Source organism: Archocentrus centrarchus, chromosome 24 (assembly GCF_007364275.1).
Source record: "Archocentrus centrarchus isolate MPI-CPG fArcCen1 chromosome 24, fArcCen1, whole genome shotgun sequence".
Taxonomy (NCBI): Eukaryota; Metazoa; Chordata; class Actinopteri; order Cichliformes; family Cichlidae; genus Archocentrus; species Archocentrus centrarchus.
In genome coordinates, this window is record NC_044369.1 from 8,191,952 (window position 1) to 8,336,130 (window position 144,179).

Below are 144,179 nucleotides of genomic sequence, written 5' to 3' on the forward strand. Positions count from 1 at the left end.
CACATGTATATCATGTCCAGGCGCACAAAAAATCCTCTTGGAGCCATGCCCTAAACCCAACAGGAAGTCCGCCATTTTGAATTAATTATGCAAATTTGGCGATTTGCAGCCCTCACACTTTTTCTAATAACTCAGAGGTTTTAGACGTTATCATCTTCATATTTGGTTTGTCTAACCTACACCCCCAGGGGAATCTAAATCTCGAAAATGGTGAGTTTTTGCCAAGGGGGAGGGGTCCTTATGCCCCTTTGAACTTTGATCATTCGCCATGAAATTTTGATTGCCTCTCATTCATACCTACATGATCCAATGTGCATCAAACTTCTCCAGTAGGATGAGGGTGCCCCCCTGAACACATACATATGACAATATTTAATATCAGTCGCAGCGCCACCTAGTGGGAACAGGAAATGTCATATTTTACACTTGGAGGTCCAGCTCCAAGGTGGTTTAGCAGAACCATCTCAAATTTCACCTGGAAAGCCTTAAGAAGTTGGACTTACTGTGTTTTCAAAACTGTGACTTTTTGACAAAAGGGCGTGACCCTTATGGGACGGCAAAGTTCGATGATTCGCCATGAACACAAAAATGGCTGTAACTCCAAGCCAACTTGCCCAATCTGGCTCAAACTTCTGTGGTGTGATAAGCATGCTGCCCTGAACACATTCATATGCATAAAGTCCATAAACGGTAGAGCGCCGCCTAGTGGCAGCTCGAATATCTTAAAATAGCATGTTTTTGAGTAGCCCCGGAGCTACGTTTTATCTACATGTATGAAAATGTACAGGCTCATGTAACATCCTAAGACGTACAAAAAAGTCTCTTGGACCCATACCCCAAACCCTACAGGAAGTCGGCCATCTTCAATTGAAGGTGTCAATTTTTGCCATTTCCACGCCTGCTATTTGAACGAACTTGTCCTAGGGCATTTGACCCAGTGAGACCAAATTTGCTCCACATCATCTAGACAAGGAGCCCATCAAATATTGTGGAAATCTTTACAAAATATTAAATGGCCTTATCACACCAGGCCATTGAAGTTGGCCTTCGTTTTTCTCCCTCACCACCAAAATTGTTTGTGCACTTGTTCGCACATGCTTTGTCTGATCAGGCTGAAAATTTAATCACTCATGTACACACCCAGGCTGAATCCATAACTACAGATTCAAGACTGTAGGCGCAATAGCGCCCCCTACAGAAGCAAATGAAAATTTGTATGACCGTCCACAGAATTAGTTTTGCTCTGAAATACATGAAATATCTTTCACCATTCCTTACAAAATCCTCATCTATTTGATAAGCCTCCTGCCCTGAACACATTGATATGCATAAAGTCCATAAACGTTAGAGCGCCCCCTACTGGCAGCTTTAAATATCATAATATACCATGTTTTTTAGCTAGCCCCTGAGTTACATTTTATCTACAGCTCTGAAATTTTGCACACTCATGTAACATCCTAAGACATACAAAAAAGTCTCTTGGAGCCATACTCCAAACCCTACAGGAAGTCCAGCATCTTCAATTGAAAGTGTCAATTTTTGCCATTTTCAGGCCTGCTATTTGAATGAACTCCTCCTAGGGCATTTCACCCAGTGAGACCAAATTGGCTCCACATCATCTAGACAAACAGCCCATCAAAAAAGTCAATCAGACCCATGCCCTATTTTGCATGCTGGAGCCGTGACCACACCCCCAAATATTCCATTGCGTCTATGCCGAGAGCAAAAGATACCTTTTCCTATAAAAGAATTCAACTTTCTAGAGCCCCCTCACGATCACAAAACCTCCGAGTGCGGCACGGGTCGACGAGCGCCACAGGTCGACGCGCGCGGAGTGCGAGGGCCCGATATCACCGCTTGCGGTTTTAATTAGGGCCCGAGCACGAACTGTGCGAAGGCCCTATTGTAATTGCTTCGTTTATTATTATTTTTTTTTTTTTTTATTATTATTCAGGCAAATGAATTGGCTTTTTGGGGGCTTTATCATATTCAAAAACTCATGAAACTTTGCACATGCGTCACACCTGGTGAAAATTTAAGTATTTTAATGGGCTCGGGCAAGGGCGCGCCCAAATGGCTCGCTAGCGCCCCCTAAACTGGAGCCCCACCGCTGTGTTTCACGTACATGAATGAAACTTCATACACATGTATATCATGTCCAGGCGCACAAAAAATCCTCTTGGAGCCATGCCCTAAACCCAACAGGAAGTCCGCCATTTTGAATTAATTATGCAAATTTGCGATTTGCAGCCCTCACACTTTTTCTAATAACTCAGAGGTTTTAGACGTTATCATCTTCATATTTGGTTTGTCTAACCTACACCCCCAGGGGAATCTAAATCTCGAAATTGGTGAGTTTTTGCCAAGGGGGAGGGGTCCTTATGCCCCTTTGAACTTTGATCATTCGCCATGAAATTTTGATTGCCTCTCATTCATACCTACATGATCCAATGTGCATCAAACTTCTCCAGTAGGATGAGGGTGCCCCCCTGAACACATACATATGACAATATTTAATATCAGTCGCAGCGCCACCTAGTGGGAACAGGAAATGTCATATTTTACACTTGGAGGTCCAGCTCCAAGGTGGTTTAGCAGAACCATCTCAAATTTCACCTGGAAAGCCTTAAGAAGTTGGACTTACTGTGTTTTCAAAACTGTGAGTTTTTGACAAAAGGGCGTGACCCTTATGGGACGGCAAAGTTCGATGATTCGCCATGAACACAAAAATGGCTGTAACTCAAAGCCAACTTGCCCAATCTGGCTCAAACTTCAGTGGTGTGATAAGCATGCTGCCCTGAACACACTCATATGCATAAAGTCCATAAACGTTAGAGCGCCGCCTAGTGGCAGCTCGGAATATCTTAAAATAGCAAGTTTTTTGAGTAGCCCCGGAGCTACGTTTTATCTACATGTATGAAAATGTACATGCTCAGTGTAACATACTAAGACGTACAAAAAAGTCTCTTGGACCCATACCCCAAACCCTACAGGAAGTCGGCCATCTTCAATTGAAGGTGTCAATTTTTGCGATTTCCACGCCTGCTATTTGAACGAACTTGTCCTAGGGCATTTCACCCAGTGACACCAAATTGGCTCCAGATCATCTACACAAGTAGCCCATCAAAAGATATTCAGGGTTTTGTAGAATATTGAACGGTGTTGCCATAGCAACCCTCTGAATTTGGACTTTTTTCAATTTCAAATTCACAGAGATTCTAAACATCAGCCCCTGGGCTGTGCTTTCTCTATGTACCTGAAAATGTGCCTGCTGATGTAAAATGCTAACATCTACAAAAAAGTCTCTTGGACCGATAGCCGAAACACAACAGGAAGTCAGCCACGTTCACTTTAAAGTGTCATTTTTGCAGCATTTTTCGCCTTTTCCAGGCCTTTTTGCCTCAACTCCTCCTAGGGCATTTGACCCAGTGAGACCAAAATGGCTCCAGATCATCAACACAAGTAGCCCATCAAAAGATATTCATGGTTTTGTAGAATATTGAACGGTGTTGCCGTAGCAACCCTCTGAATTTGGACTTTTTTTCCATTTCAGGCCCAGATAGGTTCTAAACATCAGCCCCAGGGCAGTGCTTGGTCTGTGTACCTGAAATCGTGCATGCTGAAGTAACATCCTAAGACGTACAAAAAAGTCTCTTGGACCGATAGCCGAAATCCAACAGGAAGCCTGACATGTTCTAATTAAGGTGTCATTTTTGCAGCATTTCTCACATTTTTCAGGCCTGCTATTTGAATCATCTTCTACTACAGCTTTTCATCCAGTCACACCAAAATGGCTCCAGATCATCTACACAAGTAGCCCATCAAAAGATATTCATGGTTTTGTAGAATATTGAACGCTGTTGCCGTAGCAACCCTCTAAATGTGGGATTTTACTCATATACCACAGTGCACCAAATTGTTACATCTCTGACATACATTGTCCGATGTGCCTCAAACTTCACAGGCTTAATGGGAGGGTAAGGGAGACTGGACACACCCCTCTATCAGCTTTGTTTCACACTCATAACGCCACCTAGTGGCAACAGGAAATCAGTAGGACACTGATACTCATCATCCTATGGTCATTACAGTTTCATTGATGGCTGCAGGCATTACATAGAGCATTGTGACATATTAATTAGTGGGCACTCACCGACGCCACCTAGTGGGAGCGGGAGACGATCGACGCGAAGTACGGCTAGCCTGCTGAGCCGTCAGCAGCCGGGTGAGCCAGCTACTCTCTCGTCTGCGAGAACCTCCGAGCGCGGTTCGGCTGGAGCGTGCCACGGGTCGACGCGCGGCTTGGCTGGAGCGCGCCAGGGGTCGACGCGCGCCGGGTGCGAGGGCCCGCTCATCGCCGCTTGCGGCTTTAATTAGGGCCCGAGCACGAACTGTGCGAAGGCCCTATTGTAATTGCTTCGTTTATTATTAGGGCCCGAGCACGAACTGTGCGAAGGCCCTATTGTAATTGCTTCGTTTATTATTATTATTTTTTTTTTTATTATTATTATTCAGGCAAATGAATTGGCTTTTTGGGGGCTTTATCATATTCAAAAACTCATGAAACTTTGCACATGCGTCACACCTGGTGAAAATTTAAGTATTTTAATGGGCTCGGGCAAGGGCGCGCCCAAATGGCTCGCTAGCGCCCCCTAAACTGGAGCCCCACCGCTGTGTTTCACGTACATGAATGAAACTTCATACACATGTATATCATGTCCAGGCGCACAAAAAATCCTCTTGGAGCCATGCCCTAAACCCAACAGGAAGTCCGCCATTTTGAATTAATTATGCAAATTTGGCGATTTGCAGCCCTCACACTTTTTCTAATAACTCAGAGGTTTTAGACGTTATCATCTTCATATTTGGTTTGTCTAACCTACACCCCCAGGGGAATCTAAATCTCGAAAATGGTGAGTTTTTGCCAAGGGGGAGGGGTCCTTATGCCCCTTTGAACTTTGATCATTCGCCATGAAATTTTGATTGCCTCTCATTCATACCTACATGATCCAATGTGCATCAAACTTCTCCAGTAGGATGAGGGTGCCCCCCTGAACACATACATATGACAATATTTAATATCAGTCGCAGCGCCACCTAGTGGGAACAGGAAATGTCATATTTTACACTTGGAGGTCCAGCTCCAAGGTGGTTTAGCAGAACCATCTCAAATTTCACCTGGAAAGCCTTAAGAAGTTGGACTTACTGTGTTTTCAAAACTGTGAGTTTTTGACAAAAGGGCGGGACCCTTATGGGACGGCAAAGTTCGATGATTCGCCATGAACACAAAAATGGCTGTAACTCAAAGCCAACTTGCCCAATCTGGCTCAAACTTCAGTGGTGTGATAAGCATGCTGCCCTGAACACACTCATATGCATAAAGTCCATAAACGTTAGAGCGCCGCCTAGTGGCAGCTCGGAATATCTTAAAATAGCAAGTTTTTTGAGTAGCCCCGGAGCTACGTTTTATCTACATGTATGAAAATGTACATGCTCGTGTAACATACTAAGACGTACAAAAAAGTCTCTTGGACCCATACCCCAAACCCTACAGGAAGTCGGCCATCTTCAATTGAAGGTGTCAATTTTTGCGATTTCCACGCCTGCTATTTGAACGAACTTGTCCTAGGGCATTTCACCCAGTGACACCAAATTGGCTCCAGATCATCTACACAAGTAGCCCATCAAAAGTTATTCAGGGTTTTGTAGAATATTGAACGGTGTTGCCATGGCAACCCTCTGAATTTGGACTTTTTTCAATTTCAAATTCACAGAGATTCTAAACATCAGCCCCTGGGCTGTGCTTTCTCTATGTACCTGAAAATGTGCCTGCTGATGTAAAATGCTAACATCTACAAAAAAGTCTCTTGGACCGATAGCCGAAACACAACAGGAAGTCAGCCACGTTCACTTTAAAGTGTCATTTTTGCAGCATTTTTCGCCTTTTCCAGGCCTTTTTGCCTCAACTCCTCCTAGGGCATTTGACCCAGTGAGACCAAAATGGCTCCAGATCATCCACACAAGTAGCCCATCAAAAGATATTCATGATTTTGTAGAATATTGAACGGTGTTGCCGTAGCAACCCTCTGAATTTGGACTTTTTTTCCATTTCAGGCCCAGATAGGTTCTAAACATCAGCCCCAGGGCAGTGCTTGGTCTGTGTACCTGAAATCGTGCATGCTGAAGTAACATCCTAAGACGTACAAAAAAGTCTCTTGGACCGATAGCCGAAATCCAACAGGAAGCCTGACATGTTCTAATTAAGGTTTCATTTTTGCAGCATTTCTCACATTTTTCAGGCCTGCTATTTGAATCATCTTCTACTACAGCTTTTCATCCAGTCACACCAAAATGGCTCCAGATCATCTACACAAGTAGCCCATCAAAAGATATTCATGGTTTTGTAGAATATTGAACGCTGTTGCCGTAGCAACCCTCTAAATGTGGGATTTTACTCATATACCACAGTGCACCAAATTGTTACATCTCTGACATACATTGTCCGATGTGCCTCAAACTTCACAGGCTTAATGGGAGGGTAAGGGAGACTGGACACACCCCTCTATCAGCTTTGTTTCACACTCATAACGCCACCTAGTGGCAACAGGAAATCAGTAGGACACTGATACTCATCATCCTATGGTCATTTCAGTTTCATTGATGGCTGCAGGCATTACATAGAGCATTGTGACATATTAATTAGTGGGCACTCACCGACGCCACCTAGTGGGAGCGGGAGACGATCGACGCGAAGTACGGCTAGCCTGCTGAGCCGTCAGCAGCCGGGTGAGCCAGCTACTCTCTCGTCTGCGAGAACCTCCGAGCGCGGTTCGGCTGGAGCGTGCCACGGGTCGACGCGCGGCTTGGCTGGAGCGCGCCAGGGGTCGACGCGCGCCGGGTGCGAGGGCCCGCTCATCGCCGCTTGCGGCTTTAATTATTATTATTTTTATTTTTATTATTATTCAGGCAAATGAATTGGCTTTTTGGGGGCTTTATCATATTCAAAAACTCATGAAACTTTGCACATGCGTCACACCTGGTGAAAATTTAAGTATTTTAATGGGCTCGGGCAAGGGCGCGCCCAAATGGCTCGCTAGCGCCCCCTAAACTGGAGCCCCACCGCTGTGTTTCACGTACATGAATGAAACTTCATACACATGTATATCATGTCCAGGCGCACAAAAAATCCTCTTGGAGCCATGCCCTAAACCCAACAGGAAGTCCGCCATTTTGAATTAATTATGCAAATTTGGCGATTTGCAGCCCTCACACTTTTTCTAATAACTCAGAGGTTTTAGACGTTATCATCTTCATATTTGGTTTGTCTAACCTACACCCCCAGGGGAATCTAAATCTCGAAAATGGTGAGTTTTTGCCAAGGGGGAGGGGTCCTTATGCCCCTTTGAACTTTGATCATTCGCCATGAAATTTTGATTGCCTCTCATTCATACCTACATGATCCAATGTGCATCAAACTTCTCCAGTAGGATGAGGGTGCCCCCCTGAACACATACATATGACAATATTTAATATCAGTCGCAGCGCCACCTAGTGGGAACAGGAAATGTCATATTTTACACTTGGAGGTCCAGCTCCAAGGTGGTTTAGCAGAACCATCTCAAATTTCACCTGGAAAGCCTTAAGAAGTTGGACTTACTGTGTTTTCAAAACTGTGAGTTTTTGACAAAAGGGCGTGACCCTTATGGGATGGCAAAGTTCGATGATTCGCCATGAACACAAAAATGGCTGTAACTCAAAGCCAACTTGCCCAATCTGGCTCAAACTTCAGTGGTGTGATAAGCATGCTGCCCTGCACACACTCATATGCATAAAGTCCATAAACGTTAGAGCGCCGCCTAGTGGCAGCTCGGAATATCTTAAAATAGCAAGTTTTTTGAGTAGCCCCGGAGCTACGTTTTATCTACATGTATGAAAATGTACATGCTCATGTAACATACTAAGACGTACAAAAAAGTCTCTTGGACCCATACCCTAAACCCTACAGGAAGTCGGCCATCTTCAATTGAAGGTGTCAATTTTTGCGATTTCCACGCCTGCTATTTGAACGAACTTGTCCTAGGGCATTTCACCCAGTGACACCAAATTGGCTCCAGATCATCTACACAAGTAGCCCATCAAAAGTTATTCAGGGTTTTGTAGAATATTGAACGGTGTTGCCATGGCAACCCTCTGAATTTGGACTTTTTTCAATTTCAAATTCACAGAGATTCTAAACATCAGCCCCTGGGCTGTGCTTTCTCTGTGTACCTGAAAATGTGCCTGCTGATGTAAGATGCTAACATCTACAAAAAAGTCTCTTGGACCGATAGCCGAAACACAACAGGAAGTCAGCCACGTTCACTTTAAAGTGTCATTTTTGCAGCATTTTTCGCCTTTTCCAGGCCTTTTTGCCTCAACTCCTCCTAGGGCATTTGACCCAGTGAGACCAAAATGGCTCCAGATCATCCACACAAGTAGCCCATCAAAAGATATTCATGGTTTTGTAGAATATTGAACGGTGTTGCCGTAGCAACCCTCTGAATTTGGACTTTTTTTCCATTTCAGGCCCAGATAGGTTCTAAACATCAGCCCCAGGGCAGTGCTTGGTCTGTGTACCTGAAATCGTGCATGCTGAAGTAACATCCTAAGACGTACAAAAAAGTCTCTTGGACCGATAGCCGAAATCCAACAGGAAGCCTGACATGTTCTAATTAAGGTGTCATTTTTGCAGCATTTTTCACATTTTTCAGGCCTGCTATTTGAATCATCTTCTACTACAGCTTTTCATCCAGTCACACCAAAATGGCTCCAGATCATCTACACAAGTAGCCCATCAAAAGATATTCATGGTTTTGTAGAATATTGAACGGTGTTGCCGTAGCAACCCTCTAAATGTGGGATTTTACTCATATACCACAGTGCACCAAATTGTTACATCTCTGACATACATTGTCCGATCTGCCTCAAACTTCACAGGCTTAATGGGAGGGTAAGGGAGACTGGACACACCCCTCTATCAGCTTTGTTTCACACTCATAACGCCACCTAGTGGCAACAGGAAATCAGTAGGACACTGATACTCATCATCCTATGGTCATTACAGTTTCATTGATGGCTGCAGGCATTACATAGAGCATTGTGACATATTAATTAGTGGGCACTCACCGACGCCACCTAGTGGAAGCGGGAGACGATCGACGCGAAGTACGGCTAGCCTGCTGAGCCGTCAGCAGCCGGGTGAGCCAGCTACTCTCTCGTCTGCGAGAACCTCCGAGCGCGGTTCGGCTGGAGCGTGCCACGGGTCGACGCGCGGCTTGGCTGGAGCGCGCCAGGGGTCGACGCGCGCCGGGTGCGAGGGCCCGCTCATCGCCGCTTGCGGCTTTAATTATTATTATTTTATTATTATTCAGGCAAATGAATTGGCTTTTTGGGGGCTTTATCATATTCAAAAACTCATGAAACTTTGCACATGCGTCACACCTGGTGAAAATTTAAGTATTTTAATGGGCTCGGGCAAGGGCGCGCCCAAATGGCTCGCTAGCGCCCCCTAAACTGGAGCCCCACCGCTGTGTTTCACGTACATGAATGAAACTTCATACACATGTATATCATGTCCAGGCGCACAAAAAATCCTCTTGGAGCCATGCCCTAAACCCAACAGGAAGTCCGCCATTTTGAATTAATTATGCAAATTTGGCGATTTGCAGCCCTCACACTTTTTCTAATAACTCAGAGGTTTTAGACGTTATCATCTTCATATTTGGTTTGTCTAACCTACACCCCCAGGGGAATCTAAATCTCGAAAATGGTGAGTTTTTGCCAAGGGGGAGGGGTCCTTATGCCCCTTTGAACTTTGATCATTCGCCATGAAATTTTGATTGCCTCTCATTCATACCTACATGATCCAATGTGCATCAAACTTCTCCAGTAGGATGAGGGTGCCCCCCTGAACACATACATATGACAATATTTAATATCAGTCGCAGCGCCACCTAGTGGGAACAGGAAATGTCATATTTTACACTTGGAGGTCCAGCTCCAAGGTGGTTTAGCAGAACCATCTCAAATTTCACCTGGAAAGCCTTAAGAAGTTGGACTTACTGTGTTTTCAAAACTGTGAGTTTTTGACAAAAGGGCGTGACCCTTATGGGACGGCAAAGTTCGATGATTCGCCATGAACACAAAAATGGCTGTAACTCAAAGCCAACTTGCCCAATCTGGCTCAAACTTCAGTGGTGTGATAAGCATGCTGCCCTGAACACACTCATATGCATAAAGTCCATAAACGGTAGAGCGCCGCCTAGTGGCAGCTCGGAATATCTTAAAATAGCAAGTTTTTTGAGTAGCCCCGGAGCTACGTTTTATCTACATGTATGAAAATGTACATGCTCATGTAACATACTAAGACGTACAAAAAAGTCTCTTGGACCCATACCCTAAACCCTACAGGAAGTCGGCCATCTTCAATTGAAGGTGTCAATTTTTGCGATTTCCACGCCTGCTATTTGAACGAACTTGTCCTAGGGCATTTCACCCAGTGACACCAAATTGGCTCCAGATCATCTACACAAGTAGCCCATCAAAAGTTATTCAGGGTTTTGTAGAATATTGAACGGTGTTGCCATGGCAACCCTCTGAATTTGGACTTTTTTCAATTTCAAATTCACAGAGATTCTAAACATCAGCCCCTGGGCTGTGCTTTCTCTATGTACCTGAAAATGTGCCTGCTGATGTAAGATGCTAACATCTACAAAAAAGTCTCTTGGACCGATAGCCGAAACCCAACAGGAAGTCAGCCACGTTCACTTTAAAGTGTCATTTTTGCAGCATTTTTCGCCTTTTTCAGGCCTTTTTGCCTCAACTCCTCCTAGGGCATTTGACCCAGTGAGACCAAAATGGCTCCAGATCATCCACACAAGTAGCCCATCAAAAGATATTCATGGTTTTGTAGAATATTGAACGGTGTTGCCGTAGCAACCCTCTGAATTTGGACTTTTTTTCCATTTCAGGCCCAGATAGGTTCTAAACATCAGCCCCAGGGCAGTGCTTGGTCTGTGTACCTGAAATCGTGCATGCTGAAGTAACATCCTAAGACGTACAAAAAAGTCTCTTGGACCGATAGCCGAAATCCAACAGGAAGCCTGACATGTTCTAATTAAGGTGTCATTTTTGCAGCATTTTTCACATTTTTCAGGCCTGCTATTTGAATCATCTTCTACTACAGCTTTTCATCCAGTCACACCAAAATGGCTCCAGATCATCTACACAAGTAGCCCATCAAAAGATATTCATGGTTTTGTAGAATATTGAACGGTGTTGCCGTAGCAACCCTCTAAATGTGGGATTTTACTCATATACCACAGTGCACCAAATTGTTACATCTCTGACATACATTGTCCGATCTGCCTCAAACTTCACAGGCTTAATGGGAGGGTAAGGGAGACCGGACACACCCCTCTATCAGCTTTGTTTCACACTCATAACGCCACCTAGTGGCAACAGGAAATCAGTAGGACACTGATACTCATCATCCTATGGTCATTACAGTTTCATTGATGGCTGCAGGCATTACATAGAGCATTGTGACATATTAATTAGTGGGCACTCACCGACGCCACCTAGTGGAAGCGGGAGACGATCGACGCGAAGTACGGCTAGCCTGCTGAGCCGTCAGCAGCCGGGTGAGCCAGCTACTCTCTCGTCTGCGAGAACCTCCGAGCGCGGTTCGGCTGGAGCGTGCCACGGGTCGACGCGCGGCTTGGCTGGAGCGCGCCAGGGGTCGACGCGCGCCGGGTGCGAGGGCCCGCTCATCGCCGCTTGCGGCTTTAATTATTATTATTATTATTCAGGCAAATGAATTGGCTTTTTGGGGGCTTTATCATATTCAAAAACTCATGAAACTTTGCACATGCGTCACACCTGGTGAAAATTTAAGTATTTTAATGGGCTCGGGCAAGGGCGCGCCCAAATGGCTCGCTAGCGCCCCCTAAACTGGAGCCCCACCGCTGTGTTTCACGTACATGAATGAAACTTCATACACATGTATATCATGTCCAGGCGCACAAAAAATCCTCTTGGAGCCATGCCCTAAACCCAACAGGAAGTCCGCCATTTTGAATTAATTATGCAAATTTGGCGATTTGCAGCCCTCACACTTTTTCTAATAACTCAGAGGTTTTAGACGTTATCATCTTCATATTTGGTTTGTCTAACCTACACCCCCAGGGGAATCTAAATCTCGAAAATGGTGAGTTTTTGCCAAGGGGGAGGGGTCCTTATGCCCCTTTGAACTTTGATCATTCGCCATGAAATTTTGATTGCCTCTCATTCATACCTACATGATCCAATGTGCATCAAACTTCTCCAGTAGGATGAGGGTGCCCCCCTGAACACATACATATGACAATATTTAATATCAGTCGCAGCGCCACCGAGTGGGAACAGGAAATGTCATATTTTACACTTGGAGGTCCAGCTCCAAGGTGGTTTAGCAGAACCATCTCAAATTTCACCTGGAAAGCCTTAAGAAGTTGGACTTACTGTGTTTTCAAAACTGTGAGTTTTTGACAAAAGGGCGTGACCCTTATGGGACGGCAAAGTTCGATGATTCGCCATGAACACAAAAATGGCTGTAACTCAAAGCCAACTTGCCCAATCTGGCTCAAACTGCAGTGGTGTGATAAGCATGCTGCCCTGAACACACTGATATGCATAAAGTCCATAAACGTTAGAGCGCCGCCTAGTGGCAGCTCGGAATATCTTAAAATAGCAAGTTTTTTGAGTAGCCCCGGAGCTACGTTTTATCTACATGTATGAAAATGTACATGCTCATGTAACATACTAAGACGTACAAAAAAGTCTCTTGGACCCATACCCTAAACCCTACAGGAAGTCGGCCATCTTCAATTGAAGGTGTCAATTTTTGCGATTTCCACGCCTGCTATTTGAACGAACTTGTCCTAGGGCATTTCACCCAGTGACACCAAATTGGCTCCAGATCATCTACACAAGTAGCCCATCAAAAGTTATTCATGGTTTTGTAGAATATTGAACGGTGTTGCCATGGCAACCCTCTGAATTTGGACTTTTTTCAATTTCAAATTCACAGAGATTCTAAACATCAGCCCCTGGGCTGTGCTTTCTCTATGTACCTGAAAATGTGCCTGCTGATGTAAGATGCTAACGTCTACAAAAAAGTCTCTTGGACCGATAGCCGAAACCCAACAGGAAGTCAGCCACGTTCACTTTAAAGTGTCATTTTTGCAGCATTTTCGCCTTTTTCAGGCCTTTTTGCCTCAACTCCTCCTAGGGCATTTGACCCAGTGAGACCAAAATGGCTCCAGATCATCCACACAAGTAGCCCATCAACACATATTCATGGTTTTGTAGAATATTGAACGGTGTTGCCGTAGCAACCCTCTGAATTTGGACTTTTTTTCCATTTCAGGCCCACATAGGTTCTAAACATCAGCCCCAGGGCAGTGCTTGGTCTGTGTACCTGAAATCGTGCATGCTGAAGTAACATCCTAAGACGTACAAAAAAGTCTCTTGGACCGATAGCCGAAATCCAACAGGAAGCCTCACATGTTCTAATTAAGGTGTCATTTTTGCAGCATTTTTCACATTTTTCAGGCCTGCTATTTGAATCATCTTCTACTACAGCTTTTCATCCAGTCACACCAAAATGGCTCCAGATCATCTACACAAGTAGCCCATCAAAAGATATTCATGGTTTTGTAGAATATTGAACGGTGTTGCCGTAGCAACCCTCTAAATGTGGGATTTTACTCATATACCACAGTGCACCAAATTGTTACATCTCTGACATACATTGTCCGATGTGCCTCAAACTTCACAGGCTTAATGGGAGGGTAAGGGAGACTGGACACACCCATCTATCAGCTTTGTTTCACACTCATAACGCCACCTAGTGGTGACATGAAATCAGTAGAATACTGATAACCATTATCCTATGATCATTATAATTTCATTGATGGCTGCGGGCATTACATAGAGCATTGTGATACTTTCATTAGTGGGCACTCACCGACGCCACCTAGTGGAAGCGGGAGACGAACGACGGGAGGTACAGCTAGCCTGCTGAGCCGTCAGCAGCCGGGTGAGCCCACTACTCTCTCGTCTGCGAGAAACTCAGAGCGCGGCTCGGCTGGAGCGTGCCACGGGTCGACGCGCGGCTTGGCTGGAGCGCGCCACGGGTCGACGCGCGCCGGGTGCGAGGGCCCGCTCATCGCCGCTTGCGGCTTTAATTTTTAATGGATTTTTTAATGAATTTTTTAGCTGCCTATTAATAATGCCATTAGTGGTGGCAGAGCGGCGTCAGACAGCAGCCTGGCCTGCTAATCCTGCCCCCCAGCCCTGGCAAATGCAACTAATCCAGGCCCCTGCTTTGGCTCCAAGTAGGCCTCACACACACACATGAACACACAGAGAAGTATGTGCAAACATGTATGTATACCATACTGCCACAAACACATGATTAATCCTGTCTTTTCACTTGCTCTGCCTCAGTTATTTTTTTTCTGCCTTTTCATCCCCCCACCACCCTTTTCTTGCCTCAGTCACACTCCTCCTCCTCCTCCTTTAATCCTTCTGTCATTACTTCTCTCCTCTCTCACTCATTCACAGCTATCCTTTGCCTCCCACCATATTTCTCCCTCCCTCCCGCTTTCAAGCACTCCCTCCCCTTCTCTCTTGACCTCCTCCCTTATTTTCTTCTCCTCGTCTTCGTCTCCCCGCTCAAACGCCTTTCTTCTTCTTCTCCCCTGGGCACCCAGCAGGCCTGGCCTTGGTGCTTGACTCCTCACGGAGGCTCCTTACCTGGGGCCCTGAGTGCACACACATAAACACACACCCACACGCACATCTGTAGATGGTACAAAAAGTCAGTGCAAAGCAGTGAGACGGTGAAGCTGCTTAAAGCCTAATAGAATTTGAGCCCAGCTCAGAAAGCGCTGGAGAAAAGATGTTAATTACTGCTAATTTTAATGCTAATTAAATGTTTCAATTAATGGTGTGTTTGTTGCCAAAATGTGTGTCAGTAATTGACGAACAGCTACAAGGTGTGTGAAGGCATTAAAGAAAGAGACAAAGAGAGAAAGAGGGAGCGCTCTACATCCTAGATGTGCCAGAGCCTGGAGCGGTGCAGCATGGGAAATTTCATTCATGAGGTGGAAAAAAAAAAAGTGCTGGAACAGATTCAATACAGCTGTTTTCCATAAAACCGTTCATGGCCTCCATCAAATATAATGTTTCTGTGCTGCTGGACTATTGGTTTACACGATGTGCTGAGCTGAAGGCATGCTGGATTTTTAACAGGAGAACAATATAAACAGGAAGAGAGCACGCAATTTATTTCATACCCAAAGTTCACTTACTTGTACAAGATTAAAAAAATAAAAACTTTATGACTAAATGTGGCTGTAAGAAAGAAAGAAAAATCTCTGATACTTGAAAGATTCATATTTCAGTTTGCACAGATTTACTAATTGTGATTAAAAACTGTAAACAGATTTTATTCCCCCAAACACCTGAATGCATTTTTTCATATTGCAGGAAGAAACTGTAATTCATACTGATTGTGTCTTGTGATATCGCCAACAGGATAATAGCAAAGAATGTGAAGGCAACAGGCAACTTTGGATATTTTGAACAAATATGTATTTAGCTGAAATACATATTTGTGTATTATTAACACATTTACTACAATTAATAAGAAAAATAAGAAATTAGAAGTACACAATGACATCACTAATAATGTAATTCCATTGAGCTCTGAGGTCTGGAGACAGAAGAAGACAGGAGAGGTAGGGGGGGAGAAAAGTCGGTGATGATAAATCAGACTTCTTTGCAGTAATCAGCTAGAAGCACTCAGAGAGCGCAAACCTCCGCCAAGGCCATAGGGTCACTGATGCTGTAATACGTATATCTAAATGCTGTGAAATAATCTTGCATCTTTCCAAGACGCTAGGATCATCTGAGCAGTAAACGATAAAAAAAATGATCATCGCCTCACTATGTTGTTTGATAGAACATGTGACTATGTTACACTCTAATTTTTTTCAGGATTTTGTGCCTTGTGTTTCGGAGTTAGAAGCTAAATTATTAAAATCCCCCTATCCCGCAATAGTGAAGAATCCTTAAAAAAATTCCTGGATCCAGATCGTGATCGGGATCACCGCCAAAATTTAATCACTTCTTCCTCTTGTCATTTCCAACCACTCCACAAAATTTCATCGAAATCTGTTCATAACTTTTGGAGTAATCCTGCTGACAAACAGACAAAAAAACACACAAACCAACGTGAACGTGAATATCAAATCCAGGCACTTGTTGCTCTCTCAGTGGTCTAACCTAACTCACTGCATTGCATGCTGTAGATAATTTGTTAAGATGTTCTGGAAATTTCCAGCAAGCAAACAAAGCCTAACGGAAAGCTTGTGCCATACTTGGAACCCACTTGTCACACAAAATTATCCATGCCAATAATATTGCACAAGTTTTAACCCTAATCCAACTTAAACTGGCGAGTTATATAAATACTATCCAGCTGTGCAGTTGTTGTGAAGGGGTAAATTAGCTGTAGAGACCAGAGATGGATTTTTGTGGCAGGGTGTAAACATGTGTTTTTTAACCTGGGGGCCTGTGGGGATTGGCTTAAAGTGGCCAGCCTCATGTGGCCACCAGAGGAACTGCAGTTTTTGCCTTCATTCAGGTTGCTGCTTGGTTACACTTTATTTTTGGATACGCTGGTTACTATCATTGGCTTTTATTTGTTGTGGAGTATTTTTATATTGCAGTTGTGCTATTTTTTTTTCTTAAGAATCTGAATTCTTTTTCTCCACCACTTACTCGAAAACACATGAGTTTAAGTTTCTGTTGCCTCTGTATTCTGTCTAAGAAAGAAGTCATGCCGTTAAGACCCAGAAATATACAGTTTGTTTTCTTTTTGCCAGCGTGGAGCAGACAGGTGTTTGTTTCATGCTGTCAGTGTGCTGAGACCACAGGTGTGTGTGCTGCCCCACGGTGATACACTGCAGACACAGACAGTCCATCACGCTCAATTATAACCTTGCTGAGAAGCCACTCACAACCGTGTTCACTTTACACACTTCCTGTGTGGATGTGTTTTTTATTTGCTTGTGTATACTGTGTATCACACTTTCTGCACACTGACATGAATTCTGTCTGACTTGGTATGCAAATCAAAAGACTTGAGGTAGGGTAGTGCTAATTGCCTGGTGGCTCTTTGAGCTGTGATTTTGTATTGTGTGTGTGTGTGTGTGTGTGTGTGTGTAAAGAAGTCTGTGCACATGTGTGTGTATCCTAAGGCTTTCAGGATAAGGATGTGAAATTCCAGATCAGCGTTTCGGTGCTGAAGGCCTGTAGGCTCCTGTCAATCCTGCTGACACGCACGCACGCACGCACGCACGCACACACACACACACACATCTCTCTGTGAGTTTGTGGTGGCTCAGATTAACATAATTAAGTCATTTGTTGTGGTTGAGGTTGATAAAATCACTGAATTATTCAATGCCAACAATATCACAGGGCAGAGAAATCTGTGTGTGAGACAGTTTGTGTGTAAATGTTTGTTTGCATGTGTATGCAAGCGTCACTATGCACCCCAGCAGAAGTCTCTCCATGACCCACAATGCACTGCACGTCTGGGAATGATATGGTGGTCTAATCAAGGACTCGTCTCCTCAGCATAACAACAATCCTTCACACACACGCACAAACATCCCTCACTGACAAACATTAATTTCTTTCCATGCTGGCAACATGGCAGCTGTTGTAACACAGCTGATCATCTGCAGATGCTCCAAAGTGTTGTAAAAGTTGTAATTAATGTGCTTAAATCATGTGTTTTTTTTCCCATTTTTGCGCACACCTGTCATTTACAGTTTGTAAAAACAAAGCAGCAAGCGGTGTGTGGTTGTGTTAAATTGGCATCAGCATCTTTAGCACGTCTGAAAGCAGCTAGAAAGTTTTTCTATTGAACAATCCAGAAATGACAGCAAAACAAAATGAATTGAGGGGCAGAAGAAGGCAGGGAGGAGGAGGAGGAGGAGGAAGGGGTGGTGGTGGTGGTGGGTAAATGTACTTTGAAGTAATGCAGTTGTGTGCCAAGGACAAAAGGAGGAGTTTGATGAGAGCTGAGCAGCGCTGTAATTGTGGGGGTGTCGGGTGTTACGGTGAAAATGAAACAATGTTTGCAGAGTGAAATTACAACTCAGAACAAAGGAGTTGTGGGCTTTGTATACAAGTCGTTCGGGAACATATAATGAGTATCAACTGTGCAGTGCTCTCAGTTAATGTTTCTTTTGAAACTGTTTTCATAATTTTCCTCAGCTGGTTAGGTGATGAGATTGTTGCCACCTCAATTTAAACTTGAATCCTTGCTTGATTTATTGTTTTTGGTTCCAGAATTTGAGACAACACAATCAACCTCTTGATGCCAATGTTTTTATTTTCGATCAAGATTACAGGTTCTGTGATACTCAGTAGGTGACACTGAAGCAGACCGCTGAAGTTAAAGAAAATATGCAGAGTGTATATCACACTGTGTATATCTTCAGTGGAGTGCAGTAGCAGCTATATTGGGATGTAATATGAAAGAATGCTAAATAAGACTGTCCACAACCTCCATTGTCACTGACCATTTCTCCAAACTGTTTTAGTTATGTTTTAAAGTTAACTAACCTATGGTGACCCTAGAGGTCAAACACACTGCAACTAGGAAAACACCAGCAAATAGAAAAAAAACTGTAAAAGCACACTAAACACAACGGAAATTGTGACGATAATTTACTAGTAGTTTTTGTGTTGAAGCCTGACCAAGTGAAGTCCCAGACAGGACACAAACTCCGGTCTCTTGGTGAAAAGCAGTGTGTCTTTGTGTCTTCTCCACTTTCTGACTAACCTTCTGACTTGCCAATGATGAATTTCCAGTTTTTAAAAGTGAAAACCGTTGTTTCTTACATGGGTTGCTTCAAATAGTAGCAGCAATTAAACAGTATATGATCGTATTTGGTTTTGCAGAAGCTCTAACACATAGGTTAGTCAAATAAAAATGCAAGTTTTATGTCATGATTTTGTTGAGGGCATCACAGTGGTGTGGTGGTTAGTACCAAGAAAACGGACGGATGGATGATTCCTTATTTTAAATCCACTTCTCAGCACATCATGTTAATCTCTTAGAAAACCCAAACATATTACATATTCTGTCAGTAGATTTTTGGTTCTGGTTGATTGGTGTTGGGCAACAGCAGGATTGGTAATTTGTTCACCAAACACAAAAGAATTCACTCGTAAAGTCCAAAATTTGTTCAGTTTACTGGATTCTCAAGCCAGTCGTCTTAGAACAAAAAAAAAAAAAAAGAGTTTGCTGTCACCACTGCTACTCTGCTGTGACTGACTGAAACTGACCAAGGCTGGGATGTTGGCATGCTGGGTGCTGATGTGTGGGCTGCATGTCCAAGAGAGCACCATCTCTAATCTGATTGTTCTTAGTGGAAATCTGACTGGACAGAGGTACTGACGTGAGGTGATCCAACCTGTACTTGTGCCATTTTTGTGGCAGCACCCCTGCGGCTCTTTCAGCAGAACAATGCCTGCCCCCACACTGCCAGAGCAGTATAGGCCTTTCTGAATCAGGAGAATATACAGACACTTCCATGGCCAGCATTTAGTCCTGGTATGTGTCTTACTGAACATGCCTGGGATGCTGGGTTGCCATGTTCATCAGAGAAAGCCACAACCAGTGACCACTGCACAGCTGCAGGCTGCACTCATCCAGGAAGAGGGATCAATTCCTCACCAACAGATGTGGACATATGTGCAGTCCATGCACAGTCAACTGACTGTTTGCATCACATCCAGAGAAGGACATACCTCATGGTAGTGTTGGTCTATAAGGTCCATTGAAAATACAAGTGTTCATTTCTTTCTTTGACTAGTATATGAAGGGCAAGCTTTTTTTTTTTTCTTTTTTTTTTTAAACTTTATTAACTGTAAAACTTTTGAAATTAAGAATCTCTTTCTGAGGGTGTCCAGATACCATGCTCAAAAAAATTAAAGGAACACTGAAAACACATCAAATCTCATTGGGAAAAAAAATCATGGTGATATCTATACTGATATAGACTGGGTAATGTGCTGGGAATGAAAGGATGCCAAATCATTTGATGGAAATGAAAATTATCAGCCTACAGGGTGCTGAATTCAAATTGTCCAGTCAATGGTATCATTTCATCAACCTCCAGGAACTGTCTGTGTTCTCCTGCCACGTGAGGCTGGACATTGTTGTCTACCTGGAGGAACCTGGGAATCGCTGCACCAGCTTAGGGTCTGACAGTGGGAACAGAGGAGTTCATCCTGATAAATAATGGCAGTCAGTGTGCTAGCCTTGTCTGTAGAAGTCTGTGCGTCCCTCCATCAGAATCAGAATCAGAATCAGAATCAGAATCAGAAGGTTTTTATTGCCATATGGGTGAACAGGTTCACAGCATTAGGAAATTGCTGCGGTACTTCGTGCTTACAGAAAGAAACAAATAAGTATAAAAACTATAAGACAATATACAAGTATACAAATTGCAAATATACAGAGATATTAGAGCTATAACTATAGCACAATATTACAAAATTACAAAATATACAGTGCAGAGACTAATTAAAAGATAGAAGAATGTAGACTATATTCCACTAATATGTACATCAGTGCAGTCAGACAGGTGCATAGACATAGGGTCATCAGCGTTTGTGGAGGGTGGTAGTAACAGTCTTAGGGTAATTGTTCATGAGTCCAACAGCAGAGGGGAAGAAACTGTTCTTATGGCGGGAGGTTCTGGTCCGTATGGACCGTAGCCTCCAGCCTGAGGGGAGAGGGTCAAAAAGTCTGTGCCCAGGGTGAGAGTGGTCGGCTGTGATCCGACCTGCACGCCCCAGTGTCCTGGAGGTGTACAGGTCCTGGAGAGATGGGAGGTTACAGCCAATCACCTTCTCAGCAGAGTGCACAACGCGCTGTAGTCTCTGTTTGTCCCTAGTGGTGGCTCCAGCGTACCACACAGTGATGGAGGAGGTGAGGATGGACTCAATGATGGCAGTATAGAACTGCACCATGGTCCTTGCTGGCAAGTTGAATTTCTTCAACTGCCGCAGGAAGTACATCCTCTGCTGGGCCTTTTTGATGACAGAGGTGATGGTGGGCTCCCACTTGAGGTCCTGGGTGATGGTAGTTCCCAGGAAGCGAGAAGAGTCCACTGTGGTGATGGGGGTGTCAGTCAGGATGATGGAGGGTAGAGGGGCTGTGTGCTTCCTAAAGTCCACTATAATCTCCACTGTCTTCTGGGCGTTCAGTACCAGGTTATTGTGGCTGCACCAGGACGCCAGACGTTTGACCTCCATCCTGTAGGCCGACTCGTCCCCGTCTGAGATGAGTCCGATGAGAGTCATGTCTGTCAAGCTTATTAAGTTTGCAGACGACATGGATATGCCTTCCTAGACTAGCACTGAACCACCACCAAACGGGTCACGCTGAACGATTTTATAGGTAGTATAACGTTCTACACAGCTTCTCCAGACCCTTTCATGCGTGTCACATATGCTCAGGGTGAACCTGCTCTCATCTGTGAAAAGCACAGGGTACCAGTGGTGGACCTGCCAATTCTGGTATTCTATGGCAAATGCCATGTGGGCTCCACGACGCCAAGCAGTGACCATAGGGCCCACTAGAGGACGTCTGGCCCTCAGGCCGCCCTCATGAAGTCTGTTTCTGATTGTTTGGACAGACACATTCTGCTGGAAGTCATTTTGCTGGAGGCAGTGCTCATCCTGTTCCTCCTGTCACTAAGGAGCAGATAGCAGTCCTGCTGATGGATTAAGGACCTTCTATGGCCCTGTCCAGCTCTCCTAGAGTAACTGCCTGTCTCCTGGAATCTCCTCCATGTTCTTGAGACTGTGCTGGGAGACACAGGGAATATTCTGGCAATGGCAGGTATTCATGTGCCATCCTGGAGGAGTTGGACTACCTGTGCAACCTCTGCGGGGTCCAGGTATCACCTTATGCTGCCAATAGTGACACTGACCCTACCCAAATGCAAAAACTAGTGAAAAAAACTGTAAAAAAAAAAAAAAGATGAGAAGGGAAAAATGTACATGGCCTCCACCTGTAAAACCATTCCTGTTTTGGGGGTTGTCTGATTGTTGCCCCTCGAGTGCACCTGTTGTTAATTTCATTAACACCAAAGCAGCTGAAACTGATTAACAACCCTCTCTGCTACTTAACTGACCAGATCAGTGTCAACTTTTAAAAAAAAGAGGAAACTTTTTAAAGCTTATTATTAGTATCATTAAGTAATTAAAATCATCCAAACAACAGCTGTCCTCTGTTACGCTATCAACGTATCTGCATCAGATATGAATCTAACACAACACAAAGGAGGAAAAAGGGTCACTTCCAACATGTTTGCATATTTCAATACAAAGAGATCATTATTATGATTGCCTTTTATTTCAATACAGCAGGTGTGAAATTTGAGCTTAGCAGTCTCACAGTCAGTTTATATTTATGTGTGAAACACAACCACTGACAAAACTCCATTACTATAATTAAAATGGCCAAAGCTGTTCCAAAATGTAGGCACAGCAATTTTGGGGGGTACAAAGGATTTGAAACAAACTCGTAATGCTAGAAGAAAGTGTCTAAATTATCTTTATTGTGTCCTGTTGATATATATCCCATTAATTGTGTGCATTACAAATGTTTTTCATGGTTCTTATCGCACCCTGACATCTTCCTTTAAGCTGAGTTGAGACTGAGCACTGTGGCAGAGAGGTAAATAAGGAGGGTGATTAAAGGGAATGAGGCGCGGGCCCTCGTTATGTTTGCGTCTTTCTAATCAACATTAGTTCAGAGTCATTATTCCTCTGAAGCAATTGTGTGTTTCCACACATTCATAACCTTGTCCATTACTCTCTGCCGCCAAGCAGGAGGCAGAGAGGGAGAGAAACAGAGAGAGGAGGGATGGGGAGGATGAGAAAAGAAAAACAATTAAGATATTTTACTGCAAAATAAAAATGTTTCATTTGACAATCATTAAAGATACAAAGTAAGAACTGAAGCAGAAAGACTAAAGATGTCTTCGTTTAACTCTCAGGAACTTTATCAACAGGTTTAGAAAATACACTGATAAAAATGTAACGTTGATAAATGTAAGAAAAAAATACTGTACTGTAATTGTATAAGACTGTTGTAGATCTTTATAAATATACCTAATATTTTGTTTTAAAAATACATTTGCAAGTACACTGAATTTAATTTTAATATTTCTCCAGTCATCTTTTTGGTGTTAGGGCGCCTTTTATTATAAACCTGCGTTTTTTTAAATATCCATATTGCTGTTAGAAGGATCTAGCACTGGAACTAGATCACTGCTGTAATTTCACTGCTTTTGATGCTAGCATGTAACCCAGTTAGTGGTAGTCACCTTAAATCATGAGATCACCTCACTTTATTTTTGACCCGCATGAAACTATTGTGGAGCGCATTGCTGCATAACTCTTTATTTTAACAATGTGTAGAGCCAGACTTTGATCATTTCTGCTCACATCGAGGTTGTCATCAGTCCTAAACCCCACCTCACATGAAGGGAAATGAAACACAACCTGAGCAGCTGAACTGTAAACAACAAGCGCAAATCGACTCATTATGACAGAATATGAATAACTAACATCCATATGCTTACATTGGAAAGCTACACTGCAATGTTAATGGACAAATGCAGGCCAGAGTAGACACAGGCACTTGTTTTGTGTCTTTATCCAAGACTGTATTATAATTATCTGCTCAGTAACATTGTGGTTGTTGAAATTTCAAATGTAAAATATTCTAGAAACATACTAAAGCTGGCTAAATTGAAAAGGACATTATTTGTTGCATCGTTGTGCCTAAAAAGACATGGATTATGTACACTTTGTTAAAGAACAAATGCATGATGTATTTTGTTTTGAGAAGATGTCAGAAGATTTTATGTCTTCAAGTGAAGACATGAACTTGACATTATATTGTGAATAACAAAAGTCCTTATAGAAGCAAATCTCAACACTTGGCACCATCTTGAAATGCCTCCAGGCACTCTCTTGAGTATTATCCTAGGCCTAGAGACCAGTTGGAGATTGCCTGGCAATCTCTGGTTGCTTGGGAAAAATGTGTATTTCCCAGCCAGGTGGCAAGTGGCTGTTGCTAGGTAAAATCAGTTTAAAAGAGGGTGCTGATTGCTTTGGTCACTGGCAGATTTCTACGATTGTCTGTAGTTTGTATGGAAGACTCTACTTTTCTGCAAACACTTGCCTTTTACTCTCTGAGTTGTAGTAAAACTTGAAAAAAAAAAAAAAAACAACCAAAAAGAAATGAAGCCTGTTTGCCTTCAAAATAAAAGCTCAGCCTTACTGTTGCAACCAACACATTCAAAAGATCCAACTTTTACTTTGAGGGTGAAGATTCTGTGTTTCTGGTTTGCGTTGCACTGTTCACAGTTTCACTACTACTTGGTGAGTATTTGCGTTTGCAGACAAATCTGCATCTTTCAAGCAAACTAGCAACTAAAGTTAAGTTGAATTTCAGTGGTCACTGGGCCGTAAAGGCTGCATGCGTAGAGTGAGCAGTCAATCCTTAAATAAAAGAGTTTAAAAAGTTTACCAAATTTGTCCCAAAACAAAGTTTTAAAGAGTTATGCATTCTAGAGGGTGAAGTTTACATTGAGACTTTTGTTGCAATTTTTTAATCAAGTAATTTTGAAGACATCTTTTTCTAATGTACTTGAAATGCAAACTTTCTTGCATTGCATTTCAAAATAAAACATATGAGCTTTTTCTGATTTGACATTCCAGCCAAACATTGTTTTTCAGCGCCTTCGACTGTTACAAATGTAAAACTTGATCATTTCAAAGAGAATATTTATTCCCCATCTGCACCATGGAGCTTATTAGAGTGGTTTTGCAGCCCACAGTTTTAATACTTTTTGACTCAATCCTGCTTTTATCATTGTCAAACAGTCACAGCATGCGACTATTGTCAGTAAAAAGGTTTGATAAGCCCACTGCATGCTGCCTGCTCAGCATCAAATGGCAGACAGTTAAAGATTAAGAACTAGCAGGGGAGCACAGAAGCATTTAGCAGCTAAATGAGCTAGATCCATTAGTCTTTGGTGGAGACCTAAACTGAGCAAAAAAGGAAAGCAAATTTTAGACTTTTAATTTGAACATGAAACATACCGTGATGAACACATCAGCACATTGCTTTGACAGCCTGTAGAGGTGAAGTGAGAAGTTCATGCTTGTCTGTGGGTCTGTTTGATCCTGTGAGAGGGGGAAATGGACAGAGGGGAAAGGAGGAGAGGTGAACAGCAGTGGGATAGCAGCAGGGCGAATAATGCTGGAGAAAGAGAAATATATGGACACAGAGCAGGAAGGAGAAAAGAAGTGCATGATGAAAAAGTTCAGAATTAGACATCCTTCTGTGTGTGAAATCTGCAGGTCAAAAACTGCAACATGTAATTTAGATGAATTTATTAAAAAAAACATTGTGCGTTATGTAGATGAGGAATCAGCTCATCTGCCAATCTGCAGTGGCTGTTCATAAGTGTGTCTATCTGATTTTCTTGATTCGATCGCAGCTTCACTGAATTCAAAATCAGAACATCAAATCACCGCGTGAATCACATGGAATCCGCCATCCAATCCCAGGAGCTGGCGAATGGTTAGTGGTGGAATTGCACGCAAATGCATGGAAAAATAAAACACTGTTGTGAGCTGCCACTTTAAGGAAACAGTAACAGTAAAGTATAAAAAAAAAACTTTAGCAGCAAAAACTAATAATTGCAAAGCAGCCAATTAAATTGTGCGGGAGAGATGAAACCGCTCATATTTCCCCTGGTAATTTCATGCTCTAAACTCGCTTCCGTGCGCACATAAAAAGAGGAGAGAAAATATCATTTCAGAAGCTGACAGAACTCATTGTTCGTGGAATTTTAAATTCAAAAAAGTTAATAAAGGCGAGTGCGAGATGAAGGGAATTTGCATTTCTCAGATTAACAGCATGTAGAGCAGCGGCGGCGCGCGCAGCCTCGGGTCATCATTTAAGAAACCTTTGCATATTTTATTTAAGAGTGGCCCGGTTTGGAGCGTAATAAGACAGACAGATAATGATTAGAAGGTCGGGCCTGCAGGGCACAGCTGGGCCGGGCGCTGTAACGCTCTAATACCCAACACACACACACACGCACATACACACCACACAAAGCACAGCACAGCACAGTCTGTGCAGGCTCCTCTAATTGGCTGCTGATGGTTTATGAAATGTTTTCCAAAGGTTTTATTATTGTTGTTGTTGTTGTTGCTTTTATTGCTTTCATTATTTTAATGGAGGTTTCTGCTTGTGAGTGCTGGTTTAGCTCAAAGCCACCTGGTTCTGCTAACATCCTTGTTTTTAATCAATGCAGAAAACCCCACATGGTCCAGAGATGTTGAATCACATGCTAATATAGCAGCACTGTCATAATGTTGGTCAGCTGGAGCATCAGTGGACCAATCAAAATTTATTACTGCTGGGATGGGAACACCTCGGAAGAGGAAATGATGCTGAAACTCTTTAATGTAATTAAAAGTTTAAGTCTCATCTACTGTTTCCTTTCATTGGTAAAACACTGGCTGCTTAAGTTTTATGTGATAATTAAAGAAATTCTTCTTTTAAGTTTCAGACTGATCCAATCCATCCACGTGTAACCTGCAACACTAATTTCAAATCAAAGTGACTCAGCATTGATTTTAGATCAAGAGAGTTCAGTTACGTATTAGGAATGGCTGCTATTGAAGAACAGAACTGAGAAACGTCATTCTCCTCAAAAAATGTGGCACTGGTTTAATGCAAATATAATGTCAGAAAACCATTGAAAAACTGGGCCAAGGAAATGCCAAGAAACTGCAGTTCCTAGAGTGGCCACTGGAGGCTGATTCCAAAACTGAGTCAATCTCCATGTTAAAGTACCCAACTTTAGAGCAGGAACAAATATGTTTACAGCCTGGTGCAAAAAGCGTTTTTGGTCTCTGTGGATATTTTGCCTCTTTACAACGTCTGTAACCCTCCTGCTGAGGCTTTAAGTTATGCATTATCTGTTACGGCAGCCTGGACTACCGCGCTGGGAATGGACTCTGATGCAGACACCACCCGAGACCAAATACAACTTAGGAATCTTTATTCACAAAAGAAAAACCAAACTGATCTATCTTGGTTTTCTGCTGGAGAAATGGGTAACTGGACTCCAGAGGGGTCCGCTTAGGGAAGAGAGAGAGAGAATTAGTCGGCTGGATAAAGGAAGTCGGAGACAGTGAGTCACATTGAGGTGGTGATTTTGAGACAGGCTTACCCGGGTGGGCTAGTGATTGCACAGGGAAGAGGTATGTCTGAGGAGGGGTTGTTTCTTCCGGGAGAGCAGGCAGACAGGTAGTGGAAGATGAACTGCGAGGAGGAGGAGACAGTTACTGAGGATGCTGAAGCTGGGTGGCAGCTGCTTGTATGAGCCACTGGAAATGGAAACGCAGGTAAAGAAACATGTCGTTCAGAGAGCGATAGAAACAGGATTCTCTGTTTACCACACTATAAGGGCTGATGATTTGGTGGAGACTGGGTGCTTGGTGGCTCCTTAAATCCCGCAGATTGATGAGATCTGATGAAAAGCAGGTGAGCTTCATTGCACACGGGAACCCAGACTCCGCCTGGGACGTGGAGCGGCAAACTGCAGGAACCCACCAGGACCATGACAGCATCAGGGTTAGGCTTAGAGTTTTGAAAGACACCAGCTGTGACTGTCTGCTAGATGCCTCAGTAAATTTGACTGTTATTTAGCACTAATTATGGCTCAGTGAAAATAGGACAGCATCCTCCTTGCAAGTAGCAAAAATCTGTTGTTCCCTGGTGACTGAATTTTTTCACATTTGGTGACCAATTGCAAGTAATTGCAGTGACCAGCTGGTCAGCCCGAGGTTGAGCATGCAACATCTTCAGCCTCTAGGTAATCACCCAAGGAAGGAGATTACACATGTTGCCTGTCGGTTGCCTATCTCCAAACAATTGCAGACTGTACCCTCAGACAGAAAGGTTTGCAAATAATCTTTGCAATAGGGGACACGTCTCAAGTGGTTGCCAACTGGTTGTATTCTGTAAATTTCTGTGTTTGTAGACAACAACAGAATTGTGATTTTTGCCAATTTCCATCCATCCATTCATCCATCCATCCAGCCATACATCCATCCATTTTCTTCCACTTATCTTGGGCTGGGTCATGGGGGTAGCAGCCCAAGCAGAGAAACCCAGTCCTCCCTTTTCTCTAGTGTGACTGTAGCATTAGAGGGTGTCTGTCTATGAGATGAACTCATACAGACTATGGATGCAGCTTTCTAGTCAAGCTTGGTATTAGCAGAAAATGTAGCACTCCACCTCTTTCTTTCAAATATGATCACATTTGGCCCAACAAAATGGTATACGCCATGAAGCTAAAGTCAAAACATCAAAACCCACTGACGTTATTCTATGTCTTTTCCATAGTCTGTGATAATATCTACCTTTAGTTGTCACTAGACCTTTAACAGATCCAGTAACTATATAGATAGTGTAGGACCCTTATATGTTGGGAGCTGTCTTTGTGGAGCCTGGCACCTTAATATACACTGGAATTACTTAATCACAATGCTTAAACTAAATTTAATTTGATATTTGATTTTAACATGATTAAAAAACCCAAAACTTTAAGTTTCTCAATTTCTTTAAAATTAAACTTTCTTCAAATTGCATTCTTTTCTCTTTAATAGTTCTGTTTTTTATATAGAGTACAGTATATTTGTGGTGAAATGTCAAGTTGTAAACAAGTATTGATTGAATGTCTGAAATGTCACATTTTGTAGCATAATATTTCAGTTTTCATAGCATCAAAAAACTACACAGCAGAAGTGAGACACCTTTGTTCTGCTCTTGGCAGCTGTAACGTCTGAAAGGGAACAGGATAAGGAAGCCAGAACTCTGTTGACAGTACAATAACATCCACAAAGAAAAATCATCATCAATTAAGAATAATGTCACTGGTGAAGGCTTGTGCTTCATAAATGCAACAGAAACACAATTATGGTTGTTTTTTTTTTGTTTTTTTTCTTGCTATTGTGCTCTATCTGGAGTTGTGAATCAATGCATCTTTTTGATCTTTCTCACTCCCATGTATACAACAGAGGTGTATGTGTGTGTGTGCGTGCATGTGGGTGTATGTGTGTTTCCTTGCCCCTCGGGGTGCCTGTATAATGATAGTATCTCACAGGCCCCTCCATGGGTTTGAGGCCTTATTATCAGAGCAGGTAAAGTAATTTCTCAGTCAGACCAATGTTCCACACTAATTCCTCCACTATATGTGCATCCACGTGTGTGTGTGTGTGTGTGTGTGTGTGTGTGTGTGTGTGTGTGTGTGTGTGTGTGTGTGTGTGTGTGTGTGTGTGTGTGTACACATGGGTATATGTGTGTGTGTTTGTGTATGTGCACACATCAAAGCAGTACAGAGCGATGAGCCTGATAGTATTTCTCTGATTAATTTAGTCATTTGGGATACTCTGTTAACTGGATTACACTCTGATGTGTTGATATGGCCACATGGCCCTGGGTTCTCTGTGTGTGTGCGCTCGCGCGTGTGTTGATGCACATGCCGATATGCATGCATTAAACAATTATCAAAAAGCTCTGTGTTTCATTCCACTTGTGAGGTCCAGAAAGCTTCCAATGAAATATACAGAGACTCTGACTGATGAGGGAGGGAGCTTTAAAGTAGCTGCTCTTAAGAGGCTGTTCTGTAAATTGACTTACCAGTTAAGTGTCGAGACATTCGTTCAAAGTCATTCATGTGTTCCAAGTAGACTGATAATCACAACAAATTGCCATTTGTTTAACTTCATTCATTTAGTCCGATGTGTTAATGCCATCCCATTTCTTATTGTGGTGGACTGGCAAAGTAAGCTTAAAGGAGCAATTAACTAAAACACTAGAGTCTGCCTACATTTTGAGGGTGGATGCAGATATGGGTTTTTAGGAAACCCATATTACAATTACAATATAGATATTTTTGTGTTTCCAGGGAAAAAAAATTTTTTTATGAACTTTCCATAGACTAGTTACCACGATGACACCACTTGAAACCACACACCCGTCTGTTCAGTAGTGATACTACTCTGCTACCTAGCAGTGCTGAGGGTGTCACGCACACTATGTAATGCATTCATTTCCAGATTACCACAAGCACCTTTTTCCAGGCCATCGTCAGGGCATAAAATAATGCAGTTTTGTAAAAGCTGCCGGGGTATCTCAGTTATGCATTAGGGACACAGGGCTATCTCTGTCAGCTCATCATTTTTTAATGTGAAGGAATATTGGTCTGAAGGGGCATATTTTAACTCAGGCTACTAAGTTTTTAGTGCCTCAACCTAACCAGCATGTGAATGTGTAAGTAAAAAGTTAGTTAAAACTAAATCAGTCAGCTAGTGGAACAAATGTAGAAGGAAGTGCAAAACACAAAAGTCCAAACTGGACACAAACCACAGTTTCCCCTCCAGCCTCCTTATGTGGTCTGTGCAGGGGCGTGATCTCCTGGTGGCCAATAATAATGAGAAGCAGGTGATTATGTCACACCCCAGGATGAGAATCTGTTGCTTTTCTGATTTAATGTATTAATGAATTATTGTATAAAGGCTTCATATAGACTCATATTGGACAACATTTATTTTGAGATCAATATATTTGTGATAGGCAAATATAATCTGTTAATATGACCCAGTATTTTGGGGCTGTATGGAATACGCAATGAAAATTTTGAAACTCTAATTCTGATGCTGATTACTAAACTCTGTTTACACTGTTTATGATATAAAATCACAACTGACTGAGAGGATAGCTACAAGAACAATATCATAGTATGAAGTGTGTTTTTGGATTTCAGCTGACAGCCTTTACTGCATTTATTAAAAAAATGCAGTTGAAGTTCAGTTATTTACCCCTTATCCTCCTCCTGATCTAGTAGTAGTAATGGTAATTGTATAGTATTTGGACAATGACACAATTTTTTGTAATTTTCCCTGTGTATGTTATAGAAGTGGATTTTAAATCAGAAAATCGAGATGCCATTGAAGTGCACAGTTCCAAATTTAATTCAGCGGGTTTAACAATCACCCCAACAGAGCACTTCGCTCTCAGACTGCTGGCTTACTTGTGGTTCCTAGGATACTTAAGAGTAGAATGGGAGGCAGAGCCTTCAGCTTTCAGGCCCCTCTTCTGTGGAACCAGCTTCCAGCTTGGATTCAGGAGACAGACACCCTCTTTATTTTTAAGATTAGGCTTAAAACTTTCCTTTTTGATCAAGCCTATAGTTAGGGCTGGATCAGGTGACCCTGAACCACCCCTTAGTTATGCTGCTATAGGCCTAGGCTACTGGGGGGTTCCCATAATGCACTGTTTCTTTTCATTCACCTTATTTACTTTGTTTATACTCCACTCTGCATTTAATCATTAATTGTTACTAATCTCTGGCTTTCTTTCACTGCATGTCTTTTTTCTCTCCCCTCAGCCCAACCGGTCGTGGCAGATGACTGCCCCTCCCTGAGCCTGGTTCTGCTGGAGGTTTCTTCCTGTTAAAAGGGAGTTCTTCCTTCCCACTGTCGCCAAGTGCTGCTAATAGTAAGTAAGTAAGTAAGTAAGTAAAACTTTATTTATATAGCACCTTTCACAGATAAAATCACAAAGTGCTTTACAATGTGCAAGTAAAATAAATAACAATAGTTGATAAGAAAAAGTAAAACATTTGACTAAAAGCTTGTCTGAATAAAAGTGTCTTAGGCTGCTTTTTAAAAGAATCAACAGATTCGGCCATAAGGAGAGACAACGGCAGGGCATTCCACAGCCTGGGGGCTACTACTCATAGGGGGTCGTTTTGATTGTTGGGTTTTCTCTGTATTATTGTAGGATCTTTACCCACAATACAAAGCGCCTTTGATTTGTTTTGATTTGGCGCTGTATAACTAAAATTGAACTGAGTTGAATTGAATTGAACAAAAGTGTTGCATTAATAGTTCAGGAATTACTGTACAGCCATTTTATACACAGTCCCTGATTTTCAGAGGTTCAGACGTAATTGGACAGTTGACTGATAAGTAGTTCCTTGGCCAGATAAGGCCTGTTCCTTCATTATGCCATGATGAATTAAATAGATTTAAAACAAAAAAAACATAGATAAAATATCAGGAGTTAAAATCAAGTGTTCAACCTGAATTTGGTAACCGATTTAGTCAATAAAAACTATGGAGGCCATCATTATGCTGTACAAACTTTTGACTGGCACACCAAAAGGCCTAAAAGAGTGCAGAAGACAAATAAAGGCAATGATTGGAGAATTCTTTCCCTGGTTAAGAAAAACAGTTTCACATCTAACCAAGTCAAGAACACTCTCCAAAGATAGATAGATTTTATACTATGTATAAAAATGTCCGAACAATTAACTAAACAGTTAATGCAATACTTTAGTTGAGCTCCTTGAATTAAAGCTGAAAGTCTGCTCTTCAATCACATATTGCCCGTGGTGGTGTACAGAGGCAAAATGACCAAAATTATGTCTTTGACCAAATATGGATCTAACTGTAGGTGAGGAAGTTGCTTTCAGCTCTGTAGCTCGGACTTGTTCTCTGTAGGCTTATATTTGCAAGGCCTGCTTTCACACTCTAGTAAGATTCAGTTTAAACCCCTCTTTGAAATAACCCTTGCCCAGTTTTCCTAACATATTCACTTTCCAACAAAGTTTTGGCCACATTTTACTTAAAAATTTATTTTTATTTGCTAAGTCTTCCTTATTTTATGTATATAATCCTGTTTGCTGTAGTCTGAGCATGTAGTCTAGAAAAAACAAGTTCTCCAAATAAATGATCAGATCAGATTTTTATTCCTACCTAGTAATATGACCCATAAAACAACATATAATTGTGTTGCCACTTTTGAGAATCTAAAAAGTCCACATTGCTCTCAACCAAGGGACTTAAATTTTGCTTTCAGTTGCTATTTACCTTAGTTATCATCTGATTCGGTTGGATTTAGAAGCACCAAAACTATGTATTTGTTTAGGGAGGGTCACAATGCATCCTTTTTTGTGTGACAAAAAAAAAAAAACAAAACTCAGCTTTCTGTGCTTCCAGAGTACCACATTTAGCTCTCATTAAAGCTAGGAAACCAACACATAACGCTCATTATACATGCACTTCTTCACACGACCGTTAGAGGTTGCTTAACCTTAAAAACAATATGCTGTAAAAACAGCCTACACAGATCACCTTTTTGGTTCCTGTCTGTGGGAAGACTGTCGTGATCGGATGATAGATGACGGATGACGGAGAATAGATATTGTAAATAACTCATCGGTAATGAGTACATAAATTGTTTTATCACCCATGTGCGCTGAAAAAGTTACCGATTGCTGATGCATCTAAGCCAGAAAGTTGAAATCACAGTACAACTCTGACTGAACTTCAGAGCACATTTCTCCACAGAGTGAGCATGGAGGCTATTTACAGTAAGGAATGATTAGAGCAACCAGTTTTAATGTGCATCTTTACATTTGGGAGTTGCATTAAATAGCACAAACCTCACCGAATCATTTGTAAAAGGTTACAAAATGTGCATATTGAGTCCAATTGTCAGTAAATGTGTGAAAACAGTTGTGTGTAGGTTTGAGTTTGTGTGCTGTGTCAAGATGCATCATGGCAGACAACCAGTGAAATGCAAAGAAAAAGAGAGAGAACGAGAGAGCGCGAAAGCGTGGAGTGGGTTAGGATAACAGTGAGGGGCAGAGAGAGACACCACGAAGGAGAGAGAGCAAGCGCACGAGGAAGAGAGATGGTAGAGTGGCCAGAGGGCAGTGTGCATTAGAGTAAGAGCCTGATTGGCTCTGACCTTCCTCACAGCCAGCTGTCAGCCTCTTAGATACAGACACACACACATGCACGCACACATACACACACAGCATAGTGCACACAGCCTGTTACGGCCCTGCAGGCTCTGATTACCATATCAGCACTGTCTCATTTGCATAAATCCCAGCACTCTTAATTAGGCTTCATCTCTCTCTTCCTCTCTTTACCTCACTCTCATTTTCAGCTCTTTCCCTACACTTTTCTTCCTCTCTCTCTTCCTCCATTTGCTTGCAGATATGAGCTGGGGTTTAGGGTTAGAATTAGCAGATAGGAGGGTCCATGACTCCCAATTAGTTTAGTGCTGATTAGTCTAATGACAATTTCACTTCATCTACATGTATTAGCACACCATATTCTTTTACTACTTCTGTTCACATAAACATTATCTGCAAGGAATTTTCTCTTTCATCTTCTCCCCTCTCTGCCTTTTTTCCCTCTTTTTTATTTTACAGGTGTTATGGTCAGAAAGGACAATGAGCTAATTATGGCCAGAAGTAAACTCTCGTACCTGCTATAAATTAATGTGCAGAACCATTACCTTTGCCTATATGCAGTGGAATTAAAATAACTTGATGTTGTTTTGGTGTGTAATTACCTTGAACTTGTTTACATGAAGCCCAAAAATAAAGATTCATAATCAAAAGTTTCTTTTCCAGCCAAACACCCTAACAGTGCATATGCTGCTTATATAAACATGTAAGAAATATATGTCCATGCCTGCAAAGCGCTCCTGAAGAACACGTATACAGAACGTATACAGAGAAAGAAAATGTTAATGGCAATTCTGCCCAACAAAACTATAAATTAGGGAGTAAATATATCAGCTTCTGTAAAAAATATTTTATTGAAAAGTAAAAATATTAAGTTTGAGTTTACTTTTAGTCTTTTAAAATGATGCTAGTATGTCAAGAGCAGCAACTGGAGAACAAATGTGTTCCACCTTTGACCACTGCACCAGACCTCTGTGGACCCACCTCCTGCAGGTGGTGGGTCCACAGGAGCAGGCTCTCCCTTACATAAAGGGTGATGACCTCGTCATTTCAGACACTATTTCTCCACATCAAAAGTGAGAGATTGATTAGGATAAACACCTCTTAGGTGAGGTGGAGACCTGGGGGTGAGGTGGAGACCTGGGGTAGATCCAGGACATGCTAGGAAGCTTACTTCTTGCTTAGACTGCTGCCTCCATGACCTGGACCTAGATAAGTGGGAAAAATTGAAGGGCTGGATGGATGTTAAGAACATCTAAGAAATTAATTTTAGGTATTACAAACAAAGCACTTTGTGAGCAAAGTTGACTGAATTGAGTCGTGCAGACCTCCTTGTCTCACACATATGTCCCAAAACAACATTATGCTTTTTACAGTTGACAAATTTAACCAGATTGAGAAAGACCAAAGAGATGTTTCCTCTGTTCCCATCCATCCATCCATCCTCTTCCGCTTATCCCTTTCAGGGTTATGGAGGGGCTGGAGCTTGTCCCAGATGTTATAGGGTAAGAGGCAGGGTACACCCTGTACAGGTCACCAGACTGTCACAGGGCTAACACAGAAAGACAGACAACCATTCACACCAGCATATCACCAGTTTACCTACAGCATGTATTTGGACTGTGGGAGGAAACCGAAGTACCCGGAGAAAACCCACACAAACACAGGGACAACATACAAACTCCCCACTGGAATTGAATCCAGGACCTTCTTGCTGTGAGACAACAATGCTAACCACCACATCACCGTGCTGCCCTCGTATGTTCATATATATATGTTTTGCACTGTTAGCCACTGTGCAAAACAACAACATAATGTACACCTCTCTTGCATCTTGAAAGCGCATATCTGTGATCAAATCCAAATGTAGAAAGATCTGAGGTGTTATCCATATTGGTTTTGCATCATTTCTTCTTGTTAGCGGTAGAAACACACACCAGGTTTGTTTTAGCTAGATTTTAATAATTGATATCTAAAGATGTTTTAGCTAAATTGAAAAGCAATTTAGTTAATTGTGACTTACAATCCATTTGTTACTTATATATAGTTTAAAGCACTCTTCCATAATGGAACTTGTTTGTGAATGTAGGCACGTGAATGATAATGGATTGGAGGGGAACTAAATCACATTCAGCTTTGGTGCCTCACTCAGCCGGAGGCAACCCTGATCTGTAAACCCCCCCAATATGTCTGCCAGAGGGCGTGTTACATCACCTGAAAGCCTACAAAAACGGACGTGGAACTCAAGACCAGGCTGGGAATATGTTATTAACCTAACTAGGCTGCCTGAGAAGGATCTAGATCAAAGAACAAGACTTGGAGAAGCGGTGAAGGTTCAACTAGATCTACATTATCTAAAACTCAGATGCACACGCAGATGGTTTTTTGGGGTCCAGGGTGGAAACAGGGGGAACTCAGGAAGACTGCTGAAGCCCCAAATGCTGAATGCTGTGTGTGTACACCGTATATGTGTGTTGTTGGAGGGAGGTGTGTGTGGGGGGGGGGGGGGGGGGGGGGGGGTTAAACACAGCTATATTCTGTAGATAACAGGATTAGCTGGGAAGCGGATAATAAGTTAGCATTTCCTCCCCGCGGCACTCTCTCCTCTCTCCTCTCTCTAATCCTGCAGCTTTGATGTCCCTGCTCCCATCAGGTATCTGGGCTGCTCTGGCCCCCGGGCCCCGGGGCCTCCAAATGCTCAGACACTGAGTTGTATGTGTGTGTGTGTGTGTGTGTGTGTGTGTGTGTGTGTGTGTGTGTGTGTGTGTGCGTGCACACGCATGTGGGTGTGGATGTCTGCCTGTCTATGTGTGTGTGTGTGTGTGTGTGTGTGTGTGTGTATGTGTGTGTATTCAGTGTCCTCATTAGTTCTGCCTGTTTACTAAAGTTGGCTTCTTGGGATGAAATCTGCTGTGCGGCCGCTCTGCCAGAGATCTGCTCACTATTTACAGCTCGCTCCCCCTGCCAGGATCTGACCCGACAGAAAGCTGATGAGGCATTTTGTTCTGGGCATGCAACATCTAAACAACAACAATAAGCCAGCAAACAATGATTTCAACACCAAAGCAAGGAGCAAATTTAGAGCTTTATAGGAAAAATAATGAGATAGGAGTTTCATGCTCCAGTTACATATTCCATGATTTATATTATCAACCTGTGATCATTTTTCAAACCACCTTGTTTGAACCAAACTGACCTGTTCTTTCTGTATATATATGTCCCTCTATGACATGATTCTTATGATTGTGTAAAAGCCTCTAAAACTGACCCAGAAAACTGACTTTGGTTAATGTTGTTCACATTGTTGTCATAAGCATATCACTGTCCTCTGAGGAAAAGGCCAAAATAGCGTGATGTCATACCACCCACTGGTTTGTAATGTTTTTGAATCACCCTATCAGAATTATGGCTGTCATTATCATGGTATTTTGGAGCCAGAAGTGACCATGTATGTGAAGGTGGACTGCTAAGTTAGTTCTAGCAAGATTCATCTACCAACTGTATGGATAGCTGATAATTAGTGTATGGTCTGTTAGTGCGATTAACAGCAAAGGAAGCCATGTTATTTATAGTCTAATATTGCTAGGCTGTAAACATGCTTATTACTGGAGTCTGTGGGGCCTGATTTGGTTTTAGAGCCAGCCCCAAGTGGCCATTTGATGCACTGCAGGTTTTGATATTTCTGCATTGGCTTCATTTTTCAGCCTCTACCAGCACACTGCACTTTTCATCTCCTCTCCCTGGAGTATCAACAATCACTCATACATTATTTTTGGAGCTGACAGATGGGATGTTTAGTGCAACCTCTTCATGGATCTTAGTAAGGCCCCTGACTGGCAAAGCATGGATCCTGCTGGATACTCCATTAAATAACACTGATGACAAAAAACATGATAAAAATCTCTGAGCCTGGCCACAGACTGTCTATGTGAAAGATATCATAGTGAATTGGTTTGGCATTTTTCAGCTCTTGACATACTATTTTTTTGAAACCAGACATAATGATTGAGGGGAGGAGCTTTGTAAGAACCTTAGCCACCCTAAATGCCACCCTGATTCATCATATTTTTTATTCTAAATGGGACCATAATTTAGTATTTCCTGTGTTCCCAGCTGTTCCCACTCCCCTCGTTATCCTCTCGTGTATTTAGGTCCAGTGTTTTCTCTGCCTGTTGTCGCGTCGTCTTCGTCTAGTTCTTAGATTCCCATGCTGTGTGCCTGTTTTCTGGATATCTAGTGGAGTTTAATTTTGTTCATGCCTTTTGTTAGCTCTGCCAATAAAGCTGAGTTTATATCTTACCTGTCTGGCGTACCCTGCGTTGGAGTCCTCCTTCCTGCCTGCCACACAGCCGACCCATGACAGTGATGTGCTAAGGTCACGGTTACCGAGCTCATGTATACTGAGGTCATGGATCAAGTGAGCTACTGGCTATTGAAAATGAGGCGTTAAACTTTATGATGTGATTTTACGTCTTGAGTTGTAAAAATCTGTCTAAGGCTGCATTAACGTTTTACCATGAAAATAACTTAATGACAAACAAATTTGTGACTGAAACTGTACGTCCTGTTTTAATCCGTAAATGTAATAGTTACATACATTTGGCAGGATGTGTTCTCTGGACCCTTTAGGGCAGGGGTGGGCAAACCTTTTGGCTCTGGGGCCACATTGACTTTTTGAAATTTGACAAATGGGCCGGGCCAGCACCAGATCCATACGTATCAAACATAAACATAAAAAAGGCATTACAGTGCTAATACTTATATTTACTTTTAGTAGGAACAGCGTTGTTTTTGCCAGTGCATCGAAGTCTGATGTTTGTTGTAGCAATTCTCAGAATCCTCAACATCAGTCATAATTATGATATGATTTGATTTGGGCAATTCTGTACCAATCTTCTTAAAAAGACCAGCGGGCCGGGTGTGGCCCCCGGGCCGTAGTTTGCCCACTCCTGCTTTAGGGGTTCTTGTTACCTTCAGGCAGAGCTAGGCTAGCTGTTTCCCTCTGTTTCCAGGCTTAATGATAAGCTAATGATAAGCTAAGATAATCAGCTCATGAAGCCAGGTTCTTGTAAAATGGACAGACCGTACCGTACCGTATTGATTGTGTAATCCAGCTTTCTTCATCCACCAAGGTCAAAGTATGCCTTTGAAGCCAAACACACTCTGCACCATATTAGGACTCAGTGGTGTCAGCAATGTAGCCTTAAATTATCCCTTTCTAATTGGAGGTCCCTGTATCATTTTTGTGAGATAATAATTAATCAGAAGAAGCCTCCTCTTTGCTTATAAAGGATAATGCTGAAGGCAGTTTATCTTGGACTTTTATCTTATCACCATATGGAAGTTATAAGATCTCTATACTGTTGTCAGAGTGTTTACAAACTGCAGCACACTTCAGTGTGTGCAGTTGTATGTGTGTGTGTGTGTGTTCTGTGGGAAGGGAGAAATTGAGTCTAGGAGTGTGTGAGTCTAATTAAAACGATGAAAATAATTACTGATACAGGCTGACAGACAGCCTCGCCCTCAGACATCCTCAGTAATTAGTTAATTAACCAAACGCAAATTAGCAGCAAGAATTAGTCAGCCAGGCTTAACGGAGAAGATGGTGAACCCTCCTCTCGCTTTCTGCTTTGCTACTCTTTGCTCCGCCTTTGCTATCAGAGTGTGTATGTGTGGGTTTGCGTGCATGTGTGTGTGCGCCTGCCATGCTGTACTGTTTTTAAAAAGTTAGAAATAGGGCACATCTGCTTTATTACACTTTATCGCTACTTTGCATGACACAGTCTCTACATAGTATGTAATATTTTTTCTGCCTAAGTCAATTCATTCAAATTAAAAAGTGATTTCAGGATAATGAGGGAGTAATTTTCTCGGTTTTTGCCTTGAAAAACTGGGATACACAGAGTAGAACATTTGCATCTGTTCCCCTTCAAATCCCCTAAACATCCATGATAATAAAAATGCTAATTTAGGAATAATATTGTGATTTTCCTTTAAGAAATTAAAGCTGAACTTTAAACAAAGTCATAAATGACTGAGAAAGCATTCCCTCCACTGGACATGACAGATATTTTAAAACATGTATATTTCCTCATCATTCCAGCTCACATGATCCAAACAAGCCACTGTACTGTGGTTACCCTGAGGCCCTGCAGGTCATAAGTACAACCCCTCAGATCTACCACACTGAAGTCAAAATGATTACGTGAGCAGGGATGAATATTCGCCCACTGCTGGCTCCAGCGGGCAAGTTGATGCTCGCTGCTGGAAGTGGCTGGTATTCCTCTTGTTAACACTCACTTTGACTTGCCCGTGGCTCATTTTAAGGAGGAACTCAGAGAAAACAAAGCTCCAGCTGCGCAGAAAGCTCCAATCCTGACTTAGTATTGAAAGTATATACAAATGTGAATAAAGAATAAGCCTTGTGATTTTCTGTGTTTGTCTCATCAAAAGATCCCAACAGTTAAAATCCCAGACTGCACTGATCCTAATGGTTAACAAACTTTTTGCAACTGTAATAATAATATTTGAGTAAGAGTGCTTCTTGGATTGGGAAAACCCAACAGAGGTATCCAGAGCAGAGTAGAAATATAACCACCCTGATATGAAACGTCAATTGCCTGATGGCTTGACATATGGGTGCAAACTACCCACATTATAAGCCCTTGGCATTGGTCACACCTCACTGTCATATAAAAATATAGCAAACAGAGGAAACTTAACCAAAGGGAAGCTTTTTAAAATTTTTAAATTACAAAACATCCTGGCATAAATGAGGCCCAAGGTTTTACTGCTTTTTTTTTTATCTTTTTTTTTCTTGTTTGCCTGTCATGTATTCCTCTTTGTAACAAGTGCTGTTGCTTTTGTTTGTTGTACTCTGCTTTAATTTAAACTTGAAAAGTTATTATGGGTCATAAGCGGCCCCTTTTCTAGACCACTACATCTTGTCCTATTGGTGAAAACCTCTAGAAATGAGCCATGGTTCTTTTTTTTTTTTAAGGCTAAACATGACCATGCACGAAAATAAAGGTGTTTTGATTATTTAAATTATTTTCCTTATTTTTACTTTTAAATGAACTGAACACTCAGAAATGTGGTTTTGGTGGGGGATAATAGTGTTAATGCCCTCCTAAGCATACCAAATGTGTATGAATCCCCAGTTGATACAGTAACTGGTGATCCATAAAAATTATTTGCTTTTGGTTTTTTTTTCTAGAAATTTACACCCGTAAAAAATACAGTGAAATAAAATAAGCTAAATAGATGTAACATTTTTTTAATCTATAGCTTCAGAATGAATGGACACACTTGCTCAGTGCTACATACAGGGTAGAGTTATTCCAAATATTGAGAAATATAAACTAACAATGTTTTTGGTATTTTTTGACATTTGATAAAACCTAAAAATATATTGATTATCACTAACCTTATCCTTTGAAAATCTTTGTGGTTAAGACACCAGGTATCTGAAACAAGGTTTTAAGTATGATCTCCCTTTCGTGGTAATGTCCATGAGAGGGTCAAGCCAAGATCCCCTTCTCTGTAATATGTTGAATCAAGATGGTATTCCTCTGGTATTCTATCTAGTGACTGTTTGCACATGAAGGAACACGAACGTTAGAAAGATGAGCTAAAACCTAATCTGAACAATAAAGAATAGCATATTTGCTCTCTGAGAAAGATCAACACAACTGGTTGACTACTCCAACTCTTGTTGTTCTTGCTAAGACATTTAATGTGTAAAAGTCCCCAACACTCTAGTGAATAACTGCAGAGCTCCAAACCTCCCCTGGCATTAAAATCAGGATAAAAACTGTGTGTTGGGAACTTCATGGCATGGGTTTCCATGGCCGAGCAGCTCATGTAGGTGTATAGTGTAGGTGGACCAGTAATTTTGCCTGTATAGTGTGGACAGCCATTCACACCTAAGGCCAATTTAGAATTTAGTCTGGTGGAACTTCACATGGAAAGGCCCCAGCCATCCTGTAGATTAAAACCAGGAGCCTTCTTACTGTGAGTGCCTAAGAAAATGAATGGAATGGATGGATCTATAGTTTACCATTTGTGTGTCTTTTCTGAGAATTAAGAAGTTGTGTGTAGGTGTTATGACTCAGTACTTGACAGAAGACTGATTTACATATGTCGAGCTCCCGGCCTCTTAAGCTGTAAGTTATAAATGGAGCTATTAACGTTAAAGGAAAGAGCTGTTGTGGATTACTGATGTTAAAAAAAAAAAAAAAAAAAAAAAAAAAAATATATATATATATATATATATATATATATATATATATATATATATTTAGACCACTGTACTTGCATTATTACTGTGTGACACAGCAATTTATAAACACAGGCACTGTCATCATATCATGTGGACATGATAGCTAGCTTCTGAAAGACACAAAACATGCAAATAAATAAACGCTTTGCATGCATCTACGCATAGATAAATACACTTGTATGCAAATGCACTGATGTGCAGATGTGTAGAAAATGGTTATGTCAGTGGGCATATGACTACAAACCGGGAAAATGTATGTGTATCATTGTGTCTGTGTGTGTGCATGCTTCCTTGTAGCTTTAGGGTAAAGATGCATGTGCACATTCAGGTCAGAGCTGTCAATCAACTGCCAAACTGTTGTGTTCACTGACTTACAAAAATAACAAAGCAGTTTTAGTGGTAGCAGGTAGAAAAGTTTCTGTCCATTAAATGCTTATTTAGCTCTTTTCTACCTTAGTGCTTCTTAAAGTACAGTAGTTTACTGTGTATGGCTCATTCATGAATGGTAGCCTGTGGTAGAGGTGGAGCCACTACATACCTGCCTTGGCTCACTGTCTACCCTAAGGACACTCCAAAAGGTAGACAGGGTGGTTAAACCACAAACCTGGCAGTTAGTCTTAATCCATTCTACCACCTGAGCCACAGCTGCCCAGAATTTTCTTTACTTCCTATGAGGTAGAGCACCAAAACTTGGTTAAGTCAAAGCACAAGTTAGGCTAGTGTTAAAAAAGATCACCATCTGGGTAAAAATAGACCTTTTATAATATAACCACATGTTAGAAAACTCAATTTTTTTGATCATGAGAGTTCAAAGTAGCACTTCATGGAAAGGTGACAACATCAGCGCATATTTTACATAGATTTCTTCAAATGGGCACCAAAGGTCAAGTTGCTTTAATGTGTGACAGATTAACAGCTTACACCAAACACCCATAGGATGTTTTTTTTGGGGGGTGTGGGAGGATAGTCTCTTCAAAAAAAAGGTAAAACCTATGGATTTAGTGTGATGTTATCATAGTTCATCTTCTCACTTGTACCTGAAGGCACATGTTGGAACAGCAAAGTCATGTGTTTTGTTAAACACGGTTCTATTTTCACTCTGGAAACCTTTAATTAAATCCAAACTCCTGCTAGCAGTCACTGTTTATTTCTGGTAACAGTGAAGGTAATCTTATCCAAACCATACAAGTAGTTTTGGGCGCATAAACTCCATCATAATTTTGGGCATTGTTTTGTTTTTGAACACACAGACAAATGAGCTTCTTTGTTGTTGGTATGAGTATTTTTTAGACTGAGAACTGATCTAAAGGTACATGCCATTTACATCCAGCTTGTTTCTATTGCTTATATCATCTTCGCTTTTCTCCCATCTTTTCTTCATTGCACTCAGCTGTGTCTCACTTAGACTACAATTGCTTTAAAACAGTCTGTAAACAGCACAGTTTCTCTGGTGGGAATGTCGACTGTGTTTCCATTCACTAAGCAGCCAGCAGCCAAAGAGCTGGCGCGATGGGATTCAAACTGTTTCTCCAGGGACTCACACTGGAAGCTCATCGACACAAAACCCAACACCAAAAATCTAAAGTAATCATTTTTGACAGTTGCTAAAAATATGAGAAACAACCTCAGGGGAGTATGCGAGTCAATATTTTTTCGAAGCAGGATAAAAAATGATTTCATTTTCCTTTGTTTTAAAAATGTCATTTTCTTAACTTTTGAATAAGAGTGGTGGCATAATAAGAATATGAATGAGAAATTATGTTCATATACATTGTGTAGCATACAAACAGTGGTGAAATTGCTAGCAATCAGGTTAGGACCTTGAATTGGTATGTGAAATAAACAAGTGGTTTATTTATATACCCATTCTGATGAGAGACTGTTTTATACTAATAATGCTTACATTTTGGCCCAGCAATAAGGAAATATGTGTTTGGATTTATGTTTTTTTCATGTGATTGGTGGAAGCCTCCAACACTTCAGCTAAACATTTACTGTCAATCTGCAGCACTCCTGAGTGCCACAGGCTACAAATATCAGGGAACACTGCTTTCAATTCAATTGGGATTTATAGTCAAAGACTGGAAAGATTGTTACCAAAGGCCTATTTGTATTTATACTCATGTCCAGTTTTGTACTTTTTCAATTCAATTCAATTCAATTCAATTCAATTCAATTCAATTCAATTCAATTCAATTCAATTCAATTCAATTCAATTCAATTCAATTTATATAAAATTGAATTTATTTATCTTATTTATTATTTATTTATCTTTTAATTCCTGGACTCCATTAGAATAGCTTTGCATGGTTTACAGTTCAAAATAATCATGATTTTTCCAATACTGGGCTTTGTCCCAGTCCTGTGGTTCATCCTCTGTTTGAAACAAACTGTTTTAGCTTCTCTTCCTTTAATGACATCCTTCCTTTAAGCCAGCTTTCTTCTGATTGGCTGCCTCTCACAAACATAAGATTTTAACAGCAGATAGGTGGGGCGTCTGGGCTCACGGCCAGCTGTGTGCTTGAGATGACCATTTCAGCGAGCTCTTCCATCAATGACATCCAAGAAAAGCAAAGAGTAGCAAAAAACTCTCTGAAGTTGAATGTTTGGAGAAATGTGGAATCTGAGCTTTTGGCGTACAGTGATTACTTGCTCATATGCTGACCTCATACTATGGGATGCTGCTGACTTCAACTGAGTATATATTCAGGTGGTGGAAGGAATACTTTGAGGATCTCTTCGCTCCCACAGACACGCTTTCTGTAGAGGAAGCAGACTCCAAGTCCCCTGGGGTGGATGAGATTTGCTATGAGTTCCTTAGGGCCCTGGATGTTGAAGGGCTGTTTTAGGAGTATGGGGTGTCTGGCCGGTTCCTACAACAGGCCTGTACAACCACAGTGAGAGCTTGATTTGCATTGGTGGCAATAAGTCAGACAAGTTCCTGGTGGTTGTTGACTTTGCCAGGGCTGCCCGTAGTCACGATTCTGTTCATAATTTTTATGAAGTGGCAGAAATGAGAATTAGCACCTTCAAGTCTGAGACCGTTGCTGTCAGCAGGAAAAGGGAGGAGTGCTCACTCCAGGTCAGGGACTTGTTATTTTATCAAGAGGGGAGAGCAGGATTGACAGACATCTGCAGTGATGCAGGCACTGCAGTGAAGAGAGAGCTGAGCATGAAAGTGAAGCTGTTGAATTACCAGACTCAACCTCCCTATCCTCACCTATGTTCACGAGCTCTGGGTAATGACTGAAAGAATGAAATCGCAAATACAAGTGGCAGAAATGATCTTTCTCCAAATGATGGCTGGCCTCTCCCTTAGAGATCGGGTGAGGACCCAGAGTAGAGCTGCTACTCCTCCACAAGGAGCTAGGTAGGTGGTTCAGGCATCTGACTAGAATGTGTTCCAGGCATGTTCTACTGTGAGGAGGCCGTGGGGTAGACTCAGGACTTGCTGGAGAGATTACATCTCTGGGAATACTATGGTGTTCCCCCAGATGAGCTGGAGGAGGTGGCTGTTGAGGGGGAGGTCTGGGCTTCTGTGCTTGGGCTGTTGCCCCATGACCCGGCACTAGATAAGTGGCAGAAGATGGATGGATGGATGGGTGGATAAATACTGACTTCCTGGCCATGCTAAATATAACCATCTACCACTGTAACAGCATAAATATGAGAAATAAATTCTCTTAAATTCTATTTAGCTCTCCAATTGCTCTCCAAAAAATATAAATTAAATGCTAAAATTTTTTGCTTTCTGCTGTAAATGACAGCTCTAGTTTGGTTAGTATGACTGTGATATTTCTCTTTATATATGGTCTATACCCAACAAATTAAACTTAAAGTCTTTTTAGAGTTAGGATACCTTAACACCGAATTGTGGCTGGTGTTACAGCAGTTATAGCAGTGAGGGAACTTTCATGTATTTTCCAATAACTATGTATGCAAGTATGTGTATGCATACAGGCAAAAAAAAAAAAAGTAGATATACATTCTTTTAGTCAGATTTAGAAAGCCTAAATTGCAGTCATACATGTGCATGAGCCTGATATCCGCTCTTACCTTTAGCCATGAATTGATGTAGATGCTCCCTTATTTGCACATAAAAACACTGTTTGCACCAGAAGTTATTATACATGGAAATGAAAATAACAGTGATGAGGAAGTGCAATCTCACTAGCTGTGAAGCTCATTGCCCGAGTCATTTATCGGCAAAGTGGAGAAAAGGAATTGTTTCATTTTTTTTGGAATTTCTTGTGGAATAACAAACAGAAGAGGAACTGATAATGGAGACTACCAACTCTGTCAGCTCAAAGAGGGGTTAAGAGAATAGTACCATAGTCTCTGTTATCTATGCCACTCATAATGACTGATAATTAGAACAACAACAATAATAATGAAAATAATAATATTTTAGCACACACCGAATTAAATACAGTAAAGACTGTGAATGGTTAATTGCATATTTTATTGTTTTGAGTGTGTAAACAAAAATATGATAATGATAAATGCAAGCTCTGTGAACTTGCCTGTTTTGTTTTTTGTTAAATTTCAGTGTTTCCATAATTTTACCTTCACTTCACTGAATCAGATCTAGAAAAGTATGTTCGCGTAGTCTGAAGTATGCGTGTGGTACACATGCATTCTCACCGCATATTGAAGTTATTTATAAATAAATAATCTGTGGGAAATGTTTATGTGCAACTACATTATTTATACATCTGGCCCCAGGTAGTGAAAAGAATACTTATTTCATATTTCATATTTGCATTGTCATTCTTTCTGAGCTCGGGGGTAAAGCTCATTCAAGAAATTCAGGGTTCAAGATGTTCAAGACATATCTGTGAAGTTTCTTTTTTTTGGTCCTGGAAACACAAATACTCACCAAATACTGAAAAGAAAACCAGATATACACGATAATGTGATGCTGTGACCTCATGCTGCACCCACGGGCTGGCTGCTTGCTAACTTGCTTCTCTTTGTTTCCATTGGCTCGGCCGCCATTGACTTTGCCCTAATGTCAGAGGTATGACATGACCTGCAGGCATCTGTTCTCCTTCCCTGGAAGGGTCACACAAACGCACATCATAAACATCACACACACTTTTACGACACACACTCCCCACACCCCTGTCTTGTGGTATTTCTCGGCTATCCACGCCCAGTGTCCTGTGGTGTGTCTCCTGTAGAGGAGTGTATGTTTTGTTTATGGTCAGTGACATGCACAAGCACTGTGGGGCCTAACTGAATGTGAGCACTGTCAGAAGAGATTAGAGCCATGTGTGTTTGTGTGTATGTGTTGGCTAGTTGACTGGTGGGGAGACACCAGTACAGATGGGGGCTTCAGATGTGATGAGCGTCATTGCTGGGCCTTCTCCTGTCCTCTTGGTTCAGCGTCAAGAAAAGCCCTGCTGCTGCCATCCAAACTAACACAAGCAGCCCATCGGCCACACCAGTGTCCCCTTTGTCTCCTTGTCCCTGTGTCATGCACTTTGTCTCAGATACACACTGGGTTCAGTTGATATGAGTCCTAAAAAGTCCAAATTGTGTTTTGGGAACTGAAACAGCTGATAGCTCATGCCCCGAGTGGATCATTTTCACATAAAAAGACTAAATCAAATTTCAACTGGAATTTAAGTTTCCAAGAATCTCAGTGCTGTGTTTGTTTGCTGCAAGAAGACATTGATTATCACAGCTAGTAAACAAGTTTCTATAGCTCAAGAGCTTATTCTCCTACTAAAAAATGAAGATGAAAATGAGGAATAAAAGCAGCTCGGGTGGCGTTTGAACCAAATTCCTATGTAAAAACTCTAGTTAGAAGTGTGCTAATTTTTTTCATTCCATTTTTACCAAAGTTTATTTAATTCAAAGTAGGAACAAAGCCCAACTTTTTAAAAATAATCCATAGTCCTTTATTTTTATTATACCATTAATGGTGAGTGTTCTATCTTAAATATGCATCCAAAGAAACTGAATTATATACGTCTCATCAGAGATGAAATGTCAGAGAACTGATTATGTCTTCCCTGAACTCACAGACTTGACTGTGTAGACTCACACACACACACACACACACACACACACACACACACACACACACACACACACACACACACACACACACACACACACACACACACACACACACAGAGTGGTAAAAGTGTTGTGATGGTGGGCTGAATGCTATAGGGGTTGATGGTTAGTTCATGGCCTTGCTCACTCGATCAGACTAGGCATTTTGTCCAGACACTGAACAGAGCCCTCCATTGCCCTGAGGCCAGATCTCTCTCTGACTGTCTCGCACAGTTTGTGAGCCAGAGAAGAATTCCTATTATATTTGTACCTACTAAAAAATTTCACTTTTTTCATCCTCATTATCTTCTTCTGTTACACAGCATCAACCTTCCTCATTTTGTTTTCCTACATTTTAATATTTTTAAAAACTTTGATCACAACCTTTGTTTTTGCACTCTGTTTACACATAGCACATGCAGCTGAACAGACTGTATATAAAAGATGGATATATCACAGAGCCCTCTCCCATTACTTTGTGGTCTCAGCATTTTCAAGCCTGTAATGGAAAATTTTAAGATTCTGTACTTCTCTTTGTCAAGCTGACCTTCCTGAATAAAAGGCTCTATATTCGGTTTCCATGTAATTTTTCAGATATACCGCATGTTGATGTAAGAGTTATGTTTTGCACACAATGTATTCTGTGGCCATGGCAGATATATAGAACTTGTCTTTATCAATATTCTAGGGTTGCAATCCCTCTGGGTCCAAAAACATGCAGATTGCTGTCATGCTGTGTGTACTGTTGTTTGACCCTTTTGCAAAGGCCAATAAAAGTCATACAGATGATCTCAATTTATTTCAGATTTCCACAACAAGCTTGTCATCAGAAGCAGGATCCCATGGCTGACTGGATCTGGGATCTGCGACAGACAGTGATTGATCATTCTGGAAAAATGCATTTCCAGCCTCTACCTCACATAGTTGAAAAACAGAGGGCTAATTTTTGGATCCCAGACCATCTCCACGATGTTCTGGGAACACAGAGTATTTTCCAAGGGAAAAGGAGAAATTGAGCACCAGGGATGTGTTTTGACTGTTTTTACCAGGTTGTAGCAAAAGACAATCTGGATTCATGTTATGGATTCATGTTATAGTAGAGATTAGTGCATCAGATAAAAGAACATATAGATAAAACTAAGCATTTGTGAGCATGGGAAACCAGTCTGGTAAAGAAAACTCCAAAGAAAACTTGGCTTTCATATCTCCAAATGTTGTTTATATGAGAGAAAAATATAGTGATGACGCTATCAGTGTTATGCATGTTTGGGTAAAACAATGAGAGTTTTGACCACTACCATGTTTTTTTTTTTTTTGTTGTTGTTGTTTTGTGCCAGTTGTAGAGTCTTAAATTGTCTGCAATTATCCAAATTCTGTACAGGTGCAGCATACAGATACAGCTACCCTTTAATTGGTGCTGAGTAACAGACTAATAATAGAGTCACCAAAACTGGATCACAAACTTCTTGGTCATATTTGTCAGATAATGGCCCAAAAGGCATCAACAGCACTAACAGTTCCAGCTCAGTAATTCAGAGGTAAGGTCACACAGCTATCAGCTACATTAGGACACCTGTCAATCAAAGCGGCTGAAGCTCTAACTTTAAGCCTAGCAGAATCCAAATTCATGAAATTTAAAAAAGAAAGAAAGAAAGAAATCCCCAAACCATTGCAGCTGTTATGAAGCAGGTGACTATCCACAAAGGCCAAAACTGTTTTAGACCACATTTTTTTTAAATATATATGTAAATGTATATGTAAATAATGTCTTAATTTTCCACAAAAATTGATAGCATTACAAACCCATGGTGAGGTTGAATCGGTGTCTGAAATTAATAGTAGAATAAAAATATATATCAAAGAAAACAGTCACAAATTTGAGTTGCCCTTGCAGGGTATATATATATATATATATATATATAATTTTTTTTTTAATTCAATGAGAACTTCAGGATTCACAGTTACACACAAAGTGAAAATATTACAAAGCAGTAAGGTTCAGCACCCACTGAATGCGTTATTTGTTTAAAGTTGAGCACACTGGTTTTTGTTCTTGTAGATTTTTTTAACCTACTCTTCTCTTGAGCAAGAATGTTTGTTAATTTAATTTTGTTCTAATTATGAGAAGGATAATATAGATAAAGCTTTCCTTTGCTAGAAAGTCCATTAAGGACATGCAGACGATGTTTAAGGAAGAGGTCCAAAAGACGCAAAATTTCATTTCTGATGTAGGAACAACTTTAATTTTCAACCAAGACTAGAGGTCAAGAAAAGATGGTGAGCTAACATTGAAATGTTTGCTGAGCTCACTGCTCACGATATAGCAGACTATAAAGCAAGTTTGACATTTTTAATTGCTGTCTGAATGTATATAGAGCACTCAAAGTATCTGACAATGTCTCACGAATGCTAGTGTACAACCAGTGGTGAGTGCCCAAGCGGTACGTATATACCATCGTGTTTTGCACTCAGAGAATGGAGGAATACTACAATGCCATCAAAACGTATTTGCCCTGATTTCTTAGTTTATTGCATATTTCTCACACTTACATTTAGATTATCAAAGAAATTTTCACATTAGACAAAGACATCCCCAGCAAATACAAAATGTATTTGCTGGGGATGTCCCCCCATTGAATCACGAATTAACTATGATTAGTCACATTTTTAAGAAAGCACAGTTTAGTTTCACTTGCCACACCCAGGCCTGATTACTGCCAGATCTGTTGAATCAAGAAATCACTTGAATAGAGCCTGACAAAGTGAAGTAGGCTAAAACATCTCAAAAGTGGTACATAATACCACAATCTAAAGAAATAGATGAGAAACAAAGTCAATGACATCTATCAGTCTGGAAAGGATTATAAAGCCTTTGGGACTCCAGTAAACCATGGTGAGAACCATTATCCACAAATGGAGAAAACTTAGAACAGTGGTGAACTTTCCCAGGAGTGGCCAGCCAACCAAAATGACTCCAAAAGCACATTAACAACTCATCCAGGAGGTCACAAAAGAACCCAGAACAACATCTTAGGCCTGCAGGCCTGACTCGCCTCAGTTAAGGTCAGAGTTCCAAGATTCAACAATAAGAAAGAGACTGGGCAAAAATGGCATCCATGGGAGAGTTCCAAGAAGAAACCACTGCTGACCAAAAAGAACACAAAGGCTCGGCTTACATTTTCCAACAAACATATTGATGATCCCCAAGACTTTTGAAATCATATTCTGTGGACTGATGAGACAAAAGCTGAACTTTTTGGAAGGTTTGTGTCCCGTGGCCCTGCGACAGGATGGATGGATGAATGGATGGATGGGTTTGTGTCTTGTTACATCTGGCATAAAATTATCTCAGCATTTTGTAAAAAGATCATCATATCAACAGTCAAACATGGTGGTGGTAGTGTGATGTTCTGTGGCTGCTTTGCTGCTTCATGACCTGGAGGACTTGCCTTAATTAATAGAACCATGAATTCTGCTCTCTACTAGAAAATCCTGAAGGATCCAGCCATCAGTTTATGCCATGAAACTCAAGTACACTTGGTTTATGCAGCAGGTGATCCAAAACACATCAGGAAGTCCACCTCTGAATAGCTAAAAAATCTTTGGAGTGGCCTAGTCAAAGTCCAGAACTAAGTCCGATTGAGATACTTTGGCATTACCTTCAACAGGCTGTTCATGCTCGAAAACCCTCCTATATGGCTGATCTAAAGCAATTCTCCAAAGAAGACTGGGCCAGAATTCTTCCACAGCGATGTAAAAGACTTACTGTCAGTTACTGCAAATGCTTGATTGCAGTTCTGGTCACAACCAGTTATTAGGTTTAGGCAGCAATTACTTTTTCACATAGAGCCAGGTAGGTGTGGATAGCTTTTTTCCCTTAATAAATGAAATCATCATTTAAAAAAACTGCATTTTGTATTTACTCTGGCTATCATTGTCACAACCCTGAAAAGGATAATTGGAAGAAAATGGATGGTTTGATGATCTGTAACATGTAAGTGTGACAAATGTGCAAAAATCTAAGAAATCAGGAAGGGGGCAAATACTTTTTCACAGCACTGTGTTTAACTGTACCACATGCATGTAGCTCAGTGATAAGTAGATAGTTTTTCTTAATGCCAATAGTGTAGTTAATTGCCTCCTAATGTCATCCTGTTTTCAATTTGGTAAAGTGTTTTAAGAGTTTTGTGTGGTCTTGATTGAAAAGTAGAACAGCAACAGCACCCCCATGTCCCTGAATTGGGAGTTTAGCAGTTAAGAAAATGGATGAATGGACAGGTTTTGAAAATGTATTTCCTTTAATTATTAATTTTTTCCTCTTCAGAAATCTGTATCTATGATCAATATCTTGTCTTATGCCTTATCTCCATTTTCTCCTTCTCAAAGTGAGGTCCTGCCTCCCTGTTTAAGTTTCTGTAAGTGGTATGACCCAAGCATGCCTCCTACACCTAATAACTACTAACTGGGTACCAGGGGACTGAGTGTATGTTGGTGGGGGAGGGTAAATGGGAAGTTAATAATGCACACACAAGCTCAAGTTCAATCGAGGTGACGTACATCTACTGCAGCAATCCTCAACCCCAGCGCCATCACACTATTGATTTTCTAAATCACACATGCTTTCTATATTTGTGTGATGCCTTAATTGTTTTTGATTAGAACAGTTCCTTTTTACCATTTCTAGATTTTGCAGGTATTATGTCCAGTTAATAATTTACTTGAATGATTATTATTATATTGTCATAGCCTACTAATGGTAAAATGGTTAGAAAAAAAAAGGTTAAAAAAAGATACAATGTTCAGGCCCTGGGAGTGGTTGAGGGGGAGAAATTCAAAGAAAAAACTTGTGAGTTGTAAATTTATGAAACAAAAACATGAAAAATTCTCTGAGATTGTAAGATCAGATATCTGGGGGGGGGGGGACTCTTGACATTAAAAAACAAATTAATGAATCATATCACTTTGCAAGATTTAATCAGCCTCGTCCCTCCACAGGCACTTTTGCATGTTATGTATAATGCCTCTAAATGTAGTTCAATTATAGCTAACTCTCCAGTAGGATTTAGCAATAGAAATGTTTTCTCATAAATTTGTGAAATTAATCTTAAAAAACATGCTCAGTTTTTTTTTTTCTCCTTGTAAATTTGTGTTTTCTTCTCCATAATTTATGATTGAGATTTAGTCTTGGAATATCCCCCTCCTCCCCATGGCTCAGTCTTTATGTCATGGTATGGTGGCATGTGGGAGGTGATGAAGTCAAGGTTAACCAGCTAGCTACTGTTTCACTGAAATGACACTGTAATTTTCAAAACTGCTTTGAAAAGGTTTTAAAAAAGAACTACTTTCATAAATGATACTGGTATAAACAGTTCATTCGCAAATAAATAATATAAGCATTTTACATATCTGACAACCTTATTGGTAGAAGAAAGACACAACAGTAACCATAATTGAAACAATTTGGCAGGGAAGGCTTATGTCCATGGCAAACGACGGTAACAGAGTTATTACATCCAGGCAACAAACACTGCTTGGTTAGGGTCAGAAAAAGGTCACTGTCCTCATGGCAAAAGCAAACCAACATTAGCTGCTGGGATTGGAGATGAGAATCTCTGTCTTCAGTGCTGAAGTTAGAAATTTTGTATATTCCTAAATCCTAAGAGTTGAAGAAGGCTCAACTTTTTTGGCCACACATTGATATTCAGTCAGATGCTACATTTACCAAACAAATACATGCAAGCACATATTCCTGGTACATTAATTTGCAAAATGAATGCTGTATTCCTGTGCTTTATCATATATTTTCATGACAAAAGACAAAACAGTTGCTTCTGTGATCATTTTACACAGTTTGGCTTTAAAGCCTACAAAGGCATTACACCGTCACTGCAACTGAACTTTATCTCAGGATTGTTTTGGTCTGAATGACTTTGCTTATTTTCTTGCAGGTGTTATTATTTTTACATTATTATTATTATTTTAAGTAATTCTTTATATTTTTTGGTGCCTCCATAGTGTGGCTGTTTATGTATTCACTTGAAAAGCAAAAGATCCAAGGAGGAGACATAAATTACATTATGAAGGATATAAGAAAAAAAGTGTAAAAGAAAATCTGCCAATCGGAGATGCTGAGCTACCCGCTGTAGCAACCCCTTATTACATTACTTTAAGTTATTCAGCATCATGACCTTACATTTTTACCAGTTAACAATGTAAACCTTAGGCAGTATGTCCATGAAGATGGTGTTTATATATTAATACAAAGCCTTATGTTCTTATCCTTAAATAGAATAAAAAATAAAGCTCATGTCCATATCACAAGTCCTTAAAAGTTGTTGACCTCTCTACTACTTTTTCTCCTCCCTTATCTGATTGTAGCACAAATGTGCTGCAAATATGCTTGTTTGATTTTTTTTTTCTATTTGCCTATTCTGCAGATAACTTAAGAAATTATGTAACAAGTGACAATATCATGATTTGGTTAGTTATTTTAGTGTGGTTCCTGGATTTAGTACAGTATGCATTACTTCATTACAGAAAAATGTAATGTGATTACAGTAACGTGTTACTTTTTGTCACACTGAATGCTGCAAATGCAATTCATTTGATAGCTGTGAGAAAGGTAACTACAGGAGCTTGCTAACACTTTGCTAACATTAGCTTTCTAACAGCTAAGTAGACATAAAGTGCTAAAATAACCATCTGATGCTACAAAATGTAATGTTTGTAGACAGCTAAAGATGTTTTCTCTGTGCTTCGAGCCCTGTGTTTCATATTATGGGCGCTGTCTGTTTCCCCTTCAGTCAGGGGGTTTATGATCTGGGGGAGCCATTTGACTTTCTGTTAACCCCATTATTTAGAAACTTAGCCGAGGGATTGTCCTCAGTGAATAGAGTGAATAGAGCTTAAGAGCTAACCTGTGACAAAAAAGTTAGCATTTTAGTTCAGTTTTGTTTTTGCAAATACATTGATACTTCCTTCGCTTTCTCTTATGGATAAGATGGTTTTGCCTGTAAAATGCTAGCATTTTCCTAACGCATACTGATTGGTTGGTTAAGGATTCGTGAGAAGACCCACTCCCTTGATGGTGTATGTTTGCAAATCATAACCACATGTTAAAAGTAGGCCTATATTAAACAACAAATATCTGGATTAAAGAGCTAGTTGTCGAAAGTTACCTGCTACTCATTTATGCCTGAAGTCATAGTGGTGCTGTTACAGGGCCCATTTATTCTGGAATATCCCGAGAGTGGCCCCTCCATAGCCAGAAGTACAGCCAGTGATGCAGTGTGCTTTGTCTCTATGTAAGCAAACACCTGATGACAACAGGAAACGCGCCTTATATAGAGCGAAGGAACCACAGTATAAAAGATGACGTAAACCCTGTGACATCACCCATCGGTCAGTGAAGTCTTGCGAGCCGAGCATTGTTTTTTTTTGTCTTGCTGGACATGATGAGGGGGTGGGGGGTGGGGGGGGTGGGGGGATCTGACTGCGAAACTGAGGAAAACCACTCTCATTGTTTGACAGGTTGTGACTGATTTGTTTGCCAACAACCCTTGGATAGTCCTTCTTTATGGCTTAATAATTACCATCATTTACAAAAATAACTTCATGTATTGTTGAATATGACCTGAAACTAGCAATTGAGCCCATGAAGTCATCATGAAAGTGTGCACTGGTGTCACAGAGTAAAGCTGACTTCTATAGAACCACAACTCTTTTTGCAGAGGAGCCACTTCCTGCTGACAAATTAAAAAGAGTGCGGGTTTAAGGCACTTCTTTGTTGGCTTCACTTCTCAGACTTGGAAGCTATGTACATCTTTTGTACTGTCCGAGGCTGGGACTGGCCTAAGCTCTGCAGTTATTACTGACTAGGTTCTTAGCAATTTCATCAGTTTAACCTGTTAGGATGCTAATATACAGTGAACAATGACATGAAGATCTACTGTATAAATACACACAAGTAACTAGATGTACCTTTCCACGAGATACTAGCTTAGAGGGAGCATTGCTTTGTACTCTTGTGTCTGTATGTGGGTGTCTTCGTGTTAGTTAGGGCATGAAGCTGTATTGCAGAAGTGCATTCTCCTCTGCGTAACCTTGACCCGTCTGGAGTGGCAGCCTCGCCTCAGCAGCAGCAGCAGCAGCAGCTGTGTCACTTCAACTCAGCATCTTCAATCCAACCTTAAGGGACCCGGACTGCCCGTGTCCCTGCCCAACCAGGACCCCCACCCCCCCCCATGGAACAACCAGCCAGTCCCCCCCACTTACCCTCCACTCCTGCCCTGAGCTACCAGCAAACACATATTCATGCACACTGTCCGTCATGCATACTGATAAATGTGTTCACTATCAACAGCAGCAGACAGTGGCCTGGATGGCTGGCTGCTTGAGTGCTGACAAAGCCCAGACTCTGCTTGCTTGGCCCTGCAGATACAAGAACAGTGGTGGAGACAAACACTGGCCTCCAGCCACTCCCAGTCAGCTCTACATATGTCACATGTTAATGACATCAAGTCTATGGCCACCCACAGACTGCAGCATACTTGAGGGCAGCAGATTGAGAAATACAATCTTTTCTCCTTGGAACATCGGTCTGGTCCTTTTGCTGTGGGATTCACTGCCAAGAGTCTGTCACCTTTCTCCACCTTTTCCAGCCACAAAGCATATTCTCTGACACAATGAGTTTACTTACCGAGTTATTTAGACTAAAATTTAATTCTACAACACAAATATATCATTAGAATATTTATGATACATGTTTTTCTTCCTGTGAAATAATGAATATTTGTAGCCTGGAGGTTTCCTCTGTTAATTAATTAAGTGAACTAGACTGAAAAGGAAAAGTAAAAGTCATTATTCTGGCGCATGAGTTCATCATTCTGCCTGTGTTCAACTGTTTCATGGGAAGCTCGAGAAGATACCCCTTTGTTTTTGTAGGGATTTCAGCCAAAAACACATTCACAGCTTTAATCCTTATCCCATTAGTGTAGTCAGTGGTGAAAACAGTAAACAGCAGCCATACTAGACTCCTCCATGTGCAGAAAGGAAACAGTGCAGCATCTTTGGTCAAACATGACTAATTCACTTTTGCCCTTTGTGTGTGTGGGAGCTTTGCCTTTCATATCGATCATGGCTGTGCCAACTGTTTGTTTTGTCTTTTCATATGATGAACCCTGGGCCCTGGGTGAGGCCCCGGCGGAGCTTTGCTCCACGCTAAAGGGCTTTTTGTGAGACAGTGTCACGCTCCCTCGTTCCGGCGAGGCTTCGCGTTTCTTATTATTCATGGCTCTCTCCCCGTTTGTTGAGAAGGCCGGGATCAAACAGGCAGATTTGCCACGCCTGACACCCCTGCTGCTGCAAGTGTGTGTTTTGTATGTATGTGTATGTGTGTGTGTGTGTGTGTGAACTCAGCTCGGACTCAGTAATGACAGGATTTGTTAAACAGTAAATTAATGAATAATGAAATATCCAGCACGCGCCTGCCTTGCCTGGAGCACAGTGCCCCGAGCAGGAATTACTCCCGACCGGCACTCGGCTTGTCTGCATGCTGGATAACCTGAGCGTGTGTGTGTGTGTGTGTGTGTGTGTGTGTGTGTGTGTGTGTGTGTGTGTTGGATAAGCATTTTTACAGCCCATTGCGTGACAGAACGCCGAGGGGCTTTGCTGATGGGGGCCTGCTCCCTCACTTTCTGGCAAAATGACAGACAGACAGATGCAGCCAGATGCAGACATAACTGCATATAGAAAGAACTGTCAGCGCTGCTCTCATACTTGCATCTATCAAATGTTCTCATTGTCTTCATAATCTCAGTCCCTGTTCATAACTGGATTACCTCCCCCCAAGTCGTGTAACTACCTCTGACACTTTCATAAAAATAAATTTTGCTTATCATTATCACCAATTCATCAGACACAAGTGATTTATATTATATTGAGCTCCTGGATTCTCATTTGCAGTTTGAAACACTTAGTGAACCTTCCATGCACTGAGAAGCGATCACAGAATTGTGCCGAACTGCACAATAAAGAGTAACAAAAACAGGCAAATGCACATTACAGTCCAGAGTGTTAATGGAAATGTGGCCAGAGGACCTTCAGGGCCTAACACACCTTAATCCTAACTGTTTATCCTGCCTCACACGATGGGCTTTTGTGTCTTGGATCTTGGATTAACACCTTGCATTGCTTAAACAATATCTCAGCAATATTGTAAATGCTTTTAGTAATGCTGGAGATAGTTATAAGAAAAGCTGAAATTATTTCTACTGTGAAAAGACTGCAGAAGGTTGCAAATTTATTGGCGCCTTATATTATCTGAATATGGGAAGTTGAACTGGGACATTTCCATTAGAAACGTTCCTCTGATTCTGTTTTTACATTTTCAGGTTAATTCTGGATTCGTAATGAATTTTAAAATGGACATCTGTAGAGCTGTGTGAGTGGAACATATGGACTACTGAAACGCACACTGAATGTCATAGCTTGCACTGAGTTCTGAAAGCAGTACACATCGACAGTGTCAAAGTTAGTCAGTTTTCATATGTTACCCTTTAAAAGTAAACAAAACTAACACGAAAGTTCTCTAAGCGATTCGTAATACTTTTAAAACTGTTTCACATGCATGACAACTAATTAAAAACTAATTGTGTTAAGATCATGTTTGGAGAGAATTAAAAACCTCTAACAAATGGCAGCTGGAGCCACGTACAGCGATGCTGATGGGAGGTTTCTGAGTGCAGCTGGAACATGATTGTGATTTTTGAGGATAGTTATTGTAGGTTTTAGAGTGCACTGATGATATACCATTACTTTTAAGAATGTCATCCACACAGTTAATGTCACAAAGTAAATCTTAACCTTGATTAGTGTTAATAGTGTTTGGCCCACGGTCCAATATACAGAACCAAACCATGCAGTAATGCTTTAAGGAGAAAATGTAGTGACAGTTTTTGTTACAAACGGCCACATTTTCATGTACAGTCTTGTACCATATGGTATGTTTATTTTATTGGCATTTATTTAAGTGTTTATGCTGCTTTGATTATTATTTTCACCTGCTGCACACGCTTGTCCAATCTATTCACGTTTGAGCCTCTTATTTAAAAAAATACTTTCGAGACACTTTTTGCTTTCAGATATAGGTGCTTAAAAATTGTAGGTCATGTTGTTATTTATTTGTTGGTAATTTTTTTTATTATTATTATTAATAATCCCCCCCCCAAACCAGAGAAGCATTGCAGCAGCACAGTGAATCATCTGCAGTGAATCATTCGAAGCACAGCCTATCATTTTTGATTAAGGGAGGAATGTAGGGTAACATTAAAATTTCAATTAAACATTTTATATCGAGCGCCTTTAATTATTATTTAAATCGACGCTGGTCACACTTATCGTGTAGTCTGAGTTAATTTGTTTGAACACCCGCGTTTCTCCTCGTGTTTATTGTTTGTTTTCGTGGGCTTGCTTGCTTGTTTGTTTTTCCAGCGAACCTGCCGTTCTTGTGGCCGCTGATGCTCAGCAGCTTCCTGCCTTTGTTGAGCGGGAATCGCTCGCGGACATGCGGGTGCTGAACTCTGCACCTGCGTCACGCAGCGTTCCACTCCACGGGTCACAGCGAGCCCGCGGGCTCTCCCTCTCCCTCTCTCTCCTCTCCTCGCTCTCTCTCTCTCGCCTTATTTTCTTTCTTCCACTGTCTCTTTTTCTCATTAGCTTTCTTTCTGTGGCCCTCTCTGCTTTTCGCTGCGCGTCTCGCGCTCACTCATCATTAGCACACCGGCGGTGGATCCCACCGCAGAAGCGAAGCGGGCCCGCGAGGCACGATTCTGTTCCCCATGTGCGCGTGTGAGAAAGAAGCCTCTCTCTGAAAAAAAGGGCCTCACTGGCTGGAAAATACAGCCAATTATCTCCCTGGAATAAGGCAGTAGCCATCATGGTGCGTGCGTGTGCGTGAATGTGTGTGCGCGCGCGCGCGTGTTTGTGTTTTCAGACTTCGCAATATATGGGCACTTTAAAAAACCTTGCAAAGCTATTACTCATAGAATATTAAAATAACAACAGCATTAATAATAATATAAGACAATAATACCAATAGATTCTCTCTTCTCTCTCTCTCTCTCTCTCGACAGCTCATCTCGGCATCTCTCTCTCTCTCCTCATCGTCTCTCTCTCTCTCTCTCTCCTCTCTATATATATATATATATATATATATATATATATATATATATATATATATATATCACAATATCAATAATCAGCAGTTTCTGCCAGTATATGTGATTCATTAAAAGAAGTAAAGATTGCCTCCTCAGTTAACCTACAACTCCAAATGGTGTAACCAAACAGCAACAATTAAATTTGCAGTTATGGACTCATAGGCTGATTTAATGCCTGCTTAATTAGTTTAAGAGAGGCTCCTCCCTTCTTTTGAATTTATATGCTGACTTTCTTATTCCAGTTAAATCAAAGGTCACGCATTTCACTATCCGTAAGCCCAACAGCTTTCATATTTTGTTCCTGGCAGGAAGATGAAGATACTTTGCTTAGCTATTTCATTAAAAAAAAAAAAAAGAAAGAAACTAAAAAGAGAAGTACATGTTAGCCTCATACCTCTTTACAATTCAAGACTGTAATATTTAAATGGGTGAAAATGCAGTTTACCAGAAATGTGGTCAGGGGACCTTCAGGGCCTAACGCACCTTAACCTAACTGCTTATCCTGCCCTACAGTATAGGCTTTTCTGTCCTGGAATTTAGTCTAAGCCCTTAAATTGCCTCACAATCACAACATAATGCTGGTTTGCTGTAGCAAAAAGCTGTATTTATTTCCCCTGTGTAAAGGGGAAGGCTGTGAATTGATTTGTGCCTAGTTATTAAGGGGAATAGGACAATTGCACTGGTGCTAACAAATATAGAAATTGTTAGCCCGATTTCTATGTTTTCATTTTAATTCTGTATTCATGATAATTTTAAAAAGGATGCCCGCAGAGTTGTGTGCCCCAGAACAGATGGACCATTCAACTATCTGTAAGCACCATAATCAATGTGACTGACACACATATCTCTTGATATAGATGAGGTTTGAAACTTCCTATAGCTGGCAATAATTTCTGAAATCATTATCCACTGACAGGCTCTAACTGACAATCTCTAAGTTAACATATAGCTGCAGGTAAGAAGATGGAAATGCTTAGATGCTAATGTATCTATGAAATTTGGAATACAATTTCTCAGTGTAGCCAGTCATTATTTGTGTGGTTCAGTGTTTTCATTGGCTCATTTAATAGTTTATTTTTATTTTTTGCCTTCCTCCCAAAGATGCCTGTCTGTGAATTTGACTTATCACACCCAGTGATCAACAATATTAAAAACGTTGGGATTAATCCATTTCCGGTCATTCAGAAAGTTGAATTTTCTTCCAGATCCCCCAAATATAAACTCCTTCAGGTGTTCCTTAATATTTCATGACACAAATGAATACAAGTTGAACCCCAGCCTTTAGTGAGAGTCTGCTTTGGAATTTTCCTGGAGAAAAGGCGCGGGCTGCACACCTCTCATAATAAAACACATGGTTTATTATCAATATGATAGAAATGAAATCACTGGACAATTAGAAGCATGTCTACCCATCATCAGCACCATGACACAGCTCTATAAGAACAGAAAAACACTGGAATAGTCCTGTCCCCCCAACGGCTCACAAAGGTCAAATCACAGATTAATAGGCCTACTCCAAAATAGCTGGCGCACCTATTTACACAACCATCCATTTAAATTAATATAAATAAATATTTACACACATAAATTAACACCTCCCTCCTCTCCCTCCTCTTGTGTTAAATAACCAGACAACCCTGTTTCACATATAGATTGCTCATCATCCAGTCTCCAACTCACAATGCTTTTTCTGTGTGAAGACAAAGACACACAGAGACATGCATGCGTGCACGCACACACACAACACACACACACACACCACACACACACACACACACACACACACACACACACACACACACCACACACTCGTTCAGGCACACAGACACAATGTTGTTGTTGGCTGCTCACAGCATCTCAGTCTCACAGGATGCAGGCAGGGGGAGCGAAATGAATGTAACACAGTAACCACCATGTCCTCAGGGGAATGAAAAGAACGCAACACAGATGAAAAATCCCTCTGTGCTCTCTGACACTGGCCCACGGGTGTCTTCCTCTGCCTTTTTTCTCTCTACCGAGCCTTCCCCTTCCTCCTCCACCTCAGCCCTGTGGCGTGGCAGGTCAGTCACAGGGGTGTAAAGCTAGAAGTAACGGTGTAACGCCTCTGTCTGTGTGTCTGCCTCCTTCTCAGCTCTCGATCATCACTCCCCTTCTTTGCCTGCTTCATTTTCCGCTGCTTCTCCTCTTTGTCGCCGGCCTTGTTGCCAGCATCCCCATGCCGGTTGTTGGGAGGGTTGTTGAGAAACATCTTGTCGAGTCCTTTGAGAGCCTCGGTGAGGTAGTTCTGCAGGGCGGTGAGTGCAGCGCAGATGGCGGGCGAACCAAAACCATGCGTGATTAAGGAGAAGTGGGAGAGGCAGGCTCTGGATGCCAGGCTCCATGATGGGGGTGGGCCTCGAGTTGCCCAGGGGAGTCCTGTCCTGGGCCAGCAGGTCTGTGAACTCCTTACACAGCTGTCTGCAGGGGAGAAGACACAACAAGACATCAAGAGGGAGCTCTGCCTCATCTTGTGCTTTCCCCAAAAGGGTTTTTGGAAGGCTGATAGCACAAATAACTGCCAGTTGCTGTCATTAAATTTAAACAACTGATGATTTATTCAGCATTTCCTTAAGAATGTTATTAATGACAAAGCTGAAAAAAAAAATGCAGAGCATAACAACATCATATTAAAAATCTCTAAAAGCCAATATTCTAAAATTACCACACAGGCAGAATAAGGAACATCCCTCAGAGCCTAAGACTTCCTTGGGGCCTCAAAACGTTAGTTGCACATAATGAGATTTGATTTTGATTATTCAAATTCTTTTTAGGCATTTTAACACTATAGATCTTGGGTCCAACACGTTACCCTAATCCTATGGTACTTAAGAGTTTCTGAGTCTCATTCCAGATATAAATTGTGTAAGAAAATGTAACTAAATTACGGCTATAGTGAAGGATTTTGCTGCACTGATTGCAGAGTTTCCTTCAGCTCTTCTAGAAACTGCAGTGAATACAATCAATTCCTATGCTGGGATCACATGTTGCTATTTCACAGTTCAGTGTTTGCAAAAAGAAACAATTGACTCAAATCTCCACACTGGTTTGAGTTTCACATTTTGGAAATTCAAGTGGTTTTCAAACTGTGGGTCATAAAACCACAGCAGGTGGGGCATGGAGACCAGGGGAAAAAAATATGGAATGAAACCGATTGTTTGTTGAGTTCACTGACACAATTTTGTTGTATTTATTGAACCAAAATTCAAGTTGAATACTTTTTATTGATAATTTAAAAATCTGGAGTGTAGGGTGCAAATTTTTCTAGCTATTGAAGGGGGCCCACCAGAAAAAGTGTGACAACCACTTCCCTATGGAAACATAACTCAGCAACTTAAATTAAAGACAGTAATGTTGTAGAAATTAATGTTAAAATGCAATTTTAGTTTAAGAAGTTAGTGTTGTTCACCAAAAGACATCCCTCAAATGAAGCAATACTACTTCGACTGAATTAAGTTTTTAGTAGTTTAGTAGATCAACAGAAATAATGTAAAGCAAACTGTATGGATGTAAAAGCTGGAAAATGACCCTAAAAGATTATCCAAACCAGTCCTGTGACACAGAATAATGAAATTCTTGTAAGTTAAGCACTCCTGAAGTTACACCCACCTTTCCAGAAGGAAAGGAAACTTAGAGATAAAGTTTGCTTTATCTTTATGTGTGTGTGTGTGTGTGTGTGTGTGTGTGTGTGTGTGTGTGTGTGGTGGTGTGTGTATGTGTGTGTATAATAAATTCTGGCTGTTAGTGTATTCATTTTGTCATTTAAAAAAATATCTAAGCTTGATTTTTAATTTAACACATTACAGAAAAGGGTTTTGTGTTTTTTTTTAAATTCCATTCAATAATATTTACTTAGCACAAATTAGAGTAGGTTAGGTTACTTGCTATCACTGATGATGACCTAAACCTCACTGGGTTATATTGTAGGTAAAAGACCCTAAAAAGCCACACTCTACGATTCCTTATGAGCAACTGTGTTCAATGAATAAACTTAGAAACCAAAAATAGCGTATCTATATGATGATGACTATCTCAGTGGAAACAATTTTCATGCTTATACCTTCATCTTTTAACCCTTTTGGATCAAATTTCCAATACTTCCCCTTTGTATGAGGGTGTGTGTGTGTGTGTGTGTGTGTGTGGTGTGTGTGTGTGGTGTGTGTGTTTTAGTTTTTCTCTGTTTGACCTCTGTTTCCCATGAACACAGCGTGAAGATAAAAACAGTGATTAATACCTGTGCCTGGACACAGTGAGAGCATGAGTTCAGCTCTCACATTGGACACACTGATGTTTGTTGTTTTTATCTTTGTAGTTTCCCACACTCATGTTGTTGATAGATCATTTTCTTCCTAACTATTTAGACACATAAAACTTGTGCTCAATTATGTCTTGCTTGTGCTTGATGGGTTACCTTTGAGAATGAGAGAAACTGTTCAACAGCAGAACTCAGAAAATGGGGTTAATTTAAAATATTACATATTTCAGTAATGGAGAAAATGCATAACCCTTCAGTGAAAATACAAAGCAATCGGATTTTAGGCCATCCACGTTAAGTGCTAACCTTTAAATGTGTGTATGTTGTAGTTAAAATCTTGGATCTTAATTTTTCACTGGATTTTAAATGCAATGGTAAGAAAAAAAAAAAAACACCTATTCACCTAGTTCTCCTTGTCAAATCATCCCCTGGTTTTAGGCCCACATTTTATACTCAAGAGACCTCCTTCTCCCTCTTCCTCCCCCCTCTCACAGATTCATACTTGCACAGCCCATGCACACACACCCTGTAAGCGGCCTAAGGGCAGAGCTCCAGCAAATGAGTGACAGGCTGTGCAGGCCGAGCCCAGCTGGGGTTAGGGGAGTAGAGAAGAGAAGCCGCCACCCCCGGGCTACACTCAAGGCTCTCGCTGTTGTTTTCTGACGACTTGAACACTCCACTGCTAAATAATGAATTTCTAACAGGCAGCACTGATGCACAGTATTGGAACAGGTTTTCAATCTGAGCATCAGACATCCACCACCAAACACACACACATACATACACGGGCAGATGGTTTATGCAGTGCAGGCCAGCAGACAACAACATTTGTGCAAGCTAAAAATGCAAGCTGCCTGAGTGGAGCATTTGGAAAACTAATTCAGGGAAACAGATAAAAACTGTTGTTGTTTAGAAAAATATCCCCAAAATCCAAAGTGATTCCAGGATTGGAGTGTACATTTATAAATCCATATCAAATGTGCAATGCTTGTTAAGAAGAAGAAAAAACTATCTTGCTTATGTGGACTCAGAACGTCCTTCATTAAATTCCAGGAGCTCCTGATATTAATTTAAAAAATGCATTAATATAGATACTTTGCAAAAGTTCAAATAAAATTGATTATTTCTAAGAGAGAAACTGTGGTCAAATATAGAAACATCAGCATTTGTGTTTACAGGCTGCTTAAAGTGCTGAAGATTATTGTAAAGAAGCTAAATTGTCCACAACCTGTCCTGATACAAGGTGCTAATTTTAAGAACCTTTGCTTTCATTTCTGCTCATTTCTTAAATGCTTGACCTGACTTTAACTCCCTGTTTTTCTGCATTGCATTTTTTTTCCATCAGCCATTTAAATACAAGTTAAATAGAGTTCAGTGGATTTCATTAAAAATTACAATTTCTTCTGAAAATGTCACCAAGGCAGAGTGGACTATAGGGTAAGGCAGAGAGTATAGCAGGGGTTCACACCCTCTGGGTTTCTTAAAATGGACCATAAAGGCCCCAGGAAAATGAGAGTGGACTTAATTTCATAATAATTTAATTCACCCTAAATGTACCTATTTGCAGAAGGTGAATACGTGCTATGCAGAATTTATATGTAAATGTTATATAATTTCAATCACAAAACACAAGCACAACAGGAATGCTTCCAAAAGGCACAATTAGAAATGGGGAATTTCTATTTTGGATCTTTGAAACATTTAAGATATGAGAACATCTGCTGGTCACATTTTTTTTTTTTTGCACTTAAAAAAATTTTAAGGAAAAAACATTTTAATCCATTTCTCTTGTTGCTTTTTTGCTGTTTATAGTTTTTATACTGTTTTCTTCTAATTCTGTGCTGACTTTAGGTATTGTAGGTAGTTTAGGGCCCACTGTCTTTGACACCTTGCTTCCCACAGTGCTCTTCTGTGTTTGAATGTGTCCTAATACCTAAATTATTCATTCGAATTACAATTCCGCAGTACTTTAATCTCATTACTACGAAATTCTCCATATGACGCAGTGCAGACAGTTTATATTCTGTATGAGGGAAAACACCCATAAAGGCTATGAGAGAACAGAATCTAATCAAACGGTCCATCAAACTCACTTTGTCGCCAGCAGCATGTTTTTCCCGCGTGTGCAGCTCGTTGGGGTCCGCGTGCTGCCGGTTGAGGTACTCGCTCACGGCTTTGGTGGGAAACTCCGTCTCGCAGATGTAACCGAAATCCCGGGCCAGGTGGACCGCTTCACCTGTGGGGAAGGTATATGTATAGATATGTTGGTGTTTGAGCTCAAACCCTTAAAAAAAAAAAAAAACGAGTAGCACAGGTGTCATAAAAAAAAAATACTCATTAACGTCACTGAAAGAAGGCTTATCTTTTTACACGCAAAGCTCCCGCAGGTGTCCTGTCAGCTGACTCAAAAACGGTTAAAAGTGGTAAATGTGAAGGTTTTGCTGTGAAAATTACTCGGCTTGTTAAAAAAAGATGGTGCCACTTTATTCTGGTTTATACAAGCACAAACAGTCTAAACAGTCGTCAAGTTTAGACTTTTAAAGTAAGTCATCATCACTCAGGGAGAAGCCTAAAAAAAACTTAATTTAAAAAATAATTTCAAGTTACCTGTTTTACATGTAAGTATGACTCAGATGTGTCTGCACAGCCAGAGGGGTGGGCCCAACCTCCAGCCTTTAATCTGTTAATTTAGCAGCCTTACCCACATCTATCGACAATGAATATTTCCCTGGCTACATTTTAAAAGACACTTTATGAATAAAGGCACATTAAAGCATGAAAGGTCATGACCTTTATAATACTAGATTTTAGCCATGCATAATTTTTTCATGTTGAGCTTTCAGATGACAGGGAACCTGCAAATAAAGTTGTTTTTTTTCTTATCTAATTTTATATTAAATTATACTATATTGAGTTGTGCTCACAGCCAGAAATCCATTTAAAAGGGAGTTGTGGGGGAAGTGAGAAGGGAATGCTGCGTGTGTTTTTGAAACTCTTAATAAAGAAGAAGAAGAAAAAAAAAAAAAGCTTTGGGGTTTTATCACCAAAAACTGAGTCAGTCACCTTCCACGAGAGATGTTAATAATGTGACATTGGCAGCTTTGCGTCTCCCAGCAGGTAGATTCAATCCAATCTTTTCCAGCTTTTCTCTCAGGCATTTCCCACCGTTTTTAGACTTTGCTCTACAGAAAAAATGAGGGGAAACATATGAATTATATTTAAGGTAAAGTTTATAGTGCATACATCTTTAAGAAATATCATAAATCGCGCCAATCAACAATTAATGTGTGCGCTGGATTTATTTAGTTTGACCTGGTCTCCTGTTAGAATACATGTGGCATGTCTATTCATACTTCTCATAGTGTAATTGATAGCTGCTCCTACATATTCGATGAGCCACAAGTTTTTTCCACAGTTTGAGAGGTTATTCCTGAGCGCCAGAGTGTGCACCAACATGCTTTGAGGCTGCATTCGTACCTTCTCAACACGCCCCCCAACAAGGAGGCGTTGAGGCACTCGGGCGGGGACAGTCTCCTCTGCACCTCCCCTACGGTCACTTTATACTTTGAAGTGGAGCTGAGCAGCGACAGGCGACCTGGTACCGAGCAGAACACCTCGTTTATGTTCACGGTCACTCCTCCGATCAGCCCGTCCTTACCCGAGCATCAGGGAGCCCATGTTCTTGGTGGCATAGGGACTGAAAGAGGAAGGTTAGAGGCGCACTGAGTGGATTTCTTACATAACACGTTTTAACATCCAGGGGGCCTAAGTTTGAAATCTTTAAATCACTCCTCTGTGTCAAACTTTGCTCAGTGTGTGAGACCACGCGCGCTCAGAGGGCGGCCCTGGCCTAATGAAGCGCCCACGTGTCGGGCATTTGCTGTTATTTAATGTCGCGCGACATTCTCATTACAGCGTTATCGATTGTTGATTGGCTCGCGTTCTCAAATCGCATTAACCACCTCCCTGTCTTTCTCCACGGGCCGGTTTAACACCCACTAGCAGCACTGGATGCTCCTTCATCCCCCGTGTTAATGCTCGTGTTAATGTCGTAAAAAAAGGAAGCAGCCAGCCAGTTCCGTGGATGCGCGCGTATAGGGGCCATTGCGAGGGGGTTTTGATGGCTCCACGGGGGATAATACCGCAGATTAGCTCTAAAACGAGCTCACGAGATCTCCGTGAGCGATGCCATTTATTACATCAGCGGCTTAAATGCCCCGCGGGGAGCTCAGTCACTCAACATCCCGTAACTAAATCACCGCACATCATCAGAGCGGCAGCGTGGCAGCCTGTCAGCGACACACTGCCGGCTAGTCAATATACCAGGGTCGTTACCTCGGCTTCAAACTCTTCATCCTATTCCCAAAATAGGGGAAACTCCCTGCATGGACCTAAATAGAACGCCTTTTCCAGTTAGGTCATTGCTATACTAATGATGGCATTTCTCGAGGGACTGCGCCGGGGGTTACGAACATAACCATACCATAAATCATTATAATTCATAAGAAATTATCTAAACTTCCAGGGAGTGAAGAAACCCCAAGAAATTATACTGAGAATAGAGCGCGCCTGTTTCCCAACTATCTCGATGAAGAAATTTACAAAAACATGCTGGTATTGTGATGTTTTTGAATTATAATTTTTGTTACATATAGTAAGTAGGATTATATTGCTCAGAAAGCAGAGATGTGTGTGTTTGGATGAAAGCGAGAGTGTGTGTTTCTACCTTTTTTAATTACTGATTGATCCAGGATGTTTGTCCCGTTGGTGTCTTCACCGGTCTGTTAAAACCAAGTTAGATACAAATCATTATAGCCTGCTGTACACAGTATTAACCAGAGCATTTCCTGACAAGCATCAGTCACAGAGTCCGACAAAAAGATGAGGAGAAATTAGTTAGGTTCATTCCGGGGGGGGGGGTTGGAGGGGGTGGGGGGTTGGGGGGGTGGGGGGTGGGTGTGGGGGGGGGGGGGGGGGGGGGGGGGGGGTCCACGATCGAGTTGTTTGTTTCCAGACATCAGTCCAATCGAGTTCATAATGCAGTGCTTTCATTCATCATGATGGTGGTTAGAAGAAGCTATTCCCACACATTTAAAACCCCATCATTCATCGATGCCGTTCATCATCTTGCCAGTAAATCGTTAAATAGACCGGGTGTTGTCACAATGCGTCACAAGCAAGAATACAAAGAAATAAACATACGAAAACAAATTTATGCGGGGTTAATAAATGCATAACACAAACACGGAAAACCAGAAATGAGAATCTATTGGAAGGTTAAATGGCAAACAATTCGTGATGGCTGTGCCCTGAGGGGGACACGAGTGGAAAATGAAATTCTACACAGCTTACTATAAAACCTATTTCTCTAAGTCTTTAGTATCTCTCTCTGTGAATTAGAAGCACCTTGGCAGCAAAGCAAGTCTTCAGGAAAGAAAATAAACTACAAGAAGTAATAATAATATAATAATAATAATATAAAATAAATTATTGCCTTAAAACTAAACAAAAAACTTTGATATTTCATAATTTAATATTTCGGCATAATCTATGCTATCTCCGAATATAGTAAGATTAAATTTGAACTTAATATGGGAAGCCAGCATTATACCTATCCCTATTATACATACATACACACGTATGGATGAATATATATATATATATATATATATATATATATATATATATATATATATATATATATATATATATATATATATATATATATATATATATATATATATATATATATATAGTCTCGTGTCTCTTAAGACATTTTTCTTTTGGGCCATTTCCGTTTGGCTACAGCTGCTGTGAGCGTCCAGCCCTGAGGGAGCTGCCCCAAGTTCACTGACCTTAACTCTAAAGGCACGAGAGTCATTCGTAGACAATGAACAAGACAACTGTCAACAAATACCCTTTTTTCCAGCGAAAAATGATTTTCCATTGTATTTTTTAATTAGTTGATTTATTTTTGGTTGTTGTACATAAGTCTGTTTTAGGTCAAATGGAAGTGTATTTGTTGAAATGATAAATTGGTAATTTCATGATTATGATACACACTGTTCATATCTAAACAAAATAATATTCAATAAATAGTCGTAAAAATGCAGGGGCATATTCCATATTTTCTCCCCGCTGGTTCCAGTCTACAGTTTTGCCACCGTCTGTCTGTTTTTAAACATAATTTCTAAAAAGTAATGGGGACTGGAAAATGTGCTCTTATATGTGCGCTTTAAAACTCTGTAAATCTCAGCTGTGCCTTTAACTTACCGAAATATCCTCCATACCGTGGAGCCCGTGCAGCAGTCCGTCTCCCATACCGGGCTCAAGTCCAGGGTGAGCGGAGTGTAGAAGCACATCAGGGCCGCCGCACGCCACCGTAGTCCCGCCTTGGGTCCAGCCCAGATAGCTGGGGCAGCGAGGCCCGAGGCTGCGCCAGCAGAGCGGAGCTCTCCATTCGGTCCCCCGTGGCGTCCTGCCGCTGACGCGCGCCCCATGCTCCCTGCTGGCTTGGTGCAGAGAGTTCAGGGAGTATGGGTCGCTGACGTGGGGAGTACGGATCCTGGCTCTGGTAGTGAGCAAGCGGCTGGTACGGCGGAGGAAAGTACGGCGGCTGGAAGTCCGAGGAAGGCGCGTGAGACAGCGGCGGCGCGCTGGAGTAGGGTCCCGCGTGCGACACCGAACCCAGCTGGGACAGGCGCGAGCTGTGGCTCGAGACGCCGTCATGCCGGTCCTTGAACAGGATGCAGAGAAGAACAGAAAAAAATGAACTACTTGTAGAACTGGAACCACAATTTAAAGAATGAACCCACATGGAGGCCCAGGATCATTCTGTAAATTGCCTCTGGTGGTGTAGCCAAAGTAGCCTAACTGGCACTGAAACTCCTGAACAAAAACACATAAGAGCCTGGAGGAAAAAATGTCACAGCCTAATTTAAACTGTCTCACAACTAAAAACCTGCCAGCCATATCTACGGATTCACCGTTTGCGCACACGAATTCTGAAATACTCTGAAGAAAACTCACCGCGGTGGAGTAGGAATGAACTAACATCTGTAAACCTTCTGCCGGTGAATCACAAGCGGGCTCACGGTAGAATATCAGCGCAGGACAGAGCGTGTAGGGCCGATACAGCCAAAATCATTCCAGGTAAGAATGAAGAGTAATCTGCAGGCACGGCCTGGTCTACAACTCCATACAGAACCTTCCTCCGCCCGGAGCTGCCGCCACTCTGAGTGTGAGCACCGAGCTCCCTCCTCTACCCCCGTATGTGGTGTAATTGTTATTCATGACTGAGACTTACAGGAATATTAATGTGCGCGAGGCAGGGGACTGGCGACACTTGGAGCGTGAAGCCTTTCGCGCAAACCGTGAGTGACGTTTGAAATTCCGTGGAGAGCCGAAACGACGCGCGAACAGCAGGAGATTGAAAGAGGACTCTCTCTCGCAGGAGAAAGCGAACAGGGTAACCAGACCCGTGAGGAATCCCCTATCACATAGAAGAGCGCTCTGGGGCCCTTTTATGTGTAAAACCTGACGCAATAAAGCGCACTTTCTTGCCAGTGGAGAGAGTTTTTGCGCAAATAATTTCTGTGCAAACAGTCTTTTTACGTTACAGAAACCAATATAAGTGAGGATGGCAATGTATGCAGGCCTTATTACATAGCCTATTGGGTCGACCATGACACTAATAACACCAGGGTTGGAAGTTCTCTCCCGTCGGGTACTCTCAGCCTCTGAGCCATTCAAAACAAACCGGAAATGCTTTCAGTAAAGCAAAATTGACTTTAAGCTGACAAAGACGCAGAAGAGCCGCACAAAGAGCGCATCAGTCAGTTTCAGATTTTGCTAAGACTTTTCACCCGAACTTCACCCTACTAGACAAACACTCTTAAAAAAAAAAACATTAACTCAAGTTTTGTTGCAGCTGCGTCACCGAAAAAAAATCACACCCGAGACAATGCAGGGCGCGTGAGGGACTCGTGTGAACTCAGAGGCAGCGATTAAACTTTGCATTGTGGACTATTCAGCCTCTCCTCTTTGCCCTCTTGGGTGACTTGTTTAACAACATTATAGCCTCCCCTCCCTCGCGCCGTGGGAGAAAAGCCATGTGTGGCACGAGACAAGGGCTTCCCACCGGGCTCAGCCGAGGGGCCTCGCGAGCTACCCTTTCTTCGTCTGCTTTGTGCTCGAGCCCATTGAGCGCGAGCCGGGGCAGCGTTTCGCCCCCGCGCGCGGCGTATTTCTCACTTTTTCTTTCTCCGTTCCCCTCCTTTCCCCTCACCGGTTTTTAAAAATGATTGTTCTGGGATCAAAGCCAAAGTCATTTACATACTCCATAGGCTACACATCATCACCCTGCTCTGACACAGCGGTTCTCCGCCTTATTTATCTTTCGCTGTAATTTAAAAATGTCAAAATGAGCTTTTCATTAGTTACTGGGTCATGTTGAGGTCCTGAGAAGGAGCTTATATTTCACCCCCACCCCCACCCCCATATATTTAGATTGATTTAAATATTAACTTACCCCAAATCTCTTACAATATATTTCACGTGAATAAAAGAGATCAATGAAATGCTGATTACATCCCTTATGCGTTATGTCAAATATTTCATGTACTTAAAATTGACCACTGCACCACAGCGACAAGCCCAACATAAAATAATATGACCACTTGAAAACGTTTCAGCACAAATGAATCCATTTTATATCCTGAACAAATTTGTCATGTGTTAAATGGGTCTCTAATTCATATTCTCAGTCACCGCCACATAAATACCAGGCCTTAAAGCCTCGTGGAAAACACTCCACTCAACAACATCTAGTAATTTACCTCCAAAAGCATGTCTAATAACTTTACTTAGTCTATTTCCCCCGAGTCACAAACAGCTGGATGGTAACGTTACCTCATAAATATCTTCATACTTGACATTCTCACTAGTTTCCACAGATGTTCGCTTCTCCGATTCGGTAAAACGAATGCAGCCAAGTGAAGACGGGATGCTCAACTCATCCTCTCCCTCCCTCTCTCTCTCTCTTCTCCCTCCCCGCGTCCCCTCTCTCTCTCTCCCTCTCTCTCTCTCTCTCTCTCCCTCTCCCTCTCTCTTCTCCCTCCCTCTCTCTCTCTCTCTCTCCTCCCTCTCGCTCTCTCTCTCTCGCCCTCTCCTCTCTTCTCTCGTAGCGTCACCTCTCACCTCTCTCCTTCTCTCTCTCTCCCTCTCCCCCCTTCTTCTCCTCTCACCCCCTCTCTCCCTTTCTCCCGTCTCCCTGCCTCTCCTCCATCTCCTCTCCTCTCCTCTCCTCCCCCATTCTCTCTCTCCTCTCTCCTCTCCCTCCCTCTCCCCTCTCTCCTCTCCTCTCTCTCCCTCTCCTCTTCTCCTCGCTCTCTCACTCCCCCTCCTCCTCTCTGCTCCCTCCCTCTCCCCATCCCTCTCTCCTCTCCTCTCCTCTCCTCCCCCTCCCTCTCTCTCTCTCTCTCTCTACTCTCTCCTCCCCTCTCCCTCCCTCTCTCTATCTCTACTCTCTCTCTCTCTCTCTCCCCTCCTCCGCCCTCTGTACTTTCAGCCAGGCTTTGTGAATGGGGAAACCCTGTATAGACTCCACTGCTGTGAAGAACAGCTATAATAATAATAGGGTGGGTTAACAGCAGCAGGTTGCTTTAAAGCACGAGTGTGGTATGCACAGTATCTCAGTAATTATCCACGGGACTTGCTGACTTGTTGGACACATATGCATTGTCAAATATTTTATGTACCGACTTCTCTTCTAACATAAAATTTTTGAATGAAGTCTGATCTTTTTTTTTTTTTTTTTTTAATAAATAAAATTGAAAATGATTAATTAGACCATTAGGGACAATAATGGGATATTTAGTAGATTTTCTACATACAAATGTAATGATGACATTTTTTTCTTGAGATTTTTCTTTGCTTCTATTTTCTAATATTTCTTCATATAAAACATCTAATACATTCCAGGGAAGGCTTTATAATTATATCTCTTGCAGTGTTGTATTGTTTAAGATGTATATTGTGATGTCATCAAAAACAAACAAAAAAGCTCCAAGTTTCCCGAGGAGCTTCAGGGCTCTAGGCATACATTTTCCAATGTTTTCTGCAGCGCCCCATGGAGGCATGAACACCGTCCTTCCCAAAGGTATTCCTTAGTGTGCTATGATGTTGTTACCTCAGAAAAAAAAAGATCCCCAGTGGGTTGATATTTTGTTGAATGTGAACAATTTATATGATTTTCACCAACACAAAGCTGATTTATCAGTGACCCTCTTGTGCCTTGCATCTAGTTTCCTCCACTCGTCTATTCAAGCTTTTCCCTCTGTATAGTTGCTTGCACTGGAGTGATTGTTCTCTACTATAGGCACTTGCATTTGAACAGCCCAAATAAACAATATCAGCAATATGACTACAGTATAAGGCTGAACTTCATACTAAAACAAGAGGGAAACTGACACCTTTTCTGAGAAATGGGCAGTGAAAAAATATTGAAATTTTCTAGTTTTACTAACCGCTCAAAGCATTTTAAACTACACAGCTTTGTTCTATGTGCTTTCACCAGGCCAATTTGGAATCACAAATTAACCAGTTAACATGCAAGTCTTTGGACTGTGGGAAATCCACACAGTGACAGGGACAACATGCAAATTCCACACAGACAGGCCCCAGATATGAACCAGAAACTTTCTTGGTGTGAGGCAAAAGTGTTAACCACTATACCACCATGCCACCTACATGGCAACAGAGCAGGGTTTAAACACCACATTAAAGGTGTGGTCATTTATTGCCCTGCTGTTGTAATTAGGAGTAGAAAAGAGGATGGATGGATGGATGTGGTGTGACACCATATACTCACAAGTTGCCATGGCAGTGACTTAGAAAAAGCTGGGTTCATATCCTTCCAAAACTGCACCTCTGACATAAGTAAAAGATTTTTAAAAAAGCACTGGAATAATTACACATTCATAATTATGATGGAAATGTAATATTTAAGCTCCTGCCATGCATGTGTGATGTGTGGTTATATGTACCCGGCTTATGTGCACATTGCTGCCTATAACAAGATCAGATGCTCCATAGTAAAAGTCATAGCTCAGCTTTAAAATATTTTAATAAAGGCATGGTATGGATACAATTATGTATGGATACATGTAAGTATGGATACAATTTTCAGAATTATATTATCATCATGACTGATATTAACTAACATTTTGAATCACATTGTCATAAATCTGTTTTATTATGTTTTATTAAAATCATTAAAAACATTCTCAACTATTTTGAATCTCGCACTGCAAAACTCGTTAATTAGAGCTGAGAAAGGCATTTTCTCTTTGGCACTAAATGAATATAGGGCAGGATGGTAAACTGCGATACTGAGTTATTTTTTTCCATCATCATATAATATCATAAAAGGTAATAGAGAAGGACACAGAAAATTATTTGCATTTTCTTTTAAAGCCAGACACTTGCAGAGTGTGGACATCATGAGGCTGAAGCTTGAAGACTTATTAATGCACCTTGGGGATCAAAGTATGTGACTCCATAATTTACTGTCTTGATAGATCTGATGTTAATACCATTTGTCCTTCACAGTCTTTATTTGTACTCTCTTGTTTGTCTCTTGTCTGAAACAGTCAGTGTGGAACTGACCAGCTGAAAAATGCAGATTCAGTTCCTTTGTAAAATTTGCACCAAACTCCTAATTAAATCCACAATAAACCACATTTTTTAAAGCCAAATTCAATTACAGCAGTTTTTATGCTGCAGCTTTGCCCAAGTGTGTGTAAATAGCTCCCCCTAGTGTCGTTACACCATACATGCACTTGCCAGCTAGAATTTGGTGTCACTACGGTTTCCAGTTTAAAAGACATTTGCATTTGCGAAGGTGCTGGATTTCTTCCTAAGATGACGAGTCAATGCCGCAAAGAATAATTATTTTTAAGAAGATAATTGTATAATTGAGCTCATTTGGCTGCTGCTAACTCAAGGCTTTTATACAGTATTACATTTATGTTGTAACATACAAACAAATATGTGTTTATGGCTGTTGTAAAAAAATTAATCTGGTTTAGCTCTCTTTTGGTTCCTTAAAATCTGTCTTTAGCGTCTGTGGCTCTTTACAAATGTATCAGATATTGATGCGCTCATGAAATCGCTCACAATATGTGTCAGCACACTGTGCTGCTCTATATGTATGTTTTCCCTGACATAGCTGCAGCAGTTAAGCTCCTTTGATGCTTAATGCAAAAAAAAAAATAAAAAAAATAAACTGACACTGAGGATACCAGACATGAATGTTTAAGGAGCGCGGCTGTTCCTGTTTTCTCTGCAATGCCCTGCTGCCAAAGATCCACCCATCTTTTTTCTCTCTTTTTCCTCTCTCTCTCTACACACACACACACACACACACACACACACACATACATGTGTATACAAACACACACATGGCAGGACATATGACTGTCAACAGTAACAGATGTCCTGACAGTCTGGAAGTCTGGAGGCATGGTTGTGGTTGTTATCCTGCAGGGCTTTGACACACGATGTATCAGCATACATTACACAAATGCCACACTAATACTGCTCTTATAGACAACTAAAAATGAGCCACATTTGTTTAATTTTCGCTCAGGAGGATGGTTTCTTTGATTCCACCTGTCTGGCCTGTTTTTTTTGTTTTTTTTTAGTTGTGCTGCAAGTTTGCATGTCTGTAAAGATTTGTCTTTCAACCTTTGATGAGCTTAGGATCATTTTACAGGACATGCTTTCTGCCGTAGTACTCACTCATAAATGCAATCACACGTTTGCGTCATTACATCCGGCTACTGTTGTTTGGGGAGAATTAGCACAATAAATGCGATAAATAACGAGTGTGATGCTTCCAACGTGAGAGAGTGTGAGCCTCTCATCATTTAGCTGTTTTCTGCCCACAAATGGAAAATGAGAATAGAAAAACACTCCACAGAGATACTTAATAATCTACAATATTCTATGATTTTGTTATCTTCTGTTTTTGCAAAAATAGCCACAGTATTTGTATGTAATAGAAACAACACGTTATAGGTATATTTAAAAAGATGTGATGTATAATATTATATACAGTGTTGATAAAAGAAATAATGAATCTTCACAAAAAGGCTCTAAAATTTGCCAAGGTACAAGCATTGTAACAGTTGTATATTATCAATTTAAGAGCACTATACTTAGAAAAATTCAAGATTATTTGATTAGTATTTATTCTGACTGCCAGTACAATAATGTTGGAATTGTACTTTAGTTATAGCTGTATATAAAAGTCTTGAATCACTCTTCATTTCTCTGTATTTTGCAAAAAAAATGGGAAATAGTTTCAGTGATTTCTTGAAACATGTGCAGACATACATGGAAGTACTGCATATAAGGCAGTTTCTACAATTCAAACAACCTTGAAAGTCAATATCTGGTGTGACCACTTTTATTCTTCAACACAGCCTGAACCCTCTTAGGCAGCTTTCTTGTAATTTCTTTAAGCAGTTCTTGAAGGGCTCTTGAAGGACATTTAAAGCTCTTCTTTTGTTCTGTTCTCTGTCGATGATCCCACACTGCTTCAGTAATGTTGCATCGCAGTGTGTTTGGGATCATAATCTTGCTGAACAATTAAGCTGTTGCCAATCAGATGCTTTCCACTCAGTATTGCACGGTGGATCAAACTCTGGTGGTACTTTTCTGCATTCATAATTCCAACAATTTTGACAAGGTCCCCAACAATACTATCTGAAGCATGACAGAGCCGGCACCATGTTTTCCAGAGGGCTGTAGACACTCACTGCTGTACCTCTTTCCTGACCTCCTCCGTACATACTGACAAGGATTTGAACCAGTTTCAAATTTGGATTCATCATTCCATAAGACCTGCTGTCACTGATTTTCAGTCCAGTTCTTGTGTAATTTGGCATACCTCAGCCTTTTCTCCCTGTTTCCCTTCCTTAAGAATGGCTTGTTGATAGCCACCCTTCCACTGAGACCATTTCTGATGAGGAAAAAGCAGCCAATGTCCAAAGAAAAACTTTGAAAGTTTTTCAGAAAGCCTGATCACTTTAAGAAAAAGTCTGGCTCCTTGGGAAAAAACAACGAAGAGATGGCTCAAGCCTTTTGCAGAGTATTATATTTATAAATCATTTCTTTCTAAAACTAATCCTGTATGAAGGTGCCGTCACAGGGAAAAAAAAACAAACAAAAAAACCCACAGATTTAAATCTGCAGATCATCTGGTGACCACTAGGTAGCACTAGAACTCCACAGAAAGCAGGAAGCAACAGGAATAGCTAGATTCAGATTTGATTGATAAATCGTCAGCACAAAGGCTGTCTGCGTGGACTCAGGTAATGATTCTGAAGAAGAACGCACATCTTTCATTCAACAAATATCATCAGGTTTAAACTTTAAAAACACACTTTCAACTGAAATCCGGGCAAGAAAACACAATTAATTAGCCACTCAGGAGGGCTGCTTTTGTTTTGGTATACTCACTGCTGGTAATGTGGTGTGGGACTTTGTTTAGTCCAGAAAAAGTCAAACTAATAAAAACAATGTCCACATATCAGTAATAATTTAAGCAAAAATTATGCAGGAATTGCTTCATGTTTAAAGATATGGGACAAAAGACACAGCACCTGAGCTAAAGTTTGTCCATTATGTTCCCCAGGATCTAACAAATGGAAGCAGATGCAGTCGATCACCGTTTCACGGAAAACAGGATGTTTTGTCTGGAGTCTTACAGGGTGAAACGAATTGCAGTAGCTCATGAGGTGTGCGCACTGTGCAGCTGACAGGGTGTGATGGGGACAGTAAGCAGGACGGTAGCAGAGCAGAAAAGGCCCGGGACTGAACGGGATCAGGACGGAGGAGGAAGAGGTTTTAGCAGAGAAGCTGGGGAAGAGGAGGAGGTGGAGGAGGAGGTTTATAACTTCAGAGACTGGAGAAATGGGGCTTAGAAGTTTGCAGAGTTTGGTATTCGTGACTGTGGGGCTCACTCAGCAGGAGTTATAGTCCCACTGAGACCCCAGACAGTCTAATTCATGCCCATATAAATGGCTGTATTCATTGCATGCTTTTCTGGTTGGTAGATGTACACTTTTAGTGTGTGTTCTGCATGTTAAACATTACTGCATGTAAAAGATCAGGTCTGCAGTGAAATTATTAGTAAAAAAGAAAGAAAGAAGGTGCATATAAATCCCCAAATAAACAATAGTCTACACTGAAGGCCGAAGAAGAGAACAGTGAAACAGACAATATACTCTGATTCCTTATGAGGTGATAACTGAGTATTGCATTGTAATACAATCAATAGTTGGTGTGAATTATGCATCAGCCGCCCCATCACATTATGCATTACTGTTGTCAAGCTTGTGATTCATTCTTGTCCATTTTTCAGTTTACAGACACTCCGACTCCGAGTCCACCTATCGATTTCATTTTCCAGCTAATTTTGATCAAGCTGTTCATTATTCTGATGTGGGGTCAGTGGGGACGTCTTTCGCAGGGATTACATGTTTATCACGCAGCGTAATAACAAACGAAAGCGAGATTAGGTTGCGACACCCGAGTGTATATTTGCACATGTGTAGCTGTGTGTAGGTGTGTATAGTATTTATCGTTGTCCCTCAAATGAGCTGCAGCAGCCATCAAAGAACCAGTTCGGAGAGCTGCTTTACCTCATGCACATCGCTCTGTTACATCTTCGCACGCGGTGCAGCAGCGTACATCCATCCACTTACATGAAGGATGTTCCTCATGTTGCTGAGACTGAAAAGAACTGAAACTCCAAACACAAAACGTTAGGATCTGTGGTGTGTCATGTACTCATTTAGTAACCCCCTAAAGCAGCATGCTGCTCACTGTAAACTCAGGCTCTCTCATCAGATCAACTTTCAAATCAAGCTTCTCTTTGGCAGGTGGCACCACCAACCTTAATATGAGATTTTCGCAACAGGATTATCATGGCCTAAAGAATTCATAATAATGGCATTATTGCAACATCAACTGAAAATGCTATCATGTCAGATTTTTAAAATTTGATCTTAATGTGTCTTTTTTCTCCTTTGTCTGGCAAAAGAATAGCCGGTTTGTGTTTTTAACTTTATAAATGTAACCAAATAGGAGATTATTCACAATATTGTTATATGTGCTATTTTATCGTTAGTACCAGTACATCGTGGCAGCCCTGTCTCCAGACTGACATAATGAAGTGTTTCAGAACCTGCAGTAAACATTTCTGCAAATCCACTGAAGTAAGGAGCAAAAAAAAGAACGTTGAAGTTCTGATTATAAGAGATATTTTCAATCAAGTGGTGCAAATGAGTAAAAGCCTGAAGCCATGAAAGCTGCTCTTCTGCTTCTCATGACTAAACCTTTAAAGTAACAAAAAACACAAAAACAAGAGGAACCGGGGCTTCAGCTTTTCTAGTCATTTTACTACGAGCGTGTGTTTCCATTTATCGAGTCTTTATATTTGCTTGTTTTGTCCAATCCACATCACAAAAAAACATTCAATATTGTGATAGAACGTGGTGGGAAAGCTGCAAACCTTTGAGGCTGGAAACAAGGTGGCACTTGTGCTTCTTCCTTTTAAGTTAATCAGAATTTTTTGACAGCTGATCATCTGCCTGCTGACAACAAAATAACTGCAGTCTGGCATCAACGTAAAATGTTGTGATAACTGCTTGATAGTTTTGTGAAAGTTTGTCTTGCTGCAATCTTTTGAGTTGTCGGAGGATTGGGTTAGCCTTTTGGCATCATTATCCATAACCCTGAGCTCCACCAAAGCCCAGATATTAAGAAATGGTTTGTTGATTTAACCCAGTCTGGTTATGTCAAGCAGTTTTACAAAATACATTTATTGACTTTCTTTATTTTTTTTTAAGTTGGCAAAAACTGATTGTATTTGTAATTCCAGCTCAACTATTTTAGTAAGTTGCTTAAATTTTCAAGGTTAAATGGACTTAAATACATAGTGTTTGCTCCTGACTGCTTTTAGCTGCTTTTGTATTGAGCATATGCCTTCAGTAAAGGTTTAAATGCTACATAAAACTGAGTTGTGTCTTTAGTTAACGTTTTTAGTTAACATTAAAAGTTTAGGGGTTGTGGACACATGTATACCTGAGGGAAAACACTAACTACATGCGTTTATATTTGGATGATAACACCCTCTGTCAAATATCAGGCCAAACAATAACAACAATCCTGGGAATATACTAACCTTCTGCACTTGTGTCAATTCCTTCCTTTACATCTCTCTTAGCCACCATTACTTTCCCACCTGATGCTTTGCTTGCACTGATTCAGGGTGACAAACCCGTGCAGGCATCACTGTAAATGCATCCTGTCTGATTATGTATTTTTGTGTTATGCAGCGAACGTGACCTCCTTTCAAATGAATGGAATATTAAAAAGTAAACAGAACCTGCAGAGCCCGGATGGAGACGCCAGCAGGCAGCTGCTCCTCTCTGTTTTATCATTAGGTTTTTTTTTTTTTTGTTTTGAAATATAAATAAACAGAAAACATGACAGAAGTCGCTCAAACAAAGAAAGCACGCATGCTCGTGAACACAAAAGAGGCTTTTGAACTTTTTCTGTAGGTAGAGCCTTTTCTCGCAACATTAGAGAGGAACTCTGGCTTTCAATAATTGTAACACTATGAACTCGTATGGATAATTCACTCTCGCTGGCTTTGATCTATGCTGCCTTTCTTTAGTCTGTACTCGCTCTGTCACCTCCTTCTCTGTGTTTTATATATGGTGTGTGTGTGTGTGTGTGTTTGTGCAGGACATATAAAGGTAAATTGTAGAACACGTAGCAACTGTCTTTATTGAACACCAGCATTTTAGAAGGTAGGGATTTAACATATATATTGTTGAAAGCCTACAAGAAAAGTAATTTAAATATTTATATATATCTTTACAAATGTTCATGAGCGAGTCAGAGAGCTCGTGTCGGCTAAACTTGCGATCTGGGGAGTGTACAAAGATAGACATGCACAGGGTAGAGTAATGCTGGCAACTGTAAAGTCACCTTTTACAAAATGGCTGAGTTGGATCCTTCTCTCTCGCTTTCACTCTATCGCATCCACACACACACACAAAAAAAACACACACATACACCACAGTGAAGCCTACCCCAGGCAGTGGCTTACATCAGTGTCACATCCAGAAACACTTTCTTTTCCTCTTTCATCCACATGGTAAACATACAGGCTGTTATGGCACTGATTGTACGGCATAAAAATGAAAAAACAAAAAAAATTCTGCTTGGTGTTGTTCAAGTGCTCGTACAGGTGAAGGTGTGTGTGTGTGTGTGTGTGTGTGTGTGTGTGTGTGTGTGTGTGTGTGTATCAGGGTTTAACAGTTTTTAGCTGTTGAAGATGTCTGGAAGGTCTAATTGTTTTATTTTAGTCAGCTGGAAACTGCACAAAAAAACAAACCTGTAACTTATGTGGTTGCTGTCTCTTAATAATTAAATACAAAACACATTAGATGATACTTTAGAGGAAAAAAAAACAGCTCCAGGTTTCATAATTTTGCAGAGTATCCACACCTGAGTTAACTGGATTGAACTCAAATCCCCACAAACTCTGAATATGTGTGTGTAATATGTATGATTGTGTTGGCAGTAACTCCCCAACCTGTCCTGGGAAACTGTATTGTTTACTTCCTGTTTTCAGAATTAATAAATAAACAAAGTACTAGATGAGTCACAGCCATCTCCATGGCAAGGCTCCTCCTTGTCATGATGCACACACAAACACGCACATGCTTACACTGGATGTGTTGCTTTCGCTCACACATCAGGATGTCTTGCTTGGGACAGTTCAGTTAGTGTTGCATTTCAACATAAGATAAATAAATAACAATAAATAAGAATTGTCCCAAAGAAGATACAGTAATGCATGGGAAATAACACATCCTCTTTCAGAGTGCACACACACACACACACACACACACACTCCTAAATGCAGCGCTCCAAGGCACGGGGACCAGGTGGGTGGGGGCTACTCAGTCTTTTCTGTTTTCCCGTCTTTGCTCTGGGGCTCGGCTGTTTTCCGGAGCTGCGTCTTTTCCGAGCTGTTGTTGATCTGTTGGTCGCCGGCTCCGCTCGTTTTCCCACTCGAGTTTTTGTCCAGGTAGTTGAGCATCTCGCTCAGGACTGTCTGGAAGGTGCTGAGAGCTGCACAGACTGCCGGCGTACCAAACCCGTGAGTGATCAAACTGCCAGGAAGGAGAGGGAAATAATTATTAGAACAATGACAAAACAAAGAAATGCAGGTTAAATGAATCAGTCGAACTGTTGGGGTTTGTATGACAGTAACAGCTGAAGTGGCGCAGATTTTCTCACACCTGCAGTGAGACCTTCCTCCTGCATTATGGAGCTTCAAATCCTCTGAAAGGAGTTTCTTTAGTCTGTCAGAAAAGCCTCTCTGTGATGCTCTGTGATGATCTGTTTCCACGGTAGTTTATTGGGAAACACAGATATTCTACAGCTGTTTTAGTGAAGGTGTGAACACTGTCCAGTTTAAACTATGATATACAGATATGAGCTTTGCCAATTAGTAATTTTCATAATTGATAATTGTTTAAATTGCTTTTATTAACTAAGGTGATTCTAAACTTGGCTGTTGAACTGTTGGTTTGCAAAGGAAGATGTTTAATAAAATTCACCTTGGGCTTTTGTAATTTTTGACAGAGACTGTTCACTAGTCCCAAATTTTATAGACTATTTTAAAAAAAAAATCACTATATATATATATATATATATATATATATATATATATATATATATATATATATATATATATATATATAATATTTAGTGGCAACAGACACATTAGCTAAAAGTCATATCACATATTTGTAGTGATCTATAGTGATCTATAGTCCTAACCAACAATATATATTTGTATATTAGAAACAAAGTTTACCTCAAAAATCAAATAAAATCAGACATTAGAATCTGATCATTTGTGACAGGCATCACAAATTTAAAAGCACCCCAAGATTGCAGGATTATAATAAAAAGGTAAGAGTCACTTTTTAAGCCTGCTGTTGTTTCATCTGTCCAATCAGATCACTGTGCCAGTTTGTCCAGAGCTAAATAGCTGTTCATCCCTGAGCATGGACCCTTAAGTTCACAGAAAGATGCTGTTGTTCAATCTGTCACTTTCTTTATACCACTGAGCTCAAATCCTGTTTCTCTGCCCAGCATTATACAGTGTATCTGCCTTTAGAGGTCTGATAAGATGTTATATCTTCTGCAAATGATGACGCCATAGATGTGACATTTCTGCTAACAAGGCGCTGTTTCCTCCTCCTCTGTCAATTGTGCCAAATATCAAACTGCACAGCTGCATCTTTCTAAAATGGCAGAGAGGTCAGTGGGAAAACACAGAGCGAAGCTCTGCAAGAAAACTGTCTTTGCTCAGTAGATTTAGTGTCGAGAGTGACTCAAGATTGGCAGCATCCTTTAAAAAAAAAAAAAAGTTCCATTATTTTCTTGAACATGTCACACGTGTTACCTGAAGTGTGTGAGGTGTCTCTGGATGTCCAGGTCCAAGATTGGTGTTGGTCTGGAGGAGCCCAGAGGAGAGCGATCTTGGCTCAATAAGTCCTGGAACTCCTTACAGATTTGCCTGACGGACAGAAGGAGGGACTGAGGGTTTACCATCTGTCTCCAACAAAACCATCACAATCTGAGAGGCTTTTTTTCTTTCTTTCTTTTTTTCCTTCCTGCACCCACCCTCATCACTTTGGATCCACCCACATCCAGATTCAAGTTATTTCCACAGGTTCATTGTCTTTCCTAACATGATCCCAAAGATTCTGCAGCATGCAGCATTTTCTGGGCTGGCTTTTCTGATTTCAGTCAGTGTTATAGCGACTGCTGGGCTGATTTTATTGGAACAAAATCTGGAAAAGAGTGGGAGGTGTTTCCCCTTCAGCATATTCACTGTTTTACAGTGTAAGAATGAAATACAAATGAAGCTCTTACAGTTATATAAAAATAACTAAACTAAAGCCTACAATTTGTGAACGTGATATTTTAAAATTCACATACAGTGTACGGTGTAGGAGTTTACAACAGTATTTCCAGTTTGAGCATCAAGTCTGTATTTGCATATAACACCAAAGCTTCCCTACTGTTATTATGTTTTCTTGTTAATTATGTTTATGCATGACTTTTCTTTAATCAAAGAATTCCTTCGAGGTGGATGGTAGTGACTGTAAATAGGAACGCAAGTGTTTGAGTAAAGTTTAAGAATGCAGGGATTAAAATTATGGAAAAGATCTATCCCTGTTATGTGCCAGGAATAAATTGTCTGTACCTTAAATTAATTTTCATCTTAAAGTACAGGCAACCATTAGTTTAAATCTGCCACTTCTAATCTGATCAATCCCAATGTGGCCAAGAAATAAAAACATTCATATCTGCAGAATTTCAAAATAAAACCTCCGTGTGACCACGCAGTTGCAAAAGTTTCTTATTTCTTGCTATCTTCTTTTAGTGTGTGTCTGTACACTGCATCTATATGTGTATGATTGTGTGTGTGTGTGTGTGTGTGCTTGCATTCTCACTTTGTAGCCAGGACCATTTTCTTGCGTGCGCTGGTTTCTTTTGGCTCACTGTGCTGCCTCGCCAAATGTTCACCCACTGCCTTACTGGGAAACTCTGTCTCACAGGTGTAGCCGAAGTCCCTCGCCAGGTGGAGCGCCTCACCTAAACAGAAACAAAGAGGAAAAAAGGACGGATGAGGCAACTGCTAAACTGGATTATGAAATTAATGTAGCATAATATAAATGGAGAATGAAAAAAAAAAGTCATTTACCTTCCACCAGGGAGGTGAGCAGTGTGACGTTGGCAGCTTTCCTCCGTCCTGCCGGAAGGTTGAGCCCTAAACGGTCTAATTTCTCACGAAGACACCGGCCTCCATTCTTAGACTTCGCTCTGGGGACATGTAATAAATAAACTTTGCATCACATATCCTACATCATCAAACAATTAACCCCAAAAGGCTGAAAATCTGGAGCACATATCATCATCAGCAGCAGCAGCATTGATTAACCAGTCATTTTTCATAGAATTAAAGTGCAATCAAATGAATGTGAACTTCTTGTTATACAAAAAAGGATGTGCTTAATTAAGTCTCACAAGAAACAAGGGAAGAATATAGATTTGTTTTGATGTGACAAAGCCATGAGGTTAAAACAGAGGCACATTGATTCCTTAATCTTTTATGCTATTTTTTAACAAAAACATATGTGCTTCCTTCCTGCGCCATAAAACTTTAAACCTGCAGTTCCACTCAAAACAATTTTCTGCACATTTTTGTTGTACTATGTAAAGTGATTATTGTCAAATGGCACAACAGCAACACAAAAATACCATATGATGAAAACACCCAATCCCAAATCCTCACCTGTTAGATATTTGCAGTTTATTTCCTTCACATGAGGATCAACATTAGCTATTTGCACATGTATTTTATTTATTTATTTATTTTTTTACTTTGCTCATCTTGTAGGACCAGCCATATTCTCTGTGCTCACTCTCTCCTCTTCCCCCCTTCCCTTTCTCTCCACCTCATCAATAATACAGTGCTGGCAACTCTTGCTTTCCTCTGGTTCCTCTGATCCTGGCATGCATTGGCCTGGTCTCGCCTCCCTCTGGCTCGCTGGGCATGGCGGCGCGTGCAGCCCCGGCCCTCATTCGCCTACAATAGTCTTTGTGGGTGCTGCTATATATCCTCTGTTTCATCTGAGGGCTACAAAGATTCATCCAGCACTCTTCAATGCTCACCAGCCAGATTTACACTTTAAAAAAAAAACCTATATTTTCACTTTCAAAGTCCCCATCCATCACACTCACCTCCTTACCTCAATATTATTACATGTCTCTAGAATTTAACAGTGTGTGGACACACTAAAAGGCACAATTTTTTAAATGTTTTTTTGCACCACTATTACGTCAAAATGTTGTTTTTTTTTTAGCCATTGCTCTAATCTGCCAAATGAAACTGTTAACAATTCTGCTGCTGTTGAAACACATTTGAAAATTGGGCTCCACGCTCTCCAGAGAGGATGTTGAATAACCTGTAAAGTTCTACTTCAGAACCAGACATCAGAATCTGATGAATGCCTCAAACTCATCAAGGTACTGGCCAGTGGTCACAGTGGATTTAGGATTTATTTATGAGAGGATATTTTAGGCCTAGACTCCTAATGAGTTTGTAGTTCTTTAAAGCTTTAAGCAGCTCTGTCATAACAGCATATAGATCCATAATGCTGCAGCAAGATGAGAGAAACTTCAGCCGTACCAAGAGAACTCTCAAAACAGTTGATAAGTTTGATTTGTCTTCAAGTTGATACATCAGTATACTATCTTTAATCAGTGCAGTTATATTTAGAGAAGCTGTGATGAAGCTCAAGTTTATCATCAAACTAATATCCTGTATGTGCATCATACTGACCTACGCAGTATGCCGCCCAGTAGGGAGGCGTTGAGGCACTCTGGCGGGGACAGTCTTCTTTTCACCTCAGCAATTGTCACTTTGTACTTTGAGGTGGAGCTGAGCAGCGAAAGCCGGCCCGGTACCGAGCAGAACAAATCTGTAGGATTCACCACACATGTTCCCCCTGCACACAGAGAAAGGAAGCTTGTTACAGCAGACTGCATGAAAAACGGGCATCACTACAAAGGACTAGATGACCAAAGTTAGGCTACTTTTTTGCTATTCAAATATAAGTTGAAGTGCAGTGTAAGGTTGTACAATATGTCCTCATGAAGGTAACAGCTTTGTAGAATATACATTATAACACTTTAATCTGACAAAAAAAATAGACAAAGCAAACAATATACCCCCAAAGATCTGGATGTCACACCAACTTCTGTTGCTGCACTAATTGTCTTAACATTTATAATCCTATAATAGTACAATATATATCAATAAAGTGTTGATACAACATTTGTTATTTAGGTTCTGCAACAAAAAGTTTACAGATTATAATAATAATGCATGCATAATAAAGTGTTTCATAGAGGGGCACCTACAACCCCTTTTGCAATGAATGCTGTTAATAATGAGAGTGTGCACTACATTTTATCACAAACGCAGCAACATAGTTTTTCATACTTTTTTTTTTCAAAGATGCTTTTATGTCTATATTAAATGCATCCAATAAAAAATCAAGTTAGACCTTGAAACAATCTTGATTCAGAAAACATATGAACACTTTGGTCTGAGAAAAGAGTGCACAAAAGCATAAATCAGCAAGCATTCAATGAGCATTTGGATAAGCAGTACTCAAATGACAGACTGAAATGTCTACTTTGGTAGATAACATGCAAATGTGTGTTTTTCTGTGGAAAAGTTTCACTGGATGAAGCTTTCAGTGAATGCTACCTCAGGGACAAGCATGCAGAATATTTTGCACCTTTGTTCATAGAGGGTGGCTTCAGCTGTGTACACACTTTGCATGAGGTCTCCTTGGTTCTGATTTCAAAGAAACCCACATATCAAGATGTGATATGAAGAATAAAAAATCAACTATGAGACTGTGAACGCATCAAACAGGAGCTCTATTATTCAATTATTGGTTCATATTAACAGTTTGCAACAGTATGAATGATTTGCAAGTGTTCTTTATGACGACAAAACCTTTTTTATGAGACTGTTCTTTTACATCATGCCAGCCCTGAAATACATTAAAGATTAAACTTATTTTGACCACATTTTTTTAAATTCACCTTTTCCTGCTGTTTTCAGCCTCACTGCATCTTTCCCATAAATCAGCTGAATTTATTTAGTCATTATATAAACAAGGTGTATTTTCGTAACCTACCAAAGAAAAGCACAAACCAAAAAATGCTGGTTCACAGCTTATATGCCCCTTATGTATTTATATGTAAGCATAATGTATGTTTAAATATTATTAAATAAAAAATGAATCCCTACAATGATCAAGTATCTTCATTCACCACAATCAATATGTCTCCCAGCACTTTTCACTAGTTAAATATTACATGCTTTTATTGCTGTGTATATATATTTATATCTTCTTCAGCTCAATATATCTCTATGTAAAAACAATCTGGTGTTATTGCAAGGGGGGGAAACAAAACCTTCTTTAAGTCATCTACCACCAGCTACCATGTTGATTTCATTGTGTTCTTGAGGCTTCTGAAAGTGTGAATAAATGATTTTGGTTGTGCAGTGAAGGCCCTTTCACATTATTAATTGCGTCTGAATCAGTGTTACTGGTTCCTCCTGGAATTTATCGACTGTTCTGAGTAGGCCTATTATTATTAAACTTTCACATGAACTAACGTCCCAAGCAGCCGAAACGCAAGGTTTCTGTCTGATGTACTGTAGGCTATATTCTATTATTCATCTGCCTCATTATCAAATCTAACAGCAGGGTGTGTCGCGTTGTTATTAAGGCGTGCTGGATATGATGAAATGAAGAAAAAAGGATGCCATTTAGGCCGAAGAGAACAATGCTGCAGGCGAAGATTGGCTGCACACGCCAATCTTTTTATAGGGCACAATTTGGCCACCAACTAAGCCTTATATATGACCAGCTGTAACCCATATTTCTGCTCTCAGAATCTATTATTCACAATCCGCAGAAATGTGCTAGATTCGCATCATTTTCTGGCCACAGGAAGGGTTGAGGTTAGACATGCAGCCTCAAAAACATGTCATCCGGGCTGAGCACCATGGACAGCGGCTCGCACCTTTCATTCCAGCACCTGGACAGCGACTCATGCCCACAGCACAACTGTAACATCATAATGGTGTGGAAACAAAAGCCTGTTGTACTCCAGCGGGCACCACTTTGTACAAGACTGTATGGGACTTGTGTTTCACTCAGGCTGTCAAAAAATGGACGGTTGCAGGTCGAGGGAATCGATTGATACTTTTGGTTAAGCCTGAGCCCCCGTGTGTGTGTGTGTGTGTGTGTGTGTGTGTGTGTGTGTGTGTGTGTGTGTGTGTGTGTGTGTGTGTGTGTGTGTGTGCGTGCGTGTGTGTGTGTGCGCGAGCGCGAGCGCGTGGTCCGGCTCGACAGTGTCTCTGTAAGTGACACAAACCGGGCAAACCTGTCTGTCAGACTCACGCGCTCTGACAGGGGCGCACGTCTCTGAAAACCGCGGGTTCACATCATATTAATTCCCCTAAAAATGTTTTGATTCAAAGTAGTTTGTATTTTATGTTGCCAAGGGCAATCGAAAAGAGCTATTGCCGGTAGTGCAGTCAGTGGAGCGCGCGGGCCCAGAGGCGATAACGGTATTTAAGCAACGGAGAGTAGCCTCGGGCTGCGGCGCGAGCGGCGGGCGGGATCACACGCGGAATCAAGCGCCTTTTACGAGTTTGCCACGAAAATTAAAGAAAAAGAGACAAGGGCCAAATGCCATTCTCCTCATATTTTAACAACAATGTTTATAGCTCCAAAAAAGCCCGCCAATGTCTTGACAGAAGAGAGAGATGTGCGTGCATGGGATGTGGTAGCGGGGGCGCGCGTCTGACAGATCGGCTTGATCTGTGAAGCTGCTGTTAGAACTGAACTGGAAAAGGGATAGCAGGGTGATTAAAAACACAGACGACTCCTCCTAAGTAGGATCCGCATTTCTTGAGTGATTTTCTTTTGAAAAAGGTTATGTGAATATTCATGCCGCCAAAGCCGCAGTCAGAAAGAACAACATTAATATGATCTCGGCTGAATCCGGGGCCCCGCTCGGCATTAGCATATCAAAGCGTCCGCCCGAGGCGAGAGAAGCTATCGATACGGGAGCGGGAGGTAAAGCAAAGATTATTGGTTGTGATGGTTGCAGCGGCTGAGCTCAGGGCCAAATACGGCGCACCATTAACCGAAAGTGATAGCGAAGGGATTCCCGCGTCAATCCGAGAGAAAAGCCCCAACACCTAGGCAGAGCTGATGAAAAATTAAACCCGAGACACAGCCTTCCTCTCAGTGTGGAAAATTACACACAGTCCCCACAAAAAAAAGAAAAAAAAAAAGAAAAAAAAAAGAAGCTTTCATGTAGCGAAAGATCCACAGCATGCTGGAACCCACTCCTGAGGAAATTGGCTGGCCTGCTATGTGTGGATGCAGGCCGGGGAACACATCCACAGTTTCCCCTGGAAAACCCAACCTGAGCCGCCTTCCTTCACCGCACCACAGCTTAAACACTCGGGCTGCTGTGCCAGATTAAACACACGGGTACATACACATAATAGCAATTACTGCACTTGAGACACATAGACCGAAGGATTCTTCTGTATGTACCACAAACAACCAAAATTATTAATAAAAAATATGCCCACAAACAAACGAATGCAATTACATAATTATTATATCCCTTATTAGTTTCAAACCATTAAAAAATTATCTTAAAGTTTTATATTATTATAACTATACACATTTATAAGCACTAGGAGGATATAGAATTGTATTGTTAAAATAAACCCAAATCTGACTAATTTATAATAATATAGTTCTTATAATATAATTGATTATTTCAGTATGTTGAATTATACTTAATATAGCGTTCTTCTGCATTCTTTTTCTTTTTTTTTAATCGAGACTGAATTTAAGATAACTCAACCATGAATATCACATTGATAGCCTACAATATGATTATTACATGAAAACAAATGCAAGCCGCCAATCTTATAAAATATTACCTACACGTCTGACTTCAAAATAAAAGTGTCTGGTGTAACTTGAGTGTGACAGGGTATATGTCAAATGCACATTTAAGTAAGAGTTCAAATATGAGGCCTATAGATTAGTATGTAATATATTTTTAAAAAAATAACCATATGAATTCATGACATTTTAATCATGTCAGCAACACTCAAAGCTAAGGTTTGGTATGACTGGAGTAAAAACGTGGGTGATGAGTGACAGTCCATTGCATGCTGGAAGTGGGGAGCACTGCCTCTGCGCCTGTACAGTGCGCTGCTGTTTAAATAGGCGACAAATCGGGGCCGTTCCTGCTGTAACGTGTTGACAGCAGACAAGAGAGGAGTGTTCCGCCTGTTTGTCTGTCTGCTCGCTGTCTTGTCGTGTCGAGCCCGTGAGTGTTCACGGCCTCCGGTACAACAGCAACAACAACAATAACAACAGCAGCAGCAGCAGCGGAAGACGCAGCAGAGAATAAACGGGGGCCTTACCTCTCCGGATGACGCCCCCTTGGCCGTTCAGCACGAGCCCACACTGCGCTTCCACGGAGCCCTGCGGAGACACGCACTCATTAGGACGAGCGGGGAGGTGAAATCACTTTAACCACATTCTTTTTTGTACACCGCTGGAGCTTCCCAGCTGCCAGGCTTTAGATGCAGCAACAATTAGTACGGTTTGTTTCTTTTTCTCTGTATGCGGTGCAGTCATTCTTTATGGACATCCAAGACGTGAATCCCTGTTTTTCCACTTGCAGCCACACACTGACAGCCAACCCCATGCCATGCAATGACAGGGGGATATCAGAATAAATAAAACGCTGATAATAACTCTTGGGCAAGTGTGTGTATATTATATATGCCGATAAAAAGTCAAGTATTGCAACATACTCGTCCCTGTTCAAGCAAACAAATTGAAGGTAAATTTTTGGTTTAGAAAGTCACATTATAAAGGTCCATGCAAATATAGATCAGTGTCCCAGTTTGGTAATGCAGAAAGGTCTGCATTACCATTATGATGCGTTCTTGTGGGTTCAGTTCTATACAAATGATTCGCACCTTTTAGATGAATATTGAACCTATATCTTTCATTCTTCCATTTTGGGGCCCTGCAGATTAATCTTGTGACCTCTTTGGGATGCCCCGACCCACAGGATGACAACCACCACATCTATATCATTAAAGCCCCTTCAAAGCACCGCAAAGTTCAGCAGTAAAAGGTTAGGGAATAGGAAAAAAAGCACCTTACTGAGTCCAAACACTGGCCCCTGTTGCACGCCCTTTGAGTAGTTTTCTAGTGTTGGAAGCCTTTTTGTTAGAAAGTGTACATCACTTAGCAGGCTTTGAGTAAAATTGAGGGCACAGCGAAATAAAGCATGCAGCTCACGGCTCACCAAGAAACGAGCTTAATTTGAAAGGCTTCAGGCTATAACCGAGGACAGCACAACTCATGCAGACTCAAAAATGAGCAAAAGGTGTCCAGAATTTGTTGCAGCCACCACCAACCTGTTGGGGCATCAGTGTCTGTGTACACACAAGTAACCAGGCTTCAACATATATAGGCCTGCATGTATGAAAACCTGTTACCTCCGCCATTTTTTTTTTTTTAAAGAGCAGATCAGACTCGCGTGCTATCAACAATGTCATCAAGAAAGGAGAACATGCGCTTTTTTTAAAAATTCAGAAAACACTTAATCCCCCCGTGCGAGCCTCCAGGCCTGGCCCATGCAGAAGCCCCTGATTAAAATAAAGTGGGGAAAGGGGAGCTTGTTGTTGCTCTTTCTTAACCAGCTCCTGCTCTGTTTCTTTTCTTCTATTCCGAAGCTAAAGTGATTATAAAATCAATATACAAAACGCAGAGGTCTTGCATGAATTAGCTTAGTGACGGGAGAAAGGTGTGGCAGCTGCTTTTGTTCACCATGAAAATCTCTTTAACCCGCTCAAAGATGCGACCGGGCTGCACGAGACCATAGGCGCATCTGTTCCGTCCATACATCCGCCTCGTGCAAGCTCAGGTTCACGAGCCGTTTCTTTCTTAGCCTCAAAAAAAGGGTCAAACCTGTTAAGCATTTACGTCTCAAAAGCATAAAATAAATCTAATATTTGCATTAACAAGTGTGCCTAAAATAAAATAATTGTGCAATTAGTTATATAGGAAACGTTAAATTATATACAAAATGTTAAGCAGAAAAAATCTTATTAGTTATCAGTAAATTAAAATGATTAAATCATATGCAGAAATCTAAATTTAAAAAAGATAAAATAACAGGTTATTTTATAAATTTATGTCTGTAAGTTCCTAAATTTGTTCCTATATTTGAGTACTTAAAAAAAAAAAATACACTTCATCACCCTTGGGCAATACTGCCACACCCTTTAAATAAAGTAAAATATATTAAGTAAAATAAATCTGAATATTATTTATATTGATTTATTTAAATGACTTTTTAAAAAACCTTAAAGTAATATGACTCATAATTATTGATCCTTTTGTACAAGACGAAAGCGTTGTGATGCGTTCACTGTACGCCTATATATTCTGCGTAATGAAAAAACATCGATAAAAGCTCGACTTTCTGAATTAGAGTAAAAGTGGTAAATAGTTAACGTGACTGAAATTATGTGCCACTATGTTAAACTGTGTTTAACTAGAGCCACGTTTGAAGCAGCTCAGATGTCGCTGCATAAGTAACAAAGTTGATTGACGTTAAGTCGGTAATTGGATAAACTACGGTGCTTTATGGTGCTCGAGCAGGCCATTGTGCCCTGAATCCCGATCCGTTAATCCGCCCTTTACCGGAGAATAGAGCAACCAGCGGCTTTTCTTTGCCTCAGCAGACAGCCGGACACACACACACACACTCACACACACACTCACACACACACACACACACACACACACACACTCTCTCTCTCTCTCTCTCTCTCTCTCTCTCTCACACACACACACGCGCGCGCGCGCGCTCAAGAACCGTGCGAATCTATTTTCATCTCGACCATTTCTTTACATCGAAAAGAATTATGTAAAATATGGGTCACGTGTGTCTCTGGAAAAATAAAGGGCGGATTTCACAATGGGATTGTATAGACTGCCAGTCAATTAACCTTTAGAAACAGGCCTGCTTTTCAGAGGCACCGTGCCGTGTGGACTTGACATTTACTTCGCCTGTTACAGTCACGTTTGCTTTGGCACCAAAATTATCTCAAGATTATATCCAATATGATTTCCAAAAAGATAAGTAAGACAGAGTCGCTGGACGGAGATAACTATAGAGCAGTGCAGCTTTGTAAGTGTCATAGACAGCAGACAGATGAGGCAGACAGGCAGACAGACAGACATCTGGCGCTGTCTTTCTGTTCAATATTTTGGGATTGCTGTGTGGCTGGTACAAGGGGGTGGGGTGGGGGGTAAAGTTTTTCAATAGTAGGCCAGTGGGACAGGGGTACTGGGGCACTGGGTCTTGTAAAGGCTATGAGGGGCTGTTGCCCTGCTGTATCCTATTGTAGGCTATACTGTACGGAGCAGACTTAACAAACCAGAGAAGAGAAGCCGAAGGAAAGAGGACATGGGCACAATAACATGTTCAGGCCGTGAGGAGAAGAGAGAATAGCGAGGAAAGAGAAATGAGGGCCGCCGGTACCTGCAGGTCGTCCGCCGCAGGAGGAGGGAGGCCTAGGCCGGCGGCGGGCAGCAGCCTCTGGTCCGGATGGTGCATACCGACGCCGTAGGCCTGCGAGCCGTGTGACGTCATCAGCGACAGGTCATGGCGCCGGTAAGCGTCGAGGCAGCCCAGCTCGCGCCGCTGCTGCTCGTCCAGGCACGAGGACTTGAGGGCCGAGCGCGCGTTGTGCAGGTTGATGAAGTCGGCGGGCTCTCCGTGGTGGATCTGCTGGTAGTATTGGCCCGAATGCAGCGAGTTCAGGCCGTAGGCCTCCGGGGCCACGGCTGGGTGGGAATGCTGGAACTCGTAGTGGAAGGACTGGTGGTGGAGGGGCGTGTACTGGTGGTTGGCCGAGAAATAGGGTGAGGCGAACTCCGTCCCCGCCGGTGTCGGGTAGGTGAGCGGGGAGGAGGAGGAGTAGGCGACCGAGGAGTTGGCTACGGACTCCAGACAGCCGAGCTGCATGAGCCGGTAGCTGTTTGATCCGTCGTGACGTATCTACAAGATAATAAAGAGACGGGGAAATATATGAGCCGTGTCATTTAGCATCAGCCGGTGTCTCCTCTCTCTGCCTCCCAAACACACTCAAAAACACAACTCACACACTCAAAGCGCTTTTTTCCCCCCCACTTTAAACCACCTGAAGGAGATGTCATTTCCACACGCCCGGGAGGGGAACGAACGCGCGGCAACAGGAGCCATCGGTATTTTTTTCCTCCCTTTGGCATGCCTGTCACTCTCCTTGCAGCGTTTTAAAAGGCGTGCTGTTATATATTATTGTTATTACCGAGCTGCTGGCAAATTTACTGTCCCAGCTCTCTCGCTCATTCTAGATGGGAGGTAAGCAGAGTGAGGCACAGCGGAGTGTTCCGCCCTAAAATGTCCTAATCACACCGTTACCGGCTCACACACGAGCCTCATTTGCTTCCACACACTAATAAAAGCCTCGTTTTTACCGGCAGCCGCAGCGACTCATTTCTCCTTTCAGGCATACTTTAAAAAATATCCTTGCGATAAATTATATTCCAGTTTAGAGACTTCCTGAAAGCAGACGCTACCCCGAAATGCTTCCGCAACTCCCTTTAAACCAAACAGTATTTATTCCTCTACACACCCGCTGTAATTTCATAAATTAAAACCTGTTCAGTAAATAAATCAGCCTACCTCTGCGTCGTGGACAAGTCCGGGGAAGGTCGCTGACATTGTGCTTTCTCCAAAGTAACCCGTATTTTTTTTCCTCTCCTCTGTGGCCCGGTCGAATAATAATAAAAATGTCTTAAAATCCCCAAAAAGCGAGAGAAATGGAAAAGTCCCCCCTCGCGCGCTCTCGGTAACGGTAGAAAGCTGGCGGAACGCGAGCGTCTCCCCTCTGCACGGACGGGGCTGGCTCACGGATTTTGTACTTGCAGGGTATTTCTCGGCTGATGTCGTAGGTCCCTTGGTAATATAGAAGTTTTGAAAATTAAGCATCAGCACTGAGGAATGGGAGGACAATAGACGGAGCGGAGCATCCCAGGAGACACGGAATAAATATTGTATCTTCGCCTTAATAAGGAACCAAGTGCTTCTTTCAACATTTTCTACGCTTTTTGTGGACATTTTCCTTTTTGAGCCGTTTGTGTTTTCACAAGGTCTTCTGCTCGGTTTCGTCGGTTTCGTATTATTGTTTTTGTTTTTTAATATATATTCACATCGGCTAAGTCGTTTTACAAACAAAAATGTACGGATTTTCAACGGAAATGTAAGTTTACTTTGAAATATTTTAAAGCTAATTTCGATTTAAGAACGGAATGAAAAAAAAAGAGAGATTTTCTTCTGTTCCTGCACCAAACTAGTGGTGAATTTAGCAAGCTTTAAGAGGAGGATTTAATTTTTTAAACGGCAGGTTTTCGATGCTTTCAGCATGGATCAAATGTTTTTAGATTAATAACTATCACTTACTGCTTTCAGGCTGTTTTAATGCTACGGTTTAATTGCAGGTTTCATAATGTTTTCACTACAGATTTATTTCATGCACTGAGAGGATTCGATTAAAAATAACCTCTTACAGGTTTTATAAACCACCAACGTATATACCAATTTAAAATATTTTCTTCTAACCATAATTAGCATGATTTTAGTTATTTTTACAAGCTTAAGGACTGGATTAAATCGACGGATGAGATCTAGTTATTACTATTATTATTATTATTACTATTATTATTAGTTTAGTTTAGTTTTTGCTTATGCATGGAAAACAGCTTTTGATGAATCTTGTTTCTCCTTTTTTCTTTCTTTAGGGGGAGGGGGCCTGCTTTGTTAATAACCAACCAACCTTTTTCATATGTGATATTAGCACTGTATATATGTTAGGCGCGTGTATGCCCATTATTATTATTATTATTATTATTTTTATTATTATTATGCATTTTTCGGTCAGTCGGTCAGCCTCGTGACCCCTCTCTCTTCCCCTCTCTCCCTTTTCTCTCTCTCTCTCTTACTGCCTCTCTCCTCGTGCTGTAACTCACCTGAGCAGGCGCCCTCGGGGTGGTCCTGCCCAGCTGCACGGAGCCGTGATGGTGTTGTAAAGTAAGATGGCAGAGGGGGATTTTTTTTTTTTTTAATTGTTGTTTACATTTGCATGAAAAACTTATTGGGAGGAAAAATAGACGCTATAATCAGGTGAAATCTCTTGTTTGCCTTCTCCAATTTTTAAGTGGCTCATACCTTATATAGGATAACGAAGCATAAAAAGTAACAGGTGTACAGAACCGCATGAATCAAAATCCAAGGTATAATGATTTAAATATATACAGAAAAACGCAATCTATAGCTTATTAGCCCTTAGGCCAACCGGGAAGCAATAGATATATAAAACAACAACAACAAAAAAGCCAAAGCTTGGCCACAGCCTGAAGAGCAGCAAAGAGGGAAATAAAGGAGAGAGGAGGGGAAACTAAAGAAGGAGAGGAGAATTATTCTGTCTGTCAGATTTCCTGCCATTCAAAACAAACCAGCCAACACACAGGGAGAGGGGGGCTGCAACCCACAGCAGAGATAAGCCTTAATCAGTCTTGTTTTGGATGTTTTTTTTCCTACTCAGCTGTAACTGTAACCAAAGCGACTCCCTGATATTATTAAAGTGCAGACTGTGACCGTGCAGACGCTGGGACGCCGAGATTGACTCTGCAATTTAATTAAGCAACTATTTTCCCTCCCATCTGTTACTACATGCGTCTCTTTCTCTGTCCCAATCGGTTGTCGTAGTAATAATAATAATAATAATAATAATAATAATAATAATAATAATAATAATAATTTTGAGATGGACATTTTTGCTCCTTTAACATTAATTCTTATTGATTTTTCTTCACATTGTGTCATTTCTCCTACTGAAAATATAGTCATCATCTTTGGCCCCATGGCTAGAACAAACAAACAAACTAAAAAAAAAAGACATGTAAACTAAAATATTCTACAAGAGCTCCCTTTTCTCCTTGATCAAGACTATTTAGCTTATACTCCTGTAGTCAAGTCTGAAAAAGTCCTCATAAGAAACACAAACGGCCCGGGCGGAGACACAGGCGGTGCAGGGGCCGTCTTAAATAGCTCCTTTAAAAAGTTCTCAAGGCCTTTTATATTTTAATTAACTGATAGCGATTGTTTTGCCTCGAGGCTCGACGTGAAACCTCTGCACGACGAGACCGGTGAAGGCCGGTTGTCGCACGCCAGGTATTAAAAAAACGAAAGAGAGGGAGAGAGAGATAGAGGTGGGGGGGGGGGGGGGGGGGGGGGGGGTGAGGGTGGGAGAGGAGGAGGAAGAAGAGGAGGAGGGGGGATGAATGGGAAGGCCACCGGGCAAAAAAGAGACGGAGGGAGCAAGAGAGAGCCGTGGTGTCAATTAAGGTATCTTAAGCGATGCTAAATTTGATCGCATGATCGTGATTTTTCTGTCATCTTATTATGGCCAGAAAACAGTAACAAAAACTGACCGGAATTGAGTGACAAAATGCCCCTAGAATGTTACACAGCTTTGATTAAATCTGTTTTTTTTTTTTTTAAGAGAGTGGGAGGGACAAGCTTGATCAAACTGTGGGCAGGAAATCGTGTTGACATATAGACCTTCAGTAGAATGGCAGCTTAACCTGTTTCCTCTCACATCATTATGAAGATCTGGATGAAAAGACAGAAATTTACCTGAAGGTGTAGGTCCGTGAGTTTAAGAGAGAGTGAGAGCTAGCTCAAGCAAGCGCGCATGAAATGTGAAACCTGGTGGTTTGAGCTCTAGAAATGGCTTCAAGGCCAATCAAGTGTGTTCCTTACATCCAAATGGGAAGCAACTTAACGCGCCACACTCCATGGACTAGCATCTTTGCAGATAACTGAGACCATTTATTATTATTCATGTCGGCTGACGGTGAACGCTGCTTTATTCAAGTTGTGCTGCCACCGTCGCCTCCAACTCGAGGCACCAGTTGCACGGTAGACGGTCCTAATAGGGCTTATTGCCGACGAGTGGCCCCGCTTTACCGGGGGCTGGAAGCGCCGCACCAGATGCGCACTGATCTCCGGACAGGAGCCAGTCCATCTGCCGCCTGACGAGGCAGGGAAAGGCCCGAAACCCCGCACAGTACAGCCCAGAGGCGAGAATTTAGATCAGCCCCAAGGTTTCTGGATGGACCGCTGAGAGCAGAGGGCCATGTTGTCACACAAGACAGCATGGAGAGGCAGAAGATTAGATTTTAAGCTCACAGGGGCGGTGTGGAAAATTTGATTTTTCAAAAAAAAAAAAATTATGTTTTTATGGCACTAACTGTTCCGGTGTAACATTAAATAAACAAATTAATCAAATAGCCAAATGCATCATATTGTATTTAACTTAAAATATAAATGTCATAATCTGCTTGTCCTTCTTCTCTGATTTACTATCAGACCTGATTGGTTTAAATGGGTTAATAGTGGGCCAGCACTTATTCATAATAGATCAGTATATAGCCTGCAGTCATTTAGTCCATTGCTGCCAGTGTAAGCAGTAATCCCCTTATAGGCTTTAACACTACTTTAAGTATATTGTGTCATATTCTAACACTTGCAACAAGCCATGATGCATTTAGTGGCTCACGGACTCCATGCTGAGTTTTAAAGAGCCTATATATATATATATATATATATATATATATATATATATATATATATATATATATATATATATATATATATATATATGTATATGTATATATATATAGGCCACACAAGCTAATGTTTGTACCACTTTTTTACAAGCCACACATGAAAAAGTACTATTTATGCATGTAATGAGAGGACACTTGTAAACTCATTCTTCATTCGCGTATCTAGTCAGTCTGCACTTAGTTGAAAGACACAACTTAAAAATTCACAATGCTGTCTGCTTCCAGTCTATGAGCACATGTGCTGGCCTTGTTTATGAGTCTGTTTGGTTTTTAATCAGCCCCGGTTAGACACCGGCTTCATCTGGCCATGAGCGTCCGTTAACTCGGTCCCTTTTGCTGTGTGTGTGTGTGTGTGTGTGTGTGTGTGTGTGTGTGTGTGTGTGTGTGTGTGTGTGTGTGCGTGCGTGCGTGCGTGCGTGCGTGTGCGTGCATGCATGCGCGTACACGCGCGCGCCTGCACCTTTCCAGCTTAAAGTAACCACTGACATAATGAACGCAACAATAACAAACGGCCCAGAAGATGTTTGTCCTCCGTCAACAGCAAAAGCAATTAAGAAAAAAATAGTGTCTGACCTACATAAAGGATGCGCCTCGGAAGGAAGCACAGGTTAATATGCTAATATGGATCTGCTAATTGTGGGGATTTACTTGTCGGTTTGCGGAGGGGAGGGGCCGGGGCGTCACTGCCTTGTTTAAGCCTTCGAGATCTGCAGCAAATTAATTTCTCCCCATGCAGTGCGTGAGGTGAGGAGAGCAGAAGAGGCAAGAAGCAGGTGGTCGCCGTTAAATGGACAGTCAAGGAGAAAGAGACCAGTATGTAGTCTTGTCCAGCCTGGTCTAAAATCACTCTAGAAATGTGGGTTGCATGAATCTATTTTACTTAACGGGGATTTGAACAAATATAATAGATTATAAAATACATCCACTCCATGTCAAGTGCATATATCATAATTATTATCGCCCCAGGGTGACACCCTCGAACTCACCCCACCCACTCACGCACACATAGAGCCGCAGGACATTTAGGTTACTTTAAGGACTCTACTGCTCTTCGGAAAAAAAAAATCCCTAAATAGAAGAATAACATGGATTCTCTGCCTACCTGTCATATAGCGATGCAACCACGGTTTGTGTTGCCACTTAGCGTGTTTAATTATTGTACTTTGTGGCTGTAATTACTCTTGAAGTCAAATCAGAAGTCCAATTCAGGTCAGAAACGTGTCAGCTGCTGCGAAAAAGCTAAAGAAAAGGCCAATCTGCTGCCAACGGACAGTCACTCACCAACATATTGGATAAATATAATCCCCAGACCTCTGTATTGCAATAATAATTATAAGGGGCCACGGCCCGTTTTGTTTGCTGTGGCTAAAATTGAAAAGCGTCGATTTTTCTTTTGATTTGTGGGTTCTTTCTTACTTTTTTCTTGAAAAGCGATTACACTAAAAATACACAAAATGCAACTTAACTTACAAGCAGTGAATGTTCGTCTGTTCAAGCGTCGGTTGATGCTTTCTTTTCTTTCAAGCCATCAATTAATGGTCGTATACGGTGAATGATTAACTGTACTTTTAATAAACGATTACAGCCATCAGCCGTGTATAACCGAAGCTGTAAAATTGATCTCTAAAACTTAACTTCAGCAGCTGTTGGATTAGTAAGCCTGGTGCATGTGTGTGTGTGTGTGTGGGTTTGTGTGTCTCTGCGCGTCGATCGATGTTCATTAACTTCTCTTTTCAAGAGTTTTCTGAAGTGCTCCTGAAGATCACACGAAAGCTAAAAGTCTTTTCCCATCCATTTTTTTTTTTTTTTTTTTTTTTGCATGGATGGGAGGAAGGAGCAAAATGTACTTTCAGATTTTCATCATCTCTTCTTCCTCCTGTTCCTCTGTGTTTTTTTCCTTTTCTTTTAAGATCCTGCAGCGCTTCAGTCCTGCAGCTACACGAGATGCAACAGGCAGGAAAAAAATCAGACTTTTATGACTTTAAATTAATAAATGAATCAATTTGTTTTGATAGATGATGCATCTCAATTGTGTCTGCGGGATTTCAGATTTACTCAACTACAGGCTAGTGTTAAAAAGTAGAATAATGGTAATAAGCATGTGTGGTTATTATTTTAGATATGGCTCCAGGCTCCAACAGAAGCTTTCTTCTGCATGGTGAGTTCAATGCCAAGAGTCAAGTGGGTCTTTGACCTTTTAACTTTATTTTCACTGCAATCATTTTCAGTTGATGTCAAACTGAACAACCACGAGCTGCTGCAGCTTGTTGAATTTGGCAGTGGATGCAGCTTCTTGCTTGTTGTGGATCCAAGTATTGTTTCAAAGAGGATTTGAGAAAATCTCAGCTGGTAGATGAGATACAAATGCCACAACAACACACCAAACACAAACTATAGGTCTGCCTTTTTTTATTAATACAACTTGCATGCGGATGTAGGTTTTCAGCCCTTTGGGCTATATCATTTAATGCTGATCTTGATGGCATGCTTACACCTGGTTGTATCTACTGGTTGTGAACAGACAAACCAATTCCTTGTTTTTTTTTCTTTTAATTGATGAAAAAATTTGAAGAAAAACCCCCCAAATTAACATAATCTTCATGTTACTGTAATCATCCTGACACTTTTAGAGAACTGGCAAATCAAACCAATGAAATAAAGAAGTTTTGCCTATTATTGAAGCTGTGCATTTACCTCCTTTATATATATATATATATATATATATATATATATATATATATATATATATATATATATATATATATATATATTATTTTTTTTTTTTTCCTTCCTTGCCTACTTTTTTTACAGCTTTTGTTCTGGCATTGTTCAATCCTTAGTTATTTCCAGTATTTTTTTCTAATCCATTTTATATTATGGAACTTTTAAATGTTCAATATGTATTTGCAGCTGACAGGAAATTAATGTAAGCCAGGACATATTCCAGTTGGTAGATCTTGCAGGAAACTGTGCTGAAAACAGCACAAAATTTGGGCAACTGTTGGTTTTGGGGAATTGGGCAACTAAATATTCACCAAGAGTGCATCAACTTATCAGAATTTATTTACAGCCGGTCTGTGGCACGCATTTTAAAAATAACCCCATGTGTGATGTCAAAGCACACGTTTTCATAGAGTATTTTGTGATTATTATTGTGCATGAAGAAGTGCAGAATGTTTCCCTTTTGGCTGTTCTTGTCCCAGCCAGCAGAGTGCGCTGTTTTGGCAGTGCAGCCCGAGGGGAGATTAACCTGCAGGTCTCTAAGAAAAGAGAGGGCGCTCACACTTGCTCACTCTTACACACTGATTCATACCCTCACTCATTTTCAAAGCTACTATAAGTGTACACATGCAAGGAGGGGGCGATGCAGGTTCAATTACTTTGATCGTGTAATTCCTGTGTAATCTCTGTAATCTTTTAAAGCAGAGCTGTTTGAATACATGTAGTGTGTGTGTGTTTGTGTGAATGTGTGAGAGACGACATGCTCAATGTACATTGAATTAACAGGATGAAGCGGAGGCTGAGGCTACTTCGAAAAGAAAATCTTTAAGAATCAAACGATCTGGCCACTCACTCTTTCAGTTTTTCCAATTCAGTGCAGACAGAAAAATATGGGGTGGAGTTATTTTTTTATTTGAGAAATGAGCAACAGGACAACTATTTCATGAGCAGAGCTATACTTGAAATGTTAAGACGTCCACAGGAGATATTAAAAAAAAAAATCACAGCCAACTGCAGGACAATGTTTATAGGTATTACGAAGACTTTTGGACGGCATACTTTGATGTTTTGTATTGTTCTTTAATAATACAATAATGTTCCAGAGGGTAACACTGTTCCTTATAATTACTGCAAATTAAACACAATGTGTTCTGTGTAGAATAAATCCAAATAAAGTCTAATCATGAGAACTTATGCTCCAGTTTTGTGTGTTCTTTCTTTTTGTGGATTTTCATATATTGGGAGACCACAAGACCAAAACTTTGGTGCTCTGCCAACTTAGCTAGAAAGTAATGGGTGTATAGACTTTGAGAGAGATTTGCTGCCTTATGAGACATGGTTGATGTGAAAAACCTACCATATTTGATGAAGAAAAGTCATTAAAGTCTGCTTCCTTTGCCTTATGCCAATATATATTTTAAATGCCAGCAGAAAAGCAAGTCTATGCACTGTAAGCAAAGGAGGACAAAGGGAGAGGTGTTCTTGAGTTTTTTTTTTGTCAATTTTTATGACGTGATAGTAGCAGTGGGTTCCAAGACCACATCAAAGTTACACTGCAACCAGTGTAAGTATTTATTTCATGTGTATTTGAACAAAATCCATCACAGGAATAGCATAAAAATGTTCTCAGAGCTCTGATATACAAACTGAGCAAGCCAAAAAGGCAGTTAGGCATGCACGCAAATGGGCACGCAAAAGCAATAAGGACGCAATTTAACCTTCACACTGTGACACATTAACAAAAATAATATTAGATAAATACATATGGGGCACTATAGCATTAATTATGCTGCTTAAGACAACTGAAAAGTTCCATGTTGACATTTTACTGGATTTGACAAAGCTGACAAACTACAACTGTCACAGTGTTTTGTGAAGTACAAACCATAAACTATATTTACATGTATTACATATACAATTTCAAGGTGTGTTTACTTTATTAGTTAAAAACATTTGAAAGTAACAGGAAAAATAAACAGGTACAACATACAATAAAGGTCCTTAGCAAGAATCAAACCATAGCTGTGGTTATATGACAACGCCAGGGCTACCAGGGTGAACTATACATTTTATATAGATAAGTCAAAATATTTGGATACATGCTTACTGTTTTCATCCCCCAAAATTGATTAAAGTGGAAAAAGTGAACTTTCATGTTTGTCTGGCACATATATTTTACAGGCAATACCTTCAACTATAAGAAAATTCAGTTCCCAGCAACCAAAGCAAAAAATAATAACAGTATAAAACTGTTATTTCATCATTTTACCGTTTAACAGGGGAATATCTGCTGGGCTGCCTTTGGCAGGGGGCAGCTAGTCTTTAATGTCACAAGAAGGAAAATTGTAGTTCTATGCTTAGCTCTCTTTTCTAATGCAGATCAACATTTTTACACTTCAGCTTTAGTGCAGATGAAAAACTATGTGAATTATACTCTTTATATGTTTGATTGTTTATTCTAAAACATGGGCACAGATCAGGATTGCCTTTCTATGCTGGGTTAGTAAACTGCAGAACTTCAAACTTCAATACTGACTGAGTGATGTTAGATCATTGTTTGAATGAAGATGAGCAGAGTTTGTAGCCTACATGAAAAAGAGCTGCAGAAGGTGCCATGATGCATTGAAGGCAACAACTTCAATGCATCATGTCGGAAAAAGGGTGAAAATTAGTGTCTTCATCAGGGTGTCATGTTTCCATCAGCACTGTTAATGAACACCAATGACCTCAGATGTCAGTATGGAGATACAAAACTGCTTTATGTTTTGCTTCCAAGAAGCCAGACTTTCTTGTAATTTTTAAAACAGTCTTGAGCCCTATTTCTCCAGGCGTTCTGGAGGTCTTTCAAAGTTTGTCTGTGGATACTGGCTGCTTTTTCACTCATTTTCAGTTTGTGTACCTGACCATTTTCAGAGGAATGGTTTTTTTTGTTTGTTTGTTCAAGCCACTTAACACTGAACTATGAACAATTCAAGCATCAAAAATGCACCTAACTCCAGGGATAAACCAGTGTGGTGTCTACGCATAACAGACAACTCAGGAAAGAACAATTTTGAATTGTATTTTTAGGCAATTTGTTCCCATTTCTTTAGTTGAATCTATGAAAACTGCCAAAGATAACACGGTCTGACAGGCATAAAATAGTATTTTTGCACCTGCAAGGTGATTCCCAAAGAGCTACACACTCTTTAGGTGAAAACTTGGCATGTCTCAGCATGGGGTGCAGTGAGCCCTTAAAAAATTTGAGGAAAATAGACTAAAGAAGTGGAAGGCCTAAAAACTATCTACAGTAGATGAACATTATCTGAAAGTCAGGTCCTTTATAGGAAAAACCTGACACAGGACCTGAGAGATGCATTTGGCCCTTCAGTTGATCCATCTGTTTATAAAGCCTCAGTGGAAGGGTGACTGTTAAGAAGCCAATATTAAGGAAGGGAAACGGAGAACATGCTGAGGTACGCCATATTATTCAAGAACTGGACTGGAAAAACTGTAGCAACAGGTCTTATAGAGTGATGAATCCAAATTTGTAATTTTTGCTTGAAATCATCAACATGTACAGAGGAGGTCAGGAGAGAGGTCCAGAGAGTGTCTATAGTTGAGGCTTTGTCATGGTTTACGGCTGCATTTCAGCCAATGGTGTTGAAGATCTTGTCAAAGCTGATGGAATTACAAACACAGAAAAGTACTGTCAGATTTAATCCACCATGCAATTCCATCTGGAAAGTATTTGATTAACAATGGCTTAATTTATCAGCATGATACTGATCCCAAACACACTGCCATTGCACTAAAAACATACCTGGCACACAATGGAACACTATCAGTCATGGATTGGCCTCCCCAGAGTCTGGACCTCAATATTATTGGAGCAGTGTGGGATCATCTTGACAGGGAATGGAACAAAAGGCAGCCAACATCCAAAGAAGAGCTTTGGATGTCCTTCAAGAAACCTGGAGAACTTTTCCTGACAACTATTTAATGAAATTACAAGAAAGCTGTTGTTAGGCCAATTTAGCCTTTTTCATATCTGTGCTTTCCTTATCTGCAGTATTTGTTTCAAGATGAGCTAGTGTAGCTCTAGCTACAAATCAAACATGTTATTCATCTTCTCATGTCACTGAATGATTGTTTTTCTTAAATTTTAGATCGCATTGGACAGAACACAGCTGTAAGTAGTGTTTCCAGCTTTGCTTTATGGTGTCTTCATCAGAAAAAGACATTATTATCTTGAGTTTTCACCCTTTCACTGCTGTCATAGCCTACTGCGTTAAAAACAAAACTTTACACTAAATAGTACTTCAACAAGATTAGGGAATGCTGGGACAAAATTACACACAAAATTTAGAGTTTGAGGTCTAATAAGAACCTCCTTTCTTGCAACATGACTAACCATCATTAGCAATATTGATTCGCCGCCCTCTGTCAAATTCAGATGCCTCTCAGTGTCGTCTGCTTGGCCTGTGATGCTTTTTGTTTATCCTTAAATATAAAACAGGCAGATTTAGAAGAACAACAAAAAAAAGGTAAAGATAAAACAGTAGCAAAGCTAAACAGAGAGGACTGAGAGGGATGGTGCGAAACTTGAAAGCAGAGTTGGTCAATTATAAGGCTCTGGCAGCTTTGAGCCTTCGGTCGGCCATAAGCTTTTACGCTGTTTTCTTAAGTCATCGGCTGCCAGGGAAATCCTGTTTACTGTGTAACAACTAGCGTGGATGTCAACCGCAGCATATACGAATGCACCTGAGATCACAGACAAACACCCACATTACACACTCACATGCCACAATACACAAGAAACACACCACAACAACTCTGATAGGAGCCTATAAGGGGGGAACGAATGTGTGTGCATTTTACTTGACTGCTTCTGTATAATTATCAGGGAAGTCTCCTGATGTGGAACCTTTGCTGTTCTCACAATGAACCCATTTACTGCTGCAAACCATCAAACACCTGCCATACACACACACACACACACACACACACGCACGCACACAGGCTGGTTTACATATACCAGCACACATGCATGCACACACATACACAAAGCGCTAGAGAAACTTATATATACACACACAAACCATTTCAAACGAATGCAGGGAAATAAACAGAGACGAGAGCACACAACCCCTTCACCCCTCTGGGAATTTTACTATTCCGTACTTCTCTGCTTCTCTCATCCCTCTCTCTCTCTCTCTCTCTCTCTCTCTCTTTCACACGCCCTGTCTCTCTCTCTTTCTCTTTCTCGCTCTCTCTCTCTCTCTTCGTCTCTTCCTCTGCTCCTTTGTCTCCCTGATTATGCAGTCGATCCCAAGGTGCTCTACTCACTGAGATCATCCACCTGTCAATCTGGAGCACACACACTTTTGCACACACCATTCCACCAGTGATATTGATACAGAGGAAATATTAATGACTTCACTCACCTGCAATACACTGTTGTATCTTGCACTTCCAACACCGGGCCATGCAATTCATCAAGACGTAGTTCTGGAAACTTCCACTCAAAAAAAGAAGACAGAGAGAGAGAGAGATGTGGTGAAATAACACTGAATGCTTTGTCCCTGAACACACACACACACACACACACACACACACACACACACACACGTACTCATGTCACAAAATGTCACATCAAGTGGCAAAAAAAATATGCAAGATGGCGTGTAATTTTAGCATACCTTTAACACATGTCATACTGGTTTTGAGCACTTTGACAAATATATATATACATTTTTATTAGGTTTTAAGATGGTGCAATATCACCTTATACTGTATGTTTGTGCTCAGAAGATAAAATTACAGTAAAGTACACATGCAAAGATATGCAAAGGGGAAGTGTAGCTGAATGGGGATATGGTTATAAGCAAGGTATATCATGGAAATATGTTTTTATTCATAGCAATGGAAGGAATATTTGATGAGCCCATGCATATATAAACACATTGTTTATTGTAGTATGTCAACACATAACATGTAAATGTTGCTTCCTTCCCCAGATGTAAACTCATCGTCAGAAATGTGTAATAAATTGTGAAGGCAGAACAGCTGGTTTTTTTCCATCATTTTAAAGAAGAAGCAGAAGAAAATGGATAGATGGGACCTATTCTGGTTTCACTTGTTTTATTTTATATACATACTGTTACAATTGTGGATTTTAAGACTCAAAGCCAAAATACTAGTAATCCCTGTGAGTCAAAAGCTCAGGCCTCAGATTGTTCGACAGTTTTTTTTTCTACTCTTGGCTCTGTATGATGTCAGCAAGAGCAAATATACTTAATATTCTCATCTCAGGCACACAACTAGCAGAGAAGTGCCACCAACCTGCTGTTTAAATATCTAGTTTCCGAGGGGCAGCCAATTCAAAAAAGCTTAAAAGCAGCGTGATCTTTACAAGAAGAGGAGCTGAAACAGCTTGTTTCACTCAGTGGATAATCTGAGGGGCTGCACACCCGGCCATGTATAAGATACCTAATGATTATTTTAAACTGTGACCAATCCAAAGCTGTGCAGATAAAATCCAAAAATAAAAATGCAGATTTTGAAAGAAGCATAATATGTCCCCTTTAAAGCCCACTCCATGTCTCAGTTAAGAGACTTAAATTTCCACGTAGCATTCCACCTACATGCGTGTTTGCAGTTTACCAACTATCCTTGCATTTAGCCCTTATGTCAACGTGATTCTGTATTATGTGCACTCTCTGCCGCAGCCCCCCCAAACACCCAAGAGTTGTCTTTTTCAAACAGGAGTAAATTGTGCAAATACAGAGTTTTAGGCCAACAGCAGAAATATATGGCAACAAAGAAGAGGCTCTATGAGGCTTTGAGTGCACAGACAGCAGACTAGTTGTTGATTAGTTCATTCCTGGATTTACTGTTTTTTAATGTGATTTGTTGAGAATAAAACATGCAGAATACTGCACCTGTCAGCACTGATATCCTTCAGATACTACTATCCGCTTTGTTTTGCTCAAGAGGTAACCTCAAGCCCTCCAGGGTTAAAAAAATAAAGCCAACAAAAACTGCAGGTCCTTCCTCAAAAAATCACTTGAGACTGGCTCCAAAAGTAAGTCAATCCCAACAGGCTTCTATGTTAAAATGCCTAACTTTAAAGCAGAACAGAAACATGTTTGAAGCCCTGAACAAAAAAAACAGTTTTGGTCTCTGTGGCCGATTTCTCCCTTAATGGCAACTGAACACATTATTAACTTTTCAAACTCATCCACTGAAATTTTATTAAGGCTTAAAATTAGACATAAGAGGCACTAGGGGTTTGGCTGTTGTGATTGACAGGCGGATCCCAACTAGGCTGTTAGCTATTTGCTAGGTTTCACCTCAGCTAATTTGAGTTACCAATTAAGTCTATAGATAGAATTTGCCAACAAAGCTTGCTATTGTACACTGATAACTGCCCACTCCCTTCCCCTTCCCATTCAAATATAGTCACTCCAAAAAGATGGCTAAGATGCTATGCTGCCAAAGTTGATAAAAACAGTACTCTATAATTTAAGGGGTAAAGTCACAGTCTGCCTTTTAGATACAGTCTATGGTTTTAGCATGACCTGAGGCGCTAGCATCAACATATATAGACCGCCAGGGTAGGGATGAGCTCCAGTGAGTGTCAGAGAAATGAAGCTGTTCGCAGCTTCATAACACAGTCTGGGGCGGGAAGTAGTGAAGGCTGTTTCTTCACCCTCACGCTGGGCTGTTTTCTTTTTGGTAAGGTCAAAAAGAAACCTTCATTAAAGGCAAAGGACTGAACTGACTGTCTGAAAAAGGCAATTCATCTTTGCATATGCATCATAAGACAGGCATATATCCTTCCTCTTCCTCGCCACATATAGCCTGTCTTTATTGTAGAGCAGCACAGTATACCGTGGGCAGACAGACAGATACACAGACAGATAGCTCATTTCATTTCTCAGTCTCACTCCATCACTCTCTCTGAGATCCCAGGCCTTAGCCTCCTGTGCTCTGATGGTAGAGGTTACCATGGCAACGGAGTGGTCTTGTGGCCCTGGATGCACACACACACACACACACACACACACTTGCTCTTTTTCCTGCTGTCTCTTCATGCATACATATTTGGAGCTACAGGTGCCCCCAAAAGTATCACCCTTCCTGATTTTGATTGACACGCTCGAGGGGCGGTGGATCACAATTAGTGATGCGGCTAATTTCCCACAATGCCCTGCAGCCACTGGGCACCCACTGCGCCCGCAGTCAGCTCATCAATATTCATGAGTCATCTGATGAATATGTAAATAGTAAAAGCGACAGTGTCCAGGTGAGCAACCAGAGCTTGCCAATCGGAGACTCATGCACTTGATGTCCAGGGGTGGCGGAATGGCAGGAAATGGCATCTCAGGGCATCAAAGAGGACTCGTCATAAAGACTGAGATCTAGATTAAGTCTAAGCTTTACATCACAAATTGTGCCACTTCTTCAAATATTGAAACAATCTGCCCTAATCTCCTAAACCTCATATTAGCAGTCTTCATTTTTAAGTCTGTTAGTTTGTAGTTTAGGATAACAGTAACAACTTTTTAATCCCATAAAAAGGTGAAAAACAGACATCAAACTATGTGTTATAAATAAAAATTTGACATTAAAACTGATTACAGATCTATACAGTATACAGTACCATTCTGGACTCACTTTCTAATTCAGTGGTTATTCAGTCATTATTTAAAAATTGTCTGCATTGTAGATTAATACTAAAGTCATTCAAACTATGAAGAAATACATATGGAAATATTTAGTAAACAAACCAGAATATGTTTTATTTTTAGATTCTTCAAAGTAGGCACCTCTTGTGTAAATGACAGCTTTGTATATATTGGCATTTTCTCTGTAGCTTTATGAGGTCGTCACCTGGAATGGCTTTCAGTTGACAGCTGTGCCTGTCAAGAGTTAATTTCTTGAATTTCTTACCCTCTTAATGTGTTTGAGACCATCAGTTGAGTTGCGAAGAGGTAGAATTGGTATACAGTGAATAGCCCTCTTTGAGTAATATTCTAATCCATATTATGGCAAGAACTACTCCAGTAAATTAAGATGACAGTCCATCATTACTTGAAATGAAGACATGAAGGTCATTCAATCCGAAAAATTTCAAGAACTTTGAAAACATCCTCAAGTGCAGTTCCAAAGATCATCAAACGTTATCAGGACCGCCCCAGGAAAGGAAGACCAAGAGTTCCCTCTGTTGCACAGGATAAATTCAGAGTTACCAGCCTCAGAAACTGCAAGTTAACAGCACCCCAGATAAGAGCCCACCTAAATGCTTCAGAGTTCAAGTAACACACACAACATCAACTGATCAGAGAAGACTGCGTGAATCTGGACTTTATGGTCGAATTGCTGCAAAGAAGCTGCTTCTAAGAACAACAGGAGGAAGAGAATGGCTCGGGCCAAGGAACACAAAGAATGGACATTAGACCAGTGGAAATCTGTCCTTTGGTCTGATGAGTCCAAATTTGAGATTCTTGGTTCCAAACACCATGTCTTCATAAGACTCAGAAAAGGTGTAGTTCCCACTGTGAAGTACGGAGGAGGAAGAGTGATGGTATGGGGGTGCTTTGCTGGTGAGGCTGTTGGCGGTTCAAGACACACTTAACCAGCACGGCTAAAACAGCATTCTGCAGCGACATTCCAACCCATCTGGTTTGTGCTTAGTGGGACCATCATTTGTTTTTCAACAGGACAGTGACCCCAAACACACCTCCAGGCAACGTAAGAGCTATTTGACCAAGAAAGAGGGTGATGGAGTGCTGCGTCAGATGACCTGGCCTCCAAAATCACCTGATCTAAACCCAGCTGAGATGGTTTGGGATGAGTTGGACCGCAGAGTGAAGACAAAGCAGCCAACGAGCGCTCAGCACCTCTGGGAAATTTCATTCAATGTTTCAATGGAAACACTGAATGAAAAGGTGTGTCCAAACTTTTGACTGGTACTGTATTATAAAACAACATTTAACCTGAAACAAGGACTTAATCTGATTAATCATAACACTTATAACAATAAACAAACCATGTAATGCTAAACTCTTTATCAATGTTAAATTTTTTTTTTCTTAATCTGGATTTTTAATCTGTGTTTAATTGGGAGCACAGTCTTAACTTTGCTACACAGCTGCAACTGTAATGGAGGGCTACTTTTAACTAAGACAACAAATGCACCAAACAAAATCTTGAAAACATGCATGGCTTTGAATCCATTTACCTCTAAAACACTAATATCCTTTATTTACAGATTCTGAAGTGTGTTTAAAGACATATTAGTGTTTTTAAACCTCACCAGTCAATCAGTAAGAGGCCTAACTTGTCTAAAGATAGATCAGCATTGGTTTAGATTCTACCAGCTGGGTGTCTGATTGGTAAAAATGCTATATTATACTGCAGCATGATAACAATCCCAGCATCATACTGTAAGATTAAAGAGTTTTATGGTATGTTTATTGGACTACGTGCAAGCAGGATTGCTAAATAATTTTGATAAAATAAATTGTTATCCGTGGCACAGTGAACTAAATTTGATGGTCTGTGTTCTAGGTTTTCCAGCATTAGACAATAAACTAAGAAACTAACAGAGATTTTAAGTCCTAAGGGGTTGTTTACAGAGTCAAGATATCAAACTCACTCTAATGAACCGCGGTGACAAGGATGACAGCTGTGGGCGTAATATTTATACAGCATTAACTTCAGCCTCTTGTTGGTTTTAACCCTCTTTACATTGATGGCAGTTGTGTTAACAGATATTCATGGGTAGATGTCTACCCTGCAACATCGCGTCTTGCTATTACACTAGTATATAAAAGTGTTTTTTTAGTGTTTTGAATAGTTCAAACATATAATCATACACACATAAAGCCACACTGGGAGAAGCTCATGCTACAGATGTGGGAGAAAAACCAAAGCGGACAGATCAGAGCGAAGATATAATGAAGCCTGAGTTCTGAGGAAAAAGCATTTCACTCCTTCCTTCCGTCCTTCCTTTACCTCCTCTCATCTCCATATTATCTTTTACCACCACCATGCTCTCCTCCATCCGCTGTGTGGAGTTTCGCAGAGCGGCTGGTGAGGCTGGCACAAACAGACCCGGTTCAAGGTTGGAATAGACAAGTCGGCAGGACCCACAGCACAAACTTGGAGATGGGGCTCATGTTGAGGCAGCGCTCCAGTGCAGAGTTCAACTAAACCAGAAGGTTTATTGCTACGTGTGTGTGTGTGTGTGTGTGTGTGTGTGTGTGTGTGTGTGTGTGTGTGTGTGTGTGTGTGTGTGTGTGTGTGTGTGTGTGTGTGTGTGTGAGTATATGTGTGTGTGGAGGTGTTATTGAGAAGCATGGCTTTCCCCTGAGAGATCCTCCATTAATTGTGAAGTGAAGGAGCCTGAGGGCGACACCAGGGACCTCCATTAAACACAGACAGGCAACTGACAACCTCTCTCTTTCTCCCTCTCTCTCCCCACTTTCTTTTTCTCTCACCCCTCATCCCCTCCCTCATTTATCCTCTAAAATTCAAATTCACATTCAAATTTAAACAAGGTTCATTGCCATGAAAGGAGCAACCTAATGTCGGCAAAGCAATAACAACACAAAAGAAAATAGTTTTGTTGATTCTGAGAAGTTGCAAACAAGGAATGCATCACCTAAATGTAGCTTGCATGCATAAAATATTTGATTTTTTGCAAATTTCAAGCAGCAATTACCCTTGTTAAACAGCTTTTGTTGTGGAGGAATCTTATTCTGGTTTTGTGTGATTCCATCAGCTGAGGTCAACTCAGGTTTTTAATTTCCTCTGCCATGCGTGCCTCAGATACTTATAATTCCAAATGACTCAATTATACTTTCAAAACATCTCACAATTCTTTAACTGACTTTATTTCCAATATTTGACTCATTCTACACTCCATCACTGCAGTCAGAGGAGATAAACTTTGTCTCCTCAGAAGTGAGTTGAAACTTGCTAATGGGGTTGGTTCTGTCCTTGGAGCCTCCCCTTACTATGGGTGCCTTTTGTAGCTGGGCTGTAAGTCCCTTATGAACTTATTTCCAGAGCAGGGTAATTATGGCAGGTACAGTGCCTCAGGACGAGGACCTGATTCCCAACAGGATCTGTCTGGACTCCTGAATGAGCCCATCCCGAGATCTTCTCCAAACCAGCACTCAGTGGCTATTGCTCCTTTTCTCCATCACTTCTCCATCTAAATATGTGTATTTATGTGTATTTTAAATTGCCACCAATTATCCATCACTGTTTTCATTTTTATTCTTTTAGCTTTTTTTTTACATTTTTTTTTTTTATGTGTGTGTGTGTGTGTGTGTGTATGTGCATGTGTGTGAGAGCAGTAAGGGTCACAGCCCACTAGAGGGAGCACCAGTAGTGTGGAAAAGGCTCACACATGTCAGCTCTCACTCACTCACTCCTTGACTTTCACCATTTCACTGGCTAACACATGCATAGTGTACAGTATATGTGTATACAGCTGTAGGCGAATACCACTGAACTTAATGGAGTCCACCTTAACTCCGATTATCAATGAATTTGCCAAGTGAAACACTGATGTGCATTTTATGCATGTGCACAAACACACATATGCAGACGCGCACACACACCCACACACACATATATACACATACGCTATAGCAGATGTTAAGGATTAGTGTGTGTGTATGGGTGTGTGCGTGCATAGCCTCAGGCGCTGTTCAACAATGCATTATTCCTGAGTGCACCAGTTAAGAGGGGCACTCCGTCTCTATGGTAACCACCCCGGCTCTGATGTAAACATGGGGGTAGTTGAATGCCAGCCCCAATAAAGTGGAAGATTTGCCCCCCAGATTGCAGACAACAAGAAAATAAAAAATAACACATGGAAGTGTAAAAATGTCACAGTGTCATTTTTTGAGGAGTGTGAGAATCCTACATGTGAAGGCAGTTTGGGTAAAATGAAGGTCAAGAGAGTGGTTCATATTTTTTGAAGCTATTGCTGTATTGATCACATCGCAAGTAAATCTGTCTCCTCATTTTCATCCTAACCCAAGCTCTGTGGACACAGATTCCTCAAAATGAATGTGAGGGCATTATGGATAAAATTAAGGCCAAATAAACTGCTGCTGAAAGATAAAAAAAACAAAAAAAACATTCCCTCTCTTTTCAGTCTAAACTTGGTTAATTGGGGAGTTTGCAAATAGCATCCTGTCAGTCTTAATCTATAATCTGAGATGCCTAAACCCCAACAAAGCCACTTACTTCCTAGTTAACATCTGAGGGAAACCCTGCTTTGTTATACTATATAGAAGGCTGAAAAAAGTTGGCAGCCTGAGGAGAGAATGATGGATTTCTGGAGAGATTAGTATAATTACTACGGTCCCACCGGGGCTAAATATAGGTCGACCAGAAGTACAAAATCTAAGCTAAAACAGCAGTAGGTTCTGGTCGCAGGAACAACATTAGTGGCCACCTTGCAGGGCAAGTGTGACTTATAATTTCCTTCCTTCCTTCCTTCCTTCCTTCCTTCCATCCATCCTCTTCCTGCTACTACACAAAGCTGCCCACACATTAGTCCTGAACAGTGGCAACAAACCCACTACATTTGTTGCAGTGGCTTACTTACTACACGGAGCTGTTTCACAGAGATGAAGCAGTTATTCTCACAACAAGACTTAGAAATTTGCCTTAAATCACTGTAATATGTAATTTGTTGGAGGCCTGTGACACGAATGAAGGCCATCAATTGTATCAATCAAACCTGGCAGAAAACCTATGCCTTAGCATCTGTGAGATGCATTCGTAACAATACAGTGTGTCATTGATTGGTATAAATGAGCCTTGGATCTGATTCTCTTCTGGAGAATTAAGGTGAATAAATACTGTATGCCTCCCTGTAATCAATTCATATTTGATACTTGTATTGTTAAATGTAGCACTGTATAATCACACTGTTATCTAAGGCTGTATAAAAGGGGGGGTCAAGACTCCCAAGAAGCCTTGCAAGTTAAATCTGAGAGGTTGTGACAAGAGTAACAGGATGAAAGGACACAAAAACACATTTCTTAAAAAAAAAAAAAAAAAAAGAAGTTAGTTTGAGGCTTTAATATTTTTTGCAGTTTTCTTGTAAATTATTGAATCCTTTTACTTCTTCAGAACTAAATATTATTTATATAAATCAAATAGGGGGAAAAAAAATTGCCTCTGTGTTGAACTGGTTACAAATGGTAGATATTACTTCATTTTGAGGCACTGCATACCAATAAAGCCTTGGAAAGCTTTTTCCTTTCACATTATCTTTATGATTGTATTGCATCACATCACATCACATCGTAATATATATTGTATTGTATCATATCGCATTGTAGCCAAAGTTGGGTAGTAATTAACTACTCAATATCAGACAGCAATGTGTAATTTAGACAATTACTTTATTAATTAACATTACCATAATCCTGAAAATAGTTAAAAAAATATATAAGTAAAGACTAATTTGTCCACCATTCATTATATTATAAAATAACAGAATTCCACAGAAAAGCCTTGCACTCACTTTGTTTATCAGTTGATGTTCAGTGGTGGTTTGCACCACATCAAAAACAATATGGTAGGAAAACATTCATTTCACTCTTTAATTAACAGGTTATGATGAGATTATTAAAAAAATAAGAAGAACTTGTTTAGTGGTTTCCCAAGAAACAGACAGAAGAATGTAGATTCAAACCAACCAAACCCAGCAAGTCATGTCCACCACCTCATCCAGGCAGACCCATTATTGTCTAGAAGCCACACAAGCAGAAAAGTAGGGGCGATGGGGGTTATAATGCTCATGAGTGTGTTTATAAGTGTGTGTGGATCTTAAACCCTGTCTCCATTGGAATGGGTTCTAGTGTGTGTACATGTGTATTTGTGTGTGTGTGTGTGTGTGTGTGTATCTGACAGCTCAGATGAGGACTGGCTGCAGGCAGCTGCTTTGCTCGAGGCCACATTCATTTCCGTCGTGCTGCATTAGTCCCCAACCAACCTGTCACCCCTAGCAAGAGAGTGATAGCACGCAGCACACACACACACACGCACACACACACACATGCACACACACACCTAAAAACATCTACACACATTCATCAGCAGTTTCCCATGTGTTCATAGGTGCAAAGCGGCACATAACACATTGACACATGCAAAGCAAACGCATTGCAAAGCTCTTGGTTACTTTATTTTGCACTCAGTGTACACAGTAGTATAGTAGTAGTATTCTCTCTGCACTAACACAAAGCTGTTTATCAGTTAGGAGAAAAGTGTTAATCAGAGCAACTACAAATGAAATGCAGTGTGTGTGTGTGTGTGTGTGTGTGTGTGTGTGCGTGTGTTTATATGTGTGTGCAGTCCGTCAGTGCTGATATGCTAGTGAGGGCGACTAACCGGAGTTGAGTGGAGTCTTTTGTAGCGCAGGCGAGGCCCTCAGGCACAGCCCCAGACCTAGACCCCCCCCCAACCACCACCACCACCATTCACCCACATCTCACACACACAGCACATGCATATGCCCACGGCCGTCGTGCTGTAGATCTGATGTGACAACTACAGTGGGGCAGACTTTCCCACCAACACCCTGCATTTCGACGGGATGTGACCGTGAATGCTTGTGTGTTCGAGGGAGTGTGTGTCGGTGTGTCTCTGTCTGCACAGAAATAGTGGGGTGGGGTTAGCTGAGGGGTGTCATAATGAGGCCTGGTTTGGTGGGACAGATGTTGGGATTTGGAGGGCATCGGTTGAGACATGGAAGTGATGGTTCATTAGAAAGAGAATCTCTCCCTCTCTCCATCGCTCCCTCTCTCTTTCAGCCTGTCTGCTTCATTGTGTTTTTCTATCTCTATCACTGCCTTTCTCTCTCTCTTTCTCTCTCTCTGGTATGATTTCCTGTGCCTGGAGCCACTGACAGAGGCAATTCTTCCCCACTCTGCAATGATGCATCTCTGATTAACTTTTAATGACTTCACTATAGCAGCCAGACACACATGGAGGCCAACACTGGCTGGAGATGTAGGCTAGTGATGACATGAATCAACCAAGAAGTTTGTGCTTTGGTTCAGCTGGGCTAATAGCCTGTAATGGAAGTGATACATCGGAGCAATCAGACAGAATGGAGTGTTACAGCCTGTTGAACTGCCCTCAGTTGAGTGGAGGGTTGTTTGGCAACAGCGCTCTCGGAGTTGCCTCAGTATAACGGCAGTATTCATAAATGTCTAAGCGATTCTTAATCCTCAATTTACAGTATTGCTCATTCCTGGTAGTACAGACCAAAATGTTACAATGTTGCAGCGCTAAAGACTTTAAATGCAAGACACTCACTCAAATTGAACGATAAAGCAGCACACCATTCATTTATTATGTCAAAGTACTGCTCCACATGCTGTGTAAGCAAGAAAATTACATGTTATCCTTTGTGAAAGCAGCTTTATCAAGCCAGGAAAAAAGTGATTCCATCAACCAAGTGTCTGGGATGGAGTTTAGAGGTAACATTTTGATTATGTGGAGCCTACAGATAAACGACAGGGTCGAGTACTAAGATGGCAGCTGACATTAAAAAGCTTGGTTAGCAAGCTGCATACACATAATTAAAATACAAATAAAATAGGCCACTAGAATCTTACTCACTAATGCACAGAACTCTTGGACAGGCTGTATCACACATATTAGTCAGATAGTTCCATTAAAATGCTCTAAAAAGGCTCCAGCACCACAAAGATGGCTCAGAGGTCCATTTCTGAGGATTACTAAAAAGAAATCAGCTACAAATGCTTGCCATGTCAATCAAAAGAATGAGGAAAAGTCATTAATGGTAATCTGTGTTTTTCCCTCCTCCTGCTGATTGTTTCCTTTTTACTCTGCAATTGTTCCTCTGATCTCTGAGGTTCTTTATATTTCTGTCTAATTTAACTTGCCGTTTACTTGCTCCATGGTTGTTCTCCTCTTCAGCTCTGGCAAATCAATCATTGCTGGTGGATGTAAAACATATCACTTCCAGTGTGACAGCGCAAAAATGCAACCATAGACAACAGTTTTAAAATTTTGGTATACTGCAAAATCCAGAGAGAATTAGCCAATAGAGAAGGACAGCCTTTGTGTGAACTTATTTTTGAGGGGCTTAAATCTCATGGACACCATTTTATATGTAAAAGTGCCAGATTTAGGTGAGTTTATGGTAAATATTGTGGGTGCTTGACTCACAAGAGGGACTAAGGAAGCAGACTTGACTAGAGCTTGTATTTGGCTTAAAAGACTTCAGACTAACAATGTCTTGAGTCTCAAAAAAACTGAAGGACTTAGAGTTGAAATGACCTAACTTGTGCTTCTAAATGATTGCAACACAGAAAATTCCTTTATTGTAAAACTGTACACTGTCCTGTATTTTTACAGAATATTTTTTTACAGTGTAACTGCTCATTTTGCTTCTTTGTAATTAGATGAGTAGTTAGCATGTGTTAGCTTGTGTGTTCTGTAATTACTTGCCTATCTTAGGTTGACATTTTTGCTTGAATTTAGTTCTGTGTACCTGACTTCTCATAAGGTTCCAGAACTTTGATTTCTTTCTCCCTCTGTCCCTCTCTTTTTTTTTTTTTTGGTAAAATTAAAAAAAAAATGGTAAAATTATTTGGCTGCCCAACCATCTCAGTCCCTGACACCTGACAGACTCAAATGACTTGAATTAATGGAGTCTTGCTTTAACTCATTCTGACTGAATATTTCTGACAAGGGTTCAGACTTAAATGTGCTTTGAATGAACTTGATTTGGATTTGCCCCAGAAGACTTAAAACCAGCTCTAAACAAATATGTAGATGCTTGTAATTATGATTACAAGTGACTTTGATAACACACAACAATCCTATGGCAGCAAATTTACCAATAAAAAAAAAAAATCATTTTAAGAAAGGACATAATAAACAAACAAGAGCTGACTAAATGGGATGGAAGAAATTTAGAGAGAAAGCAGAGTGAGGTGAAAATCAGCAGGCACAGCTACATTACCACAAAATCTGCCAAGTGCTTCAGTGCGCTAACACATGGATGCTGAAAACTCACCACTTGTGCTACCAAGAATAACCTACTTAAAGCCTACTGGTTTAAAGACATTTTATATTTATTATCTTTTGACAGGTATGCACAATATCAATGCATAAAAAAGTGGATAAAATGCATTCTATCTATCTATCTATCTATCTATCTATCTATCTATCTATCTATCTATCTATCTATCTATCTATCTATCTATCTATCTATCTATCTATCTATCTATCTATCTATCTATCTATCTATCTATCTATCTATCTATCTATCTATCTATATGTGCTGAATGATATAGTTTTTATTCAAAAATGTTGATCAATGGGGAACTTTGTCTAAATCATAAATACTTAATCCTCTTCAAGAGTAAAACACTGAAAATTTTGCTCATCCATAGTCATTATATGGGCTTACTTTGTACCTGCTCCGGTCTGTTAGTACTTTCTCAGGCTTCCACATGCAGAGAATTCACATCTGTGAAAAGCTTTTTCATTTGTTGTGTTTTCTCCTTAGGGCAGAACATAAAAATATCATAATCATAAATCCCACATAAAAGAATAAAACAATAAAAATAAAACAAATACAACAATATTGCATGGACTGCCATTAAAATATGATGTCCTTATGAAGTTTGGCATTTCTGTCTCCTTTCCCTGAGTATACCTGCTGAATAGGCAGGCGAGTGTTGTCAGCGTATTGATGAGTTCAGCCATTTTGTTTTTTCTCCAGGCAAAACTCTCCCTTTCATGTTTCTGATCAGAAAGAAGGAAAACAGTTATGAATTAAACATGCAGGCATAATACCGCTGCCAAATCCATACCTTACTGCAAGTATCTACGGGTGAGTACACTGATCGTTTCCAACAATGCTTTTTGAAGTCGGAGTTTTTATGATTCTCCCATCCGCCTCATTTGGATACTCTTTAGACTGCTCTGTCTACCTTAATAACTTCAGTTTTCTTTTCCGCAACTCATCAACCACTACGACTAACAGGTTGTATAAACATATTTGGCTTGTTTCATGTAACAGGTTGTTTTTTTAATTCAGCTCTGCTTTGGGACCTGCCTTTTGAAAGCATACCTGGATTCAGGTTATTTGCATTTTTTTGGCCATGAATGACAATTTTATAAATATTGCTTGAAACATCAAGACCCCTGAAAAGTTTAATAATCACATTGTTTGATGAAGTTTTCTATGGTTGGCCGTATCCTGCTTGCTTGACAATTAATCCTGTTCTCTTTGCAGTGATGTGATTCCTTATGGTCTGTAGCTTCAAACTGGAACATTTCATCAGGGTGGCTGGAAGAATGAGAGCAACCAGGCATGGATACTCAAGGATGAAGCAGGAATGGGGAGACGAAAGGGGAAGAGATTATTGCAGTAGTTGTGGCATGGTGCTACCCATCATCCACTGCTGCCCTCTTGAATGATGTCTAGGCTTAGCAGATTAATACATTATTATAAATCCCAGGCTGTCTCTGACAGTACAATGTAAGGAAAAACATCCTACAGGAAAATAGCAGAATCCTGTGCATGCTTCTCTGTCTACATACTGAAAGCATGGATGTGGTAAAAGAGAGGAGTCATTCTCTTGTCAGTGACTACCTGTGGTTCTGCTGTTCCACCTCAGACAATTTAAGTCAAGCTAGAAACAATGTTGATAATGTATCTTTTTTTAAAAGTAAATATTTAATGGTGATTTGCCTTTATTGGAAACTAGCCTAGTAGAGAGAGAAAGACACACTGAGCAGGGGAATGACATGCAGTATAGACCGGCTGCCTTAAAATCAAACTGGGAACTCTTTGCCTGTGGCTTTTGCACTCATGCCATGCAATGTTACCAGACAGGCATGAGGTCTTCCACTGGTTAAATTTCCACAGTGATGATAGCTAAAATGATATGACTCATGATTCTCTTCCGAATTCAGACAAAACTGAAGTTATTGTGTTTGACCAGTAAAAATCTCAGATACTTAATCTGGACAGCATTACCTTGACCTCCAGTGCCACAATTAGGAACCAAGAAGTTATTTTTGACAAGGATGTTTTTGAGCTACACATAAAACAAGGCTCAAGGACTGCCTCCTTTCACCAGCATAATATTGTTGATTTCTTAATTTCTAAGACTTTTATAATTCTTATTAGCAGGTTGCCTTAAAAATCCATAAAACGTCTTGATCCAAATTACTGCAGCGATTAGAGAAAATGATTAGACATATTTCATTTTATATTTCATTACCTTCTCCTCATATATACACTCACATTTCATTAGGTACACATACAGGATGGTGCCCTTTCAGCCTTCAGAGCTGCCGTAATTCTTCATGGCATAGATTCAACAGGGTGCTGGAAACATTCCTGAGATTTTGGTCCATGTTGACATGATAGCATCACACAGTTGCAGCAGATTTGTCGGCTGCACATCTCCTGTTCCACCACATCCTAAAGGTGCTCTACAGGATTAAGATCTGGTGACTACAGAGATAATTTGAGTACAGCACAGTGCCCAAAGTATGCCAGAAAATATCCCCACAGCATTACACTACCAGCAGCAGCCTGAACCACTGATACAACATGGATCTCTGCTTTCATTTGGTTTACACCAAATTCTGACCCTAACATCCAACTGTCGCAGCAGAAATTGAGACTCATCAAATAGGCAACATTTTTCCAATCTTTTATTTTCCAATTTTGGTGAGCCTGCTCAAATTGTGGCCTCAGTTTCCTGTTAACTGACAGATGTGGCACTCAGTGTGGTCTTCTGCTGCTGTAGCCCATCATGTGGCTGTATAGATACTCAAGCGATCTCCAGGCGGTGTTGGTGTGTGTGGCTGTGCATGAATGAGTCGATGCATGGAGTTTGTGTAGATCGTAGCTATTGGAAGTGGTAATGATGGGCGCTGAGGACGGCTTTAGTACTAAACTCATCCAACTTATGTGATCACATTTAATTGGAAATGCATCACAATGGGACCAGATTTTTCATCCGAGGTAGGTGAAAATCTGACTTGTATGATCCGATTCAGGTGATGATTTTATTGGAATTAATGTTAGGAAAAATCGGGACCAGCAGAAGCCATCTGACTAGAGTGAAAATCCGATTTGTGCAATTTCAACCTAGGCAACTTATGAGTTTTTCTCTCCTTACTGTTGCCAAGTGCTCGCTCACAGGAAATGATTGAATTGTTGGTGCACTGAGATGACCTGTGCTGTAAAATAGTGCTTTAAAAATCCAGCGGAATTGAAAATTACACTGGATTTGAGTTCTGGGGGCATGCACATGCAGTGGGCTACACAGCACTGGAGGATCCCAGAAGTTTTTTTGTTTTTTTTCTTGCCTCATGTGCCATTCGAGCAACTTTCATTCAAGTGAGTGAGTAAAGAATCCATATCCAGTGTGTCTGTATCTAATGCAGCTATGGTTGAAGTGGTACAGAAACTTTACTGGGGAAGATCGAGTAAGACTGCCCCCTTGACTTTTAGGGAAAAGTGACTGACATGTTAAATTAGCATCAGGCTAATGGAAAAGGGTGCATGCAAATTTTATTTTGTGCGTTTTACGAGCTTATTGAAACTGACAATTTCTGAAGCATATTCACATCTTGTCAGAGCATATTTCTACATTCTTAACACATGCTTTGGATCTCCATTATTATAAAAGGACATGTTCAATAGGTCTCTATTGTCATACATTGTTTTCCCTTGTCAGATAAGCCAAGCTATCATTCTTCTCTCACACACGCACGCACGCACGCACGCACGCACACACACACACACACACACACACACACACACACACACACACACACACACACAAGGAAGTTACAGATAAACTGGAGGATACTCAAAACTAGCAAAGAAACATTCCTCACCCCGCTGCAAAAGCACATGCTTTCAGTAAAGATGTTTATTGTCAGATGGTTTGACAGCTCCTTCAGAAGCTCTTTTCCTCACACTTAGAGCTACAAATTTATTAAAGACACCAAAATCTGCTTCCGCTACAAACATGCACTGCAAACATTTGAATTTGGGTACTCTTTTTGTAAAACCACGCTCATCTTACAGAAGTATATACTCGACCATGACACCTGAAGCACGCATTACCAGTGGTGGCACGTAATAAGTTTGCACTTTGGAAACAATGTTAAAGGACAGTCAGTTAGGAGGATTGGAATTATCTGGTGATGACGTTACATAAAGGCCATGAAGTTCAGTTTTAAGGTGGGCAGGTAGGCAGTGATGATGCCTCAAGGTGATTACAAGACAGTGGGTTTGACTCCTCTGTAGAACTATTATTTTTAGATGTTAGGCAAATATATATATTTTAATTATTTTTCTGGCCTTTTACAGCTTTATTTGATAGTAAGTAGTGTAGAGAGGCAGGAAATCAGGAGGAGAGAGATGGGGGAAGACATGCGGTAAATGGCGACAGGTCGGGACGTGAACCTGCTCCATCTGCACCGCAACACGGCATACGTGGTTGCCTGCTCATCCGCTGAGCCACCCTGGTGCCCAGGCAAATATTTTTTACTTACTTTTGCAGTAGTGGTTGCTTAAGTTTAGGCCCCAAAAGTATTTTGTTGGGTTTAGTAAAGTTAATAAGTGCTCGTAAAATCTCAGACCTGAGATTACAGTAAGACATTATGTGCCTTGACCACAGAATGATGAAGTCAAGGTCATTTCACAGGTTTTTTGTGAGACCAGGCCGGATGAAACAGAAGAGAAATGAAAAAGTTTTTATAATGTTGGGAAAGCATCATCAGTACTTCATTTCTGTGTATGTGTTTTGTCCATACTTCGATGTTGTGTCCGTGTGTGTGTGTGTGTGTGTGGTTGAGTGCTATGCTGTGTTGCATCTCCCTGTGGTGGAGATAGAAGGCGACATGCAGGGCTGCTCTCTGTCAGAGGAAGGCGAGTGTTAATATTTAACCGAGGGAGGCTCTATTTAGAGCCCTCCGTCTCTCCTTCTCCCTGGTGGACAGCACAACGCTGATGCCGACCGGTGCCGTTATGGAGGAAAGCTGTAGGAGGCAGCCGCACGTCACTAAGTGTCCCTGACAGAATCAGTTTGCAGATGAGCTTTAAAACGCGTTGCGCTGTTTTCCATGCCTACATGTTTGTGAATGTGTGTGTGTGTCTCAACAATCTCTAATTTAAGAGTTTCTCCTGAGAGAGACTTGCATGGTATCCCAGCATGCTTTGCACCTGAACTCACAGGCCTGTTGAAGGGCATTCAGGTGCAGCAGTGCTCCACGAAAGTGAAAAACACCACACTTTTTGATTTTTTTTTCTTTTCCTCCCCACACTTGACGTTTCAGTCTCACTCAGCCTCGAGTTTCTTGTTCAGTGGTTGTTTTCAGCATATTATTTTTGAAATCACCTGTCCAATCACTGTGTCCAGATTTTCATGGTTTCTGCTGATGAAGTAAAATCTCTGAAGTTGGTTCTTTTTATTTGTTGAGCAATGGCAGCAATCACTGCCTAACACTAACAACTCAGTTCTTTTCCTTTATGAATATTAATTTGAGGGAAGACTATATCTATATTTTTGACATTGAAACCTGAGCTGGTCGTGATGGGCATGGTCAGCAACAATACTGAGGCAGGCTGTGGTCTTTAAATGATGCTCAGTTAGCACTAAGGCACCCAAAGTGTGCCAAGAAAATATCCCCGCAGCTTTTCACCACCACCAATGTGACTGAATACATAAGTAAACTTTAACTGTATAATGACACTCAGTTTGTGTAATAATGTGCAAGTACTGATCTGTCATGTCAGATCAGAGCAGTGTTAATGTTTTCACTGCACAAATCTATTAAGTCATACTATAATATTATATCAACCATAAAAGAGTTTTTACATTTTTACAGAAATGACAGCTAACTCAAGGTAAGCACAGAACAAGAACTCCTCCAATATCTTAAAAAAAAATCCTGAATATAATTAGTATTTATGCAAATGGATGGCTCATGTGCATGCAAAGTCTCGATTTGTTATTTTTGTGTTTTGGCATTTGTGTAGCTTATGCAGCTGAAATTGATTGCCTTACCTTGTTTTTGCAGCTAAGGTGTTTTTCAGTGGGTCATTTTCCACCAAAGGTTTCAGAAAGTTTAATTGGTCCAGAACCCCAACCAGCTTGTAATGAGTGTTAGTTTTGCAATAAAGTCTGGACTTTGTTGTTGGTGCAGTGGTTGTTGTCCTGCCTCTGATTACTGGTAGCTAAAATGTTAAGCGGAACAGCAGGCTGTGCAGGATTTTAAAACTGTTGGGTGTATACCATTGCTGTAAAGTGAAATATGCTAACATAGCCCATAATCTGCACTCTAAAAGTTCCTGAATCTTAAAGTACTTCCCCCAATCCATCCTGGTGCATTAAACCACTTCATTAGCAGCTGATAAGGCCTTCTAAAATTGTTCCCACAGATAATTAATGTACTTTTATTGTTTTACTTCACTTTTCTGAACTTTGTAAAAATGCAGTGGAGGCACAGAGATCAAATATATTCATTAACATATATCTGCATACTGCATAAATATGAGTTGCGGTTTTCTACATTTTTGTTTTATAACACTATCAGGCACATCTGTTCCATTATAATTTATATAATTAAACTGTGTTTTTAAAAAATATTTCTGCACACATTAATTAAAGTTTTTGTTTGTCTATTTCATTGCTCCCGTTATAATTTGTTTGCCATTAGAGCCGGCTGCCAGACAGAACCTAGGACTATGACCTCAAGACTTTTTACAACAAATATACAAAGTTTTGCCTCAAGAAAATATGGACCAGAGATTTCTTAGTTTAGACAGTCAGTCTGAGTTCTGCTGAGGTGCCCATGAATTTGAAGAGCAAAGACCAGTTTTAAACTGTCGGCCACAGAAGGGACAAGATAAAACTCCTGGCTAGGTGCCCCATGTAAATCTACAGATAACAAAACCCACATGCTGTCATTGATTTGGTAGGGTGTGTTTTGCGATGTTTTGGGCAGTTTCCATTCTTTCATCAGCCAAACTTACTTTGTGCTTATTAGCATCTGGCAATTTTTTTTTTTCAAAAACAGGAAGTTTCTTTTCACATCAAGCTGGGTACTGCACATCTTCCCTAGATTTGGCTGTAATGAAATCCAAAGTAATGCATTACTATAACTGCGTTAAATTTGTCTGTAATACAGTAGTGTAACTCCACTACATTTAGTAATCACATTACAGCTACTATTCAAACACTTCAATTATCTGTATGATGGCTGGAGAGAAAAAAATTATCCAAACTTCTTATGTCTTAATGAACAATTGTTTGACCAATTTTGTGAATGTTGTTTTATTAAAAAAAAAAACAACCCCCCCCCCCAAAAAAAACTGTTACACATTCGTCTGCAGTTTGGTGGACACTCTGAGCAGCACAGTAGAAATACTCTCTCTCTATAAATCTTGAGCTAACGTTCAGTAATGAAAATCACCAGGCTCGAACTGGCCTTCCTGAAGGAATGCCTTCAAACTGGGAAAAAAAAGGAAGTCAAAGCTGGATCGGACATGGCCCCTCTTAACCTTCGACCCTAAATTGAGGCCCTTTGTCAAGTACTCAACAAAATCTGCTTTTGAGTTTAGAGCTGTCTTTGGGATAACTGACCCCTGTGAGACCCTTTGTTCAGAATACTTGTGTATGCATGAATACATGGTTGTGAGATGTGGGCATGTGCATACTTTTTGTATTTTAAAATTTCTTGAGTAAATTTTTTTGGAACTGTCCAGTTTTTACACAGAACTTAAATAAATGATCATATATATCTCAGCTGATAGCCAAGCAGCCTATGAAGATTAGAAGGGATTTAAAAAAATCCTCAGTAGGTAACATGTAATTTTCATTTTTTGTTTCATAATAACCCCTTGAAGGATTTTTTTTTGAAAGACTTGTATTATTAGGTGCCAATTAAAAAAATTTAAATAAACTACTTTTTAGCAAAATATACTTGAAAACACTTATTAATCAAAGTAATTATTTACTCATCATTCATTTATTGTTCTTGGTATGTGTTATTTTGTGATTGTGTTTGTCTTTTATTAAACCCGATGCACCACCACATCTTATTTGTATCCAGATTGTCTAAAGCCTCAAAGCACAGCCCAGAGAATGAGCGGGAGTCTAATTCCCTCTCAGACTACTTGAATTACAATAAACATTATAAGGCAAACAGAGTGTTTTTCAGGATATTACAAAACTTTTTTTTTTGTTTTTTGTCCAGCTTGACCAAAAACCACTTTATTGTGTGTTACATTTGATTTTAAAATTATTGCCAGGGACAAATCTAGACAATTATTAGCAATCTATAGAGAGACACAAAATGTAAACATTACCATGAAAGAAAGAAGAAAGAAAAAGGGAGAGAAAATAGGAAGAAAAAAATAAGAATAAGAAAACAGATCACATGTAGGAAACACGATGTTTCACTGACTGCTGTATCTGTAAAAAAATATCGAAAAAACCCCATACAAACAAACAAACAGTACCTAATAAAAATATACACATAGATGAGAACACATGGCTACACAAATCAATAATCTTGCTGTGTTGTGGTGTGTGTGCATGCGTGTGTTTATTTGCATGAATGAGTAAGAAAATGTGAATGTCTGTCTTTGTCACAAAATGTACTTAATAAGGGCAAAAAGTCGTGCTAATGCCCCCCAGAGGCCAGAGGCAGACAGAGAAAGCCAGACAATCCACAGCCCCCCCAAGAGCATTAAAGACCTAAGACCACACATGCCCACCCCAGCAGAAGGGAGAGGGAGCCACAGACGGACCCAACAACCATGGCAGAACACCCGGCCATGCCCCAGAACTGTGCCTACACCCTGGGGGGCAGCAGCAACTGATGGGGAGCAGTAAAGAAGCGTAACCCCCACCCTCCTTGACCCTGGACCACAGAGGCTAAGGCACAACATGTCCCAGACCCAGGTCCAGCCTTGTCAGTGTTAGGAGTGATATGATGGGTGCATGTGTTGATGTATGTGAATGTATGGGGTGTAAAGCAGCGTATGAAACTAGAGTGTTATTAAAATTGAGGGGACAGGTGTGACACAAGCACTCAACAACTGGTCGATAGTGCTCATCCACACTGTCCCCCCAAAACCCTCAATGTCTCATGGCTAGCCAACTAACTCTGTAGGCACTGTTCCCCACACCCCAGCACAGGGCAGGCAGAAGCGGATCCAGGGCCCTTGAATACAACACCCCGGAGCACCGGGGTCAGCAGTGGCACCTGAGGTCAGCAGCCACCACCCCTGCCGCAGAGGGTAGCTCGCACAAAGTCCCATAACCAGACACCCACTCATTCAATGATGGAAAACACAAAAGACAAAACAAACTTGTAAATTGGCAGAAAAAAAAATCACTGAAATGTTTTTAATTAGTGTCTTGCCACCATGTACAATACTGCTGAGATTCAGAAGTCTCATACTAAGAAGTCTCTTACTAAGGCACCCCCCCTCTTTTCTAAGTTATCAACTAATACTAATTATAAACTGCATGGTTGTGATGCAAAGACACACAAACCTGCTAATTAGTGTTAAGTAAAAGCCTCATAAACTACTCCATAGTGTAGTAGTTTACACATTTGCCTATGAAGTGAAAGATCCCTGGTTCAGTCCTGGGTGGGAATACAAATTCCCTTGGGACTGCATCAGGATGAGCATCCAGTTTTTACACTGGAAATAAACTCCTTCTGGAGCTACCTTCTGTGAATAAGAGCAGCTGAAAGTAGCTTTAACAGACTAATAAACCACTAGAATTTCAATCACCAAAACTGAAGCAAAACTTCTGGGACGGTACTCACCAACAACAGCACAAACGCAGGGGAGAGGCCCATGTGCGACTGTAAAGTTGGGCATTTTAACGCCTGGCCCTGTGGGGATTGAACCTTTTGTAGCCAACCTCAAGTGGTCATTATGGGAACCAGATTTCCACAGAAATTCCATGTTTTTCTGTTCATGTGAAGGACATGAATAATGCTCACAACAGTTTGAATACTTTTACTGTGAAATAGAAGAAGAGAAATGCTCCATATCAAAATGGAAACAGGAGACAAAAGAGAAGCAGCTCTTTAAAATATGATCAAAATGTATAGATTATACTGGTGGCCCAGGGTTTTAAGATGCAGGCCATGTGAGCCACATCCCTTCTTTAAGTGAAACTGGGGTTGTTTTTACCTGAATAATACAAATGTGATGTAGAAATGAGGATTTCAGATGTAAAAACTAAAAGCAAATGCACACCACTACAGAACTAATTGGAGAAAATCAGAACTGAAAACCTCTGCTCAGTCTGTGCTCTTCAGTTGACTTTTGAGAATTTCTGGTATACAGAAAAAATAGTACACCTTGATGAAACATCTAAAAGAGCCTTGCAACTACACAACTCATCAAATTACTGGAAACCTTGATTACTTAAAGCATAGGCCTCATATGTATAATTTAAAAATTATTCTAAAACATAAATAAATATATGCATTCTTTAATTTCTCTATACTGACTGTGACTTCTACATTTCTAGTAGTTTAGTAGTCTAGTTTCTGGTAATGTTTACTATCATGTTGTGTCAGGCTGACCTATTATGTCTCCTGAAGTCTAAAGGTTGCAGAGGCAATAACTACCAGAAATTGGAAAAACAAATTAAGAATAAACCATGCTGAACTTTTGTAATATTCAAGGCGAGCTCTGGCAAATTTAATTAGCAGATACAAATAAAGCATTTCAAGTGTGTGTGTGTGTGTGTGTGTGTGTGTGTGTGTGTGTGTGTGTGTGTGTGTGTGTGTGTGTGTGTGTGTGTTTGTGCGTGCGCACAAGTGTGTGTGTGATCTGATGGGATCAATAGTCGTTTGGGGGGCCCAGTTGGCAGCTGCTGAGAGCAGGAAACAGGTGCAGACATGGCTGCTTGATGTACAAGGTGACTGAAATGAGATGAAACCACTTGACCCCCCGAAGAACCAATTAATTACACAAAATCTCCCGCAACAGCTCGACTGTGGCAAATCAGCGAGGAACGCCTGGATCCAGCGCAACCCCACCACCCCCTGAAAGTGTTTCCATGTATCTGACTGAATAAAGAGAAAGATGATAAAGTTCACGGAGAAGCACCAGAAGAGTTGAAATGTTTGTTGCCTGGCAATTAGGCACATTTTCCAATGACGCATGAAATGTTGCACAAGCACACAGAGCGAAGGAGAGCGAGGGAAAGAGAGGCAGTGGGAGAATGTGTGTGAGACAGGGAGAGCGAGATTGACAGTTACTGGGAGGATTTTCAACAGGCCTCTTCCTGAGAGTATTGTGGAGCAGCAGCTAAGATGTTAGGCATGCTAATGCTACTGCTAATTATGCAACTGTGAAACCAGAAACACACACACAGCTGCACCTCAGAGACAACACACTGGCCAAAGCAAATACAACAGACAATTTCTACATCATTACCATCTCAAACTCATGCTGGTATATCTTCAGTTATTTTCTGATACAAGACCATGAAAGGTGTTCGGCTGAATGGAGATGCCATTTTCTGATATAAAAGTTATGATATGGTGCGATTGCCAGTTTATACTTCTACCACAGCAGCTTTTTTTTTTTCTGTTTCATCAGTGCAGCTAATTGCATGGCTTAATTAGAAGTTAATGGTTCTACATTAACCCAATGCACATAATTTGCCTAATACAGAAAACATCCACCCTTTTCCAACACAAAATGGAAGTACAGGCCACAAAAAAGGACAACATGCTGACAAAAGTACAAGTGTAGTTGCTAAAAAAACATATTTTCCATGAATCCTAAACTGCACTGTTAGCTGTGTAGGCTGCAGCCTTTATTAAGGCATTTAGAGATGGCTGTGGTTCACGTGATAGAGGAGGTTGTCTATTAACCAAGTGTTGGCAGTGTCCTCAGGCAAGACACTGAAACCCTACCCTCTGACAGTGAACACCTATGTGTACATGTGTGCGTGAATGAAAAAGCCATTGTGAAGCACTGTGTAGAACGAATAGAAACAGATGGAGATTGTCTTTGTATGATTTGTACAGCCGAGTTAAAGCAGCAAGCTTAGGATTTGGTCCAAAACTGTATGGGTGCATTTCTCAATTTAAATCTTTAGTGTATTTTCTTTTACTTAGATTTTACTCAGGTTTAAATAATAATTAAAAAAAAAAATAGAAGTAAATGAACTGTTCCTTTGTTTTAAGTCATTTGCTGTGGAAGTGTGTATGTTCCCTCATCTTCCCTCCTGTATGTGTCCTTTATTAAATCAGTTAGTGTGTTTTTGTAGTTTTCTTTTCATTTACCTGTTTTTGGCCCAGAATCATGTGAACTGATCATTTGTATCATTCTTATTTTGTGAGAAAATAAACCCTGTACTTTTGAAACTTACCTGCGACTCCTCACTGTCTTCCAGCTCCGTTCCAGACTGGATTTTTGTTGGTTTTTCAATAGAAGTGGATTATAAAGGTAAAAAGGTTGCACTTCATATTATGAATGTGAATTTGTATCTCACCTTAATATTGGCTGTCTTGTTGACTGTGTCCTACTGGGGAAAAAAAATATTAAAGTCCACTGTGTTATATTGTGTGTGTGTTTACATACTGAATTTCAGTACACTTTGGGAAGGAAGTGCCAGTCCACATCCACAAGTAGCCTACTGAGTAGCTCTTTTTAAACTGTTGTATATAGATGCATAAATTGTATGATTCAGAAGTAAAAATCACTCCCTTTTCTTCTTTGATTTGTGTGATATCGCAACTTTACATCATCATTTATTAAAATGGAGAAATAGTTTCCATACAGTTATGAGACGTGAGGTGGGAAGGAAGGTGTTCTCCCAGTTCGCTGTTAGATGCAAATTTTGTGGGGTTGTGAAATCATGCAAATACACCCCAAGGAGTATATTCTTGGGGATGGCGTTTGGTCCAAGGACACCTTTACAGCTACAGCTTGTACAGACGTGTGAGAATTTATTACCTTTTATGAAAAAAAGACTTTCTGATGTGACTGATGTGCTTTATCTAACACCTTATTTCCAGTTAGCACATACTGCTAAAACTTTAATCACTCCTAAATGGTTTTGAAAGTGGGTTTGCAGCCATCCATCCATCAATTCAATTTCTTCACTTCTTATCCAATTCACTAGTATTACAACAATATTGCAACATCTGATTTTAATAAAAATGGATACAGACCTTTATTTTCTATTGTAATATTGGCATTGCAATTGAGTTTGTGCAATTATTATTCACGTCAAGCCTTGATATTTACATACAAAATTAAAAAAGAATGACCCTTTGAATAAATAACTGTCTGTGCGTTTGTGTATAATGCTTTAAAATCTGAGGAGAGAGTCTGATCCAAATATAAAGTTTTGAATTTGACTTGGGCGAATGTGTTAAATAAAATGTAGGCATCTCTTTTATGATTCCAAATAATTCAAAAACTCCAGCATCAATCAGTAGTAGGTGCATTCGGCGAGGTTAAGGGGGTATACGAGGATGTTTGAGGTGTAAAGGTATCAGGTGGCCTTCTCTTCTGAAGCACCAGGCTAAAATTTTGAATGCTGCCCTAATTGAGTGCCCCTCCCTTGGCCAGCATGGTCCTGGTGTCCCCCTCTTGGGGCCCAGGGGGCCGGTGTGGCCGTCTGGGGGGGCCTGACCCCAAAACCCTGCCTGAGGCACTGACTGCCACCAGCCTGAACCCTCCCTAACCCCCAACTATCTCACTCCCCTCACTAGCTTTCTTTCTCTAATGCTCTGCTCCTCTCTGTCCAATTGGCTCTGAGCTACAGACTTCTTTTGTCTGTCCTCATTAGAATACTGATACTGCACACACACAGACACACATTCACATGATTATCCGCATGTTCATTTTTCACTAATTGCATCATTAGTTGTTCTTTTGGGAGACAGATGTTAAAAAATGAATCTCAACAATAAACTGAAAAAGTGTGAATAATTTCACATGTGCTTTTGCTTCTTGAAAGGGTTCTTTAATTTTGTGTTCATGCACACTTTGTCAGGTTTTGCCTCATATCTGGCAATTCAATATTTATTTGTGCTTATTTTACAGTGATTTAAATGCTCCCTTTAAAGCACAGACAGTCTATTCAGCCTGTCATGCAAGCAAATCCTTTTATGTTTCATGTGTAATGGGTTTTGTGTTTGGTGAGTTTTGGCACACAGGAAGAAATGCATTTTGCTTAGCCAGCTCCTCTAGAATAAATAAAGGGAAAATGAGAACACAGAGAGCACTGATGATTACCATGAAAGAACACACAGTCATACAAGGAGTGTTTTCCAAAGAAAGACAAACTCAAACAGAATAATTTTGGATATTAGGTCTTTTATTGACCGGTGCATCCTTTTTCAGTTTGTCATGATCAGATATTCTGTATCTGAAGTCTTCTTTTATCCTCTTCACCCCTGTTGTGTGTTTCAGTGTTGCAAGGAGCTGTCTGAAACCCTGGTGCTTGTAAAGAGAGAATTATAAATTTATTCTTTGGCTTTTAGCCAACAAATAAATGCTAAAAGCCATTATTCTGTAGAGGATGTAGAGGAGCTAGGTTGTAGCTCCTCTACATCCTAGTTCCTGATTACCATAATGTCTCTCGCTGCCTGATCAGGACCCATACACAACATTAATGGTATCTCATTTTCCCCCACACACTGTATATAAATCATGGATAAAGTTTATGGGTCTGAAAAGTGAAGACAATGTGCTCAAAGTACTTGAAACTGGCCTTTCTTCTAATCACCAGCAGGGGGCGACTTTTCAGTCTTCAAAAAAGTGATTTGTTTAAGCGGCTATCAGAAAATTAATCTTCGGCTCCCTTCATCCTTGGCCTCAGTAAACACTTTCATGATGACTTTATGACAAGTCTAATTTAATAAAACAGAGATCATTTTGTAAATTATGGTGCCCTTACAGTCAAAAAAGTCAATAAAGCAGGGCTTGCTTTTGATTGGTAAAGCCAATATGGGCCTTCACTTACCAGTTTATGTGACTACTGTACGCACCGATCCAGTAACATCAAAGTCATGCTATGGCACTTTAAAACATCGGGATCATCAGCACTGCCAGATGCGCTTCTAGTCTGGTGAATTTTGGAATACTGACAAAACAAACAGGATTGAAAGTAATCTACTTTAATTAAGCTTGCTTTTGTTGACCGGTTTTCTCCTGGTACTTACATAGATTTCCATGTCGGGTTAATTGCTGATTCTTAAATGCATGTAGGTGCATAGATCTTTTAGCCCTTTTCTCTGGCACAGTGTCGAAGTGGATAGGCTCCCGCCCCACCTTGATTTGATAAGAAGTTAAGAAAAAGGATTGACCGATGAATCTATAATCCTACCAGAGTAGCTATTAGTGAATGGGGATTATGAAAAAAGTATAAAAATGTATAAGTGGACAATGATGGGTGGTTTACTGTACATATAAAACGTGATCCAAACATATTCATGTATTTTTAAGTATTTTGATGATGCAAATGAATATGTGATTGCAGAAGTCACGGCTGCAGACGGCATTGTCTCTTTCAGACAAAAACTCACAGACAACACTGTGAACTGGAGCCAGTCCCTTCAAACCTCTCTCCTCCATCAACTAACAGCTGCCCATCATTTTGACTGACAGCTCAGAGGAGGGCTCTGACGGGCAGATGAGAGCAAGAAGCCGATCTCTGCCTCAGAGGCAACAGCGGCAGTCCTGTGTTCTCCTGCCCACCTCCCACCACCTCCTCCTGCTCTCCTGCCCGCCTCCTATTGCCATCTGCAGGCCCTCCTCACTCTTCTGCCTGCAGCCAATAAAACATGGACATCATCTTATAGAGGAACGGTATTGTTTACTGAGGCCTCTCTCTGTCTGTGCATTGTTAAAAGAAGAAAAAGGGAAGAAAGCGCAACATATACTTGTAACTGCAACTGTTGTATTTAAAAAATGCCACGAATCTGTGAAGCTAAAAAAATGCAGACTTCATGACACCTCCGTCTCACCTCTGACTTTTCTTCCATATACCCTTCAGTTCTTGTTTTCCACTTGCATCATGCTCTCCAGGACTGACCTCCATCTCCAGGACCACCTTCATCATCCTTTTATGGTTCCTCACCTCTCTCCTCAAGCTCACCATGCTCTCCAAGACCACCTTTGGCTTCCTTTTATGGACCTGTACCCATCTCCACAGTACACTGCGCATTACTCCCCAGGCTCACCTTGTTCTCCAAGCCCACCTTGTTCTCCAGGCCCGCCTCATCCTCTAGACCTAGGCACGTTCTCCTGGCTCCCTGTGGCCACTTGGCTTTCCAGCTGCCTCTGCAGGCCCACGCTAGTCTCCAGGCTCCTCATGCCCACAGCTAGAGTCTCTTTGATGTTGCCCTCCTGGCTGACAACATAGGGGTTGGTGGACGGATTGTTGTGTGTGTGTGTGTGTGTGTGTAAGTGTAAGTGCAGACTGCACTCTTGTGCACGCGCCAACACCAAAAAGAAAAAGAAAATCTCACGTGCACAGCAGCTTTAAGAAGAACATGCCTCATTGGTGTGTGCGTGAGCGTGTGTGTGTCAGAATACACTTTTTTCTTGTTCCCACACAAACACAGAAAAAAGGGAAACATGAAAAGGACTGAGTGATGAGCAGCTGACAGCAGCTCATCTGGCTCTTCTTGGTCTGGCCACGGTGGGCGGAGCTTTGTGTGAAGATTGACACATCTCAACACCAATAAGAGTCCAGCACCATAGCTGTCAAACGAGTCAGACCGTAACCTCTGGGAAAATTACAATGACAAAATTTTTAAAAAGTGTCAAATGGTTTTAAATGGAACATCTACAAAGTGAAGAGACTTTAGTGCAAATATCTGAAAACTGCACCAAAAAAATATTAAAAAAAAAGACTGAAAAATTAAAGTTTAGTTCACTAAAATCCAAAGCATGTTTCTGATAAGATTCCAACAATAAGATCAGTAAAAAAAATGTATGGAAAAAACAATAACGGTTATAAAAACCTTATATTTGAGACCAGATCTTTCACCTAGAAAACCAGAGCTCGTGTACTGTGTTGAATGTTTTATTTTCTAGCTCAGTTTGGTCAGATTTAGGCAATAAAACATTTTGGTAATGATTAGGAAAAGTTGTTTTTTTTGAAGGAGTTAAAACAGCTAATATTAACAGTACCTACTCCACCTACTCTGTTATACGCCACCAGCATGTAAATAACATTATGATCATCTCTTGTATTCCTGTGTGATTAGTTTCATGTCAAGAGTTTTGAATAGAGAGTCAAAATTACATTTTTTCAGATGTACAATACCCTTTACATTCAGTTTTTCTGCACAAAGATAAGTGAGCACCCAGAATCGAGCAATACCTGATAGAATGAAAATGTCGGAATTCATGTTCATTAAGTTCACGAGCAATTTCATATCTGTTCACATACAAATGTTGTCTGCAACTGTAAAAAATAAACAGTTGAAAACATAATATAACCTACTATATAAAAAAGCACTAAAACAACAGAGGTAAAACAACAGCAAGTCTCCAGTGATTATGATGAATTTCTCCAGCTGATGCTAATTTTAATAAAAACTGTGATCATTTCAACTAACTCCCTCAATGCAAAAATCGAACCTCTTGTTTTCTGTGAGGAAGTCAGACTACAGCATGCTGCTGTTGGTGTCTGTCAGTTTTGGGGAATTATTGCCATGTGATGTGTCCTTTTCACTGATAAATAATAAAAATCACAAGCATAACTGCAGTGGTGAGCTCAAGTGCAATAAATTCTGCCATCTGGTTACAATGTAGCAAAACATCAGGCACAACAGGGAAATCTTTACAGGAAACTTTTGAATGCCTGATTGCTGCTGATTGTTAATTTAAGGAAGTTTTAGACTATCAACAAAATCTTCACGTGTGTTGGGTAAAATCATGCTGTAAGACTGAGTATTTCTTCATTGGTGGCTGTTTAAATGATGTGTCTTTTCCATCAACAGCAATGTTGGTCATTAGCAAAGTATAGCAAAGGTTGTCGCAGTGAATGGAATTAAGAGGTAACAGATCTCACAGATTTAGAAATGTGAATCTGTTCAATCCTCTTGTTTTCAAAGTATAAAGGTGGTTTTCTGAGAATTTCATTAACTTCTGCAAATGTTTCTGAAGCACAGACTGAGGTCAAATGGTAATTTCATCACTCACCTGAGCGGCCTGTGCGGATTAGGCTGATAGTGTAAGAACCCACTGAAACTTTGTAGAACAGTCCTCCTGTGGTGAGATTTCTCTCAACTAATCTTCTGTACTTCACTCAGAAAAATTAGCATTGCAAATATATTCTGACCATTATCAGTGGAAAACTATGGCGGCGGTGAGGTTGCTGGCCCTTTGGTTCTCTCTATGGTCTCAGCCACCGAATTCAATGACGACTCCCGATGTGATCTCTATATAAATTACAGCCAAAGTCAGAGCAATTACGTGCTGTTATTCCTTCAGTGTCTTGTGAGACACACATCAGCTCTTTAAAGGAACATTTTGCTCCAGTTATTGCATTTCAAGGGGATTATATGCTTTTTGTTGAGCTATAGGAATCCACTTACTTCTCCCTCAAGGGGTACTACTTAAATGTCATTTTTGTCAAGCAGATTATGACAAACTTTAGACTTCTTATTAAATACCACATGTCACAGCCCATCAACTTTGATGCTGAGAGCAACATTAGATGCTCTATAATGATCAAATGTGGTTTTGATTTGAAACGAGACAACAATGAGGCGCCGTCTGAGGAGGATTCACATGCTTTAGCTCGCGGTTGTAGCTGGATGTACGGCCTATGGCTGGCAGGCTGCTGCTAGCGCTCCGCCAGGCAGATGAGAGCCGGGTTAATGTTGGGATTTGTTCCCTAAAGCTCTGACACGGAGGAAATACTGATCAGCTCCGCCGCCAGCCTCAAGACCTGCTAATCGCTAATCAGCACTTACACAGCCTCTGTCTGACTCACATACACATTATGGTAGACATGCACATAAAGAACTGAATAGTAGCATAATTCATATCATGATATTATGCATGACTGAGTGCATTGGGATGTACACGATGAGTGTATTTTGCATTTTAAATTAAATCAAATTAATGGCTTCAATAACTGCACTGCAAACTGCATCCAATCTTTTATTGGTAAAATAATCTGTCCAGGCAAACTGGAATTCTTTTGGACCCGGCAGCCAGAAACAAGATCAATTCAAATCTAGCGCATACAGTTGGGATGTTATCACTTACACCTGCTAATGCCCAAATTTCAAATTGTTAGTGGACTATAACTTAGGTAACAAAGTCCAATATAAAGATCTAACACTGAAATCATTTCGATCCTATTTTCTCTTACTGTTCAATTCAGCTTTATCTATACGGCGCCAAATCACAGCAGCGGTCTTCTCAAGGCATGTTAAAGCGTAAGATAAAGATCCTGCAACATTAAAGATAAAACCACAATGATCCAACAATCCCCCATGAGCAAGTAGTTAGCAACAGTGGGGGGGACCTCCAGCAGAATCCAGCAGTCATCTGCAGGCTCTGAAGAATTTGTTTAAAGTTCATTTGTGTGTATTTACAAAGCATAAAGAACTACAGCTTTACTCTCAAACTTTTAATTTTTACATAAGCTTAATTATTAATAAGCAGCATTTTCTTACCAAGTTGCATTATTGTGGAGGGCTTCACCTCGACTGATTACATGCAAACATCACCACGCTGGCTTAAAACCTCCATATTTCAACTGCCCTCCCTTTTTTTTTGTAAAGGTGCAATAAATGTTAAGCTTTTTATTTTCAAATTTCCTTAGTCTCATCTCTGTAAAATGAACTTGTGCAATTTTGCTTGCTTCATAAACACAACTGACATGAATTAACATGAATTTTAACATTTTTCATTTCAATATTTCTGTTGTATATTTCTAGCCAATATTCTCAAAACCTGAATGTGTAACCAAGATAGATCATTTCAAAAAACAGGTGTGCAGATATGCATACTCAAGCCTAGCTTTTAATCTTAATTATTTAATATTTAAGACATTTTATTGTCTCAAAACTTCCAAAACAGCCACAGAAATCTCCTTGACACAAAAGACAATATGTGTAAAACATATATCTTTAAGCATAAATAGGTGGAATATGAGTATAAGTATATATATTCAGACTGATGTCTTTCCATTGACAACCAGCCAAAAGTAGTATTCATCAGCTGAACAGCTCTTATAATGATAATCCAAACTGCATGATATCCATTACCATAGAGACCGGACCACATCCAGCCTCGGTATCAGTCTCTCCATCTGGCAGTTCTCTGTGATTAATTCAACATCTCCATCACATCCAATATCCACAGCTGGTTTCACTTTCCAGCTCTCCTCTCCAAATCATTATGATCAAAATCCCACCTCAGCCATCTTAACCTCCTCAACCACGTGCAGGTACTTCCTGTGTCTGTCCCACCACCACCACCACCCCTTCCACTTAGATTGGACCAGTCATATGGAGGGGTAATATGGGTATTGTTCTGGGCTGGGCCGGCCTCTCCACAGGAACATTGGATTCTGTTTGAAGTCGTGATCCGGCACAGCCGACTCACCTGCAAGATCAATACGCTGGGTTCAAAGCTGCCGGCTTCACAGAGAACACACTCTTATTAATTTATAGAAACTTCTAGAAACTTTGTCTGAAGGGAAAAACCTCCAACTCTGTGTGGTGGATAGACAGGGGGAATTATTAATACACCTGGAGAGAGAAATAGGGAAGAAGGGAGAGCTGGAGAGACAGACCAACCGTCTTCTAACACCTTATATGAATATTTAAATGAGGTACTGTTTGATGTGGATTGATCATACAAAAATGTGTGTGTGTGAGTGTGTTTTGTGTGTCGGGAGGAGACAGATGGATAAGGAAGATGGTTAAAAGACTCATTAGATCAAGAACGTGTGTGTGTGTGTGCGCGCATGTGTGTTTAACTCATTAAGGCAGTCTATTTGAGTTTTCCTTTGTTGTCAGATTTGATGATTTGGGGGAAATTTCCAGCCTTGGATTCAAAGCATTCCTGTTCGATGCTCCGAGCCCGCGGCGTCAGGAATGAAACACTCTGCATTTATATTTAATGATATCAATTTATCAACAGGAACAATCTCAGGATGTTGGCTCAGATTTGATTCCATGTTCCCCTGTTTTTACCTGAGGGACACATGCACACATTTTCTCATCGCTGCGCCATTACCATACTCCTCTCTCTTCTTCCTCACATCTCTGCGCTGATAATAACCAACAAGTTCCTGACTGTGCAGTTCAATTTGTGCCTCACGAACTCACTGCACAAAACACCGAGACTGCGCTGCTGAAAATACAGCAAGTCGACTGGAGATTTCACAAACTGCAATCAAGCCATGGTAAAAACCAAAAACGCGACTTAAGAAAACCATATCTGGCAAAAATAATAATAATTTAAATATGAAGGGTATTACAGAAGAACTCATGTTCATATCATGTAGGACAAAAGAGAGAAAAAAACGTTGCATTCAAAGCACAAAGTACAGAATCAGGTAATATATAAAACACAGCTAAAAACAGAAACTAATGACTAATTTAAAAGAGCGAAGGCTTAAAGAAGCTAAGAGCAGAGATCATTAACAAATGAGTAATTTGTGATGAAACATGAAGTTAAAACTGCCAAACATATCAGATTCCTCAACTTATATTACATTTACAGACTGTCTCAAGTGGCTGGGGCAGGAAACATGAAAGCTTTCTTTTATCTTTGTCCGTACGGCGCATTAGGGACAGATTTGTTTTGTGATCGGATTTGTAGTTGTCTTCCAAATTCATTCTCCGCATTTCTTCTCCGTCGGCTTTGAAAGCATGTTTGCAGAAACGTGATCGAAGTTTGCCCTGGATGGCTTTATG

At 40.7% G+C, this 144,179-nt stretch overlaps 2 protein-coding genes across 2 annotated transcripts; both read right to left on the reverse strand.

The window, feature by feature from the left end:
* Positions 1–61,973: 61,973 nt before the first annotated feature.
* On the reverse strand, positions 61,974–72,128 carry tfap2b (transcription factor AP-2 beta). The gene is given in 10 exon segments (XM_030721408.1): positions 61,974–62,973; positions 62,975–63,071; positions 66,999–67,021; positions 67,023–67,141; positions 67,969–68,087; positions 68,383–68,602; positions 69,632–69,686; positions 71,179–71,271; positions 71,273–71,641; positions 71,935–72,128. Coding segments are annotated over 10 exon segments (1,416 nt in total). The 5' UTR covers positions 71,962–72,128; the 3' UTR covers positions 61,974–62,679.
* Positions 72,129–83,289: 11,161 nt separating this feature from the next.
* Positions 83,290–97,616, reverse strand: tfap2d (transcription factor AP-2 delta (activating enhancer binding protein 2 delta)). The gene is made up of 8 exons (XM_030721892.1): positions 97,456–97,616; positions 96,271–96,789; positions 93,125–93,185; positions 88,418–88,583; positions 86,777–86,895; positions 86,526–86,667; positions 85,469–85,582; positions 83,290–84,164 (listed from the first exon to the last, which is right to left on the reverse strand). Exons 1-8 carry the CDS (start codon positions 97,492–97,494, stop codon positions 83,948–83,950), a joined length of 1,377 nt encoding a protein of 458 aa, XP_030577752.1. The 5' UTR covers positions 97,495–97,616; the 3' UTR covers positions 83,290–83,947.
* Positions 97,617–144,179: the final 46,563 nt, after the last annotated feature.

Excerpts from the sequence above, each read along its gene's own strand:
- tfap2d (XM_030721892.1), bottom strand. The coding sequence starts at position 97,494 with ATGTCAGCGACCTTCCCCGGACTTGTCCACGACGCAGAG. Across the intron at positions 86,668-86,776 it reads GCTCACCTCCCTGGTGGAAG|GTGAGGCGCTCCACCTGGCG; the intron begins GTAAATGACTTT and ends GTTTCTGTTTAG. Across the intron at positions 85,583-86,525 it reads AAAATGGTCCTGGCTACAAA|GCAAATCTGTAAGGAGTTCC; the intron begins GTGAGAATGCAA and ends TCTGTCCGTCAG.